Genomic DNA, 144,179 nt, shown 5'->3' with positions numbered 1-144,179 from the left:
ACAAATATCATTACCTTTATATTACACAATACTAATAAAATTAGTTTAATTATTTTTACAATATTTTAATATAATACTAAATTATGTGTAGAAAATAAATAGATACATAATTATGACACAGAAGGAGTAGTTTTTTTTTTTTGAAATTAAAACACACAAAATAATGATGGTATAATTTATTGTGGAGTACGACATTAAACAACTCAGATTTGATGTCGAAATTCTACTCTGAGATCCGACAAGAGCTGCCCGAATCTTATGACCACTTTATTGGGACATGAGAATTATACCTTCATTATTCATAACTAATTTTAATAATAATACTCCATCCGTCTCAAATACCGTGTCTGTTATACCGTAGACACGGTATTTTAGGAGAAGTATAATTCGTAGATAATTAAGAATGTATTAGTGAAAATAATTATTCTATAATATACATAATTATAAATTAAGATTAAAATAACTAATTAGTTTAATTAAAATTAAAAAAAATTAAAATATTTAAAATGAGATTAAAGTGTGTAATCATTTTCCAAAAAAAGAAAAGTGACATGGTATGTGGGACGGACAAAAATGACAACATTGATATGGTATCTGGGACTGAGGGAGTAATAATTTTTACATTTAGGAAGAATTTTAAATTTTATTTATTAATAATAAGATTGGAAACTAGGCAATGTTGATATACTCAAAATTAGATAAATATAGGAATATCTAAGGGTGTCTTTGAAAGATAATTTGAATGAATATATATATATATTTTTATGTAAGATATGAAAAATTGTGTAGAAAATATAAAAAGATGAATATATGTGATATATTACTTCAATTTGTCGCATATAAATTGCCCATATTTTTTATTTTTGTCTATTCCATATAATGTTATTTTTTTTTTTTTTGAAAATATAATTATACATTTTCATCACATTTTAAATTTCATATTTTTATAACTTTTTAATCTTAATTAAACTATTTTGTTATGCTAATCTTAATATATAATTATTTTTATTATACAATATTATTTTTACTTATGAATTTCTTAATAATTATTAAGTATAATTTACCTAAATTTTCATGTTTACAGTAATGTTGACACTTTTAGTGGGTCAGGGAGAGTAACATTTTTGGGAAACGGTATGAAAGAATAAATTGGAAAAACACACCCTAACTTTATAATTTATTGTTAGACTACAAATTACTAATAATTTATTGAACTCTATATAGTTTATACATACAAAATTGGGTTTGTTTGATTTGTATTTAGGGTTTAAATTTTTATTTGACTTGTAATTTAAATAATAGTTTAATTTAATATTTGTAAAAATAAATACTTCTTCAATTTCATTTACCGTGTCCACTTTTTCATTTTCGTTTGTCTAATTTATTATGTTATTTTCTTTTTTTAAAAAATTATACACTTTAATCTAATTTTAAACTTTTAATTTATATTTTTTTAAAAATTTTAATTGATTAATTATTTATTTTAATATGAATTTAAAAGTATTTTTATTATATGGTAATTATTTTCACTAATATATCTGCAATTATTTACTAATTATATATCTTATAAATTCTCTTGTCTACAGTAAAAATGAGATACAGTAGTCAGGACGGAAAGAGTAATACTTCCTCCGTCCCAAAAAGAAGTATCCATTTGCTTTTTGCACATAGTTTTAGAAATATTAGTATTATATTGGGATATAGTATGAATAAAGTAGAAATGACTAAAATAACATTGTTAGTATGTGTGATATAAAGGTAATGATATTTGTGTAATATATTGTAAGTTGTAAGGGTATTTGTAATGTTAAGTAGATAGTACAGTTACTTAAAAAAGAAAATGAATACTTTGTTATGGGATGGACTAAAATGGAAAAATGAAAACTTTGTTATGGGAACGAGGGAGTATATTTATTAGTAACCAGGCAAATTACATAGCAACAAAATTGATTTGAATTACAAAATTAACATATAGTGTAATTAAAGCATTAATTTAATTTAATTTAATTTAACTAAATTAAGTTGGACTATTTTGAATGGGGATTGTGATAGTGTGTAAGTTTGTCAAAAAAGAGATATATGCATGCCTAGTAAATGGGTAGCATTTACAAAATTATTATTATTATTATTATTATTATCATTATGCATGTCTTTGTCTTGTTCAATATTAATTTATTGCTGGCCATCACCAATCCAATTGGTTGATTTCTAATCAAGTTAAGCATATTCCTTTGACAAACACCCCACAAAAATTAATATTTTATTTTCTTGGATGACGTGGGAATCCGCAGCCGCTACCCGAAAGTGCGCAATGGGTAAACCATCGGCCGAACCTAGTCACACTAGACGAATCATGGTGACTTAAGGCGTCGGAGGTTTGAACCCATGACCTCATGGTCACAAGTCCAACCCTTACACGGTCATCCATTCTGGGACAAAAAATTAATATTTTATTGTACTGGTGTGTTTGTTTGATGGTTTGGATTTTGAGTTGGGATTTGAATAGTAAAAATTTTGAATTTGAATAGTTGTATGATGTGATATAAATAGGTGTTGATACGATGTTTTGAATGTAAAATTGATCTTTATATTAACGTATTTAAAATCCAATCCCCCGATCAAATACAATACCCATGCTTTCTTTCTTAATTAATTAAATAATTCACACCTTTTATCTTTTTAAATTTTTTAATTTAGAAAGTATTTTATAAGCTAATTAGTCCTACATTGCACATTATTTTAATTATGGGATGATTATGGTGTTAATTAAGAACAATTATTTACAAGTACATGATTTTAATTGAATCTTATTATGTATTGTCGATTTATATCTTATATATTTACATCGTATTGACATATACTTTACATTGATATTTATCGTAACATATACTATATGGATTGTTAGTCCGTGTTATTAGTTCATACCCTATAGTTATGTTATATAACATGTTGTAAATAAAACTTTATAAGGTTTGTTTTTTTACTATTTCAGATTAAAATTAAAATCAATATGATTCACCGTATGCAGTTTTTAATAAAAATTATATTATTATTATTATTATTTTTTTATAAAATATTATGTCAAAATATACTATTTAAATAAAAATTCAAATCAAGACTATATTTTAAATTAATTTCAAATCGAAACCAAACAAACCCTATATAAATATGTATGGACTAACATGATAGTGTAACTAATCTACTCTTATATAATCTTAGGTTGGTGACATAACCATTACTTTTCGCTATATCTATTTTAATTCTAGATATATTAAATAGTATATTTTTATTTATATACGATTCGTTCGATCTTATTGTAAATACAATTTATAAAACTATTTTAAATAAAAATAAGAATGAGATTGTTAAAGAAAACTATCATAATTATATCGACTAAAAAATTATGCTGGAATAACAAAAAATAACACATAGAAGATGTGTTTGATGCTTATAATTATTACATCAATCTCCAACGATGTGAGTTGTAAAACATTCCTTTCTATCCGTCAAATTTACATATGTTTTTTTTTTATTTGTCCAAAAAACATATATATTTTCTATTTATAGCAAATAATCTTTTGTATTCACTTTTTAATTTATAATCATCTATACTTATTTACAAATATGATATAACTATTTACACCATCAATTTATAATCTTTTTTTACCTTATTAATTCACTTGTATACTTTTCAAAATATTTTTATTTTATATTGCAATCAACCACTGTAATATTATATAGAACTTGAGACACATAAATGGGTTGGATAGCGAGTATGCCGTGGTGGCGACTATTTTAATGGAAAGTTGGATCGAGGATGACGGACGAGTCACCAAATAGTTTAATTTACGATCGTAACAAATTTTGTTTCCTTAGGACACATTTATTCTCCGAAACATTAGAATTCTCGCCGGGAGGCAAGTTCTTAATTTCACACAACAAATTTTTATAATACTAAGAGTCCAAGACATTGTATCTATGATGTAATGTTAGGAAAAGGGTAAAAGATAAATGGATTTTTTTTTTTTTTTTTAAAAAAAAACCTTATCTAATTAATTACTCGTATAACCAATCTAATAAATTAGAACATATAGATTTGAGATGGTAAATGTTTATTCCACATAGTAATTTGCTTTGGATCTAATATACACTACAAGAAAATATCATTTTTGTAACGAGATTTTTTCGTCTTTAAATTCACTTTCTCCGTTACTAATGATATTAGAGATGGAATTAATGATAGAATTACGTTAGCTACTTGATCTTTATGGACGAAATTCTGTCACAAATATACTATTCTTTTATAGTGTATATAATTAGTGAATTTGAGGTTTTTTTTTTTTAAAAAAAATACTTTTAAAAAATAATATATATATATATTTAACATATGTGTCCATTAATATTTCTTGAGCCTTGTGTATTTAAAAATCACAAGTTACAAAAATTAACCATATATCTAAATGGTGTGTTTGAATACTTAAAACTACTAATATTTATCACTTTTAAACAATATATAATTACTTTAATAAACAAAAATTACAAAAACAGGACAATCAAGAAATGAGTAACACAACCAATCCACCATTTAGAAAAAACAACAAAAATTGGAAAAGGTAAAATTAGTGTAGTAAATGGTACGTGGGAATCAATCCATATTTATATCTACATATATATATATATATATATGACAACATTTTAGGTTGTTGTATGAATTGACAATACACGATTATAGTTCGTACAATAATACATACTAAAATAAATCTTGTTACAATGTATATATTAACGTATACTCTCTTCGTCCGAGATAATTATGCTATATATATATATATATATTTCTATTAAATTTATGCACAATCTATTTATACTAAATAATTTTATTTTTCGACAATTTCATTATTCATACTTTAACAAAAAAATAGTAACTAATTTTTCATTATTTTTTCTACATCTCACTATTGTTTTCTTCTTTAATTAATTTTTTTTTTTTATATAATAACTTTATTTTTATATAAAAATGTAATTATCTTTTAAACTTCATATCGGAACAATGTGGCATAAAGAACCCAGAAGAAAAAAATATATAATATGAACCGACATCATATAATAATAGATCATAGAGTATACATTATATAATTAATTTTAGTACAAGATACATACTAACCTATAATGAATATATTGTATTAATTAACAATATATATTAACAATCTACAAACCTATATATTTAGTTAACTCCAACAACTTATTGAAAAATAGTTCTTTATGTACTAATTAAAACATTCTTGGTTAGTCCTAATAAGTATTCTTCTAACCACTCTATGTATACGTGCATATAGCACTACCAGAAATATGTAGAATTGCCTCGAAAAAATTGTTTTAAAATTTATAGAAATATAAGATAAATTAATTGAATACTCTCGGTAATTGTCTCGAAACCTTTGCCGTAGCAGTTTGATTGTAACAATCTGAAAAGTCACAGAATTACGAGACAAATTATATCGCCAAAACTTTCAAACCAAACCCAAAATAATACACCCTTAATTAATCTTATTAGAAGCTTCAATAATTGGTAACAAATTACAAAACCCTAATAAGGGGTTTCCAAGGAAGATTCTTTTCCTCACAAATGAAATATATATATATATATATTATATGTCATTGCCACATGTTATATAGTGTTATGTTATGTTATGTCATGGCACACTTCCCAAACCCTACCTATATATACATTCTATCAACTTTCACTTTTTCCTTGGTGATCCATCAATTTCACTATACATATTTTCTGTTTATTATTATTATTATTATTATTAGTATTATTATCATTTTTCAATTTCAAATTTGACTGGTCAAACGATTTGACTGATGCTGATTGGAATTATGACCATAGTCCCATGTGGGCCTATCACATTATTTCCTATTCAAGTGGGTTTTTTGAATGATTATGATTTCATTATTCACTTAGGGTGTGTTTGTTTGGGGGGTTTGGATTTTGAGTTGGGATTTGAATAGTAAAAATTTTGAATTTGAATAGTTGTATGATGTGATATAAATAAGTATTGATGTGATGTTTTGAATGTAAAATTAATTTTTAGTATAATATAAAAAATGAAAAATAAGTGTTTGATTTGATATTTTTTTGAGGGAAAAAATTTGATGAATAGTAGAATTTTAATTCTACAAACGAACACACCATTAATAGCTCCCGAATTGCATCATTCTTGGAAGGTCCCGGGAGTTTTGCTCCAGACAAGGTAGGCCTTTGTATGAAGCATAAAACTTGGAATATTAAGATTAAGTTTGGAGATTGAAATTAAATTTAAAATGTGTTTAATTAAATTTTTTTTTTTATATAGAATCATAAAAAATATTACGTAAAGAATATAATACATACCCATAACAATAAAAATTAATAAAACACACAAAAATACAAAGAATATTATTTTTATAATACTTTCATAATTTTCAATAATTCACAACTTAAATTATAAATACTAAAGAAACATACTCATAGTTTAACAATATCTGATATAATGTAAGGATTTTTTTATTATTTAAAGTTACATGAAAAGTATAATTGCTAAAAATACAAATAGATTGATTTCAAATAGACCAACATAACAAAATGATAGATTGATTTTTAAATATATTTTTAGTTTGATAAATACAACACTAGTTTGAGACCTCAAACAAAAAGTCCATTATGATTTCCTTAATTGATCATATTTTTTCCAAAATCATTTTTTTTTTTTTTAATTATATAAGCTATAAGTAAATGTATGAAGAGATCCATGCAAAAATATATACGATGAATGGGTGCTGTGGTCCAGGACTGGTCAAGAATCAACACTAGAGGGCCCCCTAAAGACATCATCATGCTGTCTTTGGAATTGTAGTGTAGAGGGAGCCAATAATAATAATAATAATAATAATAAAAATAATAATAACAGAATTTTCAATTTTTATTTTTTAAATATGGGACCCCAAAGACTACAACTAATGCAAGAGTGGTTTCAATGATTGTTTGTTTATGATCATATTCATATATATGTGCAACTGACAGATGATGACAGAGAGACAGACAGACAGATTAGAGAGAGAGAGAGAGAGAGATGTTAGAATAATTGTTGGTTTGGTCATGCATTGATTTTCCCACCATTCCAAGAATATTGATCCCCCCAAAAAAACCCTATTAAAAATCATAAAATAAATAAATAAAGAACAAACAAGATTAGGGTCTATGGTTTGGTAAATCTTTTTTTCTTTGATGGGATGATTAATTGCATATTGCTGCTAGTGGACTGCATGTGTTGCTGATTTGTCACACACACATACATATATATATAGATATATCTTAATGGATAAGAAAATTTGGCCAATCATTCACAAGTCTATAAAATATTATATATATATATATATTTAATTTTTTTTTTTTTTTTGGAAAAAAAAGGGAGACAACTTCTCTAGGAGACAAGACTACTCATGAAAAAATTTGAGAACAAGGGTTTGACAAGTAGTCACCATTTAAAACCATGGAAGCTAAGTTTCAAGAAGGGTATCAATTGATGTTTGTCCATTCTTGGCTACCTACCTACATCATTGGAAGCTATTATAATGTGGAATTAAATTATTTAACAATATATTGACAACACATGGATGATTGACAATAGTATATGAAATATATATAAATAAACATCATAAGATATACTCCCTCCGTCATGCAAATATGTGTTCATTTGATCGGGTACGAATTTTAATAAAAATGAGTAATAATAGTTACTTTTTCTTTTTATAGTAGAAAAAAAATACAAAATGTAATAATTTTTTACTTAAAAAGAAAACAAAAATATTTTTCAATGACAATCCAAAAACGAAAGTGAGCATAGATTTGAATGACGGATGGAGTATATTAATATAATATATATATGTTAATCGACAATAAATAATAATAATTCATATGATATACATTATTATTATTGGTCTCAACACAAAAGATATGTACATATAACATATGAACCGTTAATACATAATATTTCATTTAATAGCATATATGTTATATTAAGAAATGATTACCTTCTGATTTCTCAAATCAACATATATAAAATATACAAATAATACATATTTTTATTAATTGTTCATAAAAAAATAATGTTGTATAAAAATATGTCATATATTCAAATTAATTGTTGGACGTGATGTGTGAGATAATATCATAAATTGTATTTGTATTATTAATATAAATTATGTGTTATCTCTTAACATACGATGCTAATTTCAAAATTCAGCATTGTAACCCCTACTGTTATATTAATTGAAACTGTATGTTGTCTGTAAATTTTTTATGAATTAATTAGGGCTAATCAACATGATTTTGATTAGTTCTAATAAGCTCTTAACCATTAATTCCCTATATATATAAATTGATTCCTTTTATCCATTGAAAAATAAAAGTTGAGATTTTTTTTTTAAGATATATGACAAAAAGATAGCTGATAAAATATACATGCCAAAAGTAATAATTCATTATAAATTCATGACTTAATTTATAATTTTTTTTGAGAATAAGATCAATCATACACACCTTGTTATTATATCACAAAAACATGCGCAAATCTAGTGTTGATAGTGCCAATTTGACCAAATTGGCATATATAATAAAGATATACAATCTATATCATATAAAACATAGCATATATTATGTTATAACAAAGCATATATATTGTATTATAACAAAATATACAGTGTGTTATAAATATATTAGGTTGTATATAAGATATTGTATACTTTTATTACATATATTAATTATGTCAAATCAACATGTATTTTGGTAATAATAAGAAAAAATATCTAAATATCCTTCTATAATATGTTTGGGGCAAAAAAAAAATGTATGATAATATTGTAGTGAATGGCTCAAACAAAAAATATCTATAACACAATTGAAATAAAGGATTCTATAACACAATATGTTATATAGCAAATGAATACAATTCTCCATTCAAGTAATAAAAAATACTAATATATATAGTCATGTAAAGAATGATCAAGTAATAAAATACTACTCCCTCAGTTCCAAAACTATAGTTTGGGTTATGTTTGACACGAGATTTAAGGAATATTAATATTATATTGATAGTGGGTAAAAAGTATGGGTAAAAGACTTTTTTGCCTTTGTGAGTGTATTAGTATAAAAAGTAGTGACAATTGTGTAATAATAATGAAAAAATAAAAGGTAATTTTATAGTGATATGATTATTTATGGAAATGAGACTATTGTTTTGGGACGGACAAAAATGGTAAACAAGACTATTATATTGAGACAGATGGAGTAATATATACAGTCATGTAAATAATGATCAAGTGATATAAGAATGATTTTATGATTGTGATGATAAGAATTCAAATATAGAATACCTTTTGATCCTACATGTCACATAGAACTTACTTAGTATGAAATCGGATGTTTATTCAGTGCACACTTAAATAGTAGTCATGAACATGGACAATAATTCAGAACATTATTTACTCACATTTTTTTATTTTTTTATTTTTTAGTTTCTTTATTCTCCATTTTTTTATACAAAAGAAAAATATATTCATATTTTTTATTTATCCGTCATAAAATAATATGGTATTTCTTTCTTTAGTAAAAATTCATACCCCTCGGTCCAAGTATATTTTTACTATTTTCGTGTATCTCACTCAAAATTATTTATTTTCTATAATTGTGAAAGTAATAATATACTAATATCAAAATATCCTTTAACTTTTATATAAACTACAAATATAATATCACACATAATTAATTTATATATAAAATACAAAGAGTAAAAATGTCAAAATTATTTTAAATACTTCTACTAATTAATAAAATATTATTATTTCTAATCTACGATAAGACTTCAAATCCCATTTGGATTGAAGAGAGATTACCATTTTTTATTTTATTTTATTTTATTTTATTTTTTATATTTTTGAACTTTTTAATTTTTTAAACTTTTTTTACTATAAAAAGCAAAAAAATACATATTATATTAATAATCCGTGCCTAAATCAAATGAATATATATTTTACATAAATGAGGGAGTACTATTATCTCACAAATTATTTTATCTAAATACTGTTTTAGCTAAAAAAAAATAAATCAAACATTAAAACACACACACACATTGATTGTATGTCCATGTTAATTTTTATCGTATGTTGAATTTTTATCTAACTTTTATTTAATTTTATATTTTAAAAAATTATATATATTTTTATTATAAAATATTATTTTGATAAAAATTCAAACTTATAAATTCAACTCCGACGAAAAAGAAATGTCTTATTTGTCTGGGCACAGACAATCTTCCATTGGATCCGTTTTAGCAACTATTTAATCACTAATGATTACACAATTAGCCTTATTATACCTTTATCAATTTTCATTAATCTTTCATCTTCCTACTATGCCATAATTTTCACATTAATTTTACGCTAAATTCTAGCTCATAATATAATTTTATTGTAATGAAAATATTATTGTGCGCTTGTTTTGTACTCCCTTCGTCTCATTTGAAAGTGGTCTTTGGAGTTTTGTAGTAAATTAAAAAATAATATTATTTTATTGATTAGTACGTGCATAAAAGATTACATTTTTGCCCTTGACTTTATGTATGTATAAAGTAATTGTACGTGTACTGATATGTTTTTAATTTAAATTAAAATTAAGGATATGTTGGTATTAATATATAATTATTTTTACTAAAAAAAATAAATAATAATTTTTAGTGAGACAGACGAAAATGGTAAAGATGTTACTTTGAAGTACGACGGAAAGAGTACTTTTAATTTGAGGTAATTTTTGTCCTAGATATGAAGAAATGTGTTGCTAACATAAAAATATTATTTGTGTTGAATTGTTAATTTTTTATATATAAATAAAGTATATTATATATACATTGTATTTTTAAGATTTTTTTTTTTTAATGAATACATATATGTATTATATTTTTTTATAATATTAATCCCAAAAACATCAATCTTTCTTTTTTTTTTTCTTTTTTTTTTTATGGAACACAAGCTAATTATTATATATTCAAACTCATTTAATTATAGATATTTACTTTTTATTTTTATTTTTAAATGACATGGGAATTCGTTGTCGTTACTTTTCGAGTGTATTCTAGATAAATTTGGACTGAGCTGTAAATTAAGTCCGATAATTAATTATAAATTTATTACTTCTTCATTGAGTTGAGCCTATTCAAGTCATTGTTGTGATTTTTTTTTTTCTCCCATATTCGAGCTTCAATTGTTATTATAATTAACGAATAAACCTTATTAATTTTGTGTTTTGTATTTGTATTTTATATTTACATAATATTTTGATATAATACTTTTTTGAGAGAGAAGAACGTATTTATATATATATAATGTAAACAATTTGTTGAAAAGCGTAGAACATTAGTGTTTACTTTACATTTTTTTGATGAATTTTTTTTTTTAATATTAGATATAGAGAATTGTTCCGATAATATAAAAAAAATGATGTTTTATATTAAATTATTAATTTTTATGGATGCATAGAGTATATATATTATATATTATTTTAAAAATGTATATATTATATTTCTTATAATATTTATGAAAAATTAAGGACACATGTTGATTATTAAGGAATTAATTAGGTGTACTAAATAATGGTCGTTGGTTTTAATGATTAATCCACACAACTACCCACTCAATGTGTCTAAATTTCAAGTACTAATTATTTTAAGACACAATTATTAACATAACTAATCAATACACCTTATATTATTTGATATTAAGATATATAACATTGATTAAATATATATATATATATAATATAATATTATAATGCTTATACATACATAAATATATGTATTGGCGGCTATCATGGTGCTTTTTTAAAAAAAAGGTCAGCACAGTGTAAATAGTTACTAGGGATACCGTATTTAAAGTAAGAATATTTAATTAGTTAATAATAATTAGTTATAATATTATTATTTTTATAATTAATAATATTTATAGTTTTAAAATAAATTTAATATATATGATTAAAAAAATTAAAATATATGTTTACATATTTAAAAATTATATAGCAATTAAAAAATATATGCAATATGGATATCAGTTTACAGAGAATAAAATTTTCTATAATACAAGTAAATAAAAAAAATATTTTTGCTTATTTATAATTAACATAAATAAATTTTATAAAATATGTGTAGTTTTAAATATAAATATAAATATTTATTTTTTTAGGAGAGAGATAGGAATAGAAGGGTTTTCGGTGGGTCCTACGTCATTTATTATGTTGTATGTTGAATATGTTTTGATTTATATTTGTTAAATATGTTTTGATTTAATAATTTTTACCAAAAATAAAAAGGTATCAATTGTAACGGGACAGACAAAAATGAAAATAGTGTCAATTGTGGTACAACGGAGGAAGTATATTATAAAAAAGAGATTAACGATAAACGGTACAAAAATAAATAGCAAATGAAATATTAGATAAAAATATAATTTTGTTTCATGAATGTAAGTAATATGCTGAATTCAATTAGAGATTATACTAAATTTGACTATAGCATGTGTAATGTATTGTTCATTTTATGTAATATTCCCTCCATCCCTTATCAATCGGTCTTTTGAGATTTTGTAGTAGATTAAAAAATAATAGTAATTTATTAGTTAGCAGAAGTGTGTAAAATTTTTTGATATTTTTGCCCTTTCACTTTTTGTATAAAATAATTGTATGTAATTTAAGTAAAAGTTAAAGGGTATTTTGGTATAAGTGTATAATTATTTTTTTCAAAAATAATACTTTGAAATTAGACGAACAAAATGATAAAAATAATATTTTAAATTAGGACGCAAAAATCATAAAATAATATAACACTTATATTAACAACACATTATATAGTCACACTTAGATATAATATAAGGACAATTAGTACATAATATATTTGCGGAGAACACACTCGATAAAAAAATAAAATGCACACATAACACAAATTGTTAACCATTTAACATAAGATATTACTCTATCCGTTTAAATTTATGCTCATTTTTTCTTTTTGTGTTTTTATAAAAAATATTTTTTTAACAAAAAAAATATATATATTGTTTTTTATTTTTTTACTATAAATAGCAAAAAATAACAACCATTACATACTTTTATTAAAATTCATATCCCAATATTTGATCACACAATTTGATAATAGATAAAATATTTTTTTATATTATCAATACAATTTCTCGTACCCAACTAAAAAAAAAATATATATATATATAAAGTGAAAAGATCAAAACAAAGTGTTAATTAACTAATTGAGTAAAATAAATTCCTAATTGTCATCAACCTAAAGCTCATCATATTATTCATTATCACTTTTAATCATCTATCAATAATATTACCCCTCAAATAGATTATATATTTTTTATTTTTTGAAATAATAAAAAAAAAGTTTGCTTCAAATCTATTTAGATTGATGTTCTTATAATTTTCTACTAAAATCACTATAAGAAAAAAATCATTATTGTAATAAAACATTTTTGTCTCTAAATCTACTTTTTCCGTTACTAATGACATTAGAGATGAAATTAGGAATGGAATTACGTTAGCTACGTGAACTTTAGGAACGAATTTTCGTTACAAATATATTATATTATTGTAGTAAATGTTATATAATTCATTAATTTTACCAACATTAAAATATCAAATAAAATATTTATTTGTATTCTTTTAAATTGTGCTAAAAATAAATTTTAGCATACAAAAAATCATATCCACACATATTTATATCACATCAAATAATTATTTCGATTCAAAATTTTATAGCTGGCAAAGACTCATCTAGTTGTTGATTCTATTATACGATGCCCCGGGATTTCAAACTTCTTGATGGCTGATTAGAACTCGTCTATTTTTTTATTCTATTGCACGATGTCGGAATTTCAGACATAATGAGATTGCCCAATTCGACTTGTCTACCCGTCTCATGAAAGGTGTTTCGGAGAGCTTCTTTGGGTGTGTTCGGAGTAGCAATGGCGTTGCTTAGGGCATATTTTTTTGCTTTTTTGGGTATGCCCGGCCCAACGTATATTGTTTATTTGCATGATTTGTAGTCTCTCCGTCTCACTAAATTTGTTTTTTCTTTTTATTTTTGTCATTCCTACAAAATTTGTCTTTTTTCTTTAGAAATATAATTATATACTTTAATCATATTTTAAAATTCATAATTTATAATTTTTTTATTTTAATTAAACTATTTAGTCATATTAATCTAATAATTATTTTTACTAATATATTTTTTAATTACTTACTAATTACACGGTATATAAAATAAAATTATGTGTCCCAGCTAAGATGAACAAATTAACTGGAACATAGGGAGTATGAGTTTGTGAACTGATTTTTGGACGAGCTTGTTTGTTTGTACAGGTGTTCAGTGGCTGACCTATCAAGGGGCAAGGGTTGTCCATTCCTAACTCCACTTTTATTCTATTTTATTATTATTTTTTATTTTTAAAAGAATAATATATATGTATATAATCTATAGAAAATATTAAAAATAAATAAAATAATAATAAAAACATCAAAGTGTTGATTTTTTTTTTTTAAATAAGAAAGTACATTTATTTTTTTTTTCCAAAATATAATATATAAATATTTACTAATAAAAAAGATTGTATTTTTTTTTATTTGGACTATATTCGATATAATAATTAATATTCAATATTAGTATGCAAAAGCAAATATAAAATTATTAAGTAGATGATAGTAGTATTATTTTACAAATAAAAATTTTATTTTGTAAATTTAAAATTTTTGTCTCACTCTCTATTAATATTCTAGTTCCGGCCACTGCAGGTGTTCTTCTAATATCAATATATTCACTGATCTTTTTTATTATATATATATATAAATAAAAACACATATTATTTGACAACAATTATATACTTATTCCATTCAAGAAATTTAATCTCGTTTTTTTTTTTTTTTGTAATTTTTACAAGAAATGAGGCTAAATTTACCAAACCTAAAGAGTAATATTTATATCCATACAATTTACTCCCCTGACCCACATAATTTGTCCTTATTTTCTATTTTCGTCCCCCCACATAACTTGTCTTTTCTATTTTTAGAAATATAATTATACACTTTAATAGCATTTTAAATTTTAAATTTTATAATTTTCTTAATTTTAATTAAACTATTTACTTATTTTAATCTTAATCTATAATTATTTTTACTAAATAATAATTATTTTTACTAATATATTTTTTAATTACTTATTAATTATACTTTACCTAAATTCTCGTGTCTACGGTAATACACCCATATTACATGAGATGAAGGGAGTAATAAATTAGAACCAATGCCATGCATATACATTTATATATATATATATATATATATGTGTGTGTGTGTGTGTGCATGAGGAAAGAATGGAGGTATAGCTTGACATAAAAGAAATGGTAGCATGATTGAGAGAGAGGACGTGTCATGTCCACGGAATAACCTTTGCTTCTAAACAAATAATAAAATATTTTAGTCTGTCCATAATATATATATATATATATATATTTTAAATAAATTGGACTATCTATCTAATATTATATATTATATAAATATTATTATTTTTATGTCACACAATATTAATAAAATTATTTTAGTCATTTCTATTTTATTTCTATTATATCATTATATAATATTAATATTTTTAAATTTTGTGTAAAAACAATCGAATATATAGTTATGGGACGGAGTAAGAATTATTATTATATATATGTATATATATAAAACGTAACAATGATTATTGAAATTCCTAATTATGAGTGTTGGACATCACATTGTCACATATTGCACGTATTCCACTATTCCTCATCATTATTTTTGTTGTTATTATGTATATATATTTATTTATTTTGTTATATTTCTATATTGGTTTTAATTACTCAATCCATGAAAAGTTTTCTTTAAAAATTATTTTATATTAATTTTTTTCTACTTAAAATAATATAATATTATAAAATATATTATCTATTAAATGTCACATTATTATACATCTATCATTACAAAATTCAAAACATTTTTCAAAGTATATTTAAAAATATCTGTTTGCATAGGAATATAATTTTTTAAAAAATATCAAATTGATTATTTATTTATTTTTAATAAAATACTCCTTCCGTCCAAGTAAAAAGTATATATTTATTTTTCAATAAAAAATATATATTATTTTTGGCCTAAAATTTAAAAAATAATAATATTTTAATTATAGTAGGTAGGTAAAAATAGTATAATGATATTTTTGCCTTTATTTTTTTTTTTGGTATAAAAGCAATGATATGATGTAAAATAGGGGTATTTATGAAAAAAATAAAGTATTTAATGAAAAGACTACTTTGTAATTGAATGTCCCAAAATAAAAATATGTATACTTTTTAACGGGACGGATGGAGTATTATATTAAGCATTTAAATTTTTTTAGGTTCAAATTTCTTCAAAATTTTAAGGCTTAGTTGAATTAATAATAAAAAATTAAGAAGAAGATGTTAAATAGAAAAATACTCTATTACTTGTTTTGGCATATGATCAAACTTCTCTCTTGGCTGTCAATGTAGGTACCAAATACAGAAATATTGACTCATCAGATTGCTGCAACAGTATGTCTGCAATCCTGCTCTGTTTTTATCTCTTTTCAGTAGGTGGTTGCAGAGGACAAAATGAATGTGTTGAGGTATGCAATTTCTCATTAGATTTTTGCAGAAATACATCATTTCATTTATGTGCAAAGAGAAATTAATGAGTTTGTTTTTACATAAACAACATGATAATTGTTTTTTAAACCAAGGTGAGTTTTTTTTATTGTGGTAAGAATTTTGAGAGATTTATTTAGTGAGAGAAAGAGTTGTTCGATGTTCTCAAACCTTGCCATTTCTCTTTTTCAAGTTCTAAATGAGTGTTAATCACTTTAACCAGCTAAAAAGTTTGTCGGATGAAGGGGTTAACGAAGATCCAATCAGAAGAGATATCCAAATTTTAAGCTGTCCTGCTCTGTGGCAGTTGTCGGTACGAGTCTGTGACAACGTAAACTTGTGAAGGAACTTTCGAAAGTAAATCATTGTAGAGGTATGAGTTGAAAGGAGTTGCGGGTTATCATTGGTGTATTTGTTTGGGGGATTGGATTAGATTTTCACTGTTCATCCTATTTTTCCCCAAAAAATATCAAATCAAACACTTATTTTTCATTTTTTATATTATACTAAAAATCAATTTTACATTCAAAACATCACATCAACACCTATTTATATCAAATCACACAATTATTCAAATTCAAAATTTTTACCGTTCAAATCCCAACTTAAAATCCAAACTCCCAAACAAACACACCCTATATTATGTAATCAGCGCTGATTAGTTTAACTTCTCTTAAATTGGTATATCCTCGAATGTATATTGATTTATAATCGAATTATTCCAAGATGTCCAGATTTATTCTTGTTTTTTTAATATAAAAATATATTATTTTTTCTATTTTTTTATTTAAAAAAATAATTTTTTTTTTTTTATCTTTATCTATTTTTCTTAAAATTTGTATTCAATCGAATGAGAACACAGTTGAACGGCCAAAGTAGTAATAATAATGTTTAATTGAGGCTGGAAATAAGAATGGGAAAATCGAAAATGAAGCGCGACAAGAGCGGGCGAAAACGAAAAAATCGCGGGGTGTGGAGCCCACCGTAAATGTAAATGTTTGTAATGTAAAATGTGGGGCCCGCCTTTTCTTAACTAAACTAAGGTGAGGGACAGACAGACCTTCCCACGCCTGTGGGACCCACTCCAACTCTTCTTCTGACACAACCAAATCTCAATCCCAAATCCCTTTAATTTGTCGTCACTCACTCATTCTCTCTCTCTCTCTCTCTCTCTCTCTCTCTACAATACAAATACAAATTACATACAACTCTCTCTCTCTCTCTCTCTCTCATCAACTTATTACAACAATACCTCACACACTTGCTTTATTTTTATTTTATTACTCTCTCTCTCTCTCATTACACACACATCCCCAGTACAATCTTTGTAATCATTACACTCACCTCTTTCTCTATCTACACCAACAAACGCCACCTCTCTCTCTCTCTCTCTCTCTCTCTATTCTGTTCTTAATGTCTTCTAGTATATCTATATCTCTCTCTCTCTATATATATATGGGGTCCTTACTCCTTGTATTGTAGCCAGTTTGTCTTCCCTTCTACTGTTTCTTCCCCAACATTCTAAACCCTTCTCATACCTATATCCATATCTAGAGAGAGAGAGAGAGAGAGAGAGAGAGAGAGACAGCTGCAGCTTCTCAGATCCAAGCTCACAGACACATAATCTGGAGATATCATCAGTTATTCCAACAAGGGGAGGTGGGAAACAAACATTTGCAGATATCAACCAAGTGTGTGTAAGAGAGAGAGAAACAGAAAAACAGTAGTGGTGTGTTTTTAGGGTATGGATTCTTCAACAGCACAACTCATTCATCATCGCCATCAGGTTCAAATTCAGGTACTCGCCTTTTCCCCCCTCTCTCTCTCTCTCTATATATATATATATATACATCTGTACATATATATCTTTAATTGATTATAATTCAAAATCGAATTTTAGCATATTTCCAATCCCAATTTCAATATATATATAAGAAATTAAGCTCTTCTTCCCCGAAAACATACCCTAAAAACCAGATCTTTCTTGTCCAAAACCCAATTTCAATTCCAATTTCAATTTATGTAATAAATTAAAAGCTCTTCTTGTCCGAAACCCAATTCCAAAATTCTAATTTCAATTTCGATTTCGATGAGTTGCAGGGAGGATCTGAAACCCTAGAAAGCATGCTGCAAGTGCAAGTAAAACCCCAATTGCAAGAAAAGAAGCCAAGACCAGCAGATGAGCAATCCCTAAAATGCCCTCGCTGCGACTCCACCAACACCAAATTCTGCTACTACAATAACTACAGCCTCTCCCAGCCCCGCTACTTCTGCAAATCCTGCCGCCGCTACTGGACCAAGGGCGGCACTCTCCGGAACGTCCCCGTCGGCGGCGGCTGCCGCCGCAACAAGCGATCCTCGTCCTCCAATTCCACCTCCTCCGCCGCCGCCACCACCTCCTCCTCCAACTCCTCCTCCAGACAATCCATCCCCGCCGCCGGCGACTACTCCGGCGACCTCACCCTCGCCATCGCCCGCCTCCAGAAGCAGGCCCACCTAGGCTTCGACGATTCAATTTGGGGGAACCATCAGTTTCCGCCGCCGCAGGCGGCGGCGGAACATTCCGGCGGGAGTATGTTCGAAACCCTAGTTAGAAATAACGGGTTTCTCGAAACCCCGCCAGCGCCGCCCAATTGCTTCCAGAATATTTGCTACGGATTGGAGAGCGCCGCCGCCGCAGGCGGAGGGAATTTGTATGATCAGGGATTTGGAGTGAAGCAGGAGATTTGCGGCGGCGAGAGGGGGTTTTGGGGGTTTCCGTGGCAGAGTGGGGACGGCGGCGCAGCCGCGGAGTTTGATCAGTCCGGCAGAGGCGGTGGCGCGTGGATCAGTGGAATAGGGGTGTCGAATTGGCAGGGACTTCTGAATAGCCCCCCTCTTATGTCGAACATCAATTAGGGTTTGTTAATGGCAGCCATTGTTGTTTGATTTTAATTTCTTGAAGAAACAGCAACGAAAAGGGGGGGGGGGGGGGGGGGGTTTAATTAATTTAATGGCTTGGCTTTCTTTTTTTTTTTTTTTTTTTAAGTTTATTTGTTTCTGTCTTTCTTTATTTAATTTAATTTTCTTTCTTTATAATGGTTTTTGTTATATAACTTTTATTTTGTTTGATGACAAACTAATGGAACTTCACTTCTCTCACCCCATATTTGCTGTGTGTTCTTGTTAATTTCATTATTATTATTATTATTATTATTATTATTAGTTTATATATTTAATTTATAATGGAGTAAGAGCTGTAATAAAGTGAATTTGGTATGAATTGTCTCCATAAAAAATTGTTTACATTGTCAAATGAATAAATTGATCTCTTTCACATCTACAGTTTGAATATTGATAGAAAATTCATAACAATTTTTGCTACACTTTTTTTTTTTTTAACAAAAATAAAAATATAAAAAATTATTTAATTTATTTAACAAGACATCATATTGAATATTTACTATTTCTCGTAAAATTATCCAAAAATCTTATCTAAAAGAAATTTATTATTTATGAAACAAACTCAGTTTGAATTGGAGCTTAAATTAGGAAATTTAGTTAAAAAGCTATTTAATATTCATTTTTTCACTTAATTTAAAAGATATTTATTCAATACTTATTTTTTTATATAAAATATTATATTTAATATTTGAACAAACCCTATATATCCAACAAATTTATATCCTATTGCTTTGGCCACTTATTTTCCCAATTTATTTTTAAACTATTCATCTATTGTTTCTTTTTCAAGAAGCATCACACTTAATATCTATTGTTTATGTAAAATATTATACCAAAAACTTATCCTTTATTCAAAAAATCAAATCCAACGCTTATTTTATATTTACTTTTTTTACTACTTGTAGAAATTGTCTGTAAATTTTAAAATACATCCTAAATTAATATCTATAAACAAAATATCAAAAAAAAAATATATGTATATATATATATATAGATGGATAGATTAAGTTAGGAGTGAGAAAGAGAAAGTGATGAGTATGAGAGAATTCTTTGTGGTGACACTGATGTTTCATGGTTTCTTTCTTTCTTTCAGTTGTGTCTGAACAGATTCTGCTTCAGGACAATATTCTTGACAATGGCATTCTCTGTGTTTCTCTTTCTGGTTGAAACAAATTATTTAATTAATTATTTAATATTTGCTGCCTGCTATAAACAATTAGACAGCAGTGTAGTGCAGTGCATGTAGTGGTAACTGGTAGGAATATACAAATATATATATATATATTTGTGTATTAGGTCTTAGGTTATTTTCAAGAAATATTTACTCCCTCTATCTCATATAATTTGTCTCTATTTTCTATTTTCGTCCGTTCCACATAATTTGTCCATTCCTTTTTTAGAAATATAACCATACACTTTAATTTTATTTTAAATTTTAAATTTTATAATTTTTTTAATCTTAATTGAACTATTTAGTTATCTTAATTTTAATCCACAATTATTTTTATTATATAATAATTATTTTTACTAATACACTTGTTAATTACTTACTAATCACACTTTACCTAAATTTCTGTATCTACACTTTACCTAAATTTTCGTATCAACAGTAATAGACCCTTAATATATGGGACGGAGGAGTATATTCTATAACATACATTATGATCATCATTGTTTCTTGTTTTTAGGTAGATCAGATTTCAGTCTCTCTATATCTTACTGGCTGATTATTAAAATATGGTAATGGGAATGTTGAATGTTCCAGGAAGAATAATAATAATAATAATAATAATAATAATAATAATTTATCAATTATATGAAAGGGATAACTGCACTTGTTCCAATGGGAACACCAAATCCAACAACAGATTTGGGCGTGGCATCAAATCTCTTATAATAATAATAATAATAATAATAATATCACAATCACACTGCAGTAGCAACTCTGGAAACACAAATTTTGACTATTGGTAATGATAATTATAATAATAATAAATTTTTTATTATTATTATTATTAAAGTATTGGGGAATGATTTAAATTTGGATTAGGAGGATCTGTTATGTAATTAGGGGTTTAGGTTGAGCAAATTAGGTCTTTAACCAATCATTTATTCTATTTCTTGCATATATATATATATATATATAGATATATAATGTCACAATTACTGTACACAGTAAGAATTTAAAAGGGATATAATTAGTAAAAAATTTAATATATATTAGTAAAAAAATTATAATATAATAAATATAATTATATATTAAAACTAAAATAATTAATTAGTATATTAATTTTTTTTTAAATACGATTAAAGTTGTTATCGTATAATGTCAATTCATATATTGTATTTATATTATATTAATATATTTTGGATGTTTTTACTACGAGAGATTAGTATGTATAATATTATTTTATCTAACATAATCATAAATTTCCCATAAAGACCCCAAAATTAATTAATCCAAATAGATAGGTGGGATTAATTTATTTCAAATAATATTTGTACTAAAACCTATATTATCTTATATTTAATCAAACAAAGCAAACATGATACTCTTTTTATCCACCAAATCCATGCAAGTTTTTCTTTTTTCTGTTTGCCCACAAAACATATATATTTTCATTTATATCAAATAACTCTTGCACACTCGTTAATTTATATCCAAAATTTTTGTCTCGCCTCGTTGACTAATTGTTATATTTCCCAAAATACTTATTTATATCGCAATAAACTAATATATTATTATATTCAGCACCAAGTGTAAACAAATTTGTTTCCCTTTTTCCTTCATTGTATTTTAAAGATGTCACAATACAATATGATTTTATCAGCAAAGATCAAACTACAGAAACCAGTCTTGTTCTTCTTCCTTCACAATAATTCTGATTTCTCTAATCAAAACAGATTGTACTAATAATGCAAGGGAAGAAATAGATCCAAGAAGTGAAGAAAAACATTCGATAAATTCAAATGTACCGAAGAAAAGTGACTGCAACAAAGAAGTTTTTATCACCGGTTTCCATACTGAAATCCATTGCAGCTCGGGATAATGTAAAAGTTCAAATATAACAGGCACGCATAAAAAGATATATAGGCAATGGCGAATAGAACAAGTAGAACTATCCGGTCGGGCTTCAAAAAACCGCGAACATGTGGGAAAAAGCTAAGTGATTCAAGTATAAATTGTTCAACTCAGATTGATAATTTGATACAAGCCTTTTCCACATAAAAGGGGAATCTTGTATTTCTTGATTATTCACAAATCGAAAGTCGAATTGCTTTAGAAAAAAGAACATACCAATGAAGTTCTATAAAATGGTTTTCATGAAATCAGCAAATTGTCTTCATTGATTGCAGAATCATTGAGAAATAGGAATGCCAAATTCTGAAGGAATGATATTTATTATCAAAGCATATCAGAACTCCAAAAGCCTTCATCAACAACCTTCACTCCCAAACAGAGAATTTACAAACAATCTATGAAAAAACAAAAAAAAATTGAAAATAATTTCTAATCCTCATAAAATAGTGGCCTAAAATATGCAACAATAACGATGACATTCTGAACAAATACAACAAAAAATATTAGCCAGAATTCGATAACTATATCAACACAATCGAAACTTCCTTAAATAAATTCAATTCCAACACTTGGCGTGTTCATTCCTACCGATCTGCAACTTCACAAATTCAAAGAAGGCAAGAACAATTTAGAGAAAGATTCAATATCAGTCAATTAGCATGATCACTGAACAATTAACACAAACCTACTCCACAAACCATCGCGATTGATTATTGCAGCGTTCAGCAACATTTGAACTCGCAATTACCCCAAATCAGAATAACATCCCATAGGCCACATAGAGAACGCATTAAATCCATTAAAACGTAACAAGATCGAATGCATTTGCTTCAATTATGCATCCGCGAAGCAGAAGCCACAGTTAAACCCTAATTGAAAAGTTCATATTTTGGGAATTGCAGGCAAGCCCAATATTGAATTAGGCTAATACTTTGTCAGCCCAATCCAACATAGCATGGCCCACACAAATAATTGGTTTATATATATATATATCTCTATAATTATTAAGGTTATCAATTAAATAGATGAATTTATTTTATAAAATATTTAAATTTTAAACTCTTATTAGAAAAAAAAAACCATTATTTCAAAAAGATTTTATATGATTATTGTAGTAAAATTTCAGGTGGGTTTTGCATATATTTTCAAAGTTATTTTTGTAATCTTTAATTTAATAAAAAATTATATATATCACTTTCACATGTAGTTTTGGAATTGCATGAAATTTATGTGTTATGTCAAACTTAATGTAAACATAAATGTAAGATATATTTTATATAAAATTTTTAACTAATGTGGAAACTAGGATCATTAAAATGGATTTAGCTCATTGGATTGGGCCATTTTGCCCCACTTTAAAAAATGTTGAGCCATAGGTGTGTTTTTCTGAAAATATATATATATACTTTTTCAAAATAATTAATATATTATACATGGTCATTAATTTTATATTATTTATAGAATTCTTTATAACATCAAATTAAATATTTAAAATATTTGAAAAAATATTATTTATATACTATCCAGAAAGGTTTAAAAAAAAAAAAGAAAAAGAAAAAGAAAGAAATGCAAGAGAAAGAAAAATTTTTTATAGACAAATTCATCTTTTATAGAAAATTAATTTGAGCCAAAATGATATCAGTTTTTACTATCCAATTATCGTAATTTTATATGTATTTTCACAAATCATTATATTCAAATCAGGATTTAAATAAGATAGTAAACTAAAAAAAAAAAACCAATTAAATTATATAAAAAAAATACTTGCGAAACATTTCTAATTTAAAAATAAAAAGGTAGAGATCATTAATAATAATTAAAAAAAAAAAAAGACCTACTCCATTTATATATATATATATATAAAGATTGGAAAAGTTCATAAAATATAGTACTCCCTCCGTCCCATTGAGAGGTTACTATTTTTTATTTTCGTTTGTCCCAAAATAAGATTATCATTCCCTAATTTAGTAATTGTACTACCTACTTTACATAATAAATACTCTTTCAACTTACAATATATTATACAAATATCATTACTTTTATATTACATCATACTAATAGAGGTATATTTGTCTTTTTTACTATAATCCAATAAAATACTAATATTTAAAATTTATTTGAAAAAGCAAACGCTACCGTTATTACGGAACGAAGGGAGTATAACTAAATGTTTTAATTCTTCCAAATAATTAGGTCAACACCAGTAATGATAACATAGTTTAACTATATAGACCTCATTATTTTATAACCAAATAATTCAACAACAATAATGTTTACTTAAGGGTGTGTTTGTTTGGCGGATTTTAAATACATTATTCGTCCTTTTTTAAAATAAAAAAAAAATTTTAATCAAATATTTATTTTATATTTTTTATATTATACTAAAAATTAATTTTATATTCAAAAGATCACATCAACACCTATTTATATCACATCATACAATTATTCAAATTCAAAATTTTTACTATTCAAATCCCAATTTAAAATCCAAACCCCCAAACAAACAAAGTTTGCTTGACTTGAGTTTGAGCTTGATCTTTTATTTAAATAATATTTGAATGTAATATTACGTAGAATATTATGTAGAAAAATAATATATTTTTATTAAAAATTTTATACAAATTCACTGATAAGGATGCATGATAGGTATGGAACTTTTCAATTTTGATATCATATTAGATGATATTAAATGACTATTTCACTTAAAAATTTAAATTCGTAGAATTACATATTATTTATTTATTTATTTATATTTATGGGAGGCAACTAACAATTACTTCTTGAATCTTTTGGAATTCATTTCCACATTAATATATTGGTATCATATATATAAATGGTATAAATTATAGTCCCTGTCCAATTTTTATTGTCCTAAAGTATATTTGCACGATTTTTTATGTGATTATTTTTTTGTTATAAATTGACAAATTTACTCTTAATTGTATGGTAGAGATTAAAAGTAATAAATGAATGAAGGGTAAAAATATAAAATTTGTGTTTAAAAAAGATATAATGACAATAGTTGTTGGACGTCCCAAATAAAAAAGTAGGACATTAGTTTGTGGACGGAGGAAGTATTTAATGCAAGACAAGCATAGGAGAACATTTTTAAATAATCGACAAAGAATACGTTAACTACACAAGTTTTGCAAAAAAGAATAAATAGAGGAAAGAAAGAAAAAAAAATAAAAAATCCTTTGGGGATCTATATATATATATTAATGATGTAAAAATCTGCTGTCGCTATTTTTAAGGAGAGTCAAGAAAAGCAGTTTTCAAGAAAAGTTTATTTATGGATCAACAGTGGCAAGCCGAAAAAATCAAATTCGAAATTATATTTTGAATTTCCCTTTTATTTTTTGAAAAAATTAATTCAACAATTAATCATACATAATATAAAATTTGTGAAGGGTCCTAGCATGATGGCCAAACATGGAGCTACTGCAAACGAATTAAATACAAAACATGACATAAGCTGACGTTTAAAAAATAAAAAAATAAAATAAAATAACAAAACGATAATCGAAAACTAAAATAAATAAAAATTTGTCGCCATTCAAACGAGGGCACTATAGTCATTTCACAAAACCCTTCCCCGCCCATCCACGCCCCTTCCCTTCCCTTCCCTTCCCTTCTTATCCAACATCCATTATTTATTTATCATAATAAATTAGTATTATTATTCTCATAATTGCCAAATCCTTTAAGAAATTAAAAACCGCCCCCCAATTTTCCTCTCCCCCAGCTCCCCCAAACCCTCTCCCCCCCACCTCCACCGCCGCCGTCGCCGCCATGAGAACCAGCAACCACCTGATCGGATTCCTCAACTTCCTAACGTTCCTCCTCTCGATCCCCATCCTCGGCGGCGGCATCTGGCTGAGCACCCGCGCCAACAACACCGACTGCATGCGGTTCCTCCAGTGGCCGATCATCATCATCGGCGTCGCCATCATGGTCGTCTCCCTCGCCGGATTCGCCGGCGCCTGCTACCGGAATAATTTCCTTATGTACCTCTACCTCTGGGCGATGTTCTTCATCATCGTCGCCCTAATCGGATTCGTCATCTTCGCTTACGCCGTCACCGATAAGGGTTCCGGCCGGCCGGTTCTCAGCCGGTCCTACCAGGACTACTCCCTCCAGGACTACTCCGGTTGGCTCGCCGACCGGGTTTCCTCACCCGGCTACTGGACCAAGATCCGGGCCTGCGTGAGGGACTCCCACGCCTGCCGGAAAATGGGCCGGACCGTCGGCGGAGTCCCGGAAGCTCCCGAGCTTTTTTACCTCAGAAAACTTTCTCCGATTGAGGTAACAATTTTTTTATTTAATTATTATTTTTGTTCTTCTTTAGATCTATCTTTTCCCTCTTCCCTTCAATCAGTGCAATTTCTTGGTTGTTTATAATTACGAGCTCCCGGAGCTTGAATCCTGCTGCATCTACGCCGTTGGTTTGCGGTGTAGATTGGAGTGGGTGTTTTGGTCCGGGAGTGTCCGGGAAAATAGAGCGGGGTGTTGGTTCTTGAGCTTTAGGGCGTGTTTGGATCAATTTTAGGAAAAATTTTATTATTAGGTGGGGTGGGGTGGGGAAAGGGGGGGGGCCTGGGGGGTTTTGGGGTTTATATTTAATTGCAATTGAGTTGAGGTCAAATTCAAATTAAATAAAAGCAATGAGGATCAGTGTTAGTCAGTGAGTCGAAGGCTGCAAAAAGTTTTGAAGAAGTGATAGATGAATTAAGGGGCTGTTTGGCTGTTTCTGTTTATGTTTTTTTTGGTATATATATTTGTAGCTATCATTTTTCATTACAATTTAAATCTATTATAGTCTTTGTCCTGACGTGAGACATCGTAACTGCCTCTTATTGTCGTGTAGTAATTGGACTTGACCCCATTCTCCTCTCCCTTTTCCTCTAATTTGATTGAGATTAATCAGTAATGTGTTGATTAGTTCTAATAAGTTCGGTAAAAAAAAAATGTAAAGATAATACTCTTTCTAGCCCAGAAAAGATGTCTTGTTGGAGTGGACACGGAAATTAAAGAATAATAGTATTTAATTGAAAGTGAATATAAAATATAAAGTCAAAGACTAAAAAACTATTGCTTTTGAATGATTTTAAAAAGTAGGTTAGATGAATAATTAAGGGTAGTTTGAAAAATTAGGAATAATTTTGTTACAAAATGGAGATTACAGTTGCTAAGTAAGGAAAAAACACAATTGTTTTGGAACTGATTAAAATGAAAAAACAAAACAACTCTATTGGGATGGTGGGAATACTTTATCGGTTTCAATTCAAAAAGACCTCTTAGGGATTTCGTGTTAATTAAGAAATATTACTTCTTCCGTCTTATATCTATCTATTCATTTACTTTTATTTTGTCACAAAATTTTAGAAATATTAGTATTATATTGATATGTTTTAGAAATAAAGGTAAAAAGACTAAATTAACTTTATTAATATTGTATGATATAAAAGTAATAGAATCTGTGTAACAAATTGTAAATTGGAAGGGTATTTGTAATGCTAAGTAGATATTACAGTTACTATAAAAAGGAAATATTATTTTGTTATAGGATCGACTAAAATGAAAAAATAGATAGATTGTTAAAGAACGAATAGAGTAATATTTTATTAGTTGGTACAAATGTGTAAGAGTGTTGATATTTTTGCCATTGATTTTATATATAAAGGGTGTGTTTGTTTGGGGGTTTGGATTTTGAGTTGGGATTTGAATAGTAAAAATTTTGAATTTGAATAGTTGTATGATGTGATATAAATAGGGTTTGATGTGATGTTTTGAATGTAAAATTGATTTTTAGTATAATATAAAAAATAAAAAATAAGTGTTTGATTTGATGTTTTTGGGGGGAAAAAATTGGATGAATAGTGGAAATCCACCAAAATCCTTCAAACAAACACACCCAAAGTATACGTGTAATAGTATATTTTTAATTTAAATAAAAATTAAAAGGTATTTTGGTATTAAGTTAATATTTTCAAATTTTAATTAAAAACGTCAAAATATATATTTTTATTATTAATTTTATTCAAAATGATAAAAATATTTTATTTTTACCAACCCATAATTATTTGTATTATGTTAATATATATGTATGTGTTTTTATTTATACTTTAATAGCTCATGTGCTGTATGAGCCCTTTACGTGAAAAATCAAAATATCCCTTTTTCTTTCTTGTTAATAATGTGTTGTATGTTTCGTACGAAGCTACCCATAGTTATGGTCTTTGTCTTGCATATATATATATATATATATAAATATTAATTAATTAATTAATTGATTGAGTAAATTGTGGATGAATTGCACCTTCATTCATGTTCATGTGGCCTATGAGTGATTCCCGGGATTTAAACTCCCAAAATAATGTGGGGCCCATGCCATTATTCATACAATGGATTTGGGAGTTGAGATCCCGGGAGTTTCCAAATGTTTCCATCCTGGTCTCCCTAGAGGTTGAACATAGCTAGGCCTAGGTGGTCAGTGCTACTTGTACTGTCCTAAAAAGCATCCCATAATTCTATAATTAAAAAAATAAAAAAAGTTTTATTTTAAAAAAATTATTTTAATTAATTTTTTGTACTCCCTCCGCCCAGATATCGTGTATGCTACACTGTAGACACGATATTTTAGGAGGGGTATAATTAGTAGATAATTAAGAATGTATTAGTGAAAATAATTATTTTATAATATAAATAATTTAAATTAAGATTAAAATAATTAATTAGTTTAATTAAAATAAAAAAATAAAATTAAAAAATTTAAAATGAAATTAAAGTGTGTAATATTTTTTTTAAAAAAAAGTGACATGGTATGTGGAACGGACAGAAACGGCAACATGGACATTGTATCTCCGACGGAGATATATATATATATATACTTTTAAGAGATAGTAATGCCCACACCACACAGTTGCTTTGATGGGGTGGGTGGGTGGGGTGTCTTGGTGGGACCCAATACAATTTACTGGCCCACAATATATGTGACCTAAAATTTGGGTTTTGTTTTGGTGTGGACAACTTTCGTCATAAATATGCACACATTTTTTTGGCAAGAAAATTGCACTAGAATTATTGAAGTAGTATTATTAGTGTTAATAATTGAAAAAAATTAAAAAGATATTTGGTCAACTTAGTTAATGATTTTGTGCACACCTCATCGGATCAAGAAAATATCTTTGATGTAACACATGACTGTATGCAATAATGTATTTAAGTTAGTTCGATTACCGTGACGACTTTTGTGCTATCAGATTGATTTTGTTGTGTTTCTTATTTAAATTTTATAATTTATAATTTTTTTAATTTTAATTAAATTATTTAGTTATTTTAATCTTAATTTATATATAATAATTATATTTTACCTAAATTTTCGTATATACGGTAACTTGGACACTTTACCTGGGACGGAGGGAGTATTACATGTATATAGTAATTATACTCTTAATATATACTCCCTCCGTCCCAGAAGATGCGTCTTATTGGGAGTTGATACGAGAATTAAGGAATAATAGTATTTAATTGAAAGTGAGTATAAAATATAATGTAAAAGACTAAAATGTTCTTATTTTTTTTAAAGATTTTAAAAAGTAGGTTAGAGTAATAATTATGGGTAGTTTGGAAAAATAGGAATAATTTTGTTATAAAGTGGGGACCACGGTTACTAAATAAGGAAACATGACAATTGTTTTGGGACGGACGAAACAAGACAACTCTTTTGGGACGGAGGGAGTATGTATTTAATGTTATAAGCCTTAGTTTTGCACTTTTTTGGATTTTTGTTGTTTTTACCGTCCACTAAAATTATGTAGGTTTGGTTGAATATAGAGACACTAAGAAAAAATAACATTTTAATATTAAAGTACGGTAGATAAAAAGTAGAATGGAATACTATAGAAGATTTATTAAAATTTTGATAAAAAATAGTGGGATAAACAGAAAAAAGCAGTGGCAAATTGACTATTATTTGTTAAAGCACAAGTAATAAAATTGTAGGTGTGTAAAGTTATTTACCATATACTTCCTCCGTCCAATACAATAGTTTTGTTTACCATTTTTTTTCCGTCCCAAAAAAATAGTCTTATTTTCATAAATAACTATATCACCATAAAATTATTCATATTTTTTTATTACTATTACACAATTGTCACTATTTTTTACACTAATATACTTACAAGGGCAAAATAGTCATTTATCCTTTTTACCGACTACCAATATAATATCAATATTTTTTAAATTTCGTTTCTAACACAATAAGACTATACTTTTGGGACGGAGGGACCATAAGTTATGCATAAGAGCGCACAACCAAAAAAGAGATAGTTATATAATTTTGACAGACGGAGGAAATATTAGTCATTGAAAATTATGAAAATATTATAAAGAATTGTAATACTCCATTTTTGTATTTAGTAGTTTTTGTTGTTTCTAGGTAATTGTTTGATGTGCTCTTTTGCAAAAAAGAAAAAAAAAAAGTTTATTTTTACTGAAAAATATATGCAATTTTTAGCTGTGGAAATTTGGGTAAGCTTAAAAAGAGGAAAATTTCTGAAGAATATGTTCTTTGTTATAAAGCTAACTTCATTGTTTTTTGTCACAAGCTTCTAATGTGATCTTTGCTGATGAAAATAAGTTTTCGCAACAAATGATAAAAGATAGTTTGGGATTATAAGCGGCGACGCTACTTTTGTTTGTCTTGTGACGGTAGTGAATCAAGTGAAACATTATCGGATGAGTCAAAAAATGACAAAAAAAAGAATTATTATTCCGTAATGTTTACATAATCGGCGATGGTTGTGCTACGCTTATTAGTTGAGATATGGTAGTGAATCGAGTGACATATATAGGACGAGTCGAAAAAATGACGAATGTGAGTGATTGTTGTGCTACCTTTTTTAAATTGAGCGACTTTAGTGAATTAAATAAAAATATATAGGACCCGAAAATAATTTTTCGCTCGTAAATTTTGAGTTATTCTCTTTACGTTTGTTGTATTTTGTAGTTTATTTGTATATTTATAACAAAATAACGCGGACATTCACTCGCTAAGTTACACAAAATGCGTATTCTATATGTGAAGTATACGCATTGCTATTGTCTAGTAAAACGTATCTCATGGTTGAACTCAATTCGAGCTTTTATCTAGTCTAAGCTCGTTAATTTTATGAACAAGCTTGAGCTTTATATTTTACTATTTTATCGAACTTTATCGAGCTGAGCCTACTCGACTCGATAATAGTTTGAGCTTGGGCTCGACCATTGATGAAATGCTAATGCCTTTTTTAGTTGTCAGTCGAATATAACTAATCTCGATAACTTGCGATTTTAATAGTCCTAGATGTCGAAAGTCCAATGTTAGATTGTGAATCCCGATAACAAATTCAAAAATATGAATAGGGTTAGAGTTCGTCGGGATATGCAGATATAGGTCCACGGTTTCAATTTTGTATACTCCATCTGTCATCGATATTTATGTCAGTTTCATTGGGCACAAATTTTAAAAAAAATGAGTAAAAATATATTTTCTTTCTTTTATAATATAAAAATAGAAAAAATAACCCATCCGTCCCATAAAGATAGTAACGTTTATTTTTTGCACATATATTTTTAAATATTAGTATTATATTAGATTGTAGTAATATAAAAGCAGTGTCATTTGTGTAATATATTGTAAATTGTAAGGGTATTTATTATGTTAGATGATAATATAATTATTAAATTAGAAAATGGTATCCTTGTTTTGAGACACACGAAAATGAGAAATGGTACTTTTTTTATGAAAATGAAGGGATTAGTATTTTAATTAAAAAAGAAAATAAAAATATTTTTTTATTACGAAAAAAAATTACCATAAATTTAAATAATAAAAGGAGTATATTTTAGTTTTTTTGTCATAATCCCTTGATTATGGTTTAGTAAAATTTCTTGTTTGGGTATCGAACCAATAACCAAATTCTCTTGGATTTCATATTTTCATTTCTTTTTAATTCAAAAAAAAAAAAAAAAAGAAATTGACGTAAGGAAAAAAGATCGATATATGTAAATGTATTATAAACGAAACAATTTGTTAACTCGCGGTTCGAATGTTCTTACAGTCTGGATGTTGTAAGCCTCCGACGTCATGCGGCTACTCGTACGTGAACGAGACGGTTTGGACAGCCGGACAAGGGGTGATGGGAATGGACATGGACTGCCAACGTTGGAGCAACAATCAAGACCAGCTTTGCTATAACTGTGACTCGTGCAAAGCCGGCGTGCTGGCGAGTCTGAAGACGAGCTGGCGGAAAGTCTCCGTAATAAACATCGTCATACTCATCATCCTCGTCATTGTCTATGTCGTCGCCTGCGCCGCTTTTAGGCACAACAAACGGATCGATAATGACGAGCCTTACGGGGAGACGCGGATGGAGAAGGCGCAGCCGAGCAGGATACATTTTTAGTCGTTAAATCCGAGTTTCTTTGAGTTATGGTAAATTCTACTGGATATATATATATATATATAATGTAGGGACTGATTTTTTTTTTTTTTTTTTTTTTTTTTTTTTTTCTTTCTGGCATTGAGCACGGCCGTGTTGTTGTTTTGAATTTGTGTTTGAAGAGGAAAAGGATTGATCGAAGTTGGGATGTACATAAAATGTTTTCACGTATGGTTTGACGGATTTGGTCTTCGATTTCAATTTTTGGAAGGGAATTGGTAAAGATATATAAAGTACTATGTTTTGTGTTTTAATTTGTTTCTATTATGAGAAATATGTTTAAGGTTTGTTCTAATAGAATACCATCTTATCTTGTGTGTTGATTACAATGGTGAGTATTTAGTATAGATTTCTTATTTTATTTACTCTCTCCGTCCATAACAAAGTATTTATTTTTTTTCATTTTAGTTTGTTTCATAATAAGGTATCCATTTTTTTTTAATAATTGTATTATATTTCTAACGTTATAAATATCTTTACAATTTATAATATATTAAACAAATATTATTATATTTATATCACACGTTACTTTAGTCATATCTACTTTATTCTTATTATATTATAATATAATATTAATATTTTTAAAACTACGTGCAAAAAGCAAATATATATTTACTTATAAAATAGAAAAAATATTATATATATGCTACCGAAAGTGCGCAATCACACATCCAATCTCACACCATCAGATCATTCTTTAACGATCAACAAACTAATTCAAAAGTAAACTAACAATTTATTGTGTAACAAATGAAATTATATGATAGTGCCTTTAATATTATATAAATTTTATTTTCATACACAGGTTCTTTGATTTTTATTCAAAATTATTATTATTATTTTTATTTTATTTTATTTTATTTTTTTTTTGTGTAATTTTCAATAAAAATATATTATTTTTTTTTATAAAATATAATATATTTCAAACATCTGATCTTGAGATATTTGATGACAGTTTTCAAGTTTATTCACTTTTCTCTTATAAAGAGCAATAATAATAATAATAATAATTGTCCAGGTCAAGCCTAACCTAACTCTAAACTAGCCATCAAGACTTTGGACAGAAGAAAAGACAGTTACTAGTTAATTAAGACATTCATAATTTCATACATCATGATTTTCAATCTAAATCACTACATTTTAATTGATTTAATTTTAAATAAAAATATATCCTTCCTCAGTCCTATTAGAATATATATTTTAAAATTTTTTTTTTTAATAAATTAAAAAATAATACTCCCTCCATCCAAAATATACAAAGGAAATGAACTGACATCCCCTCCCCCTCTCTTGAAGTTCGAAAGCCAATTATATTACTGATTATTTATTGATATGCCTTAAATATATCATCGACGGTATGCAGTATTGAGTATTTGAGTTGCCGGGTTCGTCTCACGTATTCTCTTAATTTATTTAAAATAGATTTAGATATATAAAATCTGTAATATGTAATGCAGTCGTACTCAATAAATTTGTTCTTCGTTTCTGCTTATAAACATAACTAACACATTGTTGATAAACCACATAAATCCGTATCTTTTTTACTTTTATGTATTTTATTAGGTCACTAATCCTAATCCGTCACAATATTGTCATATCCTATGAAAGCTATTTAATCCAATTTAAATTTCAACTTATAACTAAATGCATCCTAATTTTTTACTTGTTGATTTCAAGACTATGTGGGCTATGTATGACACCTTGGCTAAACATATGTTTGAAGACTTGACGGAGAAAAATGAAAAATGGATGAACTATCAAAGAGATTTTCAAAAGAATATCATTACATAAGAAATCTACTTTAAAAAGAGAGAGAGAGAGAGACGGTTGAAATACTAATTTTGTGTTCTTATACTTCATCCGTCATAAAATTTTGTGTTTATTCTTTTCGTATTTATAAAAGAAATACATAATTGAATGACATAAATAGTACTCCCTCCGTTCAATTTCTATTGTCCTAAAGTAGATTTGCACGGTTTTTCAGGTGATTGTGTTTTCGTTATGAATTGACAAATTTGTCCTGAAATGTATGGTAAAGATTAAAAATAATAAATGAATGAAGGGTAAAAATGTAAATTTTGTGTTTAAAAAAGAAAATAGGACCATAGTTGTTGGACGTCCCAAGTAGAACGGAGAAAATATTTTATAATATACTATGTTAACTATTTAATCTTTTAATTTTTCAAGAGAAGTAGAATTTAATTATCCAATTCAAACTCAATTGAATTTATGTCATTATTTGTCGAACAGGTATATGTTATATGAGTGAGCAACATATATTTATACATATCTCAATATATTTATAATACAACATATATTATATTATAACATATTACATGTTATTTTATAACATAATATATATTGTATTATGTACTACGGTGATTTGATTATATCAGCACAGAAACTGCAACTCTTTTTAATGTTCTATACTTATTACAATAATATTCAAACTTCTTACAATTCTAATACATGATGTGACTAAAATTCACCTTTTAGCCTACTTCAAGTCTTCGACTTGGATCTCTCTTGATTTATTTATTTATTTATTTATTCTAGATTCACATCTATCCTAAATTTCCAATGCTAGTGATAGACTCGCCACCTTTCCTTCCATGTGAATTTCTTCCCTAAATACTCCCTCCGTCCCACATAATTTATTCCTATTTTCTATTTTCGTCCGTCTCATATAATTTGTCATTTTATTTTTTGAAAAATTAATTATACACTTTAATCATATTTTAAAATTTAAAATTTAAATTTTTTTTAATCTTAATTAAACTATTTAGTTATCTTAATCTTAATCTTAATCTTAAACTAAATAATAATTATTTTTACTAATATATTTCTTAATTACTTACTAATTATACTTTACCTAAATTCTCGTGTCTACAGTAATACACCCACCCATATTACATGGGACGGAGGGAGTATTTATTCAACTTATTCTTTTCTAAATAAAGAACCAAAGGCTTTGTTCACTTTGCCTTTTTTTTTTTTTTTGTATAATGCTTGTAATTTCTTATAAATATATATTTCTTTTTTATAAAATATAATATCCGAACTACTATTTAAATATATATGTATATATATTTATATATAAAAAGTGATAGAATTAAACAAACACTTCTCAATTTAAATATATATATTTATGTATATGTGGCTGCATACACCAGAATTCACTATTACATTTTGGATTGACTGGAATTAACTATTTATCACATTGTGACATAATTAAATGAATTATTTTCTTTTCATCCACACACATATGTAAATAAATAAATAAAATGGTATCTTTCAATTCGAGTAATCCACCTAACTCAGCCAACCACTTGAATTTGGTCTGACTAAAACAAGTGTAATTCGCAGAATTCCTTGGTAATAATAATAATAATAATAATTAAACTAGGCTATTTAAATTAATTGTACAAACATTCACATTAATTAATTAAACTAAGCTATTTAAATTAATAATAATAATAATAATAATAATAATACTCCCTCCGTCCCACCTATTATATTTACATTGCCGTTTTTGTCCGTCCTACGTCCCATGTCACTTTTTTTCTTTTTGAAGAATGATTATACATTTTAATCTTATTTTAAACTTTTTAATTTATTTTTTTAATTTTAATTAAATTAATTAATTATCTGATAATTATTTTCACTAATACATTCTTAATAATCTACTAATTATATTTATCATAAATTATCGTGTCTATAGTGACTCAGACATCTAATGTGGAAGTAATAAATATGTGCTATTAGAAGACATTCTCAACTACTACAAATTAGACATAGAATAATTTATATATATATATATTTATTTCACTTAAATGACTGAAATAATAATATGTCAAATATAAGATTAAATATATTTATATAATAATAGAAATTAGAAAAATAAATAAATGATGTGTGTGTGTGTGGATAGAGAATTTGAGAGGCATTCATTAGGGTTACAACTTAGGTTGAATAGGTGATGGATAGTGTCAATGATGGTCAAGAATGTTTGGCAAAGACTTTTGTTAATATATACTGTATTTCTGAATCATTCATTAATTAGTAGGCTGTGTATATAATTAATTGATTCATTTATTTATTTATGTTATGTCATTAATATTTTTGGCAGATTAATCCGTCTCGTATCTATTTATCCGTTTATTTTTTTACATATAATTTTAAAAATATTAATATTATATTATGATATATAAAAACAAAGATAAAAAATTAAACTAATCTTGTTAGTATTGTATAATATAAAAATAATAACATTTGTGTAATATATTGTTAATTAAAAAAATATTTGTATTATTAGGTAGATAATACAGTTAATAAAAATGAAATAGATACTTTATTATAAAAAAAGACCAAAATAGATTAATAGTTTGTTAAGTGATAGAGATAGTATAATTTTTTTAAATAATAATACCCCGTCCGTCCCATTGAAAGAGTGACGTTTACGTTTTGCAAGTAGATTTTATATTATTAGTATTATATTGAGTTGTAATAAAAATGATATAGATACATCTATTAGTATTGTGTAATATAAAAGTAATTATATTTGTGTAATATATTGTAAGTTTGAAGGGTATTTATTATGTTAGGTGGATAGTACAGTTACAAAATTAAAAAATAATAATTTTATTTTGAAACAAATAAAAATAAAAAATGACAACCTTTTAATAACTGGACCCCCTTATCATTTTAGTCACGTAATTGGAACTTGTCGCAAACTAGTCTCATAAGTGAAAATTTTTCGTTGTTTTAGTCCTCCGGCGCCGGAGACGCCCGCGTGGCTCGCCGGAGGTGACGTGTCCGCTAGGTCAGCGACACCTGGCGCTGACCCGGCGGACACGTGGATTTTTTTATTATTTTTTTTTAAAACTTATTTTTAATTTATTTTTAATTTTATTTATATATTTTTAATTTTTTAATTTGATTTAATTTAAAAAAATAAAAAAAATTGAAAAAAAAAAAAATCCACGTGTCTGTCAGGTGTCGCTGACTTGGCAGGACACTTAGCGGACACGTCATCTCCGGTGAGCCACGCGGGCATCTCCGGCGCCGGAGGACTAAAACAACGAAGTTTTTTCACTTATAGGATTAGTTTGCGACAGATTCCACTTACGGAACTAAAATGATAAGGGTCCAGTTATTGGACTAAAAAAACATTTTACCAATAAAACAAATAAAGTAATATTTATTTATAATAATTCATAAGAATTACATAAATTTTCAAACACCTCAGTGTAAATGGACCTAAGTTTCCATTTATAGGCGGCTGCTACATAAATGCCCAATAAGTGAAAAAAGCAAAATGGGCTTATTTAATTCTCTCTTGTATATATAGCAACTTTTTTAAAAAAAATAAAAATAAAAATAAATAACGGAATTGAATGTTGTCACTAATTAATAGTTCAACAAAGCTCAAATTAAAATATTTTAATTATATATTTATATTGAAGTAATTATTTTTTAAAATAATAAATTGAAGGGGACTTCGAGAAAATTTGACCATTGTGTATCCCGTCGTATACGGCAATCGGAAGTCCATGTTTGGATACGTGGCAACTTTCTAATTACGTACGCCACCGTAACACTGTTCTAAGGTAATTTTAAAGTTTATTAAATATTTTATATAAATTTACTGTAAATTTTATATAGGTATTAATTCGATAATGTGTAAACTCTCGGCCCCAATCAAAACAGCTTTTGTACGCACTCTCGGATAACGGCTGCGGGTTCCTATGTCATAAAAAAAAAAAAAAAAAAGTCTTTGAATAACAGCTCGGATCGTCTATCTCACTTCAAAGTATTTATTTTTTATTTTAAAAAAATAATTATATACTAACCAAAATACCCTCAACTCTTACTTAAATATTAAGATCTCTTACACAATTTCATTAATTAATAAAATGCTATTGTTTTTTTTTTTTTTTTTTTATGACGTGAAATCCCACTACAAAAAAATAATATATTTGTAACGGACTTCCGTCCCTAAAATTCACGTAGCTAACGAAATTCCGTTCCTAATTCCGTCTCTAATGTCATTAGTAACGAAAAAAGTAGATTTAGAGACAAATTTTGTTACAAAAATAATTTTTTCTGTGATATATATATTATTCTTATTAATATTTTATGTGACATTTGGACATGAATAAAAACTGAATATTTTGAAATGAGATAGATAAAAATGATACTTGAATTGAGATGTAGAATGTATAATTTTAAAATAAAAAATTATAGCTTTCAATATAAAATCTAATCATCTAACATTTTTGTACATATATATATTTGTATGTATATATTATTCTTATTAATATTTTATGTGACACTTGGACATAAATATGTTTGGTATATAAATTGCTTGAGTTCAATCTTTATAGATTTTTTTTTAGATTTTAAGAATATAATACCTCGGAGTTGAACACTGATATGAGTCGGGGAGGTTGTGAGACACAAAAGTCGGTAAGTCACACGTACGCGCAACCCGCCCGGACCCGACCGGACAAGGCTAAGTTTTGCACCGTAGTCAAATGACCAAGATTGACCATATGTGATTGCGATAAAAAAATCACGAACGTAATCACGACAACAATATCACTACCTTAATAGCGTTGTAATAACGACAAATATATGCTTTTTTATTCGAGTAAAAAGTTAATTCACAACTTATTTTTGTAAGTTCATCTATGATGGAAGCAATTTTTTATTTTTTTTTTGTTTTTTTTTTTTTATCACAATTACCGTAATAAAACATCGAAAGATAACATTTCTTTAGTTGAGACACTGTATAGGAAGAATTGAAATTTTTGCACTTGTTTCATAATCAAACGGCCGTTAAATATCCGTTAAGACATCTAGTGCGATAACAAAAGTAATAATTAGAGTTTTTCTTAAAAATTTTGAACAAAATATATAAATGGCTTCAGTGATGAATTTATATAATTATGTTCAAACTTATTTTTTTTATTATTTAATTCATCAGCATTTATCTAATATTCTTACTGTTAGGTGATGAAAATTATTGTTTCACCTAAATGATCTATAAGTTTTTCTAACTTCGCTAAATATTTAATTATGTTCAAATTTATTTATTTTTTCATTATTTAATTATTTAGTATTTATCTCACTAAAAGCTTCATAGCTTTTTAAAAAATTTCAAATAAAAAAAAAATATAAGTAAAATATTAGGGAATTGAAACTTGTAATATCGATTTTGGAAGTACATGTGGAATTCTTGTGGATTAATTGGATGTAATCCTAATTAAGTATTCTGGCATCCAATGTGTATTATTATTATTATTATTATTATTATTATTATTATTATTATGAAGAAAATAGTTAAATTAGAGGAATTAGTGTCTGGTTTGATTTTATGTTTGAATTTGAATTTAAAATTTTGAATTGAAATAAATATTTAATGTGATATAAATAAGTGTCTCTTAACAATCTATTAATTTTTTCATTTTCGTCCGTCTTTAGTAACTGTACTATCTACCTAACATTACAAATATCCTTCAAATTTATAATATATTACACACATATCATTACCTTTATATTATACAATACTAAAAATAAATTGATAAATAGATATAGGATGGATGAAGTATAATATAAGAAATATATATTTGATTTGATATTTTGAAAAAAAAAATTATAAATAGTAAAAATTCATCAAAATCTTTGGGACAAACATAACCGTGGTATGCCGTTGTAACTCGTATAAAAAATATCATAATTTTCAGAACAATGTGATATCGTATCGTAGATCCTTGGTAGAGTAACAAAATAAAGTTCTATATACCACCGCATATTGTTATCGCATCGAAGTTCAATATCATTATCGCCATATACATTATTGTCATTTTATTAATCATATTATCAACATATTTATATCTCTAAAAAGTACATATTTTTTTCTAAAAAAAAAAAGAAGAAAAATGACACGAAAATAAGACTAAATCTTTATATATTTAGAGCTCTTGTGAAATTAACATCGTTAGGTTCTGATATCATATCAGATGTAGAATGACTGTTTCACCTAAAAATTCGAATTATTAAACAAAATAATTATTAATTATTTATTCGCAAACGGGAGTTCCCAACAGACTAAATCAACAATCAAATCAACAATTATCATATATCAAATTACAATTGATGAGTGTGAAGAGTATTTCCTTTTGGTGATTCAATCTTCATATTGAAAGTTCTTATAATTGTATTTGTTTGGAGATTCTTTTATATTTTTTATTTTTCATCAAACTATATATATATATATATATATTTTTAATTAAAATATTATATCAAATATTATTTTTTATATTATATGAAAGGATGATGTTATATTTAAATTTAAAGTATCACATCAATATTTTTTTATAACAATAGGACTAAGTATTCAAATCCCAATAGAGGTACAAATGATAATTTATCTTCTAGAATAATTGGTCGATTTTTTTATTAAAACATAAAACCCATTATTATTATTATTATTATTATTATTATTATTATTATTATTAATCTCATTTTGACAGGTGACACAAAGAAGGACCATTTGTAATTTATTTATTTATTTATTATTTTTGATCTGGTCTAATTTTGAATTTTTGTTGAAGATTGGTAAGTATTAATTCTACCATAATGATGTAGACATTTTTTTTTTTTGGACATTTTCACATAATTTCTTCAAGTAATGTGACTTTTGTTGTAAATCACAATGATGCAATCTTGACATTATACTTTTTTTTTTTTTTTTGGAAAAATTGGCATGTATCCAAAAAAGTTGGAGGAATGCAAATTCTTCATATGATTTTAAATTAGAAGGGTGTGTTTGAGATTTTTGAAATATATATATATATATAAAAGATACAGAGAATTATGTAGGAAATATAAAATAATTAAAGCGTGTAGTGTATTAATTTTTTTAAAAATATATATAAGGAAAAAAATTAAAAAGAACAAACATATATATATATATATAATGATAAATCAGTAGTGAAAATTGGGATACACAAGTGAACAAATCCCTCATTACAAACGTGGACTGTTTTTATTTGAACATATAGTTATTTGTGCACTTTAAATATATATATATATATATTTGTATTTAAAATACTATAGTTCCGTCCACTGTCAATTTATTTATTTATTTTTTGCATGTTAATATTAATTATTATATCAAAACATAGTACAAATTAAGAAAAAATAACAAAAATACTTCAATTGGTGTCTTATAATACTAATGAAATAAACTTTGTACAAAAAAATTATACAAATATAAGGATATTTTTAATGTTAAAAACAATGACGCCAAATACAAATGGATAGATTGACAGTGGACGGAGGTAGTATACTTTTTGTTGTTATGTCATATTTTTCTTTAACATGATTTTCTTAAAAAAAAAAAAAAAGGTTTTGAGAATATCTAAAATATACGTAGAAAATTTTATCACCTTTTTCAAATCGCAAGTTGTTTTCCACAATATATATATATATATATATATGATATATCTACTCATTTATATTTAATAAACTATCAGCATCCTATTTTGGAGTATAGGTTTGAAATTTAGTTTTAGATTTTTGTTTGGATATTATGTTTCGCAAAAGAAAATATTATATTTCTTATAAAAAAAAATCACAAATATTGTATAGTGAAATATGAAATCTAACTAAAAAAATAAATAATAAAAGTCTATATTCATACAAAGAAAGCATCGTCTAACCAAAATTTTAATCGGTCGAATGTAATAGCTTGCAGTAAGCGATATGGAAGCGTCAGAAGTTTGAATTAATAATATGACAATCACAAGTTCATCCCCATATCTTAAGAGACGACAAATATAATTGAATTTCAAATACATTTAAGTTGGTAAGAAATTAAAATATAATAAATACACACTGTGCGTGTTTGGAAATACATTATATAATTTTTACATAGCACATGTCATATCAACGCATGATACAATTCCACATAAGATCATATATTATTGATTTCACTGTAATAAATATATTTGTATAACACAGTACAAATATAAAACTGTATAGAGATGCCTTGTCTGTTTTGATTATATTAAGGAGTCAAATTAAATTGATTTGACTCAATCAACACCCTAATCGTCATATATATATATATCAAATAAATATTTGAAATACATAATCCATTTAAACATAGAAAAATTCAACAATTTATTTGATTTTCTCTTCAGCATAAATTTAACATTATTCAGTCTACACGATTGATAATAAAAATATATTATTTTATGTTATAAGATATTATATCATCTTCACAAATAAATTCGAAAATCACTACCAATTGGTCGTTTGAGAAATCAAAATCAAAATCAAACTATATTAAAATGTGTATGGATTTTTCATAGTTGCCATCAACTCTCCAACAATCGAACATGGGTTCTATTTTGTCTCGTAATATCAAAATCTTTATTCATAAAAACAAACGAAATCGATCCATTTTGAACATATATTTTTTAAAAAAAACAAATTGAAAATTTTTAAAAATAATCTAAATTTAAATATTTGATGTATTAACTTGCGAGAGAAAATAAATATTTGATATACTACCGTCATTTTTAAGTATGAATTTTTTTATACAATTTCTTTAAGCAACTTATGAATTTGATGTTAATTTAATCTTTTGGTTAGCAGATCAACTAAATTATCCTTAAGACATTAACATAATCTAAAAAGATAACTCTTGTTGAGATTAATTACCGCATGATTTTATATCAACAATAAATATATCATGATTTATCATTGTACATTATAATACTCCCTCCGTTCCAATACAATAGTTTTATTTTCATAAATAACCATATCACTATAAAACTACCCTTACTTTTTCATTAATATTACACAAATTGCTACTATTTTTTACACTAATACACTCACAAGGGTAAAAAAGTCTTTTACCCGTATTTTTTATCCATTACCAATATAATATCAATATTCCTTAAATCGCCAACACTACAAGAAAAAATCATTTTTGTAACAAAATTTTTTTGTGTCTAAATTTATTTTTTCTATTACTAATGACATTAGAAACGGAAATATGAATAGAATTACGTTAGCTACGTGAACTTTAGGGATGAAATTCCGTTACAAACATATTATTTTTTTTTTTGTAGTGAAACAAAACTCAAACTATAGTTCTAGGACGGAGGAAGTATATACTTTTCCAAGTGCTAATGAGCTATCTCACTATATTACCGTATTAGATACTCTCTCCCTCCATTATCCAATTGTGTGTTTATTTGACCTAGGTTTTAAGAAAAATAGGTAAAAAATAGAATTTTTTACTTTTTTTGATAAAGAAAAAATAGAAAAAAATTGGTAATGTTTTACTAATAAAAAAAATAGAAATAAATTTGGATGACAATTAAAAAAAAAAACAAAAAAAACAAAAAAAAGTGAATAAATCGTTTGATGCCAAAACTCATTTTGTGTAATTGAATCATTAATCGTTTGATGCCAAAACTCTGTGTTCGATTCTACATATTTATATATATGAAAATTTATAAATTTTTCCCAACTCATTTAAAAAAAAATAAAAAATAAAAAATAAAAAAAAATTAAATATTGCCTGGATCGACCACCCACCCTGCATTCATTACAGACAGCCCCACCATACAACAAAAAAGGCCACAAAGTATGTATAGCTAATATGTGAACATCCCACGTACTCAATGTGTGTCATCTAATGCCATATCTACACCATATCCAATAATTCACACACACTATCAATTAATTTATTTTATTTTATTTTATTTTTATTTTGCAATGTGTGTCATCTAATGCCATATCTACACCATATCCAATAATTCACACACACTATCAATTAATTTATTTTATTTTATTTTATTTTTATTTTGCAAATTGGTTTTTTCTATTTTAAATATTACTAAAGCAAATTAAAAGATCTCATTATTATTATTATTATTATGGTGATAAAATGGATTATCATATTGTATCCTCTTTTTTTTTTTATCGAGCAATATATCTTTTTTATATTTACTAGAATTTGCCAATAATCTCCATGCCCAAGAGGTAAAAATTCCTATATTTGAGTATATATATATATATATATATATAACTGGTTATTTAATATAAGCATATAAAATATTATTTAATTTTATTGCACAATTCACTTAAAAAAAAAAAAAAAAAGCATACAATTTACTGTGCTTAAAGGTAAAATAATTATATTTCAATATTTTACTTTTCCAACATTTTTCTTGAGCATTTCGGATGCTATGGTTACAATCATATATAGAGTACCTGGGCATGGATCAACGGCGGATCCAGGTAAATCAGCATACATAGTGTTGATTTGACTATATCAGTATATGTTATAGGAGTGATTAGCATATATTTATACATATTTCAACATATTTATAATACATTATATATTACTCCATTCGTCTCAGAACTATAGTCTTAATTGGGTTGGGTACGGAATTTAAGGAATATTGATATTACATCGATAGTTGGTAAAAAAGTATAAGTAAAAGACTTTTTTGCTCTTGCGAGTGTATTAGTGTAAAAAGTAGCGGCAATTGTGTAATAAAAATGAAAAAGTAGGGGTAGTATTATGGTGATATGGTTATTTATGGAAATAAGACTATTGTTTTGGGACGGACAAAAATGGTAAACAAGACTGTTGTATTGGGACGGAGGGAGTATGATATCTTATAACACAACATATGAGAAGACAGGGGCGGCTCATAGCAGGAGCCGGGTGAGCAATTGCTCAGAACCCTAATTAACAGAGGACCTATATTTTAAATATTATCTATTATTATTATTATTATTATTAAATTTTAAAATTAAATTTTAACTTTTAATTTTTTTTTTCTTCGTAATTATCCTATTTGATTCTAAAATTAAATTTTAATTTCTAATTATATATATATTTTTTATTTTTTTCTAATCGTCTACACTTCTTTACCTTACACCTGCCCCCAGCAACTCGATCAAACATGTCTCACTTTTTCTTCACTCTCCTTCAGTCCTTTTTGCTTTTTGAACTTTCAGACAGACCGTTTTTCATTTCTTTTCTCAAATTGACATTGTCCAAACGGTCACGTTCAACCTCTTGTCTTATCAAAGTCAATCAACAATATTATTAAAAATACATTTTAATCATGTATTTGTAGGGCCTATAATTTATTTTCGCTCAGGGTCTAAAAAAAATCCGAGACGGCCATGTGAGAAGATATGTATAAATATAATCAAATTAGTACCATAGTGATTTGGTCGGATCAGAACAGGATCTGCCACCTAAAATACATACATATATTATTTAAAAAATAAAATGAAATAAAACAAACATACTTATGATTATAGCTTCTTCTTCTTTTTCAAAGAAAATGACTACCGGCCAACCCCCCTCCCCCTCCCCCACCCCCACCCCCCCTTGTCCCTATATATATATATTACACAAACAAAGTATCCTCAAGCAACAAACCCTTACAACCCTAAAAATCCTCACTTCTAAATATGTGCAACTTACCTATTCTTGTTCATTAAATCCACACATCTATCTATCTATTTATTCATCTATTTATTGAATTGAAAACACAAAGATATATATATATATATATATATATGAAGGGAAGTGAGCACACAAACACTAACATTATGTCTTCATCCTCTTCATCTTCTCCAATATTACATCCTCAATCTCAATCCCAATCCCAATCCCAGGTTGTAATGGTCATTAGTCCTTGCGCCGCCTGCAAAATTTTACGCCGCCGTTGCACCCCCGACAAATGCGTCTTGGCTCCTTATTTCCCGCCAAACGATCCCCTCAAGTTCACCACCGCTCATCGCGTCTTCGGTGCCAGCAATATCATCAAGTTCTTGCAGGTATATATATATATTTGTATTCAAATATATTTTATTAGATGTTTTATAAAAAATATATATATATTCTTTAAAAAAAAAAAAAACAGAATTCAAATAGTAAAATTTTTATAAAAAAATTGTTAAAAAAATGCTTACTTTGGCTTTTTTTCCACTTTTTTTTTTTTTATTTTAACTAATCGATATTTTGATTTTTTTAAAAAAAATATTGATAATTCTGAATTCATTTACTATATTACATCCAACAATTATTTTATATAAAAATATCAGAAGAAAACACATTAAAAAAAAGGAAGAAATTAGAAGTAAAATAGAATGATAAATTTATAATTAAATACAATTTAATATAATTATATATATATATATAAAAACATTAAAAAAAGGGAAAGGGTGGGTAGGTTCACCCCTTGTATATTTTACATATATTCTTAAATTGTATCAGACAAAAATTTATTGTGTGAACAAGCTTGCAAAACAATTTAAATTTGATTTTGAGTTACGATCTAAATAGTAATTAAATATTATATTTTATAGAAATAATTAAATATTTTATTTTAGACCTAGAGACTTTATTATTTCTTGGTCAAAATTTTGGGCAATTAGGTAAGCCTACAAGACCGATACAAGAAAATTATTTCTGTTAGCCGTGTAATAAATGCAACCAAAAAAATAGTTAAATATTATTAAATTATTATTTATAAACGCAATTATGGTGTTACTATATATATGGTCGTCCATGTCTTTTTCTAACATTTCATATTCAATGTAACATATATAATTATCTATATTTAAAAAGACTGTTCCTAACCTACTCCACATACGTATATATCTGTCCTGAGATATTTTCACAAAAAATATATTTTTTATAATTTTGGTCGATAAATAAATTGCTGTCACCTCTACATACTGTTCCATCAGTCTCTAATTTGAATATCTTAAGATTTTTGTAAGTTTTTATAACATATAATTTATTTATTTTTTCATTTTAAATCATCCTAAAAAAAAATTATCATAAAAATATACAAAACAAAAAGTAGGGGTAAAAAATATAAAATGTATTAAAATTATAATATTTAAAAAACCACAACTAGCTAGCAAAAGTAAAACAAATAAATATTTTTTTAGGCTTGTGCTTGTGGGTTTTAATTTATTTATTTAGTGAAATAATTAATAAAATATGATCTTTTTGGAGAAAACTTGTAAATCTGTATACAAACAAATCAAAACAAAAATATTCTAATTTTCTTCGATAATATACTAAAATATCATTTATGTTTAAAATTATTTTAAAAATAAATAAATTTTTTTAGGAACTCCCTGAGACACAAAGAGCCGATGCGGTTAGTAGCATGGTGTACGAGGCGAATGCAAGATTACGGGATCCAGTATACGGTTGCGCAGGGGCAATTTGTCAGCTCCAAAAACAAGTGAACGATCTCAAAGAGCAACTTGCCAAAGCAAAAGCAGAAATCGTGAGCAAACAATGCCAACACGATAATCTCATGGCTCTAATTTACATGCAAATGACACAATCCTCGCCAACGCCATCTCAATTTGACGATTTTGCCAATAGCCCGCAAAGTTATCAAAGCAACACTAGTTTTCTAGAAGAAAGCAACATTGGGCTTCTCTGGGAGCCTCTATGGACATCATAACTTTAATACTATTACACAGCTGAATCGATAAATTGTGAAAATATCTGAATTTGATATATCTTGCATAAGTTATCAGTGACAAACTATTGATTCGAACTTATTTTGACTTGCGGATCGAAATGTATAATGCCTAGAAATGAAAGAGTATAATATAGTTTATGGTGGTAATGACTTTTCTTCTTTTTTTTTTTTTTTTTTTTTTTTTTTTTTTTGCTTTTCTTGATTAGTTTGGTAGTTATGTTTATTACTACTAATGATTGTGTTAATTAAAAGAAGATGAAATTGAGTAGTAGTAGATAGGTTGTTGTTCATTACATTGCATGTTAGAGTATCATTTCAAAAGGAGATGTGTCATTGTCCAAGTCCCATCCCCTATTGCCTTTGCCCTTTGCCTTTGTTGAACTTGTCATTACTTTCTAGTTTACCTAAATTTCTTTCTATCATATCAATTTATGTGTGATGATGATGATGATGATATGTTCTTTATTTTTTGTACATTGTTTTATGATGTGGGAACAAGAGAAAACCCTATATGATATGCTCGACTTAGAAAATACTGGTGGAGAGTTTTGGCCTCGTGATTTTACAGTTATAAATTCACACATCATACAAATTTAATCAACACTTATAGGGCTCGTGATTGTATATGCTATTGTCGTAGGAATTTTAAGTAGACGTAAATTTAGTTACATTTGACACATTAATGTTTTTTTCAACACTATCGCTAAACAAACATAAAAGTAGTTATCAATATATATATATATATCAAAAAGTCGTATAATTTATCAGCAAAAAAGAAAGATATTTTCTATCATAAAATGTAGAGGGAAAAAAAAATTATTTATTTGGTCTTATATGTTATTGTATAGTTTATCATTCTAATATTTTAAGTAGACAATTAAACTAAAAAAAAATAGCAAATATGTCAAATTTTTGTAAATCAAGCGATGGGATATCTCTCATTTGAGGATTTGGTCCTGGATTCATACAATCTAGGCGTACATTGATAGTTCAATCCGTTAAATAATCAAATTATATATATACATAATCGTGCTCGAGCCGTTCGCAAATATTAGATATAATGAAGGGTTTTTCCTACAGTTTCGAATGTTGCGATTTCTCGTACAAATTGGTTTTAATTAGTTTTCTTACAGTACTTATAATTAGTCTAATCAAAGATTTTACATGTTCGATAATAATGGGGTTTGTTGAAATGTTGTTCATTAAATTTGTTTTGTTGGACACATTTTAATGATAATGGTTAATGATGAAAGATTTCATGAACATGTTACTAAAAAGGATGTGTGTAATGGTAGTTAACATGGGATTGTCTGTCCAGTACATATATATATATATATATATATCTCCAAAGTTTCTATTGACTTTGTTCGAATAATGTTTTTATCTTTTTTAGAAAGGCAATTATGGCGAATGTATAATAAATTCCATCGATTTGGTGACTTTGTGTGATATGTCTTCTATGAAATTGTCTCATCCCTTTATTCTGTTGTTTGCAATTTTTTGGTATGATTAGTTTTATTTTTTTAACAAATAAGAAGCTGTTTTTTTTAAAAAAACTAAAATCAATACTATTTATTTGATACAATTTTCAATAAAAATATACTAATTTTTTCATAAAATATTACATCAAAATATTATTTATACAAAAATTCAAGTCAAACACTTCATTTCAAATAAATATCAAACCATAACTAAACAAACAAGTTTATTGTTCACTCAATATGTTTTGCTAATATTATTTTCAATAAATATTATAAAAAAAAAATAATAATATGTATACACTCTCATATAATACATATATTTTATTTATAAAAAAAAAAATCAACAATATAATAAAAAATATTATTTTTTATATTATCACTATAATTGTTTATATCTAATATATATATATATATATATAAAAAAATACAAAACACAATTACACACCATATATATATATATATTCATATTGATCTTCATTTTTCTATTTTTTATATTCAATTTGTAATAAAAATATATTTTTACAAAAATATCTAATTAAAATATTCCTCCGTCTAACTATATATGACCTCATTTCTTTTCTGGTATGTCCTACAAAAGATAATTCTTTTCCATTTTTGGCAAGTTTATCAATTTTAAACATACTTAATAAATACAAATTAATCTAGTTAAACTTCTAACATCTTACACGTAACCCACTCAAAACCCCTTTTATTTATATATATCTCCTCAGTTAACAAATATTTTTATCTACCTTTATTAAAACTCCTCATTTTTTATAAAATTAATTTGTGATAATATAAATAAATAAATATATTTTTTTTATTCACTTGTATTATATAAAATTTTATTGTCTACAAAATGATATCCATATTATATATATTTTATTGAAATATAATTATAAAAATATTTAAATTACCTAAACATATAAAAAATAATAAAATATTATCTTAACTTATTATTAATAATTTAATAATCTATAATAATTAAATTACACTATTCATGTCGACCCTATTACGTGACCAATCATAATTCAGGATGTATTCACTTTGAATTTTATTCTCTAAATTTTAATTTAAATAATACTCCCTCAGTTTCGCGGAAGATAGAGCATTTTGTTAAGGACACGTGTGATTGTTTAGAGGATTGGATTAGATTTTCACTATTTATTTTATTTTTTATTTTTACTATTTATTTTATTTTATTTTTCAAAAAAAACATCAAATCAAACACTTATTTTTTATTTTTTATATTATATTAAAACTCAATTTTACATTTAAAACATCACATTAACACCTATTTATATCACGATTATACAACTATTCAAATTCAAAATTTTTATTATTAAAATTCCAACTCAAAATCCAAACCCAAACAAACACACCCGGTGAAAGGACAATTGTTGTAATTATAATTCTCTGTCGGCAAATGATTCCCATATATATGTGGGACAGTACTGCTTCTAATTTACATGCCATTGTGCTGTGTTGTGTTTTTCTTTTTATTTTTTAAATATTTATTCGTTCGTTTCATAACTATATATCCATTTATTTTTTTATACGAAATTTTAAAAATATTAATATTATATTAAAATATAGTAAGAATAAAAGTAAAAATAAATAAAATAATCTTATTAGTATTGTGTGATATAAAGGTAATGACAATTGTATAATATATTGTAAGTTGTAAGGATATTTGTAATGTTAGGTAGATTGTACAATTACTAAAAAAATGAAATAAATACTTTGTTATAGGACGAACTAAAATGAAAAAATGAATACTTTGTTATAGGACGAACTAAAATGAAAAAATGAATACTTTGTTATGAAACGAAAAGAGTATGTTTGTTTATGAGTTTGAATTTAACTAGTAAAAATTTTGGATTGTAATAATGATACGAGTTAATTATAAATAGATATTGTGAAAGAAAAAAACCAATGATGAAGAATGTGTTTGTTTATGGAATTCTTTCAAAATTCTACTATTTATACAAAAAAAAAATAATTAAAAAATCAAATCAAACACCTTTATTTTTTTTATATATATTATATGTAAATTTAATTTACATTCAAAACATAATATCAACAAATTCAAATTCTATTGTCTGAATTTTGTACTTAAAAAAATATATTTTTTACTCTAAAAAAAGTCATATTATATAGTATTATTTTAATATCAAATTCAAATCAATTTTTCTAAAATTACTTAAAAACAATCACATATTTTAATTTTTTAATAGTTTAAAAAAATAACACTCTCTTGTCCAATTTTTTTGTCCTAATCATATTTACACAGTTTTTATTAGGTAATTACTTATTTTGTTATGAATTTATAAATTTATCTTTTATGGTAAAATAGAGATAAAATATGCTCAAATAAAAATAGTAAATTTATCAAAGGTAAAAATATATATATAATTTTGTATATATATATATATAAAATAGTTATTTGATGTTCCAAATAGAAAATAGAATATTTGTGAACGGATAAAATAATATTTTATTAGTTAGTAGATGAATTTAAAATAGTTTTTTTATCATAATTATATATTTGTAATTTATATAAAATTAAAAATATTTTGGTATTATTATGTATTTATCTTTGCTATAACAGAATATTAATAATTTTAAATAGATACAAATAATAATTTTAGTTAGAACAAAGAGAGTATCTTATAATTTTCTTACACACTGTCGAAACAAAGATTATATGTCATGTGTCCTTTGTCGAGTTAACTTCAATTTTGTTTGGTTTAAGTTTCAAATCCACCATATATTATTCTTAACAAAAATATTCTCTCTTCGTCATACTTTAAAGTATTTTTATGAGTTTTTAAAGTATATTAAGAAAAAAAATAATAATATTGTATTTATTAGCATAATTATATAAGATGATTTTTATTTATTTATTTATTTATTTTTTACTTTGTGTATAAATTAACGAATGTGTAATATATGTATAATTTATGTAAAAAATAAAAGTATTTTAATATTATTGTATGATTATTTTTACTGTAATAAAAAAAATAATACTTCATTTGTCCCATATAATTTATCATTTTTTAAAAAATATAATTATACATTTTAATCATATTTTAAAATTTATAATTTATTTCTTTTAATTAAACTATTTAGTCATCTTAATTTATAATTACTTTTAATATATTTTTTTAATTATTTACTAATTACACTAAGTACGACAAATTAGATAGGACAGAAAAAAATATTTTTTTAATGAGACTGATGATAAAAATAATTTTTTTTAATTGAAATAAAGAAAAAAATATTATTTTTAATTAAATACTCATTAAAATATTTTAATAAAAAATTCAAATTCAATCACAAACACAAGCCAATAAAACTTATAGGAATAATAAACTAAAATACGCTCTCCATCAACATTAAAAATATAAAATTTAGTTGTATAATTTGATACAAATATATGTTGATATAATATTTTAAATGTATTTTAGTATAATATTAAAAATGATATATATTAGATTTGATATTTAAAAAAAATAATGATAAATAATAGATTTTTTGAAAAATTTCCCAACCAAACATACCCTTAGGTGTATCATTAGTTGTCCCTTAAGAAATAGTCCCCGGAGGTGAATCCGTAATGGGAGGATGATTTGAATTTGAATTTAAATAATTTTTTTTATGTATTATTTTGAAAAAAAAAAATTAATAATAATATATTTTTATTAAAAATAATATTAAATAAATAATACTCTCTTCATTTCATTTATAGTGTCTATTTTTTTATTTTTATCTGTCTTATTTTTTATTTTTGAAAAAATATTATATACTTAATCTTATTTTTAAAAAAATTAATTTTAATTATATTAATAAATTATCTTCATTTTAATTTAAAATTATTTTTATTAAATAATAATTATTTTTAATAATATATATTTTTAATTATTTATTAATTAAGATAGTGAAACAGAGAAAATAAAATTTTATTTAAAATAAAAAGTAAATACACTCGTAATTTTTAATATAATATCAAAATAAAAATTTAATTTAATACTTATTTTTCAAGAAAATTTTTTGAAGTAACGGTAAAAATCTTGAAAATCTCCAAAACAAACAAACCGTTTTTATTACGATCTACGTCAAAACCGGTGTACGGCCCTAATTAGTCATCCATCCGTCAAAACCCGTTCCCCTCTTCCTCCTCCGTCAGTACGCCATGGCCGAACACCTTGGAAGTGGAAACCACACCCCATCACTTACGGAATCCCTAACATCACGTGGCGTAGCCTCCGCCATCGATTGCGGTGATCTTCCTTCCATCGTATCCTCATTCGTCGATACTTTCGTTGATTTCTCCGTCAGCGGCGGCCTTTTCTTGCCTCCGGAACCGGAATCGATTGAGAACTCGAAAGGAGAACTGCGGACGGTTTTTCCTCAGCCCAGCCGTCTCATTGCCATCGGAGACATCCATGGAGACCTTCGTAAGGCTAAGGAGGCGTTGCTGCTCGCCAATTTGATTGGACCGGGCGACCGGTGGTGTGGAGGCTCCGCCACCGTTGTCCAGGTTGGGGATATTCTCGATCGCGGCGGGGATGAGATTAAACTGCTGTATTTCTTCGAGAAATTGAAGCGAGAGGCTGCTAAAGCCGGAGGTCAAGTCATAACCCTAAATGGAAACCACGAAATCATGAATGTGGATGGGGATTTTCGGTACGCTACTCCGAGTGGTTTGAAGGAGTTTGAAAATTGGTTAATGTGGCAACGCGTTGGGAATGCTATGAAGAAAATGTGCAATGGTATCGATGGAAATACGATTTCTAGGGATTTATTGGATGGAGTTCCCGATGAGATTCCTGGAGTTCGTCCGGACTTCTTGAACGCTGCCAGGGCTCGATTTGCCGCTCTGCGGCCGAATGGATTGGTTGCAACAAGATTCTTGTCGAAGAACCAGACAGTGGTCGTGGTAGGAGACTCTGTGTTTGCTCATGGCGGGCTCTTACAGAAACATGTGGTCCACGGTTTTGACCGGATCAATGAGGAGGTTAGGGATTGGATTCTTGGCGTAAATAAGCGTGTTGCGAATTATTTGGTGCGCGGGAGGAGTTCCATTGTTTGGATGAGGAGCTTCTCGAATGAGCAGGCTAAGGACTGTGATTGCTCGATGCTGGAGCACGTGCTCGAGACGATTCCTGGAGTGAAGAGGTTGATCATGGGACATACTATACAGCAAGAAGGTATTAATGCTGTATGTGCCAACCGAGCAATAAGGATTGATGTAGGGATGTCGAAGGAATGCGGTAATAAGTTCCCCGAGGTTTTGGAGATCAATGAAAACTCTGAGCTTAGGGTTTTGACATCCAACCCTACGTATTGGAAAGGGTATCATGCTTATGTGAACAGGGGTAAGAAAGATGGATTAGGTTTGTTGACCCCGGAAACCGGATCGAGGCAAATTAAGGTGAATTCTTGATTGTTGCGCGTCCTATCTGTATTGTTCGGAAGCTTCTAGGATATACGGATTCGTTTACCCAATAAAATGGATGGGTTTGGTTCAATCCATGATACCTCAAGGTTATAAGGATGTAAGGATTCTTTAACTTCTATAGATTGAAGCAAATATGCAGATTATTGATGCATTGTTTAGTTCTAGCTTGCAACTTTAGTATATAGTATAAATGCGTCAAGATTAGGTTGCAAGAACACTACGACTTTATATACATGGAATCTATTTTGCAAATGACTTGTGCCGTGTTTTTTTTTCTCATCCAAATGTGAAATCATTTCGATCTTGATTTTGTATGCACTATGGCTAAATTTGATGTTGTAGGACATGCTTACATAATTTCTATTCGGCAGTATATTGCAGCGTGTGCCTTTTTCGTGCAAAGTGAATGTTTTCTGTCTTAATACGCGAACATATTTATATAACTTGAGATCTTAATTTAGCACCACAATTTACAATGCGAAGTTACGTCATCTCAGAAGGCTGGCATCATCTGTTTGCTATGCTCGATGGGAGTTCACTTGTGTTTAAGATATGCTACAGTACGACGAATGGTTCAATTTTTTTTTAATATCCTTGCTGTGGTTGAGAAAGATTGATTTTGTTGTTAATTTCCTCTGGAATACTTCTATGGGACTCATTTAATTTTCTGGCACCATCCTGCATTGTAAATTTACGCACTTCACTTTGATATTTAACATAGTCAATGAGGATGACTACACAGTGAAATTGTATCACTAAACAGACAACATTTAGATTACTCATAGTTGAGCACTTGATTTTGGATTATAAGGGATTAGTGTTGTTGGGGACAAATGCCTTTTGCTGCTTTCGGATCGGCTAGTTTGCCCAAACAGCAGCAGCCATAGTTACAAAGAATCTACGTACTGTTCATGGTGTATATTTATAAAACTGCTTGCAGCTTTTCATTTAGTGTCCACTACTATGGGGTTTTGTTGCTCGTGAGCGCATACAGGCATGAAGAACGAGTTTTACAAAGCCAATTCTTTTGAGGATGATTCTTAAGGTGCAATTCTCACTATTGTGAACCTGTAAGGTGACGTAGAAAGTTCTTTGTTGCTTACTGCTTGTCATTAGGCTTGCTTCTAATCGGATATTCTGCAGTTCTTGATTCCCAATCTTTTTGGTCTTTGGAGTATTATTCGTTTCACGTTTTTCATCCTGATGATTTGTTCTAATGTAGCCAGGCAAGTAAACCTTACATGTCGACGAGTTCTGTCCTCAAGCTAATCCCTGGCGAGCTCCAAAAGCCCGGTGAGTGATATATGATGTCTTCTTAGCCAATTGTAATGTATATGATTTGCTTGATTGCTACAATCTATATGTTGTTCTTACATTGTACGGGCTAATCCTTCAATAATTTAGGTAATACTCCCTCCGTCCCACATACCATGTCCACGTTGCCGTCCCACATACCACGTCACTTTTCTTTTTTTTGGAAAATAATTACACATTTTAATCTCATTTTAAACCTTTTAATTTTATTTATTTTTTAAATTTATAATTATTTATATTATAAGATAATTATTTTTATTAATATATTATTAATTATTTACTAATTACATCCCAGACATGGTCGTAGGACGGAGGTAGTATTTATTATCTATGATTTGTGTTCAATTATATGGAACTAAGAATTGTGTCTTTTTTTTATTAATTGAAATATCAATTCATGTTGCAAGCCATTCCTTGTAAAAGAAATTGCCCGTGTAATTTTGGTTCATGCCATAGCAATGCATTTGGAGATCTGTAGAGAAAATTAGTGCTTTGATGACATTTTTAACTCAGATGGAGTTTCAAACTAAATTTTTTTATTTAAATAATAATCAATGATATTTTATAAAATTATTATAATCCCTCCGTCTTTATCAAACTATTCATTTTTTTTTTGGTACATCTTATATAATAAAAGTATTTATTTTATTTTTTTTAGTAACTTTAGTGTCTATTTAACATTATATATGCATTTAAAATTTATAATATATTATACAAATATTATTATTTTTATATTATATAATATTAATAATATTATTTTACTAATTTCTACTTTATTTTTAATACTAATATACATTAAAGTCGGAAGTATTTTTTATAATCCAAGTAGGTGTAGTAAAAATCTAAATAAAAAATAAATAAATAATAATAATAATAATAATAATAATAAAGAAAGAAGAAGGAGGACTATATATAAAATATGAGTCGCATTTCCTGGGAATAAATAACTAAACAAAAAGAAGCGCAAAAATAAAAACACGCTTTGCGTACGGGAACGCCGAATATGCTAAAAACAAAAGGAGAGTCGCATTTCAAGCTAAACACGCTTATAATATATATGCTCTATTGGTTGGAGCAGCGGCTTTTAGGTCGCTCTACGAATTGCCAACTGCTCTTTCACTCTGATTTCGCAGATCGATTGAATCGCCGACAGGGAAAATGAGCGGAGCCGGGAAGAAGATTGCGGATGTTACATTCAAGGCGGGGAAGAACATTGATTGGGAAGGAATGGCGAAGCTTCTGGTCTCCGATGAGGCTCGCAAGGAGTTCAACACCCTCCGCCGAGCATTCGATGATGTCAACACACAGCTTCAGACGAAATTTAGCCAGGTCTGTTGTTTGATTTCAAATTTTGCCTCATTTTACTTTGAATTTTATGGCGATTGAATTATCGCGCGATTAACTTGTGCTTTGAGCTCTCCGATATCGGCTGTAGCCTTGTAGGGGATTTCTGTAGAATTTGTTTTTCTTGATTTGTTTCATATCTTTTTTTGGTTTGTATTGTTTGGTGTTTTGGAGATTTAATTTAATTTTTACATTTCTATTCCCCTCAAGAAGTTATTGGTGCTGGGTATGTTTTCTGTTTGGATGACTTTGAAGATGCGATGATTATGGACAATATCATCCGTTGAGTGCTTAAGTTTGTATCTTGGCTTCTTTTTTTTTAAAAAAAAAAATATATATATATATAGCGATTAAATTTGGGCTACATTAGAAAGCTTCAGAGCTTTTTTAAATTTTCATTTATTTTTATATGTATTCATATATAAAGGATGGATGACCTGGGTTTAATGGCTTTGGATATGTAGTCCATTTATTTCCAGATTTTTTTCATGTCGTAATCACCTTGTAACACGGATGGAGTTGCATTGTTCGTGGTCCCTAATAGTGGACATTTCCATTTCTTATTTTACCGCATAAGAAATATATTGATGTCTTTCATTGCTGGGCATGCGGTACTGTAATTTGTTGGTCTTTTGAGCCACGTGATGGAATATGCATAATCAAATACCTGTCTGTGCCTAAATACATAATTGAACTGGACCATTTCCTTGTTGATAAGAATAGATGTTTATGCCTCTAAATTAGGACTCGTCTGTTTTGTACAAGTGTATAGTATCTTAGTTATGGTTATTCAGTTGATCATATTTATAGTAGGTCTAACCATACATAATTCCATGGATTTTATATTTTAGGGCTTCGAATTCGATCCTAATGGTGAACTTAATTCACACACTATTATGTATTTGATGTGGGATATGAGTTCCTTCGTCATATTTTGAATTCTTTCAGCATGTTCCCTCACACTCACGTAGGTTTCCTTCCTAAATTTTAGTGCTTGAACCTTTCTTTTAAACTAATATGTCATTATCAGAAGACAAATGCAAGCTACTTTGATCTGATGTCATGTATAAATTACAGTAATTGTTACTATGTAGACCATGTATAGTAGGCTTTAACCGTAGATAGGTCCTATGAATTGCCTTATAAGAAAATAATATAGATGTCAAAGGTAAAGTAAGAAGACAGAAGCATTTGGATTGACCATTAAGATTACAGTTTTCTTAGAAGTATTTGGAATTTTGGACGGGTAAAATATTGAATGTTTAAATTTTATAAATGATGATTATAAAGGACATATATAATACGTGATCATTTTTATTTTTTTAATTTTCATTTCTCTATAGCTTAATATATGAAAAATATTATTGATATTAATCTATACATATCATATATTGTATAATATATTAAAGAACGTTATTTATATTGAGAAATTTATGTTTTAATCTATTTACATTTTTATATCTAGGTAATATGAAAAATAAATGTATACAATTATATTGTTTTTTCAGTTATATCATATGTATAAAATTATTAATTAAAATTACTGAACTAAACAAATACTACTTATACTAGTATTAAAAAAAAAAAAAAAAAACAGTTATCAAGCTGAAAATTAATAGTTTGAGGGTACTAAGCATTAAAGATGTCTCATTCTACCAGCTTCTGGTTTAAAGTAATTAAGTGTGTGCGTTTATAAAAATTATGACATTTATATTATTCATAAAAAAAAAATTCAAAAAAATATCAATTCAAACACCTATTTTTCATTTTATATAATATACTAAAAATTAATTTTACATTCAAACCATAACATCAATATATATTTATATCACATCGTACAACTATTCAAATTCAAAATTTTTACTATCCGACTCTGTCACTGTTTAATTTATATGCTAATTATATTTATTGAACTTTTTACTATTCTTCTTGAATAATATGAAGGAACCAGAGCCAATAGATTGGGAATATTATCGGAAAGGACTTGGATCTCGCTTGGTTGATATGTACAAGCAGGCTTACGACGGTGTGCACTCTCTTTTCCTTGTCTCTTCCTTCATATGTTTCCGTGCTCTGTGTCAAATGTATTATGTTCCTATATTATTTAGTAGTAAGTTTCTAAATTCATATATTATCTGTTCAGGTTTTTGAAGTTAAATATTATCCTTGTCCAAATCTTAGGAACACTATGCAGCAAACTTGGCTAAAATTGGCTGTCAGTGGTATTCTTTAGTATTATTAACATTAGTATATGTTATTGGGCAAGCCATTGAACGGGATGTGCATATTCCTCATTTTTGGGATTGCGCTGCTGTTATGTTATACTAAATTTAGTAATAGCTATTGGGAACTTAAATGCATCACGTACTAAAATGCCTCAGCATACTAATCTATTCAAGAATTTGGTAAGCTTTGCTATGAATATAAAATCTGTATATGTGCTGTTTTTTCGTCACCTTATTTGATTTTTTATTCCCTGATTTATTGCAGAGATCAAAATTCCACAGTATGTTGACACTGTGACCCCTCAGTACAAACCCAAGTTTGATGCTCTGGTGAGGAAAATGAAGGATTTTTGTTGTTTTTATGCACACTTCTCCCTTGGATTGCCTTGATTAGAGGTAGAAATAATACATAATTCGTGCATCCAGCATCGTGAGGCGCACTGATATTCCAAAACAATATGTTTTGAAGTAGCTATTAAGAGTTACTTTTTGCGGAACTTTTATCAATGGGGCTTTCCCATACTTATCATCTTTTTGCACCAGAAACCAATATAGTGTGTGATCTTTGTTTTATTGGATCTATTGCTGTTGAAAATCATGAACTGATTCTGATGGTTTAATATCTCATCATTTTACCTTTTCCTAATTTATCGATTCGTGAGTTACAGTTGGTAGAGTTGAAAGAAGCTGAGCAGACATCATTGAAGGAGTCGGAAAGATTAGAGAAAGAAATTGCAGAGGTCCAAGAGTTGAAGGTAATTTTAAGTTACTCTGTCTGCCATGTTCTAAGTTTTACAGTAAATACCATACCCCCTCTCACTCGCTGCCCCTCTCTTTCTGTGCAACAGAAGAAGCTCAGTACCATGACAGCTGATGAGTACTTCGAGAAGCATCCAGAGCTAAAGAAGAAGTTTGATGATGAAATTCGTAATGATTACTGGGGCTACGGCTACTAAGATTGACTTGATGCTGCAATTCTTGGAGCCACATGTAAGGTGCCATCCTCAACTTCAATCTTGTTCTATTTTGAAATAAAAAGTTTAAGAACCAATTTGTGTTTCCAGTTTCTTGTTTCTCGGATTGCCTAAATATAATCATCCCTGTGGCGCTCGTTTATTGCTGCTTCCATATATTGCTTGTTGTCTCCTTTCCTTTTGTGCCGACAGAATTTGATTAATAATTTAGCTTTTTGAACTCTACTTTCTCTATGTGTGTACTTTTGTGTGCGCAGTTTTATGTGTCGATGCTGCCTGCTAAGTGCTAACTAATAATTAGTAGATTTACAGCAAAGATCCCAAATGTTTATTTGGTTTTATTAAGGAATTGAAACGAGAGACCTATAAGTTTTGTGTATATGTTGATTATACCGTGTATATGTTTATCATGCCGAGCATTACAAATACCGATTGATTTGTAATCCATTTAGTGCTTTAATGAAAGCATCCCTAGTAAGATCTTTGGTAGAGATGACTTCTTTTTGGATCTTATCATTATTAAAATCATTTATACATATATATATATATATATAAAATAAAATATAAAATCATACATAAATATTACTATGTATTTAAAATATCACATTCAATATTTATGTTATTTTAAAAATATTAATTTATATATATACACATACAAGTGAATAATTTAATATAATCAATTAAAAATTTATTAAATATATATATTTTGTTATGTAAGTTAACTTATAATGTGGTAATATATTAAAATATTAATATTCCGTAACATTAGCATTATTATTAATTCTAAAAAATATAAAATATTATATATATTTATTTTTAATGTTATATATATATATATATATAATTATAAGTGTTTTTGGTTCTTCCTTGGCAAGGAAATGACGAGTATAATGAACAAAACAAGAATAAAGGGTACAAAATAATGACACCAAATTGTGTTTGGCAACTCCAAAATCCTACCCCAAATCTCTAAACCTGTAAAGAATGTTACTGACTATATGCATATCTATATACTCAAACAACAATATCATTAGAGAAAGATCATTGACATTTACATTTGTTTATTGGTATACAAATCATTGACATAATATATATAAATAGAATGGTTAACATTTTACAACAACAATAATGATCTCACATTGGACATATAACCAACTTGTATATATAATAAAAACACACAGCCATGGATACTAAATGTCATCCAACTTTGTCAAGGGTTGTTGTTCTCCGGACATGAACAGTTGGAATTAGTGGCTTTGATCTCTGTCTTGCTGAGTGTATTCGATCACTGTCTTGCTCGGTGAACCAGGTGGGATGGAATTTGCTGGACATGCACTGCTGAATGTGCAATATCCGCATTTCCAGCGCTCCTCGATTGGAGCGTACTCAGCTTCCCTTTTCCCCAGCCAAAAGTCGTGAGAAGACTTGATTTTATCCTTGAGCCAGTCGAGCTCATAAGGGAACTCGTCTTCGCCTAGTAAGGATTGATCTTCTTGTAGCTCGTATCTGTGTACCAAAAGAACATTGTCGTCTATAACAAAAGGAACATATGTGGAAGAACTAGCGGCAGTATTGAACTTAGAGCTATTATCTCATTAAAAAACATGCTTCGGAAATGACAACAATTAAACATAAAATACTATCTCTGTCCAACCAGAAAATATACGATTTTTTAATATTAATTATTACTATATCATAATGTAGTATAAATTAAGAGAAAATAACAAAAATACATTTATTAATTTGTCCACTAAATTTACTCACTTTCCTTTCTACTTAGTCCACTAAATTTGCCCCATTACTAATTTTGGTCAAATCAACAAATCAAACATTTAAAACTATTATCGTTCATTCTACATTTATTTACATCTAATGCCACTACTTTTATTACATTATCTCTCTTTATTTCTTTCATTTTTAACTAAATTTCCATGATACACTTAACTATCTTTTTACTTTTATTACTTTTTTAATAAAATATTTATTTTTCTTAATCTCCGTGCCGGACCCAAATACTCTAATTTTAGCAGACGGAGGCAGTATTTACTTTTTGGCTAGACGGAAAGAGTATTATTTTTTATAACTTACATGCTTCTTCGTATCTAACATAAAAAAATACATGCAAGAAAGAACCAAATGTGTGTCCCTTCTAGTTTTCAATACTTCTAATAGAAACATAAATGTATTAGCACAGTGAAACCAATTCATAACCAAAATGCCAAAAGTTAAGAAAGAACGGTAGCCATTACCAGTTGCATTATAAGCTCACCTCAGGAGTAGCCTGTCGTGAGCTTGAGGCAGCAAACAACAACTGTTTCCGAAATATCTTACCACATCGATGAGAGTCTGAATGCCGTAAAAGAAAAGCATAAATTACAATATGAAATTCAAACCATAACGTAGAATTGAAACCGAAGCGTTGAGAAATCTGTTTACCTCTGAAGCAAAACCAGATCCTGCTGCATTCTCTCTAATTTTCTGGGATAAAATTTTATTGGGATTCAATGAAAAGAAATCGAAAAACTTTTGCGAGGGAAATTTATTAGTGACTAAACTGTCCCACATGTACTTGTAGCACATCAACTGGAGCCTGTGGAAGAAAATGAAACAAATTGATCGTAAGGTGCAAAATCAAAACCAGTTCGGTGTGTCTGGTTTCTACATCAAAAAACTATTTAAACTCAACTCAAAATTAAAAAATCAATTTCAAATCAAAACTAAACAAACTCATATACCTTCCGTTTCTCTTTTGTGGTTCACGTGGAAGTGTTGGTTTTCCCCGAGTTTTAGTGTCAACTAATACTGGAATTCTTTCTGTTTGGGACATCCGCACTTCGTCTAGCATTCCAACCATCCATACACCTTCAACCAAACCTACCCTGAAGCCACATTAAGTTAATAATATACATGTTATCAGCAAGCGTATAATAGATATTATTTGAATATCAAAATCATCCAATCGATTGCATAAAGCCCACGATAGTAACGGAACCGGGGAAAGTAATACAGAAAAGACAGCAATATTATTATGCAGTAACATCAAAGATTGAAAACAAACTGCATTTGATAAAAGTCATATATAATATCAAAGCAATATAGCAATAAGGATGTGATTACTTTCAAGGATTATATGATACCACTTTGTGGTCTTCATCCTCCCAAACTGCTGTCATAAAGATTACCCAATTATGGAATATTAAATTCTAAGTGACTTCCGATAAAAGAATTATTACATCATCTGAAGAAACATTGCCCTACAAAAATCACTAAGTGATTGTGGGTAGGTATATTCTGGAAATTAAATGACCCTCTCATCCAAAAAATCATCATATTGTAAAAATTCATATTTAACACCTTAAACTTGCATGCCGGAAGCATTCTTTCTAGCCTTAATATGTGACACTTGTTCATTAATGAGTGACGGTGCTAATCGAACATGGAATCTTCCCATTCTCATACCAATTTAAATGATCATACTGCCTAAAAGCTTTCGTTTATAGAAAAATAAATCACTGCATACTTATTCATATTTAATTCCTACAGCAATAATCACATCTATCTAGTTGTAGAAGTAAATAATAAATTCGACATACTTACAAAGGTAACTCACGTGTTAACCCATCAAACAATAGCTGGTTTGCACCAACAATAAAATTCATAAGTTTAAGTGCCCAAACATCTTCAGCCGATTCAACATTAACTTTTACCCTTTGTATCACCTGTCCACAATCATAAGAAATGTCATAATGTCCGAGCATACAACAAAATATAAAATTACTCAAGAGAGAGAGAGTAGATAGCAAGTTACTAAGCACAAAATATCACGCCCAATGTTGAATAATAAACACAAAATAGAGAATAAAAAGGTAAAAATCAACGAAGAAGATATTTATGAGGGTTAACTCCTCACTAGCATTTTTATGAATTCACGGCAGTTAGGTTTATAAGTTTTCATCATGTATATATCAAAACAACATCAAATTCGGTTCCTTCGATAAAAGTTAAAGTAACTTGCACCATACCTAACCCAATTCCTATCCTACCGAAATCTGGTGTAGCCACAATGGACAGCGGCTCTCACTTAACTCACTCTGCTCGAGCCACTGCCCCTTGGAATTGAACTACAAAAATGAACACTCTAAGTCTCTCTTTATACCAAACAAAACACGCTTGCATAGATTTTGCAATTGCACACCAAATTTAGACATGCGCATCAGAATTTTATACAGTCATAATTCATAAGGAAGCTACATTAAAAAATCAAAGCATCCACAGCTAGATGTTCCTAAAGCTAAAAGTAATCATACAATTCAATTTTCTCATTTTCAGCATATAAATTCAAATTTTTAAAGCAACAAGATAGTGATGCTTGTTAAAATAAGAGTTTCGGGGCATACCTCCTCTTCCAAAACTGCATGACGGGCGCTCCCTGCTAGCATAACTTTTGTAGCCTTGGGTTTGCCAAAGAATAAGGTGTATTCCATTTGCTTTTCACACCATTCCTAAACAAGAATATAGCTAAAATTAAGATACCTTTTTAATACAAGACTGATAATAGTGAAAGCACTTAACGGGCTTTGTTAGCCTTAAAGCAAAAAAACAAAAAACATACGATGAATTCTCCATCTAAGCTATCTAGGGTGTATTTCTTACAGAGAAAAGAATAGAATTGCAAACAAAAAAAATATATTATATAAATCAATTATATTTACATCACGTCAAACAATTAGACTTTACTATTCAAACACAAAATCAAAAAAAAAAAATAGTAGCAGAACAAATTTGTAAGCAAGAAAAACCAGAAAGACATCAATGCTGCAGCCTCACAATCACAACATAAAATCATTGATTTGTAAATCATAAATACTGAATTACCAAAATAAACTGAAAATAACTATATTTCGGTATACAGAAAAGTGTATTATACCACTAAAAAAGTGCTGAATATATCAAGATTTTGGTAACATATGTGGTACTGATTTCGGTATATCTGTATGTTTTTCAACATTTTTAAAATACCTATCCGGCAGCTCAGATTACTTGTAGGTCGAATAAGCCCTTCTGGAATAAATATTCAAGACAACAAAATAAATAACGTCACTATAAGATCATCTACAGGAGAATGTATAGTGTAAGCTAGCAAAAATTCAATTCAATTCACCACAAACAAACACATAATCATTTCCCCTCCGATCCCTAATTGAAACTTAATCATGTAAAATTCCGCCACTAAAATTTACACCATAGAAATCTATAAACCCTAGGAATTTTAAATTACCGTGGCGGTAAGGTCAGTAACGGATAGACCTCTTCCTCTCCGGAACCGATAGAGCAACGGTTCCGATTCCCTAATTTTCTTACTCTTATTAGGGCTATTCGATCCGACGACGCGGCCGCAGTCCTCGATATCAGACGACCGGTTATCCGTGCACGCCGATAATCCGCGCTTGGACATTAGAGTAATTGAACGAATCGATTTGGCATTCCGGCAAACCGGAGCAGAAGGCATAGCGGCGGCGGCGGCGGCGAGGGCAGCTTCAATGAGTGCCATTTCCTCTTCGGGGATGATCTCAATTGGGATTTCAGCGGTTCTGAAAGCTGAATTGTGGGAGGGAGAGGAGTGGGGAGGTGTGGAGGTCATGGTGTTGGGGGTTGGGGGCAGTGACGGTTGCAGCCACCGTCGCCGACGCCGATGGGCGAGGGAAGTAACGGATCGTGTAGGAAACTTCGGGTCGAAGCTTTGCCTTCAACGGTCTCAAATTTTATTTACTAATTATTAATTTTGTTTTTTTTATATCACCTTCCAATTTCCAACGGTCTCAATTTTCATTTTTGTTTAATTTATATATATATATATATTACATTCCAATTTCCAACGGTCACAAATTTTGCATCCTTCCCCTTTTCATTTTGTACTCGAATGGATGTGTTTGTTTGTTTTGGGTTTGGATTTTGGATTAGGATTTTAATAGGAAAAAAATTAAATTGGAATAGTTTATGACGGGATATAAATAAGTATTAATGCTATGTTTTGAATGTAAAATTAATTTTTAGTATAATATAAAAAATAAAAAATAAATGTTTGATTCGATGTTTTTATGAAAAAAATTTGAATGAATAGTACAAATTCCTCTATAACTTTTCAAACAAACACACCCTAAGAGCATCTTAATCGGTCACTTTATGACTTTTATGATTACCTTATTGGTTTTTATTATAACAAAATTATTACTTTTATAGAAAAAATAGTTATCACACATATACTGTTATCGTTTATATTTCTTAATAAACATATTGACAAATAGTTTTCAATTATTTTTTGTTCATCCCAACTTTTAATTTAGTCATATTTGTATGTAAAAAAAAAATGATAGCAAATTTGGAAGTAAATCTTTTGTATTTTTTTTTAATCTGTCATCATTTGGAACAAAAATATGTCTTCATAAAAATCTAATATTGATTCAAATTTTATGACATAATTACGGAGGTGTGTAATGTTCTAGATGAGACATGTAAAACAACAAACACGGCACACCAAAGACAATTGAAAACATTCACCAAAAAAAAAAAAAAAAAAACCGAACAAATTTTTGCATTAATTTACAACTGTTACTATGATAGAGACATCCACTTATTCGGTACTTCAAAACTCATTTCACATGAAAAATATTTGCTTACGGCATATGAAAAAAAAAAACTAACTCTACCACCTCACATATAAATTATTTTATTACAAATATAAATCAACAAAATTGCAAATGAAGCTATTTTATAAATAACATGATCATTTATAATTTCAAATATATAAAAATAACTCATATTTGACTTGATAGTGTGAAACAATACGAAAGAGCCAGACACCAAACTCAATGCAATGCAATGCACAAATAAAATAGATCTGAGTACATCATAAATTCAAAATTGCAAAATTAAAATATCAATTCTACATAAAACATAAATTGTAAGATATTTAACATTAAAAATATTTATATTTGTATTTAAGATATTTAATTCACAATATAATAATTAATATTGAAAATAAAAAAAATAATAAAAAAAAGAGATATGAGATAATATTTCAAATCAATTTTAAAAAAAACAACCAAGCAGAAAATTAAAATTAAAATTAGGGGTCTCTCTTCTCATTCCGTCCGGACTGCTGTCCTCTGCGACTTCCCTGCTTCTGACGATCACTGATCACCGCGTTCTGTGGCTCGAGATGCTGCGTCGGTTCAAAACTCCCTCCCTCTCCCTCCTATTGTTAATTTTACCCGCCGTTCTACTGCTGAATTTGATGAACAATTCTTCGGTAGGAGCTGAAGTCATAACCTTAACCGCCGAAACGTTTAACGACAAGGTAAATTCATTGTAGATTTCCCTGTTGCAAGTATATTGAGTGGTGGTGGTGCGCTCTCGTGGATTGAATTGAATCTACACAAGCAGAGTTTGGTTAGATCTCAAGTTATAAAATGGGCTTCTTGCGCTCGTGAATTAATGAATTTGGAGCAGCTTGGTTTGAGGGTTTTGTTGAAGATTCAATATTTCTACTTCTATTTCTTTTGATAATTTTGTTTTAGGTACTTTGAATGGAAAATATTATCTAGGGTTTGGGATTGTGTGATATATGCTATTGAGATCTTTAGTAGTATAAGGTAATTTAATGTTGCAGTTTTTCTTAAATTCTATCGTTATATGCTAGATCATACTGTAGCTTTTGCTTTGAGGAAATAGTGGGAGAAAATAATTTATGAAGTGAGATGACCTGAACTCAGATTCTTCTTTAGCTTGTATAGATATGTATGCTCGAGATTTTTTTTGAGGTTTGTGTATTTCATATTTAGGTGCAGGAGAAAGATACGGCATGGTTCGTCAAGTTTTGTGTCCCTTGGTGCAAGCATTGGTAAAGATCACTTCTGGTCCTCATCTTGTATTTTTATTTTATGATAAGTTTTGCTTGCAAGTTCAAGTTTACTTGCTTTATAATTGTGGTTAAATTTGTTTTTCAGCAAAAACTTGGGAACATTATGGGAGGATATGGGGAAGGAAATGGAAGGTGAAGATGAGATTGAGATTGGAGAGGTTGACTGTGCAACAAATAAGCCAGTGTGTTCAAAAGTAGATATACATTCTTATCCAACATTCAAGTTATTTTATAACGGAGAAGAAGTTACGAAGTATCAAGGTAACATATTTTTGTTTGCCTCATGAGAATATTTCCTTTCTTTTTTTTTCATAATGAGCTCTGCTTTACAATGTGAGATAGGATGCCACTCATAAGAAATATATGCTAAAGTTGCATTGTAGCGTTTATCTAATAATATCCATAATAAAGCAAGCATTGAAATTTCAGGAAGAATTAAAATGAAACAGAAGAGGGTTTTCAATTGAGTTATAGTGTCCTTGATGTATGTATAATTAGACAAGATTGAACAAATGCAATTGTTCTGATTTATATTTGATTTAATAAAAATGGTTTTCCTTAGATGAAATCAAATCATATTTGTAAATTGAGCATATTTAATATGATAAAACTGTATGCATTTGTTTAATTGTTAAGAGTTTATATTTCACTTTTATAGACAAATTGAATAAAACATTGTACGATTATTATAAATCTAGTTGTTCTTCACAAGAACCAAAATAATAAAGAAATAACTCACGGGCCAACCATTAACAGTAATTAACCTAATTAAAGTCTAAGTAAGCCAAGAATCAAACTAGAGAAATCAGCTTCAGCTGATCTTGCAATGTGCAGCAAATCAGCATCAAGTTAGTGTTGGGTCATAACTGGGGCAGTTTAGTGAACTTGATCTCACTCAAACAACCCTGATCTTGCTTAGGTCTGTTCCAGCGTTTCCTGCACTTGATTGAAACCGAATTAAGCCAATTAAACTGAAAAATAAGTAGCAAGTACAATTATGAATTGAGGAAATTAAGCTAGATAAGGTTTCTAATGCATCAAAGCACAACAATGGCCTTATGGCTGCAGTTAACTTTATGACTTGATGTGGCTCCATTGCATCAAAGAGTGTTGTATCTATCCATTTTAAGATAGGCATTTCAATATTCCAATTAAATTGACCCCAAGTGAACCAAAAAGCTTCAACCTTCCAGCATGGCGGATCACATTAGCCACTATAAAGCCCGCAATGCTACTTGACAAAGTAACATTGCAAAAATCCCACGCAATGGAAACAACATGATGTGATATAAATAAGTGTTGATGCGATGTTTTGAATGTAAAATTGATTTTTAGTATAATATAAAAAATGAAAAATAGGTGTTTGATTTGATGTTTTTTGGAAAAAAAAAAAATGGGATGAATAGTGTATTTAAAATCCAATTTCCCAAACAAACACACCCTAAATAGCCATAAAAAAATAAATAAATAAAAAAAAATGTGATTTCCTTATCCAAAATGATGACTTAGTTTAAAATTAATTTTGATGATTTCGAAGGACATTTGCAATATTTTTTTTTTCTTAATTATATACTTAATCCACATGTATTATTGCTCAATCCCCATCCCTCAAGGATGTGAACTGACATTTGCGATTTCTTAATTCTTAATGTTTCAATTCACTGATGGCAAAAACTACAAAATTCTGTGTTAGATATCTGGCTGTAAAACACATATATGATATTTGTGCTTAACATAAATTATAAAATATTGTGTCTAACTTTTATTGCATAAATTACCTTAATGTTATGAAAATTGTGCATAGAATTTCTAAAATGATAGGATTTTGTGCACATATAAAAGGATTTTATTCACCATTGTGGCTAATGTGAGGGTGGATAAAGCAATAAACTATGCATCTATGGTATTATGTATGATGTACTATTGCACAATTTACCCTGAAAAATTCTTTTGCACTTCACTATAAAGTTTGCTTTTGTTGCTTTCATAACTTTGTTTCAAAAATAAAATAAAATCAACAATGGAAAGACCTTATTTCATGGCTAATTTGCATCTCAATCACGACTTCCTGCTAAAAAATTGGAGCTCTAAGACCTCTTTGGGTCATAATTTTGCTCCATTAGAAAATGAAGTAAGAGATATCTAGTCTGTTTAGTTGGTTTTGTCTTTTTTTTCTTTGTTTGTTTGATAGTGGTTTGTAAATCTACATGTAATATTTTATAGAGTAAATAATGTGTTTCTATAGGAACTTTGAGGGTTGAATAGTAGAAGAAATGAAAAGAAAGTTGTAAAGTGAACACACCCCACAAAGTAATGGAAAAACAATTATAATAAATCTTACACAAAAGGGGCTCAATGTTGTAACTTATTAGTATGGTTTATGTTTCACATCATTATATAAAATTTTATCAAATCTAACTTGATTTCTTTATGCCCAATGTTAAGTATAATTCCGATTAGGATGATCAGCTTGAACAATAAAGGTGAATTGCTTATGTGTAGTGCATAGATCGATTAAAAAATGTGCTAAAATCTATTTCATGTCTCCACTATCACAAATATATTTTCATGTCTCGTGATCAATGGTAATTTCATTCTTTATCACTTGTGCATCTCTATTTATATGTGTGAGTTTTATCAAAGCCATTTTCTAAATTTATAGTGTGTCTCAAAATGCATCCGTGAACTTGCAAGTCTGAACATATTGTCTATCCGTGCTGTTGACAACAGGTCCTAGGAATGTCGAATCACTCAAAACATTTGTTTTGGAAGAAACTGAAAAGGCAGCTACAAAGGCGCAGCAGGACAAGGATGGTGAGTTGTGATTTCACCCATACAACTGAGTTCGACACGTTCGAATCTGTCTTTTGGCCTTCAAGTGGCTAAATCAAATTGCATTATGGCTTCAACCTACCTTACAAGGTTGAGGGAAGGTGTCAAATGCTTGGTGGCTGCCTGGCTGGCTGACTTGTTTGAAACAGCAGACGTATACTCTCTCTCTCTCTCTCTCTTCTCTCTCTACACTACAGCCATGAGAATTGATTATTAGCTTTGCACAATCAATTTTTTTTGTGACCATTCAAATCATATATAATAGCTGTTTTGGTTGAAGTTTTGTTTGGTTATACTACACCAAGTACTTGTGCTGATTTCTTCTTTCAGTTATGGTAATCAATTGGTTTTCCACAGTAACAGTGCTAGTAAAACATAAAACATATAGGGTGTGTTTGTTTGTGGATTTTAGGTCTTGGGTTTGGATTTTTGAACAGTAAAAAGTTGAATTTGAATAGTTTTTTGTGTAATATAAATAGAGGTTGGTGTGATATTTTGAATGTAAAATAAATTTGTAGTATAATATGAAAAAAGAAAAATAATTGTTTATGTGATATTTTTGAAAGGGAAAAAGAATCTAAATAGTAAAAATCTATGCTAAAAATTACAAACTAATACAACCATATTGTGTTTGTTGAATGTGTACTGACTCTCTGTGTGTAGATATATGTTTACAATTGAAATTGAACTACTTGCTTCATGTGATATATGTACATAGATTGATGTGATTTTTTTACCTAAAAAACAAATTTTACTGGAAAATAAGAAATGAAAAATAAATGTTAGCTAAATATGTTGGAGGTAAAAATAGAACATCAAAATATAAAGCTAACTCTTATCGAAAATCCAGGTGCGAAATACAAAAATTGCAAATTAATGTAAAATACAAAAGTGATAATTGAGTGTATATATATATATACATAGTATGATATATTGAATTGCAAAAAATTTGCTAAAAATTTATCTGGCATAAGAAGTGAACTTGTAACCATTAGATACCCAATGCCCTCAAAGCCTGCCTACCATATATCATTTGCCTAGTGTGATTTGTCTAAATTCGACCGAAAATTTATTTAATCAGCTACAGATTCTCATGTTATCAAAAATATAAAATTAAACAATTAATACAAAATATATATTTTATATTATCAATAAATTTTATCATACTTAATATTAAAAACACATATATCCAAAAATTTTAAGTGGACAAACTTATTGACTCCCCTATTTATCAAAATATACAATATAAAATAAATAATATATTACCAAACATCTAGTTAAATTTCTTTTCTAAAAGCACATACAATAACCAAATATTAAATAAAAAACTGTTCACTAAATTCATTGTATTACTAATTTTAAAAAAGTTTTAATTAATACTTATTTACAACAAATTTTACTAACTTTATTACATTCATCCATTTATTATTTATTATTATCTTTTTAACTAAAATTTTCAAAAATAAATGTATGTCACTTACTCGAGGGTGTGTTTGTCTGAAATTTAAATTTTGAATTGAGATTTGAATTTAATAGTTGTATAATATGATATAAATAAATATTAACATAATTTTTTGAATGTAAAATAATTTTTAGTATAATATAAAAAATAAATGATTAATTTGATATTTTTTAAAAAAAAATAAATGGGATGAATATTTTATTTCAAATTCGTACCTAATGTATTTGTTCTAATATGTAGGCCAATTCATGCTCACAAGGGATTGAGGCTCTAAACAGAGTATAATCAAATTCAATCTTAACACATTCAAATAAACACGAAAACACAAGATTATCACATCGCAAAATTTAAACAGAGTTCACAAAGTCACCGGTCGCCATCGCCGGTCAAGTACCCAATTCTGAAAACATGCAAGAAAACAACACAACAGCAACAAATACGAAAAATGTCCGAAAACAAGACCAAGGAATATATTAAAACAGCAATAAACTTGCTTGCCTGAAAGCGGTAGAAAACTTCATTTGGCACCCTTCTTGGCAGCAGCCTTGGTGACCTTAGCACCCGTCGGATCCTTCTTGTCGACATTCTTGATCACACCCACAGCAACCGTCTGGCGCATGTCGCGAACAGCAAATCGCCCAAGTGGCGGGTACTCGGAGAAAGTCTCGACCACCATTGGCTTGGTAGGAATCATCTTCACCATTCCAGCGTCACCGTTCTTCAGGAACTTGGGCTCCTTCTCGAGCTCCTTTCCAGAACGCCTGTCGATCTTGGTGACAAGCTCGGCAAACTTAACTGCAATGTGGGAGGTGTGGCAGTCGAGCACCGGGGCGTATCCGTTTCCGATCTGGCCGGGATGGTTCATGATGATGACCTGGGAGGTGAAGCTGGCAGCTTCCTTTGCTGGGTCGTCCTTCGAGTTCGAGGCAACAAACCCACGTTTCAGATCCTTAACAGCGACGTTTTTAACATTGAACCCAACGTTGTCTCCTGGAAGAGCCTCCTGCAAAGCTTCATGGTGCATCTCGACTGACTTGACTTCAGTGGTCAAGCCAGTTGGGCCGAAGGTCACAACCATGCCAGGCTTCAGGACACCTGTCTCAACACGACCGACAGGGACAGTTCCAATGCCGCCGATCTTGTACACATCCTGAAGTGGGAGTCGGAGAGGCTTGTCAGATGGCCTCTTCGGCTCCTGCACCTGGTCCAGTGCTTCTAGAAGAGTCGGTCCCTTGTACCAGTCGAGGTTGGTTGACCTTTCAATCATGTTGTCTCCCTCAAAACCAGAGATGGGAACAAATGGGATCTTGTCGGGGTTGTATCCCACCTTCTTTAGGTAGGAAGAAACTTCCTTAACAATTTCATCGTACCTCGCCTTGGAGTATTTTGGAGTTGTTGCATCCATCTGCAAATCATTGATATTGTTATGCAAGTATGACACAGAATTACAAATTAAAAAATGTCCAAATTTAACTTGCCTTGTTGCAGCAGCAAATCATTTGCTTGACTCCGAGAGTAAAAGCAAGCAAAGCATGCTCACGGGTCTGCCCATCCTTGGAAATACCGGCCTCAAAACCACCAGTGGTGGAATCGATAATGAGCACAGCACAGTCAGCCTGTGAAGTTCCAGTAATCATGTTCTTGATAAAGTCGCGATGTCCAGGAGCGTCAATGACGGTGCAGTAGTACTTGGTCGTCTCAAACTTCCACAAGGCAATATCGATGGTGATTCCACGCTCGCGCTCGGCCTTCAGCTTGTCCAACACCCAAGCATACTTGAACGACCTCTTGTTCATCTCAGCAGCTTCCTTTTCAAACCTCTCGATCACACGCTTGTCGATGCCTCCAAGCTTGTAGATAAGATGTCCTGTGGTGGTTGACTTTCCGGAGTCGACATGACCGATGACCACAATGTTAATGTGAACCTTTTCCTTACCCATGGCTTAAGATTCAAACCTGCAACAGAGCAAAATATAAATTAGAAACTACTGACGCAGAACATCATTCCGAGGTAAACAAAAATGTTATGATAATATCCATCACTCAATTAATTTCGTTCCTTCAACAATACAAAGGAAGACAACCAGTAAAAATCACAAATAAAGAATTCTAAGAACCATATCTTCAAAACTAATCTAAAAGAGATTGTTCCTCAACCAGATTCGAGAAACGGCGGCTGCCGCCACAGATCTGGAATTACAATAATAACTGAAATCGTCGATTCGCAAACAAGCCATAATCATGATCATCCAACACACATACAAGTACCGTAAGAATCGATGGAAGAACACACAACATAAATGGATAATCAGACATAATAAATCGAAAGTGGATATCAAAACAATTCAAACACAAGCTTCTCAAACGGCGATTCGCATCAAACAGAGAACATAATCAAAACTCAATAGTTCACCGAGCAAAAAAAAAAAAAACACAAACAAAATCAAATCTATTCAACCCATAGGTAAGAATAGAAAAGATCTGACCTTCTTCAACACAAATTCACGACAAAAGGAGAGGAATTCTCCAGAAATCCAAGCAGCAGCCGCGGCGAGAAAAAGGCAAGAAGGGAACGGGGCAGAGTTGAGAGGCTTTAAAAGCGGAAGGATTCTTATTGCAGATTGCTAGGGCTTATGTCGGAGATTTTTCGGAGGTGCAATTACCTATTTGCCCTTATCTATGGCGCAATCAGGAGCAATTGGAATCGGGGCATTTTCGGTATCTCAAAATTAACACATTGTGCAATGGGCGGCCGGCTCTACCGCAGTAGCGGATGGAAAAGTAGGTCACGGTTCAAATGATTCAGAGGGACTGGACCGGCCCATGCCCGGTCTAGTCCATACAGTAAATAACAAAAAAAAAAATGATCATTCAAATTGGCCCATGACCCACTACTACAGTGAATTGGGCTTCTGAGCCCATCAAAGAAAAACACAATTAGAAATGAAAAAAATATTGAAATACCATACATACAAAAATATAAAAATCAAAATTAAAAATTATCAAAATATCAAAAGTTTTACGCATCCACCGGATTTCGAATTAGAATCATAACCCCAAGCGAGTAATAGAATTGAAGAGAAATAAAATTTGTAATAGAATTGAAGAGAAATGAAATTAGTGGACAATGAGAATTCTTTTTTTTTATAAATAGATAATGAATAAAAATTAATCAAAAATATTTTTGATAATTTTTTTTATAAGTTATATATGATATTTTTTAAAATTATATTTTAATAAAAACTTCTTACAAAATTATAAAAATTAAATACTTTAATAATAAATTAAATTTATTTTTTGTAAAATTAAAATAATATAATTTTAAAAAAAAGTATAAAAATTATATAATAAAAAAAGATAATATATATATACTACAACATCATTTCTCTCCATGTGAAAAAGAAATAAAAATAGAGAAATAAAAATGAGACTATTTCCATTTATCTGATCTTGTACTAAAAACATCCTAAGAGAAAGATACGGGAATCAAATGTTCACAAAGTGACATTTTAATAGTTTTTTTTTTATTTTTTCTTTTGTAACACGAGAGTTTGCAATAGTAACATGAGAGTTTTGCAATAGTACGTATTGAGTAAATTCTCGACCAAATTTAATAGTATGTAAACTAGGCTCGAAAAAATAAATCACTCTAAGCGAATCATGTATAATAGAAAAAATTCGAAGGCGTTGGAAGTTCAAAGCCATGACGATTACGAACCGACCAAAGTCAATTTATCATTAGTCGGAGAAAAAAGTAATTTTTTACATCATTAAGAGCAAAGAAGATGGTTGACATTCCATTTCAAATATAGTTATTTATTATTATTATTATTATTTCCATCCTTGTGCTTGCCCTAATTAAACAGTAAATTGGGCGAAAAAAAAAAAAAGAAGTAACAATTCAGCTTGTTATGAGAAAACGAGAAAGAAACAAATAAAGAACACATAAGTTTTACGTGATTCGGTGACGGTGTGTCAACCTACGTCTACGGGCAGGAACCGGAGAGATTTTATTATACTGATTCAGAGATTTACAATATGTCATCCGACTAAGAACCATAGTTGTCTATTTATAAGCATCCCAAAAACACCATAAACCCTAAGTCCATTTGTTATTAATTAAGATAAGCCCAAAAGGAACCTGCCAATTGAAACAGCCCTTTCACTTTGGTTTAGGATCGGGTAGACCGCTAAATCCAAGTCACGTTTCAACACAGTTATTATTGCATTTTTTTTGTCTGATCACAGACAGATTTATTATTATTATTATTTTTTGTCTTATAAAAGATGAAATTTTTATGTTTTTAATAAATTTATTCAAAATTTCTCTATTTTTATTTATATTTAATTTTTTTTAAGTAGTGAAATTGATTATAAATAATAATATTTTTTATTTATTTGTACTATATAAAATTTTATTATTTAAAAAATAATGATATTCATATTATATATATTTCTGTTAAAAATATTTAGAATATTAATACCACTATTTATATAAAAAAATTAATAAAATAATATCATAATTTATTATTAATAACTTATTAATCTATACCAATATTTTATATTATTACCAAATGGATCATTTGATCAATGGACATATGAAGTATAGATGAAAGACCATCAACTATTGTATTATCAATATGGCCTTATTTGGATTAGAGGCGCAATTATTGAACAACTTAGGTCCGTTTCATTGTAAATTGGAATTGGAATTGAATTGAATTTTTTTATTGAATTTAAATTTTTTTGAACTGACATCTTTGAATTAGTGTTGTATTGTAAATATAATTTTAAAATAGTGATGTATTGATTAAAAAAAATTATATATTTAGCTAAATAATTTTTTTAAAGAAAAATAGTACTTTTATAGTAAAAAAAAAATCTAAAAAAAATGTTATTAATAAAAATATTGTATTTGGTGAAAAAAGTGCTTGTTTAGTGTTTTATGCGATGTTAAAAAATTATGTCAATAATATAAAACAATAGTAATATTTATATTGAATTATTAAATTTTTGTAAAAAAAAATTATATTATTATATTATATGAATGTGTCTATTATTATTATTATTATTATTATTATTATTATTATTATTATTATTATTATTGTAATTCATTAGAAAATGTTAACGAATTCATTTAAATAAAATTTATTATATTACTATTATTTAAATTCAACATATCAAATCAATCATTATATATTATTTTAACTAACTAATCATCAATTAATACAATATATTTAAAAAATTAACTTACAACCGAATATAACTCAAACTTCTTAATTCAAAACAAACCAAAAAAATCCAAATCAATTGAATTTTTCAACTTATAAATCAAATAGTTTAATTAAAATTTAAAAAATTATTCCGAAGATATAAAAATAAATAAAAATTGACATAAATGGGCTGAGGGAGTAGTATATATTATTGGAGCATCCGACCCGGTTAGAATCGAATCGGACCCAAACCTTTTACAATAACGAGCCACAGACAGCCCAGAATCGGGTCCTTCTGATTTTTGGGCCCAACCCACGTCAAGATAAATTCAAGAGCCCAACAGCTATATTTGTATACCGAAAATACCCTGGTCGCAACTGTTTACTTGTTTCTGAATGCGCCGACATACGAGGCTAAATTGGTAATTTCATTCCGAAAAATCTCCATCCGACATAAGCCCTAGCGCCTCCGATATACTCGCCTCTTGCCTCCATTCTTCTCTATTCTCTTCTCTTTCTCTTCTGGTCGCCGCCGCTGCTGCTTGGCTTTCTCTGAAAATCCATTTCGTTTCATCGCAAATCCGTGCTGAAGGTCTGGTCTTTTCCCCGTAGGCTGTTTAGATTTCTTTATTGCAGATTCAATTATTAGGTTTTGATTATGTTATCTGTTTGCTGCGCATCGTCGTTTGAGAAGCTTGTTTTGGAAGTGTTTGGATATGTACTTTCGATTTAATGTGTCTGATTTCGATGTACTTCGTGTGTTCTTGCTCTGATTCTTTTGGTGCTTGTATGTGTGTTGTATGATTATGATTGTAAGTGTTTGCGAATCGATGATTTCAGTTATTATCGTGATTCCAGATCTGTGGCGGCAGCCGCCGTTTCTCGTATCTGGTTGAGGAACAATCACTATTAGATTAACTTTGAAGATGTGGTTTTTAGAATCTTTATTTGTGATTTTTACTCGTTGTCTGGTTCTGTGTGGTTGAAGGAACGAAATTATTTGATTGATAGATATTTTGATAATATTACTGTGAATTCGGAATGATGTTAAGCATCAGTTGTTTCTAATTCATATTTTGCTTTGTTGCAGTTTTGAATCTTTAGCCATGGGTAAGGAAAAGGTTCACATTAACATTGTGGTCATCGGCCATGTTGACTCCGGAAAGTCAACCACCACAGGACATCTTATCTACAAGCTTGGAGGCATCGACAAGCGTGTGATCGAGAGGTTTGAGAAGGAAGCTGCTGAGATGAACAAGAGGTCGTTCAAGTATGCTTGGGTGTTGGACAAGCTGAAGGCCGAGCGCGAGCGTGGAATCACCATCGATATTGCCTTGTGGAAGTTTGAGACGACCAAGTACTACTGCACCGTCATTGACGCTCCTGGACATCGCGACTTTATCAAGAACATGATTACTGGAACTTCACAGGCTGACTGTGCTGTGCTCATTATCGATTCCACCACTGGTGGTTTTGAAGCCGGTATTTCCAAGGATGGGCAGACCCGTGAGCACGCCTTGCTTGCTTTTACCCTCGGAGTCAAGCAAATGATTTGCTGCTGCAACAAGGCAAGTTAAATTTGGACTTTTTTTAATTTGTAATTCTGTGTCATACTTACCTAACAATATCAATGATTTGCAGATGGATGCGACAACTCCGAAATACTCCAAGGCGAGGTACGATGAAATTGTTAAGGAAGTGTCTTCCTACCTAAAGAAGGTGGGATACAACCCCGACAAGATCCCGTTCGTTCCCATTTCTGGTTTCGAGGGAGACAACATGATTGAAAGGTCAACCAACCTCGACTGGTACAAGGGACCGACTCTTCTAGAAGCACTGGACCAGGTGCAGGAGCCGAAGAGGCCATCTGACAAGCCTCTCCGACTCCCACTTCAGGATGTGTACAAGATTGGCGGTATTGGAACTGTCCCTGTCGGCCGTGTTGAGACAGGTGTCCTGAAGCCCGGCATGGTTGTGACCTTCGGCCCGACTGGCTTGACCACTGAAGTCAAGTCTGTCGAGATGCACCACGAAGCCTTGCAGGAGGCTCTTCCAGGAGACAACGTTGGGTTCAACGTGAAAAATGTTGCTGTTAAGGATCTGAAACGTGGTTTTGTTGCCTCGAATTCGAAGGACGATCCAGCAAAGGAAGCTGCCAGCTTCACCTCCCAGGTCATCATCATGAACCATCCCGGCCAGATCGGAAACGGATACGCCCCGGTGCTTGACTGCCACACCTCCCACATTGCAGTTAAGTTTGCCGAGCTTGTCACCAAGATCGACAGGCGTTCTGGAAAGGAGCTCGAGAAGGAGCCCAAGTTCCTGAAAAACGGTGACGCTGGAATGGTGAAGATGATTCCTACCAAGCCCATGGTTGTAGAGACTTTCTCAGAGTACCCGCCTCTCGGGCGATTTGCTGTTCGCGACATGCGCCAGACGGTCGCTGTGGGTGTGATCAAGAATGTCGATAAGAAGGATCCGACTGGCGCCAAAGTCACCAAGGCTGCTGCCAAGAAGGGTGCCAAATGAAGTTTGCTGTCGCTCCCCGGTAAACAACGTTATTATTATTCCTGCTGCTGCTTTAATATATTACGTATGAACTATGTTTTCGTGTGCCATGCGTTCTTAGGACATTTTTCGTATTTCTTGCTGTGTTGTTGTTTCCTTGCGTGCCGTCATCGTCAGTATTGGGTACTTGATAGGCGATGGCAATTCACAACTTTGTGAACTCTGTTTTATGTTTTGCCAAACATATGATATGATTATGAAATTGCTTTGTCCTAATTTGTTTTGAATCTAGCGAATCTGCCTGAACCCAATTTTAAGGCAACAGATCCTATGCTGATTTAGCCAATTCAGTATAATGCTGACATGACCGGGCAGCAAATGCCATATAGGTGACTACCATATATTCGTACATGTCGTAGTATGCTTAAATATGTATAAATATATGTTGATTATTTTTACTTTGGATTAAAGATTGAGTTCAAATTCTCATTTTTTTCCTATGCAACAAATTGTAATCATAGTTCCCTTGATCTGTCATACATGATTCGCCTAGTGTGACTTGGTTTCAGCCTAATACTATTAATCTATGTTATATCTATTTTACATTTAAAATATTATATCCATCTTTGTTTATATTACATCAAACAACTTTTCAAATTTAAACTTTTTACTATTTCAAAAATTTAAATCCAAAAATCTATTTGTAGAAGGAATACCCTGAAGCCCATAGGGTTTGTTAATTTCCCAGAAACCATCTTGGTTCTTTTTCATTCCTAATCTAAGACCAGCATGATTATCAGAACCCAATTTCTGCTTACCAGGTTGAAGGTCTGTTTTCGGTTTTGATTCTGCTTACACCTGAGGACAGATGGTTCCATCAGGTAGATGCCACAGCCCAAGCTCCCCAAGACTCTTGCGATCGCCCCTTGCCTTGGCGCCCCGGGAGCCATCAGGCTTTACATCAATCTCTGTCACATCTTCCTCACAATGTTGCAACTGTAACTTAAGTATCATAACCAATGATGAATGTCTATCGAAAAAGAAACAACTTGACCACAAAATATGGTCCAGACTATACCTTAGATGTGATTCTATTAAAATAAGGATCTAGGATGATTTTCTCCAATGAATAGTTCGTCAAACAAATCGGCATTGCCACTGCATCCGCAAATTTAAATGAAAACCATAAATAGAGAAGTTAGGTGAGATAAAAGGATGCTAAAAGTTTATTTCAACAAGCAAAGCAAACCATAGATTGTTTCTAGCATAAATGATTAACAAACTATATCCGGGGCTAAAATACTAAAAGAAAACCAAAACTGAAAAGAAAATGATAAGAGAGCATATTGTTTAAAGGATTTGTCCAAAATTCTACTATTTATCAAATTTTTCCCCCTAAAAAATATCAAATCAAATACTTATTTTTTATTTTTTATATTATACTAAAAACTAATTTTACATTCAAAACTTCACATCAACACTTATTTATATCACATCATACAACTATTACAATTCAAAAATTTTACTATCCAAATCCCAACTCAAAATCCAATTCCTCAAACAAACACGCCCTAAGTTAAACTACATCATCTTAATATGTAAATGAAAGAATTAGATCTCATCACAAGACTTGCAAAAAATAGAAAAGGCATAAAAACTTAAAATAAAACATTAAAATGGTTTGGTTACTCAAACACAAACCAATCACTCAATCAAACCTATGTAATTGTTACCCAAATGCAAATTGAGCAGCCATTAAAATGGTTCAGTTACCTCAAATTAGAACTAACTTCTCATATAAAAGCTCTGAGAATCATTTTCCAGCTCCTGTAATAGCCTTCCATACATATGATCATCGACAACCCTTTTTTCTCGAAATTCCTGCAGCAAACTCAAAGCATCTCCTATTCTTTTCTGCCGGGATGTCTCATCAAGAACGGTCCGGTATGTAATAAAGTCAGCTACTCTTTTGTTCTCGCCCATCTCCCACAAGAATTTAACTGCCTCATCAACATCACCCTCGAGAGCCAACGAGCAGATAAGAGAGTTATAAGACTTGCCGCTAGGCACAAATCCATTCCCCTTCATTCTACTACAAATCTCTTTTGCATTCCTCGTTCGACCTTGGGCGCACAAACCGTGGATCAAATAATCATACGTATACGAATCAGGCTGACAACTATACACAACACCCATCTGATGAAAAATCCTAAGGGCATCGTTCATATGAAGTGACATCACATATCCTTTTATCATAGCATTCAGACAAAAAATATCGGGCTCGACTCCATCATCAACCATTTGCTTGAACAGGCACCTTATTGTCTCCATATACATTCGGTTAATATAGGTGTTCGTCCTGCGGCTCAGAAATGCTGCAAACAATATGTTATAGGTACGAATCGACGGCCGGCAATCTAAATTCCGGGAAGCACGCATATGCTTGTATATATTCACAGCCCTAACAAGCTTCCTATCCTCAGTGAAGTAATATATCATGGTATTGAAAAGAGGCTCAGAGCCCAGGTTAGGGATAGCTAGAACCTGATTGACGATATCGTCCATTTCCTTGTACATTTTGGCCGCACCGAGCTTTTGGATCGTGACGTGATAGGTGAACACGGTGTGCCTGAATCTGTGCTGCTGAGACGCCCAATTGAAGAGCTCCAAGCACACCAATGGATCGTCCTGTTCGATTATCACATTGTGGAGATCCTCCGGGGTGAACCTAGGCAGCAGCTGAGATACACATTTTTGGAAAACTGTTTTGTCTAGAACAGGTTTTGCTGCCAATCTAGCTCTTCTGTTGATTCGCTTGCGCAGTGATCTCGAAATCGGACCTCTGTATATCCTTGTGGAAGTGGAATATAAGGAAACGCACGATCCTGTACTGGAGATCGGAGTTCTAGGGTTTTCAACGATGCGCGAACGGAGAATTGCTGGGGAAATGCAGATAGGAGATGAAATAGAGCGATTTGGAGATGTAATTGAAAGGGGAATGTGAAAGTAATCGAAGAAATTGAAAATTGGTTCTTACTCTGTTGCAACCGATACCTGACTTGAGCGAACATGGTGGAACTTCGAATGTGAGCTTTCACGAACTGTATTTGACCCAAAATTTTCGACTAACGACTTACAAAACCTACAAGCAAAACTGGTGTTAAAGAATAAACTTGGCAATGTTTGTTTGTTTGTGCGATTTTCTGTGCACCCTAGCTACCGGAAAAACTTGGGCAAAGAGGTCTGAAACGGAAGCGCCGGCGACCGGAGACCACCGGTAGAAGAAGCAAAAAAAATGAAAAAATAGATGAGGAAAATGTTAAAACATACTCGATTTCCTAGTAAACGGAAGCACAATCAGAGGAACAATCAGAGGGAAATGAAGGAAGAGAGGGAAATTAAAAAAAGCCGCACCGGATACTCCAGCGGGCGGCGGCGGCGGCGCAACTTAGAAGAAAAGGAAAGAAAAAAGAGAAGAGGGGGAGAAAGTAACGAAGAAAGAAAGAAAAAGGAAGAAGAAAGACGGGTAAAGAAAGTGGGGGAGGGCAAGGTGGGTGACGGCGGCGCGTGAATTGGATTGTTGGAGTGGTTATGGTTCTGATTTGGTAACAATTTATCTATTTTTTTTTTAATAATTATAATATCTATTTAATATTATAAATATTTTTTTTTAATTTATACAGATATAAAATATATATAAATATAAAAATAAAGTATTATATTATAAGCATATAATAAAATATTATATACACATGATCATCTATATAACGTATGTCCAGCCATTCAAATCAACAGCAGCCACTTCTCCTATACTTATAAGATTTAAATGGTACAAAATTTACTTGTATTTTTACAGAATTGTATTAAATCCCGTACTTATAAAACTACGTAAAGTGCTTTTGTAATTTCATAAACTATACGTGTTGACGTATATTTACTATTTTTTTATATTAAATATAGTAAGTATATTTATAATTTTAAAGTGTTATAAAAATTTTAAAACTTATTCATATTTTTTTGTGTGCAAATTAAACACAGTTAAATAAGGAGGACTGATAAATTAAACGCACAGTTTATAAAACCACAATAAAATTTGATATAATTTAAAAAGTATGAATAATTTTGTACAATTTTATAAAATTAGATATAAATTTGTGTAAGTTAGCCTACTTATAATACCGAAAGAGTCGTATCTTCTAAATTAAGCAGAGCAGTTAATCATACTGAGACTATTATGCTATGTTAATGTGATATGGAGGCATTATTAATAACAAATAATAATAATAATAATAATAATAATAATAAAACGCATATTATATAGCAAAGGAAAGCATAGCATAAAAGCAGCAGCTGCTTTCCCAAATAAACAAAGATTCTTCCAATAATTATAGACATACATACACAAATTAGGTCAACTCCCGAGTCTTTACACTATACTCACAATAATATTATTGCGAAATTACTTACTGCTTTAATCCATTTTTTGATCTTCCATGGAGCCATGGCAGGACGACGGAGAGCTCCTAATCTCCCTCGGCGTCGCCGATGCCGATCATCCCTACCTCCACACTATGGACGAACTCGACAAGGACGCGCAAGACGACAAAAGCTACACAGTTTTGGGGGAAATTGACATCCGCCGACGCCGGAAGGACGCCATCGATGACGTTCGGAGTGTGCTTTCCGTCTCCAAGGCTACGGCCTGCTTGCTTCTCCGCCGCTATAACTGGAGTCCAATCGGTGTGTACGACGCCTGGTTTCCGGACGAAGAGAGGATTCGGAGAGCCGTCGGGCTACCTTCGGAGACCGCAACCACGTCGGAGGATTCGGAGGCGCCTTGCGGAATCTGCTTCGAACGGTGTTCGCCGGAGAGGATTCACTCCGCCGCCTGCGGTCATCCGTTCTGCGAAGTTTGCTGGAGATCGTACATTTGTACGGCTGTGAGCGACGGTCCTGGATGCCTCGACCTACGCTGTCCGGAGCCGTCGTGCGGAGGCGCCGCCGTGGGTTTGGACATGATCGAATCGCTCGCATCTGAAGACGATAAGAAGAAGTACGATCAGTTCCTTTTGAGGTCTTACATCGAGGAGAACAAAAAGTGCAAATGGTGCCCTGCCCCTGGCTGCACCTACGCAATCGAATACGCCTTCGAGAGCGACACCACCGACTACAGCGTCACCTGCGATTGTTCGCACAGCTTCTGCTGGAAGTGCACGGAGGAGAGCCACCGTCCCGTCGATTGCAAAACCGTCTCGAATTGGATGGAGAAAAACGACATCGAATCGGTAAACACGCGATGGATTCTAGCGTTCACGAAACCCTGCCCTAAGTGCAAGCGTCCAATAGAGAAGAACAGCGGTTGCAACAGGATGACTTGCCGGTCGCCGTGCTGCTTCGTCTTCTGCTGGCTGTGCCTGAACGATTGGGACGTCCATGGCTACAAAGCCTGCAATGGATACAAGGCAACGGAGGAATCAAGGAGCTCCCAGCAAAGTGCTCGGAAGCATCTTAGAAAGTATACTCATTACTATGAGCGATGGGCTTCAAACAACATGTCCAAACGGAAGGCCATTTCCGATTTACAGACTATGAAGGAAGAGCTCACAGAAGAGGTGATTGAGTCAAGGTGTGGCGATCGGCTGATGCTTAGGGTAGTTGTGGCTGCGTGGGAACGGATAATTGAGTGCAGAAGGATTTTGAAATGGAGCTACGTGTATGGGTATTATCTAGCCGAGACCGAGGTTGCGAAAAAGCAGCTTTTCGAGTTCTTACAGGGGCAGGCGGAGTCGGCCTTGGAGAGGCTGCACCATTGCGCCGAGCGGGGGCTTCGGAAGTACCTTCAGAGAGGGGACTCCTCAAAGAATTTCGGCAGTTACCGGTTGAAGCTCAGGGGACTTACTAACACCACTAAGAATTACTTTGAGAATTTGGCTAAGGCTTTTGAGAATGGACTCCATGAGGTTGATTCTGGTGCTGTTCAAAGTTCAGGGGCCTCTGCTGCTAGATCTTTGAAACGTGGAAGGAATCCGGTGCCTCATGAGTTGATGTAAGTGAATCCATAATCTGTTTACTGTTGTTCCTGTTTTGTACCATATGGATGATATTTATGCTAATGTGATGCTTAAATGAATGATGGGGATATCTTATAATCTGTGCTATGCTCGGCTGGTCTACGTTTATCTTCTTTTAGAGATTGTTGTGATGCAAATTGCAATAAGCCTTTCAAGGCAGGATTACTGAATCCCCGGCATTTCCCATTGAATGTGTCTGTATTTATCTATTAGGCTAGTGAATGGCATAGTTTCTAATACAAGTGTCGTTGATTTGGATGTTGTTCATTGTGTGCCTGCCCATAAGGATTCGATGTTTGGACAAACAAATGATCTTTGTTTTATGGATTCATACAATGATGGTTTTTCAACTCTTGTTCGTGAAATTAGCATTGCATTTATATTTTAAACATTGCACGAACAAATTCACTGCTTTCCATATGGATGGAGTTATCTTTTTTGATCAGCAAGGATTAATAGTCTCTTAATTCACCACAATGACTCGAATCCCACCAAGTAAATATACCGTATCAGATTTACTGCCCGTAAAATTCTGACTGCTGATTTCTGTGGCTACTGCAGAGACTTGGATGAGTGAAACCATGTAGAGAAAGGCAAGAAAACCACGGACAGTGACGAATCCTATTTATCCGGCTGAGCTTAAATGGTTAGGCACACCTCGACCTCAATCCATATTTGTTCGTAATTACTATGCTCTGATATGCATGTTTTGGCAGTGATTTACTATAGATTTGTGAAATTAATTTGTGTGTTATTTGCTGTAAGAGGTGGCCTGTAATTTAAGTTCATTAGGCACTGTACATATCTCTCTGCTCTTAATCTGCAACCTTTAAGTCAAAAATGGCTCATAAATCTATCCACAATGTTTATACTATCGAAATCCTTTCTTTTGCTTTGTCGATACAATTACAAATTAGAATGATGCGAGGGAATCTGTATTAAATTATTTCATTTCAAAACAGAATCTTGAAATTATAGATTGTTTAGAATGTTAATTTCTTTAGGATCTTTTACATTGAGTTTAGCATATTTTGTTGAAGAATGTTGCATTTCTGTGCATTTTCTATGAGGGTTTTGTTAGGTGTTCTTCAATATGATAAATTTTACATTCTATTACTTGTACTATTTGTAATAAATAGTTGATCATTCTGTAGTGTTCTAACTTGTGGGATACATGAGAAAACAAATAATGGTCCCTTTAAAAGCATGACTAACTAACTAACCAGCAGTGTGGAGGATGACAAATAACACGGCCGTGTTGCGAAAGAGATCTAACATAATATGTGAATATAGCCTAGATCCCTTTTTTTCTCTTTCTGTTCCACACAGTGTGCTTGGATGCCGTCAATGTTGCAATGGTATGGCTTCAGGTCAGCACCATCCAATGAGGTAATGCCATGTGTGTCTTTTTAAAAAAAATTTAAATGTTTTTTTTGATCGGATTTTAATTTTAATTTTTTTTTTATCGGATTAATTTGAATTTTAATTTTTATTAGTATGGAACCTGGAGATGTAGCAATGACTGAAGCAGATGCATCTAAACAGAGTGAAACACAAAGGACCATCGAAAGCTTCAATTCAAGTAAGATCTTTGATTGGTAAATTGCATAATAAACCCCCAATTTTATAAAAATTGCATAAAATATAACGTGTTTTATTTATTGGATAGTATTCTCGCGTCTGTACTTTTTTTTTTGTCCAAAAATAGCTATGATTAAGAATCAAGCACTTAGTTATGTAGAGGGCCTCATATTGAATATGAATAACATTATAAATTTTTTTATTAGAACTTTAGTAATGAAAAACGAAATGAGATAAATAAGATTGAGAGCTTTTTTCTCCAATTTTATTTAAAAATAGTAGATGAAATTTGTAAATTTCTAAAAATTATGCCTCCATTGTACATATGATATAAAAATAAAGAATGTGAAAATTTTGTCCCGTAAGGGATAGTTTTGTGGTGTAGGAGTTGGACTTGTGACAAAATTTTATTCTCTACAAAATATGTATATTGTATATATTTTTTCCCCCTATAATTATAATAAATATTAAATTATATTTTAATATTAAAAAAAGAAAAAAACCATGTCCCCAAACCGTGGACAGTAAAAACTCCAAATTTGGGGCCCAAAAAACACACCCTAAAATAGTTGGTGTTGCCATTATTTTCCCAATCTTGTGATTCTTGCTTAAAAGATTAAAATATATATTCATCTTCAAAAGTTATTTATAGTAAACCTGTGATTCTTAATTGCTATTTTTTATAACAGAAATAATATTTTATGCTAATACAAGAGAATTTAATGTAGTATAAATTAAATACAAAATATTCTAACGCATTTTCATAATGTACAATATAATTTACCCTATTTGGTTTGTGGTTTATGGTTTAAACTAAATTTCTACTCTTTTATTCCCAAACATCCTGCAACATTTTTGTTTTTTGTACGTTCCAAACACCATGCAATATTTCTAAAATAGAAAATAATTAATTATACCTAATCTCTATCCCATACTTTATCCTCTCACATCATCCAAATAAAATAATAAAATATATATTTCTCTCTCATCACATCATCTCATTTCTAAATTATCCTATTTAATATTATTTACCTAAAAATTCGTGCCAAAAAAAATATTGCATCTTGTTTGAGACGGAGAGAGTATTATTTAGATTAATTTGTTATTATTTGAATATATCCTTATCCAGCTGTACCACACCTATGTTAAGCTTGAGTTTTCTTATTAATAATAACAACTTGCAAAATATAATAGGAGTATCATATTAGAGTATAACTTGCAGGTGGTTTGCTGATGGGTGTGTTTGTTTGGGAGTTTGGATTTTGAGTTGAGATTTGAATAGTAAAAATTTTGAATTTGAATAATTATATGATGTGATATAAATAGGTGATGATGTGATGTTTTGAATGTAAAATTGATTTTTAGTATAATATAAAAAATGAAAAATAGGTGATTGATTTGATGTTTTTGGGGGGAAAATTTTGGATGAATAGTAGGATTTTGTTAAAAACCTACAAACGAACACATCCTAAATTTATTTTTCAATTTCAATAAAAAAATCTTTGTTTAGCCTTGGATCATTTGTCCCACTTATTGAGAATTCTGCTTTCGAATCCAAATATATTGAGGCTTTTATTTGCAATTTTAACGGTTTTGAGAATTATATTGTTTTCTATAACTCCGTTTAGATATCTATTTATGGCATTATAACGTTGAAATGTTTTATATATTTAGTTTACAATTTAGATTAAGTTTTTATTATTTAGAGTTAGTTGGTATTATTACATACTATCTCGTCTTATAAGAAAATGAAAATATAAATAAAATTATTTTCAATTTTTTTGTTTCTTTAAGTCAGCAAAATAAATTTGAAAAATGAACTAATTTCATTAGAGAATTCAAATAAAAAGTAAAATAAAAATTTACTAACTAAATACGGGAATTTTCTTTTTTCTTTCCGTGGATTCTCAATTTCACTAAAATTTTCTTTTATTTGATTTATCGTTTCTTTTTATAGATTCATTATTTCCTTTTTCACTTGCAATAAACTATCTCATTTAGATCGTTATATATTTTTTTTACTTTTCTCAACAAAATATGTACAATTTCTTACATTATCAATTGAATTTTCGATTTTATGAGAATCAATATTTTTTTCTACAATTCTCTCAAATCGTATACTCCAACAATAAGCAATTTATTTATTTTATTTTTTTATTTGTATTTGAATTTGTATTTAACTAAATACTAAGTATGATTTGTCTTTATAAGCTTTATCACTTATTTAAGATATCAATTTATCAAGTAAAAATAACAAGAATAGGCATCGATTCATATTATATAATATGATAGTAGAAGGTAAAAATAGAAAATAAAAAATACTTGCATGTATTATTAGGATGTATAATAATATGATAGATGGGTAAAGAACAATAACTCAAAATATTTATGCTCCCTCCGTCTTAATACAATAATTCTATTTACTATTTTTGTCCATCTCAAAACAATAGCCTTATTTTCATAAATAATCATATCATAAGATTATTTTTACTTTTTCATTATTATTACACAATTGCCGCTACTTTTTACGCTAATACACTCGCAAGGATAAAAAAATCTTTTACTCATATTTTTTTACCTACTTTTAATATAATATCAATATATTTTAAATTTTATATCCAAAACAACCAAAATTATACTTCTAGAACGGAGGGAGTATAATGATATTAGACATGCCACTATCAATCAATGAAATAAAATGTGACAACCTAAGAAAATACACCAACAAGTCAGAAGCACATTTAATTGAATACACACATGAAAAGTTTGGTTAAGTGGTTAATTAATTTATTTATAAAAAAGTAATGTTAGTATTATATATTTTCCTATTGAATTTTAAATTAAAATCGAAGTATATATTTTGTATTTTTTGTTCTTCAAATACAAAGTCCTCATTTCATTTTTATTAGTATGTATAGACTCCACTATACATTACAAAATTATTACGTTTATATTTATTTACATTAATATCTAATATTAACTTTACACATTATAGGGATAAAATAGTTTTTATATACTAAAACTATCACAAGAAGTCGTTAAAATAAAATATTTATTAAACTTAGTGCAAACATTAATAAAATAAAAAATTTAAATTTAGATAAAAATATTTATTTATTGAGAAAAATAATAAAAATAAAGAGTTTTAAGTGAGTTCTATATATTGTATAATATTATATGTTACAAAAGTTAATTTATATATATTATATACATTTTAAATTAATATAATTTATTAAAAATAATCATATGTCAATTAAAATAAAACAAACTCAAAAAAAAGAAAAAAAATGTGTCCATTGATTTATGGCGAAAATTATTTCATAAGTATACACATATATTTAAATTTTAAGATAAATTTATAAAATTATATAATTTTAATTAATTGGGTTGGCCCGACAGGGCATACCTTAATAAGCCTGAGTACGTCATGATCAAGAATTTATTAAATTTATTTTTTTAGATTTAAGCATTTTTTTTTCTTTTATATTAAATTTGAATAAATTTTTTAAATCGTATCTATTTTTACCGGCTCTCGTATGTTTGGCTTCGCCGAGATCTATACACTCGATTTAGGCAAGTTTTTGCTTTTTCTTTATTATTACACCATCTTTGTTCTCTTCCTCTCAACCTATATTATTATTACTATTATTATTATTATGTATTATTCTAAAAAAAAGATTAATTAAAATAAACCTACTAACCGTCTTATCTTCCCGATCCAAGATCTTCTACTCAACACCACCAGCAACAACTCCGGCAGCAGCGGCGGAGGACGACCACGACGGCAGTCTTCATTTGTTCTTTCTGCTTGCTTTCGTCTTACCGTTTGAGCCTCGAATGCGGCAGCGGCGGCGGACAATCATGACAGCGACGGCCTCAGGTCACTTGCCACATATGGTTCGCCTAGTGTGACTTGCCAGACGAGCTTAGTTTGCAAGGTATTAGGTTCAATTAGAGGTTTACCCAATGCTCATTTTCTGGTAGCGATTGCGGATTCCCAAGTAAAAAAAAAAATAGAAAAAGAATGGAAGAAGCATAGCGGAAGCGGTGTTGGACAGAGCAACTCAGTGAAACTTTTTTATTATTATTATTATTAAATATATCATTTATTTAATTATTTTTTAATTTTTTTTTATATATTTTTGTATTATATAAAATTTTATTCTATACAAAATGATATATATAATTTTATTTTTAAATTTAATAATATTATTAATTATTTTGATATAAATTAATATATATATATATATATTTTTGCAATGAAGTCGAAAAAAGAGATTGTAAAATAGCAAAAAAAAAAATAGTATGAGGTGAAAATTGAGAAAAACTTTTAAAGAGTTTCTTTGATGCGGATCACCCGTTGCACTAAAACTCTACAAAACTCATAATAGGTTATCTTTGTTTTTAATTTCTTTAATTCCCAACAATATTTTTTTGCATATAATTTATAATAAAAATATTATATTATTATTCAAAATATAATACTCCTTTCATCCGCAACATGTATATTCATTTGAATTTGATACACATTTTATAAAATATAATGTTCCCCGTCTTTGCTAAGGTGTCTTTTTTACTCTAGATACAATAATTTATAAGGAGTATAATTAATAAATAATTAATAATATATTAGTGAAAATAATTATTCTATAATAAAAAATTAAAATAACTAATTAGTCTAATTAAAATTTAAAAAATTATAAATTAATATATGTTTTTAAATGAGAGTGTATAATTCATTTTTTTTTTAAAAAAAAATGAATGATAAGCAGGACGGACGGATTTAGGTATAGACACAATGAGACGGAAAAAATATAACTTTTTGTATTTTTTTTTTTTATCATAAAAAGTAAAAAATAACCAAAAAAAATAAACCTTCATATAAAAAATTGTGTCAAAAAAATATATAAGTGAGTTAATAAAGTAAAATAATTTTTTATAGACTATACTATGTGCTAGTAATTTTGATTTTTTTTTAAAAATAAGTATAATATTAAAGTATATAAATTAAAAAAATATATAAATTTTTTTTTACTATAAAATATATATATATATATTTGTAAACAAATAAAGAAGAAAATTAGTACTCGATTTTGTGGATGAATAAATTATATCACTATGCTCTTATTATATACAAATTAAAACACCTTTTTCAAACAAACCCTTAATTAAAATATGTGTTTTTTTTTTTTTTTTTTTTTTTTTAAGAATTAACCATGCATCATAGACTTGGTCAAAATACTTGTTCGAACTTATTTGAATTTCTTGCTACATTTGAATTTTGACTAAGTAAAAGGACAGTTGCAGTATTTTGTCTTGTTAGAATTTTTATACTCTCTTTATTCCAACTATGGTATTTTATTTAATATAAATACGAAAATTTAAAAAGAATATAATTAATAAATAATTAAAAAGTTAGATTAATAATAAAATAGCTAATTAGTTTAATTAAAATTAAAAAAATTATAAATTTAAAATTTTAAAATGAGATTAAATTATATAAAATGTATAAAGATAATTTTTATTTTTATTATTTTAACAAATGAATAGTTATTTAAGGGACGAAGAGAGTAATATTTTTGAATAAAATTCATAAATTTTAATATATATTGTGTCCGAATCCGGATTCAAATTCAATTTTAAGTTAAACTTTAAGAATTGTAAAATTTTTTCGTAAGTTTGTCGGATCCATCGGGTATTGTTCGAGTCGGGTCAGGTATTGTCGTGTCAGGGTATAGTCGAGTCCAATTCGAGTCTCTAATCCAACAATATGTATTCAAGTTAGAGCTTGGGTCCAGCTAGACCCGACCAATTTCCATCCCTGAAGAAAGTGTAATTATGTCTTTGCGTGAAGTTTTTGTTTCGCTTGAGTTTATCTAATTCTAAAAACAAATAAAATTACTTCATTCATCTCAATTCAAAGTATCATTTTTCTCATTTTCGTCCGTCACACTTCAAAGTATTTATTTTTTATTTTTAGTAAAATTAATTATACATCAATACCAAAATACCCTTATTTATTTATTTATTTATTTTTTAAAATTATAAACATACAATTACACATAATTACTTTTTACATGAAGTCAAAAAAGACAAAAAAATATCAAAACATTTTATACATTTCCACTGACTAATAAAATACTAGTATTATTTTTTAATCTATTACTAAACCCCAAAGGGCCCATTGGGACCGCGATGGAGGGAATATAATTTATACTTATTGGCGAAATTAGTAGACGTGTTTGTTTTGAGAGTTTAGATTTTAAGTTGAGATTTGAATAATAATTAAAAAAAAATGAATTGAAATAGGAGTATGATGTGATATAAATAAGTATTGATATGATGTTTTGAATGTAAAGTTGGATTTTTGGAATAAAATAAAAAATAAAAAATATGTATCTGATTTGATCTATTTGGAGGGAGTAAAATTTTGTGTGAATAGTAGAAATATTTAACATTCTTCAAACAAACACACCTTAAAAGTATTTTATTAATAAGTAGAAGTGTGTAAAATAAATTTAATATGTTTTCTATATTTATATATAATAATATTTTTGTAATTTATGTAAAAGATTAATAATATTTAGCATTAGTGTGATAATAAAAAATAGATACTAATGGAATGATAAAAAAATATAATTTCACTTAGGATGAAAAATATATTATTTTTTAAAAATATCATATTATTACGATTTACTTATTCAAATTAAAATTTGTAATTATCTTGGACTGATTTCGTCTGATAGATATCGCTTTGTTTCTGTACTACACTACACTATATAACACATATAATGACAATACATTTCTTTTAATAAAGTGTTTGGTTCAATGACTGTTTTTTTTTTTTTTTTTGTAAAAATGCGATTTTACCTTAAGATTTTTTTTATGTGATAGAATTTATTGCATTTAAGAGTCGGATATTTGGAGTTATATATATCGTTGGTTGGTTGGTAAAATTATTCAAGATTTATATTTTCCAAATTCAATTTATTTTGCGGATTGAGTGAAGGATTTAATTTTTGTTATATTTTTAAATAACATAATTGTCTCATCACGAATTTTATTTATTGTGATAAATTAAATTTGTACATTTATTTATTTATTTTTTTAAAAAATTTATTTATATATATTTTTTTATCAAATTAGGTGTATTCTAATAGAAAATTATTACAACGGTTTTTAATTAATTCTAAAATATATAATATATACAGATTCATATAAAATATATAATATAATTTATATACTAACAATTCAATATAAAATATTAGTTTTATACTCCAGACATACAGTACTTAATAGAAAAAATATTTTAAATTAAAAATATAAAACTAACACACCAATCAAATAATTAAAATTATTAACTTATTTAAAACATCGTTAGTAATATAATTCAATATAAATAAAATTGATAATTATAAATAAATATACAAATTTTTATTAGTATGTTCAAATAAAATATTATATTTTTATAAAATAAATAAAATATAAAGATATATAATATTAATAAAAGAACTAGAGTTTTTTTTTTTTTTTTGTTGGATGGGAGAGCATAAAGATAAATGTTGGAATGCAAATTATTATAAAATCCTCTAATTGCAAAATTTTAAAATTTTTGAGTATTTTGAATTTTATTATTTATTTTGTAATCAAATATAAATTTATTGGAATTTTAAAATTGATCCCATAAAATCTTATCAAATTCGGGAATGATCGTAACATTATTAAATATAATATTTTTTTTTGATTAGTTTTATATTTTTAAAAATTTTAAAATTTCAAAATTTAGGAAACCTCTATTTGTAGGGAGTATAACAAATCAAACGAAAGTCTGTTTACATATTTTGGGTTTATTTATTTTATATTTTAATTTGAAATATATATTTTTTATATAAAATATAAAAAATAAAATTTTATATTAAATATTAATTTTATATTATTTATATAATTTTTATAAAATAATAAAATATACATTATATATTAAGAATGAAAAAAAGTTAGGCTAAATTGTATAAAATTCACTTATAGTTTCATAAAATTGAATAAAATCGTATGTACTTTTAAAATTATGTCAAACTCTCTCGTGTGGTTTCATAAACTTTGCGTCTAATCCATCGGCCGTCCTTTTTTGTGATGCGTGACCTACATATGCGAATGAATATTATAATACTAATTTCTAAACTCTTAAAATTATAAATATATTCAAATCTTATATTTAGCATAAAAAATATTAAAAAAGTAAATTTTAAAATCAGAAGAAAAAATAACTATTTCTGACTATATTTACTATTTCTCTAGGTTAAATAATAAAAATAATAAGTGTTTTTTTGTAATTTCAAAGATTTAAAAATGAAGATTTTAAAATTTAATCACAGTTTGAACGGATGTACATCAAACAATATTAAATAAAAACTGAGCTTATAAAACCACAAAAAAAATTTGATGAGATTTTGAAAGTACAAGAATTTTCGTGCAATTTTATAAAATATTTGGTACAATTTAACCAAAAATTTATTAGAAAAACAAACTCTTTAACTTCTGCAAAAAAACCACATATTTACTGTTGCAAAAATCATGTGCCGAAAAGCCGTTTCACACATAGCAATAATAATAATAATAATAATAATAAAATATTTAAAGCATAATCCCGAGGGGCACAGGGTAACGGGCGTGGACTCGAGAGCAGGTGATTCGAACCCGGATGTATCTGCGTTCAATTAACGGGAATGAACAAACCGACGATACGTCCGGAAAATTAGGTGGCATTTGCTTCCGGCTGGCGTTGGGGGGTCAAATGAAAGCACGTATTCTCTCTCTCTATCAACCCTTGCGAGACGGCGAGGCGGTGCCGTGGGCGACCTGACTTCTTCCTTTGGTGTCCTGCGCCGCTGCAAAACCCTCTATTGGTTTGACGCTTCAAAGGGTAGGCGGATTTTTTATTTGTTTTTGGTTGTTTATGGAATTAGCTTGTGTGCTCTTGTTTTTATCATGCAAATTCTTGTGATGGTTTGCATTGGAGTGCGGTTTTGTGAATTTTTGATTGTTTTTTGAATTGGAATTGAAGTTCTTCATTGATGGTGATTTTGATTGTCGGCCTTTTGTTTGTTTGATTGGATCAGTGGTTGATTTTGGGTGGTTGCATGAGTGGTGTTGACTGAATTCTGATTGATTGTTGGCTGATTCTGCTGCGGCAAAGAGCGGTCATTTTGAGGGGTTGAGGATGGAGAGGATGGACAGGGTGGCTAATTGCAAGGTGAGACTGGATACGTTTATGGAGAACGAATTTGTGCATTGCGGATTATGTTTGTTTGAGGTTTTTTAATATCTGTTTGTACTGAATTGAAATCTCTAGTTTACTGAGTCGCATACAGTTAACTTTGCTGGTAATTAATGTAGTGAATTACCTTATGTTGAATAGGATGATAATTGCCCTAAATCTGTAAATCCTAAACTGCAGGTTTAGTGAATGCATTAATTTTGTGATCTCATCCAAGTGAAATTTACCCTACTCTGGTAATTTGAGTTGTTTCTGCATGTTGTGCCATGCAGACGAAGAAATTCGTGTTCTTTGATTGGTTCTTTTGATATGTTGCTGTCGGTGTTTTTGTTGCGACAGCTGGCAACGGATAATTAGTGGATGCAAATAGATGATGTTGTCTTATTTATCTTATTTCAACGTATATAGTTAATCTAAAATTGGTGTAACCAAGTGAATGAGCTTTGCCGATAATGTTGAGTGACGAGCTATACCTGCTAGCTTTGAATTATTGTCTCTAAAAGTGACTTCTTTCAACTATTTGTGTCCTTTACAATTTTGGAGAGAAAGCTGCTGCGACACAGCTGTAAATGGCGCGCCATGGCTGCAGCCTCTATGCCATTTGTTATAGTTAGGTGCGCTATGTCCAGATGTGTGCCCGAGGCGCCATTTTCATGTCACGTGGCGCGTGGCACTATTTGAATATATATGTTTTTAATATTTATTTATTAGGGTTACCTATAATTGATTAGGGCTTGTATATGGAAAGTATATTTATATTCTTCCCATGTTTCTCCTGCTCATAGCCGCTGGCCGCCGCCCTCTGCCCTATTGTTTTTCAAATCTCCGTTTTTCCTTCAATACTTCCCTTCCCTCTCCCAGTGCTTCTGATCCTCTGCCAGGCAAGGCAGTCTGTTGCTGATGTTTCAGTTTTTAAGCTGTTTCTTCGCCAATAATTTTCTTTTACTCTATTAGGGCTTGTTTGCCTTTTTTTAATGTTTATGTTTTTTTTTTGTTTTATTGTTTTTGCGGTGAAACTGTGGTTGATATGATATTTTAAATGGAAAATGGGCGTTGGATTTGATGTTTTTGGAGGAAAATTGAGAGTTTGAATAGTTGAAAGTAAGTTAAAAAACACAAGTAAGCAAACCCTTTGTATATTAAATAGTGTATGTTTTACAAAGTTTTAAATGACTATATCTTGTTGAAAATGTGTTATATTGATTGCGCATTATGTATTTAAAATTGTAATTTGTTGTAGTGTATCCCGTGCGCCACGCTGTGCGCCATTTACAACTCCACAGTGGTGTTCGGCTAGATAGGCTAATTAGTAGTTAATTAGGGGTTTGTTTAGTTGTTTTTGGAAGTATATTGATGTTTTGGTAATATTAAAAAAAGTTGATATAGAAAATAGGTGTTTGATATGATGTTTTAAATATGAATAGGTGCTAGATGTAATGTTTTGACTGGAGTACAGGTTTTTTGATGTAATATTTTAAATAAAAAATAAGTATTAGATGAAATGTTTTGTTTTTTTGTTTTTTTATTATTTTTATGAATAATGCAAAATTGAAGTTGGAAAATACAAATTAATTGTTCCTAGTTTTTGTCAAATGGACTACTGTTAATGACAATTGTTGCGGCGCACAGGAAACTGACACACAGTTTTACTAACAACCGATTTATTAGAAACGAAAACAATATTTTATCTTTCTTATATTGAAAACAATTGATTCTTTATGAGACTTATCTTTGTCACAATTCCACTTTTATTTTTTCTTCTATTATTTTTGTCCATATGTCTCTCTCTGTTTCGTTGTTCACACTTTACTCTTTTTTTTTTTTTTTTTTTTTTTCTGTATCTATTTCCATGTTTCCTTTTTTATTTCAACATCTTTTCCATGAGACTGAAATTTCTGGGTTTCGGTGTTGCTTATTTAATTGTTGAAATCTTATATATAACATTATGAATTATGTAATGATATCGGAAACATAAAATATTCTGATATTCTTGTTGTGTGTAATGGGTTGAGGTAATTTTGGAATCATTAACATATTTTGACGTTAAAAAGAATCTAATTTATTATTGTAATTTTGTTGCGTGAATGATGAAAATGCTTTACACCATTCTCCATTGAGTGTTTTTTGTTTAAATTATGCGATTTTTTTGTAAGGTCTGAAGTTTATATTTATGCCTATTCCACCCAAGGTATATTATTTCAAGAGATTAATAATTTGCTTAAAACATGACAGAACATTGCAAATATATGCCACATAATGATATTGAAGTCACAGAAATGTGTGAAGAGTTGAGTTTATTGCATCAATTTAGTAATTAGCTTTTTCCATTTGATAGGTGAATGCAAGCATTGACTAAACAATTGGAACAAATGCATTGCTATTGTTAGGGTCTTTTATTCTTTTCAACCATGAATGCTCTTCTTCTTCTTCCTTTTTTTCAAATTCCAAAAAACAACTGTTTGACACTGTAATTCAATTTTAAGTCTTGTGATGAGATCTAATACTTCCATTTACATGTTAAGATAATGTAGTCTAATTCAGGAATCCAAATAAAACAAGTAGAACAACTAAATGGAAACCCTATGCCCTCTTCTCATCTTTCATTTTTGGTCTTCTTTCTTTTTTCTGAAGGCAAAACAATTTTCTACTTCTGCTCTCGAAGTGCTCCTTATTTCTTGTTGTCTTGTTTGTTTACCAAGCTAGTATTTTAGCCCCAGATATCGATTGTTCCTGTGCTACCTTCCTATGAAGTTCAACGATCCAATCAATTTTCTCATTCATTTATGCTAGAAACAATCTGTGGTTTGCACCTTCTGAAAACTGTAGGAGCTATCAGCTATGATAATGGTTGAACTTATGGTCATAAAGTAATTTGAGCATAAATTTGTTTCATAAAGCCGTTCCTTTGTTTGATGTGAGAAAGTGTTGATTATATTTGAAACTGAAAACAGGAGTTAGAAGCCAGGGTGATTTCACTTGACATATATCTTCAGAAATGTTATTTCAGTAAAGAAAATGAAGTAACCTCTGTGTTTATTCTTTTTAGAATTTATTTTTATTTGAAATGGTGTTTTGTGGCTTTAGAGGATCTAGGTTCACTTAATAGAAGATTTTAAATTCATGTTTGTGGAGTGCTGTAATTGACAATTGGTCAAAAAAGAAACAAAAAAAAAAAAAAAAAAAGAAAAAGAAAAAGAAAGAAAGAATGTACCTTATAGAGGCTCTCTTCCTCCCAGAAAGATGCAATTCTGCTAATTATTTTTTGCTTTTATTTCTGCTGGAAATCTCAGATAGATCTACTTGATTTGGATGCCGCATGAAAGTATATTTCACTCTTCCTGGGACCCCCAAAATGGGGCTGTGATGACTAATTGATTTTATTCTGGCATTATGGCCATGTTACATATATCTTCTAAATCAATTGAATGAACTTTTGTCTTGATGCCCGTCCTTTGATAATAAATTGTTCAGATTTGCAGTCTAATAATGAAAATGATTGTATCTATGGAGCATTTGTAGTTCTGAACTATGAAATGTAGCATTAATGGAAGTGTCTGCACATTGCTTTGACAGTGAAGAAACGGTGGAGACAGATTCTGTGTGTTCACACATACATGCTTTTACTTTTGCCTCATTGCGGATGATGCTCAATGGTATATAGTTATGTGCCTATTGGATCCTTATAAACATAGAAGTCAAAAAATTATGATTTCAGATATTTTTCACTGTTCATCCCTCTTGTCCTTTGTTTGAAACATAAATAAATCATATACTGTGGTTGTTATTATATGACACTGCAGGAATACAAACACACACGCACATTCTATATGTGCTTTATAGACGTGCTTTTCACTTATTTGGATACAAACTAATTATTATACTTGAATGAGATGTCAAGTTGGCTTTTTGTTTTTTTTGTGGGAATCTCTGAACTGTACTTGATTCCTTGCAGGACAAATTAGCATATTTTCGGATAAAGGAACTCAAGCATGTCCTTACCCAACTAGGTCTTTCAAAGCAAGGAAAGAAGCAGGTTAGATGCCAAGAATACTGTTGCCATTGGTGAATCTTTGTACCCCTTCATCTTTGTTTCTTTTGCTGGTTTAAGAAGTTTAGAATAAGAGCTTATAATGTTCAATTGCCTTTTGGTCTGAAGTGGACTGTTATTTATTTAATATTTAAATTACACCTTGGTGATCCAAGACACATTATTATTATAATGGTTATGCTTGCAGTACTTAGTACCTGTTCTTCAATACATGTATTATGCAGTTCATATATGGCATTACACTGGTCCATGATGTAGCATGCTAGTGGCTTGATTGATTTGCAATTTATATTTCATGTGGACTGGATGTCCTTCTTCAATTACCCGAATCAAGTGAACTGTCGAATCATTTTAATTACATGACCTTAGTATTGTTGCATATTAAAACAAGATGCTTGATTTGTTTGGTTTTCTTTGCACAGGACCTTGTTGATCGGATAGTGTCTGTTCTCTCTGATGAGCAAGGTATGGCCAATGTACCTTAGGATGTGTTTGATTGTTTTGCACCACTCAACCAACACATTTACCAACAACCACAGTGACCATAACCAGTTTATGAATGTTTTCAACTTTGTTTTCGTACCATTCATAAAAATTTAACTAAAAAACATCACATCCCACACTTATTTTTCATTTAATATATTATATCAAAAATATGTTCTCTTCAACATCACATCCCACACTTAATTTTCATTTAATATATTATATCAAAAATTTGTTTTCTATTCAAAACATCACACATCCAACACAAAATTTTCATTTAAAGTTTTACTATTTCTAACAATCCAATACACGGAGCACTTCCAAAGCATAACTAAACAAACCCTATGAAAGAACACTTTGTTCACCTTCGCATGGGTGAAAAAAGACATCCTTTTAAGTTTGATATTCATGTATAGCAGAAAGGCAATAGAGAGAACAAAAAGATTATTTTGGAAGTTTCTATTCTCTGAATGATTCCATCTAAAAGCATGTGGTCCCCATTATGGTTGATATGTTTTAATGCATCTATGTGCAGAACTATCTAACATCACGCTCAATTGTCTCAGGAACATGGGCCAAGAAAAATGCTGTTGGAAAGGATGAAGTGATTAAGCTGGTTAATGAAACTTACAGGTGTTCTTTTTGGCTCGGTACATGAACTTTGCCAAGACACAATTTTTCTTAATTTATCCTTCTGACATGAATAACCAACATAAAGAATTACTAACTTGTTGATTCTAAAATGAAAGCAAGAAACTGTTAATCATTAGAGAGAAAAGAAACTATGTGAGTTGAAAAGCAAAAGTTCTGACAAGTGGAGTAATGGATTGTGAAACCTGAGAGGGTTATGACTGCATCTTTGTGGCATTTTACAAGTGGAATTGGCAGAATATATTTGATTTCTAGTATATAATCTTACATACATTCTCCATTTTCCAGCAAAATGCAGGCTTATGGGCCTCTTAATTTAGACACTGCATCACTGCCCGTTTCCGAGAGTAGAGATGTCAAACGTAAAGATGATAAGGAAGATTCATATCAGATGGAAAAAATACGTTGCCTTTGTGGAAGCTCTCTGGCAACTGACTCTATGATTAAGGTATTATACATTTTGCATATTGGCATTAGTACAAGCACTGTAAACATGTAATTCTTGGGTTGGTGTCTCATTTTTCATACACAGAAACACACACACACACACACACTCATATATATATATATATCTCTGTACTATGCTGCAGTTAGAATCTTATAGTGGCATAATTTTGATTTCAGTGTTTATAACAGTTGCATCTTTGTGCAGTGTGAGGATCCTAGATGCAATGTCTGGCAGCATATGGCATGTGTATTAATTCCTGAGAAGCCCATGGAGAGCGTTCTACCTAATCCTCCAGACATTTTCTTCTGTGAAATTTGTAGACTAAATCGAGCTGATCCGTAAGCAGATTTGCTCACTGTATCTTGATATGCACTATTATCATGATTTTACATCACATCTTCAGCTTTGTCGTTTCCCCAAATTCTTTTCTATGAATTGCTTAACTATTTTCCTTGTAGAAGCTTGTCAATTAATTAGGCGTTTGTTTATCTGTACCATGAGAAATTAATCAATTCTGTTTTGACGTCTGATGTTAACCTTTTAAAACCATCTTTGTACGACTCATTGTGCTTTTGAGGCTTAGTATGGAGCTGCTGTAATCTTATTGATTTATACTAGGGGAATTCTTGATTAGTTTTTAGTTAAGGTGTGCTCAGGACAAGAACTGAAAAATTTTACAATTCACTATCATGCAAGGAATTTAGTGAATCTTGGTGTTACTAGACAACTACATGGAATGTGATCTAATTGATATCATTTAACTATTTATTTGAAAAATTTCATGTAACTTACAGTAACTCAAGCAGAATAATGTATCGTGTTTAACTTCCATATATGACTGGTCATTGTTTTGGTTAAGACAAATTTAAGATGGTTGAGTTTGTAGGATTAAGGTTGCCAAAATAATACATAATTGTTTGTTAATATTGGAGCTCCCATGTTACATTATTGATTTGTTATTTGGATAGAGTTTCATATAAGAAAAGGGTGTGTTCCTTTAATGTTTGGATTTGGGTTTTAGGTTTGAAAATAGTAAATATTTGAATTAAAAGACTATTTGATGTGATATAAATAGATGTTTGTTGTGATGTTAAATAAGAAATAGGTATTTGATTTGATGGTTTGGGGATGAAATTTTAATAAATAGTGTGAGACCAGATCCAACTTTAAAGAAACAGCGCATTTTTAATTCTCTGTTTATGAATATATAATTGCAGAACCTTTTAGGGGTCTTTTCCTTTTACGGATGAATTGCTTAGATAATTCTTATGCATCGTATGTGATACATAGGTAAAGGCAAATATGGTGTTTCTGCATTCTTACCCCAACTACAGTTGGTTTCATCTAAACTTTTCGGAGATTTAACTATGATTTCATACTGTTTATTTATTTATTTATTTTTAAATGCAGCTTCTGGGTCACCGTTGCACACCCTCTACAACCTGTAAAGCTGAACATCACAAGTGTACCTACAGACAGGTAAGCCTATATGGTAGTAGTAGTGTAGCACCGATGTAACTCACAGAGTCAAGATGTAATAAATTATTTTTATCATAGTTGTCAATAGCGCGTTGATAGTGGTGTAGTGTAGCGAAGCGACAGTCTGCCGCTATCACTGCTCTGCCATTCTGCTTTTACTCAATAATGGCGTAGAGGCTTGTAGCTGTGTGGAGCATTGTATAGTGTTAATATATTATACTTTTTGTTATAAATAGATTTAGATAATTTAATATTACAATATAATATTATATTTCTTATTTGGTAAATATATTTATACTATTATATTACATTATATTATATCTACTTCTAGCTATAGAAAGGAAAAGGACATTATATAATTTGACGAAAATACAATGAAAAAATGAATGAAAATAACGAAAAAGGAGAAGAATATTAAGAATATTAATAGATTTAGAATCTGATTAACTTAGATTATCTATTTATCAAATTAGTTGTGATCTTATTGTTTTTGTCTTATCTATGAGCTATAAGATATCTTTTGCAATTTTATTGGTTTGAATTATAACTATAAGATTAGTCTATAAATTTTTCTTATTTATTTTTATTGTAAATTTGTATATACAATAACTTTCATACGTATATTCTTAAACTTGTAAATAGTGGTCATCCTGCTATTTGCTATTCCGGTATAGCATTTTAGAAGTTGACCGATATGTAACGCTATTCGAGATTGACAACTAGGATTTTTATGAGCTATTTACATGATAAATTTGAACATTAGCCATATTTACTGTAAAAAGACACTGTCAGTTCCTTTTTTAGCAAAAAGACAATCTGCCCTCGTTGTTGTGTTCAAGCCAGTTTGTTGTGGGGCCTGAATATTTGGGGAGAGGGGGTCATTTATATCAATCTGTCGAGAGTTCCTTGCAACTGTTATGATTATGAAAGCAACAGTTGATTTTTACTTTTTTGCCATTGATTATTTAGGATATTTCTTATCCTTTTTTCCTTTTGCCATTGATTTTTTTTTGGCAGTTTTAGTGACTTTTTCGCTAATTGCTGTTTACAATTGTAACCACTGATCCAAAAGTTTTTCAAATTATTCCAATATATTCGCATACCATGTAAATTATCTGATCTTTATTTTATTTAAAAAAATTTCAATCTCAATTTTATTTATTTTTTTCAATTTACAATATTCTGTTCATGGCAAATACGGTCCAAACTTGTGGATAGCCATAACTATAATAGAATGTGAAAATGATGCAATGTTGTGAGTGTTATGGATCATTTTCAAATTAGTATTACATCTTTTATTTTTTTCACTTTCATAGAATTGTTCCTTTTTCCCAGAAATATCTTCTAGTCAGAAACCTTTTCTTCCCTCAAAGTGGTGTTCCTTTTAACACTCCAGCATACTTCCTGCTTGTCCTATATATATGCATCTGATTCTCATTTTATTTTGTCCTTCTTAGTTCAAATCCTAATCAAAGCATTGAGAAAACATTTCAACTCACAAGGGCGGATAGGGACTTGTTGTCAAAGCAAGAATATGATGTTCAGGTTGGTCAGGATGCCGTGTATAGCAACATACATCTCTATGTTTAGAATATGCAGATTGCTTGTGATACTTACGATGGCGATGGAATTTATTATCAGGCATGGTGCATGCTTCTTAATGACAAGGTTACGTTTAGGATGCAGTGGCCGCAATATACAGAGCTACAGATAAATGGTACTCCCTCCGTCCACTTTGAAAGTTTACAGTTACCTTTTGCGTCATTGCACTTAACATTAAAAATATCATTGTATTTGTATAAGTTTGTATACAAATATCATTATATTTGTATTATAAGACATTAATAGAAGTATTTTTGTCTTGTTTACTGAATTTATACTATGTTTTGATATAATAATTAATATTTAAAGAGCAACACGCAAAAAGTAAATGTAAACCTTTAAGGTGGACGGAGGAAGTATTACTTTTCCTGGTTTAATAACTTGTGGATACCTTTCACTCTTGACTATTAGTTTTTTCCTGTTGTTATTTTCCATCTTGGTTGTCACAAGGAGATGAATGTTTGTAAAGTTACTGCAATAAAGTACTATTGTGCAAGTGTTAAGGGTGTGTTTTGATATGATGTTTTGGAAGGTTTTGGAGTTTTGAGTTATTTTGGGAATAGTAAAAAGTTTAATAGACAACAGGGTTTTGATGCGATGTAAATAGGTGTTGGATGTAATGTTTTGCATAGAGAAAGAGTTTTTAATGTAATAATTTAGATGAAACTTAGGATTTGAATATAATATTTTTAGAGAGAAATTTTGATTAATAGTATGTAAACAAAGTTGACAACATAAATAAATAGAGCCTAAATTTTCCTTGGTGAGGTCGAAACATAGCTTGTTTAGGAATTTTTGGAAGATATTTGTTAAATGTTAGTCAAAAGGATTTGGTTGATATGCCTTACGATTTTAATGTGAAATGTATCTTTTGTTATACTTGATGTCTGTGAAGTCTTTTATACTTCCAGATAACTAATAATACTAATCCAACAGGTGTATCAGTGAGGGCTATAAACAGACCTGGTTCTCAGATGCTGGGGACACATGGTCGAGATGATGGACCTATTGTGAGTTGTCACTTCTTGAATAAACACCTTTTTAGTTTTTTGCCAACTAAGAGAGCCTGGTCATGTCAGTGTGATATTGATCTCTAATTAGAGATGGTAGTTATAAAATATTTTGTTGATTTTGTTTTTGGTGCATACAAACCTCTTGTTTCATGGGTAAGCTATATATTCCTAATATCCAGTATATTCTCAATCAACATCGAAATAAAAGGATAAATGCTCTGTTATTCTTTGGCGTTCACTATTCACTGAGCATAGACATGTAAGATACACGATCAACAATCTGATATCGATTAATTTATTTTATCCTTGTCCCATCTGAAAATCAAAACACCAGATTAAAATTATTCTTATCTTCAATATTTATTTCGTATTATTTATTTATTTTGCATCCCTTAATGCCTCTCTTGTATACTTTGATGTACTGTTTGGGAAAGGGAAGAAGGGGGTCATCAGTAGAAGTACTATTTGAGTGGTGTTGTGACCACTTAATTATTGATATTTTTTCTTCTTATTGGACTTGTTTCTTTGTCAGATTACACCATGCACCAGAGATGGAATAAATAAGATATATTTGGCAGGAGTAGATGCTCGCATATTCTGTGTGGGAGTTAGACTTGTCAAGAAGCGCAGTCTGCACCAGGTCTATTGTTCTCCAGGAATTTCATATTTGTTTCTTCATATTTTGGTGTATTATATTCTTCTTATTGTTCATGCATTTTCATGTAATGTGCAAGTAATCCATGCCTGTTTTACTTGAGATCCTATGGGTTTGTTTACTTAGTGTTTTTGGGTGGATCAAAAAAATACAATATATGTACATATTAATACAATATATATAATAAATATATATTATCTAGTCAAAAAGAAACAATTCAACACAATATTATTTTTTATTTTACCAATACAATTCCCAATACCTAACATATAAATGACATCTATTCAAAAACACAAAGTGAACAAACCATATGCTGCAGTCAATTTATATATTTTTCCTGTTTGACTGCCAGTAAACTCATCATACTTTCGGCAACTAGTTTTACAAGCCACCGTTTCTATTTCCCTTTTCTTGTCAATATATCATTTTTAGGGAGGGGAATTATCTCCATATGTGTATGTTTGAGCTTTAGACCATAATTATCTTGGGCTGTCTTTCCCCTTTCCAATTTTTCTATTATAGATTATGGACAGCTTGCATAGCTGCAGTTGGCTTGTGTCATTTTTGCCCTTGGCTTTTACATCTTAATGGATCGGATGATTGAACTTTACTGCCCTAACTGTGTGATCTGTATTTCTTGAAAGTTTCAGACTTTTTGCTTTTGCTCATGTTTGACAGAGATTGTTTTACTTGGGGATATTTTCTATTAGGTTCTAAACATGATTCCGAAAGAGGGTGAAGGAGAACGTTTCGAGGAAGCACTGGCTCGTGTTCGCAGATGTGTTGGTGGTGGAAATACAACAGAAAATGCTGACAGTGATAGTGATATTGAAGTTGTTGCAGACTGCATTTCGGTGTCTCTACGTTGCCCTGTAAGGAGTTTTGACATTTGCATATTTTTATAATTGTGTAGTTACACAAAATGCAATAGATTTTTGTTCTGATATGATGTACTTTATGGGAAACATTTTTGTATGCTTGTAATAGACAATTGTTTATGAAGTTTCAATCCTTTTTACTAGAGTAAACAGTGACTTGAACTTGTTTTTTCGAAGTATAATGCCTGTAATCTTGTATAAGACCATTTTCTGGCTCTTTTTAAGGGCCTGCTGTATCTGTATTTAACCCAAGTCTGTTATAATGTCACAATTTTGGTTAAGGTATGCGCGCTATCTTTAGTATCTCTTCCTTCTGACGTTTACCGAAACTGCTTTATACTTGCTTTAATGACCGATTGCCTATTATTATCACAGAAATTTTTGGCTGTAAATGTACTTTACTATATTGTGGACAATGGTTAAGGTTGATGAGCTATTCTGTTGGGACAAATGGCTATTTGTTCATCTATATGAAAGTTTTTGGGTTTCATTCTTTGGTATATCTTGATAATTGAAATGGATTAAGAGAAAATGTTTCTTTAACATGAGAATATTCTATAATTAGCTTTCTTACAAGTGCTTATTGTTGTACATCCCTTGAAACTGATACATGTATCTCTTTCTTGTGTGCTTCAGATGAGTGGTTTAAGGATGAAGGTGGCCGGAAGATTTAGCCCTTGTGCACACATGGGTTGTTTTGATCTTGAGGTTTTTGTTGAAATGAACCAACGATCTAGAAAGGCAAGTGTTTATGAGATCATCTGTTTGTCATATTTTGCTTTAATTTTTTAGTGTTCATACTTCTGACCTGCATAAATGTGTGCTTGCTTATATCTTGCTTTACTTCTTCTCTCTATTTGCTTAAATTTAAATTTAAAATTTATTTTTATTTTATTTTGGGCAGAATTGCTTTTCTTGTTGAAATAAACTTTTATTATCCTTTTATCTCACCTAACTTCTCTATTTATGGTTTTCATTTAAATTTGCGGATGCAGTGGCAATGCCCGATTTGTTTGACGAACTATTCATTGGAGAAAATCATCATAGATCCTTATTTTAATCGAATCATATCTAAGGTATAGTCGGAACCATATTTTGTGGTCAAGTTGTTTCTTTTTCCTAGATATTCATCATTCGTTATGATACCTCAATTACAGTTTCAACATTGTGAGGAAGATGTGACAGAGATTGATGTGAAGCCTGATGGCTCCTGGCGTGCCAAGGCAGAGGGCGATCGCAAGAGTCTCGGGGAGCTTGGGCTGTGGCATCTACCTGATGGAACCATCTGTCCTCAGGTGGAAGCAGAATCAAAACCGAAAATAGACCTTCAACCTGTTAAGCAGGAATTGGGTTCTGATAATCATGCTGGTCTTAGATTAGGAATGAAAAAGAACCAAGATGGTTTCTGGGAAATTAACAAACCTTATGGGCTTCAGGGTATTCCTTCTGCAAATAGATTTGATCAGAATAATGGCCATATAATTCCTATGAGCAGCAGTGCCACCGGGAGTGGCAGAGATTGGGAGGATGGCAGTGTTAACCAGGATGGGGGAGGGAATCTCGATTATTCTGCAGTTAATGGTGTTGAGTACGAGTCGTTATCCATGAATATTGATACTACTCATGGATTTAGTGACAGGACAGCACAAGCTCCGACTGGGAATGCTGAATTGATTGTCCTCAGCGATTCAGAAGATGAAATCGAACCACCCCTATTGCCCTCTGGAGCTGTTTACAAGAACAGTGGAATCGATGCTGCAGTCCCACATCCAGATTCACGGCATGGCCTTCCTGATTCTTTCTATGAAAATCCTGGTCTTGGTAATGCTGGAAATTCATGCCTTGATCTTTACAATCCCAACGATGATGACCTCGGGATTAACATGTGGTCATTGCCATCTGGTAGCCAGGGAGGTCCGAGTTTTCAGCTATTCGGTTCAGATGTGGATGTTGCCGATGCCCTTGTTGACATGCAGCATGGCCCTCTAAACTCATCATCCATCAATGGCTACACAATGACTGCAGAGATGGCTATGGGGTCAGCAGCACTTGTTCCTGAGCCTCCTGCTCAACAATCTCATTCCGATATGAATGATGGCTTGGTAGACAACCCACTGGCCTTTAATGGGCAAGATCCTGCACTTAAAATATTTCTTCCCACCAGACCATTCGACGCCTCAGCCGCCCAATCTAATACGAGAGACCATCCGGAAGTAGTCTCGAATGGCATTGGTGGTAGAGACGATTGGATTTCTCTCAGGCTTGGCGACGGTGTTGGATCCGGTCAAGGTGAAACTATGGCACCGAACGGGTTGGACTCAAGACAGCACTTGCAATCGAGGGATGGTGGTGCGTTGGGCTCATTCGATGATGATCTTACAGGTTGCTAATTCAATCTATTTATGTGCAAGATTCTTCCATTTTTATTTTGGCCTCTTTGACACGATCAGATAGATAGATAGATATATATATATATATATTTGCCGTGTTTCTTGTATATGTAATTAAAAGGAAAAGAGTTTGGTTTCCATTTTGCAGCATCGTTGTCTCGGCAGGGAACGAAGGAGAATAGGTCTGGTAAGATACGTAAGGAAAGATCATCATCAGATAGTCCATTTTCATTTGCTCGCAAAGGGCGGCCAGTAAAACAAAAATTATACTTGTCTATTGATTCAGACACTGAGTGAAGCTGTTTGGGCATGCAGTATACAAATAATGGAAGCAAGCTATAGAGAGATAGAAGCATCCAATCGATCTCCGGGTAAATTATGATTGATTATAGTATATACTCTCAATTTCGATGTATCATTATTGTTTTTTGGAGAGCTGGTCAGGGTATGTGTCATGAGGTGTTTTTTGCCTTTCCAAACTGGTGGGGCATTCTTTTTTATTTTTATTTTTTTGAAAGTTCAGATATAGAAAAAAAGTATTATTGGTAGCGAATTCTTAATTCAAAACTGATAAACGCAGAAAAAAGATATATACTTTCTTTGTTTTAAAGTTTGTGAAGGAAGAAGGGGCTATATAGAATGGTTGGTTGGTTGGTTGGTGTTGAAACATCTTTCTTGAGAGTAATTATATATATATATATATATATATATATGTGCTATTTTCTTCGTCATTCAGATATATGTTTATTTTTTTTTTGGATTGTCATAAAAAGAATGTTTTTTTTTTTTCGGTTTTAATTAAAAAGTATATTATTTTTTTTATTCTTTTATTCTTAAGAGATAGAAAAGTAATAATTATTATTTATTTTTATTAAAATTTTGTGTTCAAATCTTTGAGCACATAATTGTAAGCAGGAGGAAGTTTATGATACATGAAAGGCTCTTTTGAATTTGATAAATTTGAAAATTAGAATTTGCTAATTTAGACAATATTTTAGATTCAATATTTTCAAAATTAATAATTACCGACGTTGAATCCAAATAATTATTATATTTAATATTATATACATATACTTTATTTTTTAGTTTTTTTATTTTTTTTTTTTTATCAAACGTCAAAAAAAAAATAAAAAAATTATAGTATCTGTTTATCATAATTAAAGACTCTCAAGTAGTATTATTTTTATTTGACATACTAATAATTCTGCATTGGAGTAGTTTTATTTTGAAAAGATACATTGTAATGTTATATAAATATATTATTTATATTTAATTACATTACTATAACATTTTAAATAAATTAATAAATGTAAAGCATCATAATTCAAATTAATTTCGATACACACTCCTATTGAACCGAATAAAATTTTAAGTATTTGTGTTCGCTTGTTAACGTTCATGAATAAGACTCGCATTCGTCAATTAAGTATTGGAGTTCGTCCGTATTGTTCGAGTGCAGTTCGTTTAGTAATTTTATTGGTCGAGAGTTGGTGTTTGTGTTCGTAAACTCGTTTGGACTCGCTCGAGTTTGCTTGAATAGATATAATATTTTATTTTTTTAATTCATACATACATTATATTTATTTATTTATTAATGATTTCATATATTTATTTTATAAAGAGTGTTCGTGAATAAAGTTCGAGCTTTTTTCGTTAACAAAATGAATCTACTTATGTTGTTTGGCTCGGCAAGTTTGTATTGGCAAACGAGCTTAAATCGAATCGAGTCAAATTCACGAACATTTTAATTCATTTAACATCTCTAATTGTATTTAATTTTCATATGCTAAAGATATGTATGATATGTAAAATTGAGGATGTGGGTAGAGATAAAAAAAAAAAAAAAAAAAAAAAGGTAAAGAGACAAGCAAGATGGGATTTGGACTTTCAAGAGGTCTTTTAAAGATTTAAATACTATTGATGTTAAATGAAATATGTTCACAAGAATGAAAATAAGATATATAGGCAAACTGTACGAAAGTTATCTATGCATCGTCAGTAAGATCATGGGTTCGAATTTATATAATATATATATATTATACAAACTATATTTTTTTTTTGGACGACGTTGGAACCCACAGTCGCTACCTGAAAGTGCGCATTAGGTAAATTCTCGGCCGAATCTGAAAAAGTTACACTAGGCGAACCATACGTGGCAGGTGAGCTGAGGTATCGGGGGTTTGATAATGGAGGTTCTATAGTACCTTTACATTCTTCAACTAAGCTGAATTTCATTGTGGCTATTCCTTCTATTAGTATCTACTCTTTGACATTGATAGATAGTTTCGAATTCTTCTACGATCTCAGATCCGTGTAGAGAAACAAAACTTGTCGCCGTATCTTGTCTTCGCTCATAACATGACTCATCAAGCGAAGAAGTTTCATCGTTGTTGTTTGTTACTGAAGAATGGTTTTGAATGCTAGATTCCGGAATGGATGACTCGATCTTCCCTTTTTCCTTCCTCCTCTGTGTCCCTTGAATTGTATGCGCGACGAGTATTTCGCTTTTGTACTGAGAGCCCATCTGTAAATGTAATTTATTGTTTAGAAATTATATATTTTTCTCGTCTTTTTATTTTAAAGTTGACGGTTACTGTACTGACTGCGATTAGTCAATATAGTAGTGACTACGCACAAAATATATACAACACATAAGGTATAAACCAATAGTACAAGATGCTTTATCAGTCCCAATTTAAAGTAAAATATCATTTTTATCATTTGTATATGTTCCATTTCTTCTTTATTTAAAAAAAAAAAATTATATACTAATATAATTTTTACTTAAATTACACATATAATTTTTTTTTTATTTATATAAAGTCCAATGAGAAATATGTCAAAAACTCTCACTTCTACTCACTAATAAAATATTAATATTATTTCTTAATTTACTATAAAAATCTCAAATGACCCATCAATTTGAGACAGATGAGGTATATATTAATATAATGCAATAGAACACATGAACTAACATATATTATAATTTGTCTTAGCATACAATATGCATATTTAACACATAATACATACAAATTAGAACAATCAAATCAATACATACTAACAATCTATATACTCTCTCCGTCCCAAAACTATAGTTTGAGTTGTTTTTGACACGAGATTTAAGGAATATTGATATTATATTGGTAGGGGTGAAAAGTACGGGTAAAAGAATTTTTTGCCCTTGTGAGAGCATTAGTGTAAAAAGTAGTGGCAATTGTGTAATAATAATAAGAAAGTAATGGTAATTTTACAGTGATATGATTATTTATAAAAATAAGACTATTGTTTTGAGACGAACAAAAATAGTAAATACGACTGTTATGTTGAGACGGAGAAAGTAATATATACAGTATGTTCTATTTTCATGGTTGTTATTTCATTTTTCAAGTAATGGGAGACCTACAATATAGGTGTTTTATATTTTAATGAAAGACGTATAATATATGTATGTTAAAAATATAAAATACTTTATGTAAGTTTTATTATATTATATTCACTATCATGATAAGAAAAATATGTATAAAAATTTTCAACTTGTGATTTCGTATCCCTAAGGCAAGAATCATGTTGTAATTGTTAATTATATCTTTTATACATATAATCTATTTATAATTAAGTTTTTAGCATATAAAATACTTCTTTCGTCATCCAATTGTGTGCTCATTTGACCGAACATGAATCTTAAAAAAAATATGTAAGAATAGAAATTTTTACTGGTAAGAAAAAATAGTATTTTTCTACTAAAAAAAGAAACGTGAATAAATTTGAATGAAAAAAAAAAAGAAAAAAAAGAAGAGGAAAGTGAGAATAGATTTAAATGACGGACGGAGTAAAATATAAGAGAGAGGGAGGGAGATGAATAACCTGAGTAACCAATGCATATAACGGAAGAGTTACGTAGCTGCAAATTATTTGAACTAAGACCCTGCAATTTATCGACCATTTTACTTCTATTAATAATAATAATAATAATAATAATAATAATAATAAATAACTAAATAAATAAATAAATAAATAACAGAGGTACAGACTTACGCTAGAACTACTCTCACAACAATGACCTCAACATATTCATGGTAGCATGACTCAAGTCCAAATTGCCACTGCAATAACATATGACATTTCGAAAAAAAAAAAAAAAAAAAATTCATTCCAATTGTTAAAAATTTGCATATTGTATGAAGAAGGATTTTTTTTTTTTTTAAAAAAATTACGTACCGTGACCCATACGAAGAAGGCAAATTCAAATGAGTTCTGTTGTCCAAACATCGGAACACAAATTTCAGTCAATGGGTACATGAAATCGTGTGTATTTACGGATAAATTAAAATCAACGCACCATGAATAGAGCGAAATGCAACATAATTAAGACCAATCGCGGATTCTCGAACCAAAATAGGTTGTTATTTGGTTGCACCAAAGGAGTTCCTCTTATTACAGTGTTTTGATTTGTCAGATGGATCGCCATTTTTGTCACTATTACTCCGAGTTTAGTTCCAATGAACAAAACTACCTATATATATATATATAGATGTATATATATTCAATATAAAAAGTTAGAATGGAAAATTTTATAAAATAAAGACTATTTTCACATTGTTTAATACATTGATGAATATTGCACAAAATATCATATATTATATTCATTGCATAAAATCTCCCGAATTAGCATGTAATGTTTCATAATATACAGAAAAAAATATATAACTGACAACTGAGAATTAAATGACTGTTATATGACCTTATATTGTATAAAAGTAATTATTAGAAAATTCTTAATGTAATCTTCTATTAATAAAAATATATAGATGATGTCGACCGCTTATTTCTACAATCAAGTTCATTTTCTAATATTCGAGTAATTTTAGTTGTCATTACTTTTAGGTACAATATTTATATACAAATTTCATGTTAATATAATGAGATTTTATGCGGAAAATAAAACCTAGGATGTGTTTTTTTTTTTAACACAAATCTCCTAAATTTCATCCGATATTATTTTAGTATCAAATCTAAATCAAATTTTTCCAAATTTTTTATCAAATATAAAACAGGAGAATAATGTATTATATATACTTTAATGTGTTAATAATGATGTAATTTAGTTACTATTGATACTTACAATAAGTGGCAAAAATGAAATCCATAAGTAGGCATTCCACCCTGTTTGTCATCAAGCAATAATTTTAGATTTGATATATATATATATATATATATAATTAATAGTTGTTTTGACAAACTAAATTAAGACAATGAGAGTGACTTACCATGCACATCAAGGACTAAGAAAATAACAACTACCAACCACATGATAGGGCTGTCCATAAAACAACACATGATTGTTAGAACACATCAAAACATAATTAAGAATGGTTATTATAGACAATGGTTAATGGTAGTAGGCGCGTATCGATTAGGCCTAGCTAACATATAACAATAGTACACACAACATATGCTACAATTGATCTTATCAAATTATTAAATTTTAGCATAACATAAATACTAACATCACATGGTAATAATCCACACATAATGATCTCAACAGATATCACATATTAATACAGTGTAAATATATGGTAATAATCTATATAACATATGTTGATTTAATTCTAATAATGTACTTGGTATACTATTATCATATGCTGATCAAAGCTAATCTACACCCTAACCATCCCATGTAGGGCAGTGGGGCTCTGCGCAAAAATAAATTATAGGCTCTAATTCAAAATAATATCACTGATTGACGTCGATTGGACAAGATGTTGAATGTGAAGGTTTGAGCAGTGTTGATTTGAGAAAAAACGATGAAAAACGGACTGTCAAGAAGTTCGAAAAGTGAGAATGACTGAGAGAGGATGAAAGAGAGAGAAGAGAGAATGTGAGGCTGGTTTGGTCTGAGTGGATGAAAGCACTGCGACAGGACGTGAGGTAAAGAAGTGTAGACAAGTATTAAATTTAGAAAGATAGGGTGATGTATAGTCCAGAAGAAGATAAATATATGATTAGAGTTTAAAATTTAATTTTAAAATTAAACTGAATAATTAAGGGAAAGAAAAAATATAAATAAAAAAGTTGAAAATTTAATTGTAAATTTTAATAAGAATACTGGATAACATTTTAAAATATGAGTTTTCTATTAACGAGGGACCTGAACAGCTGCTCACCCTTCTCCTGCTATAGCTCGCCCCTGATCCCATGATAATAATGTATAGTAGGTAAAATTTGAGTTCAATTAAATTAAAAGAACAAAAATTTTATTGAGAAATTACACTTCACTTTTACTAGAAAGTGTTTTAATCACATATATCTTCTCTATTAATCTAAGTACTACTTTTGTAAAGATCGTAAGAAATTAAGCATACCTTATGCCAATAACTTCTTTGAAGTCATGCTCCAAGGATCGTTGTATATATTTTTGAAAGTTGAAGATATTATTTGAAGAAAAATGAGCCTGAAAACGAACAAGGTAAGCCACAAATTGAATATTCGAATTTAAAGCGTTCTCTTTTAAATAAAATCTATAAAATTATTTTATATAAAAAGTAAGTATAAAGTAGTAAAAAATTATCAAAGTTATACCACCTAAAACAATTGCGCCAAAACTAAAACTAGCAAAAGTAACGAGACAAAGTGAGTATTATATATTTTTCTTACACATTCACAAAACAAGAAAATTTACGACGAGGATTATTTATTCTAAACACTAAGGATTATCTCTAGTAAGGGAAAACATACGAACCGAAACGAAGCCATGTCGCAAAGTGAGGTAGTCGATTTTGGCCACTGAGTTAAAAAACTGACGAAGAAAGCATTTCTGCAACACATATTATCGCGATGAAAATAAGATATGAAACATATGTAATAAAATGATTTTTGACAAGGGAAAGATAGCATACTATCCACATTAGCGTTGGATTTGTATTTTCTGAGGTTGCGTGTCTTCGTCCAAATGTTGTTTCTCGTGTGATTCGAAATCTTTCAGGATCTGTACAAACATATTTTTTGATCAAAATACCATATTGCATTTACATTAGTATAGTACATTAAAAGAAAAAGAAAGAAAGAAACAACATATATATCCTTATTGTTTACGAAATAATTAATACTTTCTTACAACACTACATGTGTAAATGTATATCATACCATTAGCTATTGCATATTCAAGTGAATGAGTCTCCTTCTCCCACGTTTTCCATCTCTTCATCTGTGTATAAAGATCGATAAATGTTTGATTATTTGCAGTGCAAAAACAATAGAAATATTTTAAAAAATATAATTAAACTACTACTTGAAAACGCAAAATGTAGCAACTATTTCAAAATGTAGCAAATATATGTATCTATCTACTTATTTTCGAGAGCGGGATACAAGTAAATTTCATTTTGAGAAATATATGGGTGCGCTCTTTTATCAAATTTCTCCAAAATTTTACTATTAAGAAAAAAAAAAATTTCTCCGAAAATATCAAATCAAATACTTATTTTTCGTTTACTATATTATACTAAAAATTAATTTTACATTCAAAACATTATATCAACTCCTATTTATATTACAAGGTCATACAACTATTCTAATTCAAAATCTTTACTATTTAAATTCCAACAAAAATTTCAAACCCCAAAACAAACACACCGGAAATACTCCTATAAATTAGCGTGGCATAGTAAGGAATTTTTTTGAAACAATACAAAAACAAACCCTATATTTGCGATCTACCTATATAATTTACATACCTTAGCCCTTCCTAAGGCCATGGTTGCGACACTTGAGACAATTTGCATGATTGCGAGCACAAATATGAAAATATTGAGCTGGTTTATGCCGTTTGGCGACATCATTGGAGTCTTTCCCTATCCGACATTCCAATGGAAGATATAAATTTAATTAAAAGTATGTATTAATTAACTTGTGCTTTAATAAAGGATTTCTCGAAGAAGGAAAAAAAGGAGAAAAAGATCGAGAAGATGTAAGAAAAATTTGCAAAGCAAATTACAAAATACCTCGGAGCAATTATGCTCGTAGTTAGAAGTTGCTTCGGAGAAATGCCTTGAAATCTCGATGTCCTCCTTTGTAGGGATTAATGAAGTTTGAGAATTCAATGTCCTAATATGCTCTAAACCTTGTATAGTTTTAGTTGGAGAAGTTTGTCGGCATGGAAGCATGGAGTCGGCAACATTATCCGGTATGCATATTTTCAATATGGAGCTTTGTGTAATCGATAATATTAGTGACATGAAACCTAAGAGCATCAACACTACAGCGCCGTGCCGAGCCCGGAAAAAAAGTGGAAAAAAATTAAATTAAATAGCATGCTCATTTGGTATTTTTTCGTGAGGTGAAATAATTATTGAATATGATATTTACATGAAAATTTAGCTATAGACTGTAATTTTTCTAAGAGACAGAGAAATTGCATAGCTAAAAGAAAATGGAAGGAAAAAATCAAATTGCAAACTTTTGTTTAATAAAGTTCTCAAGAAACCTTCACATTCTACACTCCTTTTTTAGATAGAAAATATGTTATATATATTGCCGTCTTATATTTATCTATCAATTTATTTTTTGCATGGAGTTTTAGGAATATTAGTATCTTATTGGGACGTAGTAGAAATAAAAATAAAAAGATTAAACTAACCTTATTAGTATTATTTGATACAAAGGTAATGACATTTGTGTAATATATTGTAAAGTGGAAAAGTATTTGTAATGTTAGGTAGATAGTACAATTACTAAAAAAAATAGATACTTTGTTATGAGACGGACCAAAATAAAAAAATAGATAGATGGTTAAGGGAATTTTAGTAATATTCATCAAGATTGTATCAACAAAAAAGTGTTGGATGAACAAATATATTTCTCGAAAAAATCAACTTAAAAATCTAAAACTCCAAACTCAATCAGACTAAAAAGAAACACTATAAACTAATTAATTTCAAGAAAATGATCATAGTAAATCAATCAATAAATAAACAATGAACCTGATTTGAGCTTCTCTATTGCATCGTAGAGAGCTGCCTTCTTATGTTTCTTGAGCCACTGATCAATTAATAGAAAAATCAATCATTCAATCTTATAATATATATGATGATGAATTTGGGGAAGAAAGAATTGATAAAATAAAAGAATGATTAATGATAGAGAAGACATAGATATACATACATGTCCGACGAGATGAATCAAATGGTCGATGAAAATTCCGAGGAAGATGAAGACGAAGCAGACAGTAGCAACAGCCCAAGTCGGAGTGTGCAGCAGAGACGACAGATGTTCTACTACTTCTTCTTCTTCTTCAAATCCACCCATTCTGATTAATTATTAATTCTTCAGCTGAATTAATTAAGTAGTTTTGATTTTGAGCATATATATATATATAGAGAGAGAGAGATATGGATCATGTGTATATATATAAATGGAGGAAAGGAAGAGGTCTAAGATGGTGGAACAAAGGGAAGACAGTTTCTTTCTTTGAGGAATGGGGTTGGGTGGGTGGGTGTGCGTGGGTATGTACACTTAAATGCATGCTCTGATCTGATCTGATCAGATCAGTTCATTATTATTTGCAATTCAATATATGAAAGTAGGGAGGAAGGTTCATGTTAATTGGTTCAAATCAGTGCTATATACTATTGTAATAACACGTAATAATACTATCTCCGTCCGGCTCTAAGGGTCTCGTTTACTTTTTATGTGTTGATATTTGATTATTAATTATTATATCAAAACTCAGTACAAATTAAGAAAAAATTGCAAAAATACTTTGTGTCTTATAATAGTAATAGAATAACATTTGTAAAAAAAAAAAATTATACAAAATATTTTTAATGTTAACTATAATGACGCAAGATGTAAATATGATCATTTGAGACAGACGGAGGGAGTATAATACATAACACGCTATATATATATGCATGCACAGTAAATACAATATTTAAATTATGACGGTGGTTACAGTGCTGAATTTTGAATTCAACACTGTGCTGAACAACATATAGTATTCCTACGTACAACACACTATATATATATTAATGTAATACAAATACATCACATGAACAAAGAACATATTATAATCTTAACAGCATATCGTGTGCTGTCCGACAACACACAATATTATTACAGACATTAAATTGTATATGCTAATATAATATAACTACAACACATGTTATTATAAAAAAATAGCACATAGTTTTATTATACACAACATGTGACGTATGTAATAAAAATATATGATGTTTGTACATATAACGTGTGCTGAGTTGAAAATAGTATTATATAGTATATATGCTTCTATATCTTTACAAGGCTATATACAAAATGGAGTGTTCGAAAGAAAGAGTATGCAAATTGGTCAAATGATATACTATTTCCCACCTAAATAATTAATTAAATTCACCAATTACTTACACTTACTTGTCTTATGGGTTTAAGAAGATTAAGAGTTTAGGGTTGCATTTCTCTTAAGTTAGATTGAATTTGGAGATTTGAAATTTTCATTCAAATGATATTTAGTACTCTTCAATCTCGAATATTCTGTAATATTTTTTATTTTACTTTGTTTTACATATTTTGTAATACTTTTCAAATAGAAAATAATTAACTATATTTTTATCTTATTATGTTAATCATATAAAAAGAGTTTCAATGGTAACAAATTAAATAGTTTGATTTGAGTAAATAAAATTTTTATTTAAGTTTCGATTTAGATAGTATAGGAATGTAACATTTTTAGGAGTTTGAATCAATGATCTTGTTATTACAAATTCTTCTCGTACCACATGTCATCCCTTCCCATCCCATTTCATGTTATTATAATTTATTGTTTCTTGGAGAAAAGAGGACAAATAAAAATGTATATTTGTAGGACTAAAATAAATTGAACTTAAGGAAATGAAGATGGAGGAGAGGGGACAATACAAGTAGTGGGACACATTTCTTGACTCCTTCAAATTTCTTACTCACATCATCCATCCATCATTAATGAATGCTTCTTTTGGGCGAATTTGAAAAAAATTGATCTGAATTTGACATTAAAATAATATTGGATAAAATATTTTGTAAAAAAAATATTTATTTTTTTAAAAAATCCAAAATGTAAATAATAAAATTTAAAAAAATTTAAAAGAAATAACATAGCCGTATATATATATATATGTTAATTCTTAATTCTTGATCCATAATTATGAAGGATTAGACAAAATTTACATGTATTGATTGATAACTTGCAGTGACTTTACCGGTCACGAGTTCACTCCCCACACCAGTGGCGGACCTATTAAGGGGCAAGGGTGGGCTGCAGTCCACCCTTCCCATCTCAATCCCACTTTTACCTTATTTTATTAATTTTTTATTTTTTTAAAAACAATATATATATAATCTGTAAAAAATATTTAAAATAAAAAAATAATAATAAAAACATCAAAGTGTTCGATTATTTTTTTAATAAGAAACTGCATTAGTTTTTTTTTTTTTCAAAATATAATATATCAATATTTACTAATAAAAAAGATTATTTTTTTTATTTGGACTATATTTGATGTAATAATTAATATTTAATATTAGTATGCAAAAAGTAAATATAAACTTATTAAGTGGAGTGGACGATAGTAGTATTATTTTATAAATAAAAAAAAAAAATTTGTATAAAATTAATTATACTAGTGGAGATATTGATTTAATTTTTATGAATATTATCTCACATTAAAATTGATTTTGGGACTCTCCTATTTATAAGATAAATGGTCACTTCCTTATCTCTCTTTTTATTTATTTTTTATTTTATAATAAAAAAAATCATTCATACAACATTTATTTATCTTTATTTTAACATCATCACATATATATATTTTTTTAATCATAACTTTTTATTAACTTTAGCGATAATTCTAAAAAAGAACAAGTAAATTGCTAGGACAATTGAACTATTTAAAATAAAAATAAAAATAAAAATATTCACCGAACCAAACTTTTATCTTCCTAAACTAAATTTATTTTAAGTTGTTGATGAATTTCTCTATCTTGAAGCCGCGTTATATTCTTAGAATTCAATCTCTCCAATATGTTAATCTATAGACTATAATTGGGTCGATGTATTAATATTATCTATCTTTACTCGTTCAAATTGAGAAATATTGTAATAATATATGTTTCTATTTTATTTTCAATGATAATTTTATAATCATGATATGCATTCACGATTTTACGGTTCATAACAATATCCTAAGTGAGAGATAAGCATAAAATAATAGCAAGTCGATCTTGTAAAGCATCAAAAACACATTCACATTCTTTCAAGCTACATCTTGATGTTATACGAACAATCAATTTTAAAATTTTAATATAGACGAATAGATTGGATAAACATTTCATATGGCTGGCCAGCACCAACAATATATGTTCCCTCTAAGTAATTGCACTTTCTTATTTACTTATATTTTTTTAAACTTAAGTTTGTATTATTTTTATTAAAAATTTACTTTAAAATACTAATTAAAACTTTATATTTAACTAAAATATTATATTTAGTATTTATTTATTCATATTATATTAAGATTGCAATTATTATGCTAAGTATGAATTAATATATCCACACCACTTCAAAATATTATCGTACATTACATAATAGTTAGACAATCGATAATTTATTTATATTAATATAAAACAAATATACTATAAATCGACAAAAGTCCACAGTGCATAAACAATGCTATATCGTAATGATATATATGCATAGCATATGTTGTTTTAACATCAATTGTTTCCTTTATATATATATAATAGACACAAAAATTTAAAAAATATATTATCAGTAAAAAATTTAAAATATATATATTAATGAAAGTAATTACCGTATGATAAAAATAATTATAAATTAAAACTAAAATAATTAATTAGTCTAATTAAATTTAAGAAAGTATAAATTAAAATAAAATTACAATATATACATATATTTTCTTTTTAAAAATAAAATAATACTCCCTCCGTCCAATTTAAAATACTATGTTTATTATTTTCGTCCGTTTTTCAAAGTATCCATATTCTATTTTAGAAAAAATAATCATATACTAATACCAAAATATCCTTTAATTTTTACCTAAATTACAAACATACTATTACACATACAATTACTTTGTACAAAAGTCAAAGGACAAAAATATCAAAAATTTTTACATACTTCCACTAACCAATAAAATACTGCTATTATTTCTGAATCTACAACAAAATCCATTGAGACGAAGGGAGTATAAAATATGAATGTAAAGAAATGACAAATATAAATATAATTCGTATTTATTTATTTATTTATTTTCATTAATTTAAAATCAATTCAAAGCTCGAAAGCATTCAACCTCGTGCTGGGGAGACTAAGGGTGTGTTTCTTTACACTAAACCCACATGTTTCTATTAGTTAGACTCTGTGTTTAAAAAAAATATATACTTTTTTCTTTCACAAAATATTATACTCCTTCCGTCTCGAAATTAAATATTCATTTGCTTTTTGCACGTAGTTTTAGTAATATTATTATTATATTGTGATATAGTAGGAATAAAGTAGAAATGACTAAAATAACCTTATTAGTATGTGTGATATAAAGGTAATGATATTTGTGTAATATATCGTAAGTTGTAAGAGTATCTGTAATATTAGGTAGATAGTACAGTTACTAAAAAAGGAAATGGATACGAACTAAAATGGAAAAATGGATACTTTGTTATGGGACGGAGGAAGTATTATACATTATTTTAATACCAATTTCAAATCAAAATTTTCCCAAACTTATCAAAAGAAAGAAAAGTAGCTAAGACAGTTGGGAATGTAAATGCAATATTAATGCTGGCGGGGCTCCTCCTTCAAGTGGACACACCACACAGTAACAACTAAATTCATTCAAAAAACTTACAAAAAAAAAAACATTTTATACATATGTTTAATTATTATTTTTATATTTTAATTGATACTTACAACAAAATATATTTTATAAAGTGTCACAATTTTGTTATTTCAGTATATTGATTGCGCATGAATTTCACAGCTAAAATCATGCTGCCATCAAGTAATATGTGCAATATATATTTTGCTATAGTGATAATTAAAAAATAAGAATAATAATTAAGTATATATGAATAATATTTTTTTTTTGCAATTTTTCCTTTAATTACTTTAACACTTAATTAGTGAAAACAATTGATATACATATATATATTGTAAAAACTTCGATGAACTTATCTCAGGCCTAAAAATAAAATTTCAATACTTTAATTAAGTTAAGGTTTATAGTCTATTTAATTTAATAGATAGATGAGTTTTTTTTTTTTTTTTTAATTTTTTTTAATGTTAGATATGAAAAATAACGCTAATAATATAAAAATAATATATATATATTTTTAACTCAATATGCATGTTATACCTCCTTCGTTTCGATTCAAAATAATTTTGTTATCATATTCATATGTCCTCTTTCAAATTTATTTTAGAAAAAATAATTATACATTTTTACCAAAATATAATTAATTATTACTTAAATTTCAAACACACAATTACACACACAATTACTTATAAATAAAATTAAAAGGCAAAAATGCCAAAAATATTTACATATTTTTACTAACTAATAAAATAGTATTATTTTTTAATTTACTACGAAATTTCAAATGATCCATTTGATTTGCAACGTATATATTGTGTTAATATGTATTTATTATATTTTTAATAATATTTATCTGGAATTATACCACTCAAAAATAAATTGAGTGAATAAACCATTGATGTATAATATTTTGAATATAAAACTAATTTAAATATAATACTATAAAAAAAATTAGAGTTAACATTTTTTAGGAAAAAAAAAAATTAAATAATAAATTTTGGATTAAAAAGAATCCACGAACAAATAATCAATTGGATTATTTTCATTTCAAATAAATTTAAATTTAAAATAGTTCTGCCATGAGCCCACCAACCATCTATTAGTTTTCTTGAGCCCAAATTCAATTAGGAGTGGGTTGACAATACATCTATTAGCATATAATTAGAAATAAACTCTACTTAATTTATATTAATACAATAAAAATATAATAAATGAATCAACAATATATAAAAATATTTTACGAATTGAAATTAAATGAAAAGATTAAATAATAAGTTTCTTCATATCCATTAATAACAATGTTAATTTGTTACATGGAACGAGAATGTAGTTTAATGACGAAGCTCTCAGCCCCTTGACCTTTAAGTCATAGCTTCGGCTAACGTGCTAAATTTAATCACCACTTTTAATTAACTAAATTATTTATTTAATTAAAATAATTAGATTAAAATGGAAGGTCAAGATTAAATATTTCAATGTGTAGTTAATATAAATATTTAATTAATATTGCTGTATTACCTAATTAGAAAAATTAATAACAACATTGAAAAAAAAAACTTGTAGTTATATATAGAATTTACTATTGTGTGGTAAGGACATTTGCATCAAAGAAACTATACAAAAATTTTTCTTACATATCCATGTCATCATCTTTTTCCTCCAATTTAACAAAAAAAGGTATTTGTATATTTATATTTATATCAAAATTATATATTTTTAAAAATAAATTTAAACAAAAAAATATCAATATTTATATAATTGTATAGAAAATAAAATTTTATCTAATCGAAAAATATAAAAAATTAAAAAAAACTAAAATTATTATAAATATATTGGAAAAAAAACAAAAAAAATAGGATTTTCTACTCCGTGCAATACCTCCAAAAATTTTACACATGTTTTTTTTTATTTTTTTTTGAAAAAAGCATAATAGTTTCACATATGATGCATGGCGGAAAGAGAGAGTTTCTCTTAGAGCAGATACAACGGCTCTCCCTTTGACGTCATTTCTTCTCTTCCAACTTTGACGCCCTTTGTTTTTTTCTTAGAAATTTTTTAACACAATAACCCTCCAATCGATGGCACAAAATTGAAGCGGCATCCGCTTAGATTGGTGCAGGAGAAGCGACATTGACAGTTCTTTTCTCTTTCCATCTCTTACTCTATTCTCTCTTTCTTTTTCTATTGTTCCGTCTTCTCTTCTACACGTGGGCAAATGGGTCGGCAGTTGGGGATCGATCACAGGCAGCAAGAAGAAAGTTGGTGGCGGCGACTGTTGGATCGAGGAGAAGGGTGGTGATGGAGGCGAGGCTGGATGAAATCCGGCGAAATTAATTGAAATCCGGAAAGATTGATGGAAATTCATGAAGGCTGATTGAAAATCCGGCAAGGGTTCGAAATAAGAATTTCTGATTTTAGTTTTTCGTTTGAGTGAGCCATTGCGGATGTTTTTGAACTTCGAATTTGAACTTGGACACATGACATCTAAAACTGTTTGTTCAACTAGAGCTATTGTTTGTGCTCTTAAAAGTAAGGAATGACCTAGTGGTGTAAAGATTAGATTTGTAATCGTGAGGTCATAAGTTCAAACCCCGACATCTCGAGTGTGACTTTTCCGTCAGGCCTGGTTTTACCTAATCAAAAACTCTTTTATGATTCAGCCACACATAAGTGCACATTTATCATCCAATACAAATTACAAACACACCAAATAAAAAATACATAAATTAATATATAACCAAATAAAATCACCAAAGGCACAATAATACTAACCTCGTTATGTCAGGCTCTGTTCATCTTCTTCCCCACTCGCACTGATGTTGAATTCTTCTCTCAAAACTCCATAGCTACTTGATAAAATTTTCCATTGTTCCTCCTCATGTAAATGCTCATGCCGAGTTATATATTTCTTAAGCTCACCTTTGATGCTACCGAAGAAAGCAGCAGAAACTGAATGCTTACTAACGAATTCCGCCGATTTGATCTGAGCAAGCCAATAGGCTGCCGTCTCAAGCTTGTCGAATCTGCATTTGCTGCACTTGTCGGCGGTGTAATACGGCGTCGCCGAACGCCTAGGTTTGGCCGCAGCTTCAGGCGTTGATTTCACCGGCGTTTGAAGCTCTTCATTAGGTAAATCTTTTCCGACTTTTACCACATCGAACGACACGCTTTTCTTCTTCGGCTTCGTTGCGGCGTTCTTCTCCGACGAGCTCTTCGCCTCTGCAACTGTACGAGGCGGCGACGAAGTTGCTCCGGACGGTTTCTCTGCTTTTCTGGCCTTGACTTTGGCTGGATTCGTCGGATCTGTCTTCGAAGGGACGCAGCGAACGTTAGGGTTTCGAGCAGTACCAAATACTCGTTTATCCTTATTGACAAAGCTAAAGTGTGATTGATTTCGCGTAGACGCAGCACACACGCCAGATTGATTGTTTGCCGCTTGTTCTTGCCTGAGGAGAGACGATCTGGCCTTGGAATTGAAATTTGTGGCCTCAGAGGCTTTCGCAGTTGGTTTTGAATTCATATATTTCGATCTAACTGCAAGGAATTCATGCCGATTTAGCAATGATTTTTGGAACAGCAGTAGTTTGATTATGGAAGAAACGACTGAAAAATAAAATAAATTGAGAAGACGAAATTGAACCTGGAAGTGAAGAGCCATTGATTTCCATGGCGAAGGCGATTCTGAAAGACGAAGACGAACAGCAGCAAAGCAAAAAGTAGAAGGGAGCGTACGTTATGTTTAAATGGGAAGATGAGCGGGAACAGGTTTCGCTAAAATGAAGGCAGGGTCCAGGACCTCAGGACCAACTCATCTGTAATGCGAAACAAATATCGGATAATGTTGATGGTATGGTCCTGGAGCACGGCAGTTCTCATGGGCTTGGGTTAGAGCAGATACAATGATACAAGAGAGAAGAAAAAACTTCAATAAATTTATATTGTCTAAGTTGATGTGTTTGACACGAGATTTAAGTAATATTGATATTATATTGGTAGTGGATAAAAAATATGGGTAAAATATTTTTTTGTCCTTGTGAGTGTATTAGTGTATAAAGTAGTGACAATTGTGTATAATAATGAAAAAGTAAAATTAGTTTTACAGTGATATGGTTATTTATGGAAATGAAATTATTGTTTTTGAACGAAAAAATATAGTAAACAAGACTATTGTATTGGGACGGAGGAAGTATTTTTCAACTTGTCACAACTAATCAAATATATAGCTGAAAAAAATAGGTACGATCCGAAAATTTGATCCGAATCCGACATAAAAAGTGAGTCTAAAAAGATTGACCTAAAAAATTTCAGGATTAAATATAATTTTGAAAAATTAATTTATAAATATATTACCAAATAATTTTATGTTAAAAATAAAAGTAATTTAATGGTTTAGTTTGTATAAATATAAATATAAAGTCATGAATTCAATTCTAAAACATAACATTTTATAATTAAGAAAAATAAAACTAGAAAAATTAAAAAATCCTCAGGTCGGGTCAGGCCGGGCCAATTTGCCACCCAACAAAAAATTATTGATGGATCATTGAGAAATGCTTTATTTGGCTATAATTAGGCAATATATTTGCTATTATAGAAGGGCATAGCAGCAACGATTTATGAGAACTTCCAATTATTTTCGAGTGCACTTTAGATAAGTTATATTAAACGAATTATGTATAACAAACAAAATTTAGAGGTATTGAAAATTTCAATCTATGACCTCACGGTCACGAATTTACCCCACACCACACCACGATACCATTTCTTACACACAAATTCATTTATTTATAGTGTACTTCATCAATTAAATTCATTTTAATCTTCGTTATTACACGCATTATGTCCTTTCATTACATCTCTTTTTGTTATCGTTTTTTTTTTTTCAGTGACAAAATCAACTTTGTGATTTCGAGGAAAAAATTGTCTTGTTAATTCCATTTTTTTTAATTGTTCGATTTCAATTTCAGCAATTTCGAATTATGAAACAAATCAGTTTCTTATTTGAACCAATAATTCTTTCTTTTTTTTTTGTGTTTGAAATTCTTTTTGTAAGAACTCATTCCTTAGTTCATTTTTATTGATTCAATGTCATAGTAATTTCTTCCATACCTATTGACACTATTGTGGAGTGACGATGAATAAAAAGAATTATAAGAAAAAAAAAAAGTTGACAAAAATATACAGAATCAAAATTTTTTATAACAAATTATACTCTTTTTTTATAATAAATTTATGATTAAAAATATTATGTATTATTATAAATTTAAAGTAATGTGATGAATAGTAAAATAGATAAAATAGACTTTGGGGGAAGGTGGCAAATCCATATTATAAGATTTAATTTAATTTAATTATTTTTATTTTATTTTTTACATTAAAATTTTTAATTTTTTTTGGGCTTAGGTTCAAATTGTCACCCCCAGCCCATTATCATTTCTTTTTTCAAGTAGATTACTTGCTCCAATGGTCATATTTCTCCAAATTCCAATAAGCAGTCTTCGACCAATATGGGGCTAAATTCAATACTTGCAACATATTCCAAATATTTTTAAATTTATATTTATGTACAATAATTAATTATATCAAATTAAAATATATAAATAAAATAATTTCTCCGCTAAAAAAAATTATATAATTTGTCATTAAAATATAATATTTATTAAACTCACTTAAAAAAGAAATAAACAATTAACTTAGAGCATCAGTATCAATGAAAATAAATATGGATTTCTTTCCTCTTTTTTATCTATTCCATATCATATTCTCTCTCCGTCACATCATCTAAAAAACTCATTTTATTTTATACCCACATCAAAGAAACTTATTTATCCAAATTGTAATTGTTTTTACTTAATATTATTAAATTATCTATTTTTACAATAATTTAAATAATAATTAATTTATTTAATAATTTAATTTATAAATTTTAAAAAATATTTATTATTATTATTAATTAATTTTTTTTTTTTAAAAAATATATCAATATCAGTATTATTTTGTAAAAATAAAATTATTAATATATATAATTAAAATAAAATATATAAAAATAATAAACATAGACAATTTTTTCCTCTTACCATGTGTCCCTAAACCCCAAAAACGAAAAACTAACAGGCCGCTGCTGTGCTGAGCGCCAATTCTTGCTTATTTCACCATTTTTTTTTTTATTTTCTTTTTTATGCTGACGTGGGAAAGAAACCCGATGCAGATGGCCTTAAGGAAGGAGAAAGATAGTATTCCCTCTCCCATGTAATTCGTTTTTTTTTTTTAAAATATGGCGTATTCATATCTTGCTAAGATATAAATATCCATGATAGAGTGCCTATATATAGAGGAGGGGTCCTCACTTGTACCATTCTACTTTTCCGGGTGTATCTTATAGTATTCTTATTTTAGTGTGCGTTAGAGATGTGTGCATGGCTGTACTAGCGAGTTCTCGAGAGAGTCGAAGAATCGCTAGGCCGACGGGAAGGTGTTCGAGGAGGAACCATCCGACCCGTTACTACATTTTAATCATATTTTAAAATTTATAATTTATATATATTTTTAATTAAACTATTTAGTTATGTTAATATTAATTGATAATTATTTTTATTAAATAATAATTATTTTTACTAATATATTTATTAATTATTTACTAATGATATAATATCGAAACCTCCGTGTTTAAACTAAATAAGACAATTTAGTTGAGACAGATGGAGATGGAGTAATATATATAAATTACACATAGATAATATAAATTGACTTTATAAATATATTGTATTTATTTCCTTGTAAAATAGCTATTTGATGTTACGAGTTAAATCTCACCTTGAAAATTTATAAAATATTGGAAAAAAAAAAACTTAAAGTGTAATTAGTAATTAAAATTAATTTGAAATATATATATATATTATTCATATAGAATTGTATATCTAAATTATACAATGTTATATTTTGAAATATTTTCAATTAAATATTTTAAATCAATTTATTATAATATTTTTTTTTTAAAAAAAATTATATAACAAATGTATGATTATAAGTTAATATAAAATATTTAAATAAATACATTTAAATTAATTAAATTTTAAATAATTAAAATTAGTATTAATAATTAACTTAACTAGTATACTTTATATATATATATATTGTTATTATTTTAAAATAATTGTGTTTATCTATATTTTAGTTTAAACAAATATCTATATGAAACAACTATATTACATTTTTGGACTATACTATGTTCTATTAATAAATTATTTAAATTTTATTATATAATTTAATTTTTTTTATTTAATATATTATAATGACATAATTATAAATTTATTATTAATATTTTTTATTTTCTTTCATTTTTTCCTCTAACCAAACACAAAATACCACTTTACCTTCTTTCTTCTTTTTTTTTTTTTTTTTTTTTTTTTTTTTCTATTTCATATGAACCAGATATAATATTATAAATTTAATATTCTCTTTCCTATTTTCATCTATCAAATTTTTTCTATTAAAATTCTTTTCATTTTTTCTTTTGAACCAAACACGCCCTTAGTAACCAGTCAACCCACCGTACTCATTCAAAAATTACACCTATTGATTATACAATTCATTCATAATATAAATATACATATTAGTTCGTTTTTATTAATATATATTCGGTATCTTCACTCAATATTTTTTAATGGAACAATTTTTCATAAATATTATTAAATAATACAAATATACAAACATTAATACTCTCTCATTCCAGCTAGAAAACGTACATATTTTTATTTTGGGACGTTCAATTACAAAATAAATATATCATTAAATACCTCATTTTTTTACACAAATACCCTTACTGTACATCACATTATTACTTTTATACAAAAAAAAATAAAGGCAAAAATGTCATTTTACTACTTTTAACTACCCAATATAATAAGTAAATATTTAGTTTGTGTGTAGACGGATGGAGTATAATATATGTAATTCACTTATAAAAAATCAACTATTCAACATGAAATATTATTTTTATACTTTATATGTTCCAATACAATAGTCTTATTTACCATTTTTGTGTGTTTCAAAACAATAGCCTTATTTTCATAAATAACCATATCACTATAAAACTACCCCTATTTTTTCATTTTTATTACACAATTGTCATCACTTTTTAACTAATACACTCACAAGGGCAAAAAAATCTTTTGTCCATACTTTTTACCCAATACTAATATAATATCAATATTCCTTAAATCTCGTACCCAACCTAATTAAGACTATATTTATAAGACTGGAGGGAGTATTAGAATACCCGTACTACACAGAAAAAGTTAATTTATTTAAACCGTTGAGTGAACGGATTGATTATTTAGAATTAATATATACATATTTATATATTGTTAATTAATACGTAGGCATATTATTTTTATTGATTTGTTTGAGATTGAATAATTGTGGTGTGCGTGGATTATTGGTTTACTTATAATTTATTAAGCATACGCTACTACTCACTATATACATTAAATAAAAAATAAATAAATATATATATATATATGTATATATAGTTGTCATTCAGTTGGAAAGAATCAAAGAATCAGTCCAAATTATATTAAATAATTCCACTTATATTATATAGTTCGATTCCATCTTTAAATAAATCAATAAATTATTGCGTGACCAGAAATTTGGTGATAATTAACTAATTAATGTAATCTTAAAATTATATTAGATTAGAACGAGTCATGATTTTGAGTTGGAATAAAAACCACATGTCATAATCCAAACATAACTAGAAAAAATATGAAAATTGTATACGTATATAAGTTGTTATTACTCCATCAGTCCCACATACCATGTCCACGTTGCCATTTTTGTCCGTCTCATATTGCATGTCATTTTTTTTTTGAAAAATGATTACACACTTTAATCTCATTTTAAAATTTTTAATTTTTTTTTAAATTTTAATTAAACTAATTAGTTATTTTAATCTTAATTTATAATTATTTATATTATCGAATAATTATTTATATTATCGAATAATTATTTTCACTAATACATTAGCAGACACGGTATGTGGGACGGAGGTAGTATTATTTTAATACATTACGTATTTCTTTAATTGAAAAAACACTTTATCTAGTAGGATGTGTTTGATTACCCTTTCGAATTCAAATTACTATTGCTCCCTCCCTCCCTCCCATTTTTTGCACGTAATTTTAAAAATATTAATATTATATTGAGATGCAGTAAGAATATAGTAGAAATGACTAAAATAATCTTATTAGTATAGTGTAATATAAATATAATGTCATTTGTGTAATATATTGTAAGTTGTAAGGATATTTGTAATGTTAGGTAGATAGTACCGTTACTAAAAAATGAAATAAATACTTTGTTATAAGACGGACTAAAATAAAAAAATTGATACTTGTTATTGGACGGAGAGAGTATTTAACTTGCATGCTTCCGATAAAAATATACTATTTATTTTATAATCATCATATTAAAATATTATTTAGATAAAACTTTAAATTAAAAGTTCAATTTCAAATCAAAATCATTAAAACCCTTAAAGTGTGTTTGTTTTGTGTGTGTTTTTTTTTTTTAATAAAATTAAAAAAATTGTGTAAATAATATAAAAATAATAAATATATATAGTATATTAATTTTTTTGAAAAATATAACAATTTTTTTTTTAAAAAAAAAAACAAATCCTTATATATTTTACAATAAAAATATACTCCCTCGTCCGGGCTTATATACCACTATGCCCGGGCGGGGACTAAAATGTAATAATACTTTAATATAAAAATATAATAGGTAAAAATGAAAGTAAAATTGAAGTATTATGAAAATTTTGTTAGAAATTTAATAAGAAACTAGAAAAAATAATGAATTCATTATTTATTATCTGTTAAAATAATATTTTAACAATAATATTATTATAAGTAGATAAAATTATTTACATAAGTTAGAAATCAACGAAGAAGAAAGATAACATAAAATTATTTGTTATAAATAATTTATTTTGTTTATAGATAAAATTGTTGATTGTTACTTTTTTTTATAATAAAAAAAGGGTAAATTGATTTTTTTGTCCCATAAATGAATCCCTTTATCATTTTAGTCTTGTAACTGGAGTCTGTCGTAAACTAATTTCGTAAGTGAAAAAATTTAGTACTTTTAGGCCTTTAGCGCCGGAGATGACTACGTGACACCCGCATGGCTCGCGGAGGACACATATCCGCCAAGTCAGTGACATTTGACGGACATGTGGATTTAAAGGGGTCCAATTACGAAAAAGTGAGCATAAATTCAAATAATGACAAAAATATATTACATGAAAATTTAATTTTATATTTAAAATATTACATCAATATATATTTATATTATATCAAATAAATATTTCAATCTAAACAGTTTATTATTTAAAGTCATAATTTCATGAGTAAACAAACCCAAAGTAAACTTGTTAGTTTGCAATTACAAAATCCGCTAAGTTGCACAAAATTCACCCGTAGTTTCATGAAATTGCACTCAATTCTCCATACTTTTAAAATTGTGTCAAACTCCCTTACGGTTTCGTAAACTCTGCGCTAATTCCCCATATTTAGTCCTGATTTAACGGTATTTGACCTAAATACGCTCAAACTGCCAATAAATTTTAGAATTACAATTTCTAAACCTTTAAAATTACTAATATATTTATTTTCTTATATTTAGCCTAAAAAATAATAAAAATAAATTCTTAAAATCTGAGAAAAATAATTATTTTTGAGTATATGTACTATTTTTTTAGACTAAATATAAAGAAAACGAATATATTTATAATTTTAGTGATTTAGAAATTGAAATTTTAAAATTTATTAGCAGTTTGAGCGTATTTAGGTCAAATACCGTTAAATAAGGACCGGCGAGGGGATTAGACGTAACGTTTATGAAACCACGAGGGAGTTTGACACAATTTTTAAAAATATATAAAATTTGACGCAATTTCATAAAATCATGGGTAGATTTTGTACAATTTAGCCTATAAAATCATTGAATACTAATAAGATATTTTCATAATTATGATACAGGTATGTGAATGCAATTCTGAAATTAATGATTTTGGATAAGAATATTACTTGTTATGTATGTTTAATACTCCATTCGTCCTAATACAATAGTCTTGTTTACCATTTTTATTCGTTCCAAAACAATAGTCTCATTTTTATAAATAACCATATCACCATAAAATTATTCCTACTTTTTCATTATTATTACACTAATATACTCACAAGGGTAAAAAAAAGTCATTTATCCTTACTTTTTACCAACTACCAATATAATATCAATATTTCTTAAATCTCGTGTCCAACATAATGAGACTATACTTTTGGGACGGAGGGAGTATTATTTTATAATATTGGAAATTGTATATGAAATTGTCGAAAAAAATCATTTATTTATTTACAATAATAAAATTGTTGCATAACAACAATTGCAGTTGCTAACTAATTATTCTAATATTCTACTAATGTTTATACTATTACGCTGAAGTTGACTTTTAACTTTATATTAATGGTAAACTGTTTTTTCAATCCCGTAATTGGACCCCTTATCATTTTAGTTTTGTAAGTGGAGCCTATCGCAAACTAGTTCCATAAATAAATAATTTTCGCTGTTTTAGTCCTCCGGCGCCGGAGACGCCCGCGTGGCTCACCGGAGGTGTCGCTGACCTGGCGGGACACCTGGCGGTCACGTCACCTCCGGCGAGCCACGCGGGCGTCTCCGGCGCCGGAGGACTAAAATAGCGAAAATTTTTCACTTATGGGACTAGTTTGCGACAAGCTCCACTTACGGGACTAAAATGATAAAGGGTTCCAGTTACGGAACTAAAAAAAACAGTTTACCCATTTAACTATTATTTTTTTAAAAAAAAATAAAAAATTAAATCAAACTATTTTAATAGTTTTAGATTTCAAATTACTCTATTTTAATTTAAGTTCAATTCTAATTGTAACTATTTCAGTTCAAATTTAGGATTATGGTTTGAAATTATTGGTAATTCATTTTTTACAATTAAATAATTTTCAGTCTAAAATTATGGCTCTTTTTAAATAGAAGCTTTAAAATTTTTTAAGAATAATAAAATATTGGGATTTATTGTGTTTGTATTTTTTTAACACTAAGTATAAACTTTTTTTTTTTTTTAATAATAAAATTGAATGCTACAATGTATTTCAAGTTTATATGGATTTAGGTTTGTATTTGGTTTTAGGTTTTAGTTTGAAGTAAAATTATTTAAATTTGATACTTTGTGAAAAGAAAAATATATTTTATTAAAATAATGACAAATTTTATTGTAAAAAAGATTAAAGCCAATCTATAAAGCCAAAATACGAATTCTCAATTAGAAATAAAAATATATATACAAATAAACTAATGCTAAAAAATCAAATTCAATCTTCTCTTACTTGAAATTTGGTTTCAATGTTTTACTAATATAACATTTTGGATTCTTATAAAAATATTCAATTTAATATTATAGAATATCATATTCAAGTATTATTTAAATAAAATACAAATATACAAAATTAAACCACAAGTAAACTAGCCAAATTATTTGTATTCATGTTATAAATTATAATTTACTGCTTTGTTACAACTTCATTTTACTAATTTTACAACATTTAAACTACATAATATCATAATTTGTTATTTGTTAATACAATTTTTTTTTTTTTTAAAAAAAAAAACAAACATCCTAAATTTAAATTATAGTAGTTTTAATTTCAATTACAAGATACAACTTACATATAAAGAAACATAAGTATTCTTTATGTAAAAAAAAAAAAAAAAAAAAAACACACCCACACACAATTCCTCAAAAAAAATTTAATATATTACACATATTTATTATTTTTATATTATTTATACAATTATCTATATCTTACATAACAAAATATTCTTTCAAATTATTTCACAAATATTTCACAAAACAAATACCCACGGCTATTATTCATAAAAATATATTATTTTTTCTTACCTAGTATCACATTAAAATACATAAATTCCACATATTTATTATTTTGATTGGGATTTCATTTCTAAAAATATGATATATATATATATATATATTGATATTGCAGTTACAAGTATACTAACTTTGTGAAGAGGAAATTTCAATAAAAAGGAAAAAAAGAAAAGTGATTTTGAGTAGTTTTACAAAAACTTTTATAGCTTGAATTAGGGTATGATATATTATTTTATCTTTTTTTTTTTATTTTTTTTCTACTATTATTTCTAATTTCAGATATTCAAAATTTTGTTATATTATTATTATTATTAAGTTTTTTTTTTCTTTTTATTTTTAACTTTTAAATTAATCTATAAAATTATTTCAAACAAAAAATACAGATAAAATGATAAAATAATCAAAACTATGCTGTTAAATAGAAAAATATCTTATTACTTGTTTTGGCATATGATCAAAACTCTTCTCATTGTTTCTGTTGTTGGCGGGAACTAAATACAACATTGTTGACCTATCAGATTGAAGCAACAATCAATTTGAAGCATCATTCTTATCTTGTCTCTTCTTGGTTTGGTGTGCACACAAGACAAAATTGATGGTTCAAAGTAATCAATTTGGTATCAGTATTATCAGAATTATGCAGGGACACACCATACAATTTATGTGCAAAGAGAAATTAATATGTTTGTTTTACATGCGCAACACAGATTTTGGTTTTGTATACCGTGAAGGGTTTTTGGTTGTGAGCCGAGTTTTGAAAATTTTGTTTTGAGAGAAAGAGTGATTCGATGCTCTCAACCTTACTCCTTCTCTTTTCCATATTCTAAGGGAGTGTTTATTACTTTTATCCGCTGGAGAGTTCGTCGGAGGAAATAGTTACTGGAGCTCCGATCAAGAGAAATGACCTGATTCTGAGCAATTCTATTCCGTGGTCGTTGTTAGTACGATTTTGTGACAATTTAAACCTTTTGAGGGAATCTCCAAGGTAAGCCACAGTAAGAGGTTGAGTCGAAGGAGTTGTGGTTTATCTGTATTCTGTAATCAAAATTGATTAGTAGAACTTCTCCTAAATTGGTATCCCCAAATATATATTGATTTATAACCAAACCAGGTTAATAAACCCTTGTCTCGATTACTACTTTGTATTTCTGCATGCATATCGTTGGCAGTAAAATATTATAACTGTTATATAAATATGCTTCAGAAGTTTTGCCATATTTTAGGTATTCAAAGAAATTTTTTAGATTATATAACTACACATGGTACAATTGTTTTCCACTTATAAGACATATTGATAAAACACACATTAATATTTGACAACTTCCATTTGGAAAAATATTTTTATAATTTAAATTTTTAATTTTTTTTTAAAATATAAAAAATTGAATATTTGATTTGATATTTTATATAAAAAGAATATTTGATATAATATATATTTTAAAAAATTAATAAATAGTAGATGTTGTGTTTTTATAGCAAAAATCTCATAAATATTGAAATAAACATACAGTCTGTTCACTCCGTATTTCTCAATGAACAATTTTTCATAAATATTATTAAAAAAATACAAATATACACACATTAATATAATATATATATCATTCATTCATAAAAAGTTAACTATTCAACAAAAATATTATTTTTATATTATCAACACAAATCTCCGTACCACAAAAAAAATCAATTCATCTAAAATTGTCGAGTGAACATACTGATAAACATAATTTAGCACTTTTCTTTGTCATTTTACTAAACTTACAACTATTTTCAAAACATAGTTAGCACGTTAGGCTCTCTTATTTTGAAGTTTAAGTTTTGATTTATATATTTTTATTATATGAAAATTATAATTCTTTAATAATATATATATATCATTATTTTTCTACAAATAACATTACATCTAAACCTTATCAACAAAAAATAATAATAAATAAATAAATAAATAATGAAACCCTTCAAAAATACCAATACAAAGAAAAATTATGCAATAGTATGATTTATATAAAATATTTTTTATGCATAACAAAATACAACTACAATGTATTAATTTTATAAATTTAAATAAATGAGTCTCAAATCACATCATAATTCATAACACATAATAATATTTATTTTTTGTAACCTATGCGATAAGCCTTAAGACCCCTTTAAAAGGGGTAAGGAATTCCTGAATTTGATGTCTATTTTCCCATTTCCAAATTCTACTTGGAAATATATATAGACTTCATTTATAACATGGAGCCAAACGACATAAGGGTGTGTTTGTTTGAAGGATTTGGTGGACTTCTACTATTCATAAAAAATTTTTCCCCCCAAAAATATTAAATCAGACACCTATTTTTTTTTATATTATACTAAAAATTAATTTTATATTCAAAATATCACATCAATCCATGTATATATCACATCATACAGTTATTTCAATTCAAATTTTTTACTATTCAAATCTCAATCTAAAATCCAAATCCCAGACAAACACACCATGTGGAATTTTGCTTTTGCACAAAAAATGGTTGTATATATTGACTTTTTATTCTATACTATTGATGTGAAATTTATAGCATTAATACCATAATTATTTGATTAAAAAATAATTTAAAAATTTATAAAGACATGATTTATATATTTAGTTTGAGATAAATTATTACATCTAAGGATAAAACTTGTGAGATTTTATTTAAGAGATAATGAAATAAAAGAGTTTTTGAGTGCGTCATATGGTGTTATATGTTATTTAGTTAATTAAGTTAATTTATACTATTTATTAAATATGTTCTGAACTAGTAAATTATACTTAAAATAAAAGAAGATGTATTTTGTTATCAGACATACAAATGGAAAAAAGTATTTTATAAATAAAATAATTGTTGATATTTTCAAAATAAAAATATGTGTTGATTTATATTTTTGAAATAAAATTATAAAATTGTACAGTAAAAAATTTAAAATACCGTGCACGAAAATACTGATCCAAATATTTGGCAACGTAACATGTAAAATTCAATATACTCCCTCAGTTCCGGAACAACCATCCTATTTGGGTTCGACACAAAATTTTAAAAATAATAGTATTGTATTAAAAACGAGTATAAAGTAGATAATAAAATATTACAATGTTCTTGAGAGTATTTGATTTTTTATAAAATATTTTGTATTATTTATATTTTGTATATATTTTAATAGTTCTATAAGTTTGAAATAAACTTACAAAGTTATTCAAACTCTACAGGTATAGGCAATTATCAAAGCTATTAATTATCCAATCATATAAAAATTTAATAAAATTTTGTCAAAATAAAATAATCATAGGAGCCGAAATAAAAAGTAAGTCGAAGACACAATATTATGACTCTGTTTCTATGGATTTTTTTTCTTAATTATTATTAATAGGATATTGTGTTTTTTAAACAATATTTTTTTCTTTTTTCACAAAATTACATCAAAAAATTATTTAAATACAAAATTTAAACTAAATTTTTTTAAATTCAAATATAAAAAACACTTATATTATTATTAATATTCTTTCAATCAATCCACTATAATTATGCTATATATTTTTTTTTAAATATCTATAATTTTATTACTCATTATTAACGAATAATAATAATTTTTTTATCATTATTATTATTTTTTCTAGTTATTGTATCATATTTTTAGCAATTTATTAATAAATTTTCTATAATATCTTATATTATTTTTTATTTATTTTACTTTTATATTAAAATATTATTTCCGCTGTCCAGCTTTAAGGTCATATTTATTTTTTGCGTATTGATTTTTTATATTAATTATTATATCGAAATACAAGTTAATGGAAAACAACAAAATATTTGTCTTATAATACTAATAATGACATTTGTACAAAAATTAGACGAATATAAAGATATTTTTAATGTTAAATACAATAAAACAACAAATCATTGTAACCCTTAGAGCTCTATCTTACTTACTTACTTACTGTGTCTACCTTTTCATTTTCGTCTGTCTGTTCCACTTATTCTATCACTTTTTTTTTTTTGAAAAAAAATTATACACTTTAATCTTATTTTAAAATTTTAATTATACAAATTAGTTATCTTAATATTAATTTAAAATTATTTTTATTATACGATAATTACCTTTCACTAATATATTATCAATTATTTACTAATTATATCCCTTATAAATTCTCGTGTCTATCGTAAAAGAAACACGGTAGTCGGGATGGAAAGAATATTATTTTTTAATTTCGATGTCAAAATAAAATAATATAGATGTCCCGGACGGATAGAATATTATAGTAATAAGGTCAACGGTCCATGTAATAGTGGAAGATAAATCAACGGCTGTGGAATCATGATGAACAACCCACCTACGGCAATGGTTGACCCGATCGGTAATAATCTACGGCAGACCATAAATCCATATGCTACCTCCAATATGAAAATTGAAATTGAAATTGCACACAAATCTTGTCAAAGAAATCTGTCCATTTTTAAATAATAATAATAATAATAATAATAATAATAATAATAATAATAATAATAATAATAATTTGATCGAGTCAAAGAAATTCCCAGTGCTCACGCGTATATATGTATAATTGTATGTATGTGTAAAACAAGTCCAAAGTCTTCCCTTTGTTTCTGTAATCGAGTGTTTGTTTTGTCCATGCAGTCTTTCGTGAATTCCCTTTCTCTCTCCTAATTTGTCTTAATTGTGTTTCCCACTCTCTCTCTCTCTATATTACGTGTATATATATATATATATAAGTTGTAAATCACTACTACTACTACTGCTGCAACTTCACTCACCAATTCTTAATTTCCACATACATATATCTTCTTCTTCTCCAGCTACTTCAATTTGAATTTGAATTTGGATTTGGATTTGAATTTCATTTCCATTTATATATTAGTTAATTAATTTTATACAAAAAATAAAGGTCATGGCCGGCGCCGGAAGGTCTCTGGAGCAGACTCCGACGTGGGCCGTCGCCGTCGTCTGTTTCGTCCTCGTCGCAGTTTCGATTGTCATAGAACACATCATTCACTTAGTAGGAGAGGTACGTACGTATTCACACACACACACACACACATATATATATATATATATACATATTTATATTCATGGGATTTGCTAATATTTTTCATCTTTTCTATCAGAAACGATTCAATAAACTCATGTCCAACATTTTTCA

General features: G+C 28.7%; 15 protein-coding genes and 1 long non-coding RNA gene across 26 annotated transcripts in view; 10 read left to right on the top strand and 6 right to left on the bottom strand.

Moving 5' to 3' along the window:
- The first annotated feature begins 18,171 nt into the window (after positions 1-18,171).
- On the top strand, positions 18,172-19,758 carry LOC127239504 (dof zinc finger protein DOF3.2-like). Its single transcript, XM_051257695.1, has 2 exons — positions 18,172-18,571; positions 18,874-19,758. Exons 1-2 carry the CDS (start codon positions 18,518-18,520, stop codon positions 19,669-19,671), a joined length of 852 nt encoding a protein of 283 aa, XP_051113652.1. The 5' UTR covers positions 18,172-18,517; the 3' UTR covers positions 19,672-19,758.
- A 3,377-nt stretch (positions 19,759-23,135) lies between these two features.
- Positions 23,136-23,672, bottom strand: LOC127239360 (uncharacterized). Its single transcript, XR_007836112.1, has 2 exons — positions 23,484-23,672; positions 23,136-23,396 (listed from the first exon to the last, which is right to left on the bottom strand). It is a non-coding gene; the product is annotated as an uncharacterized LOC127239360 (long non-coding RNA).
- Positions 23,673-26,512: 2,840 nt separating this feature from the next.
- LOC127239298 (tetraspanin-3-like) lies at positions 26,513-33,534 on the top strand. Its single transcript, XM_051257385.1, has 2 exons — positions 26,513-27,103; positions 32,902-33,534. Exons 1-2 carry the CDS (start codon positions 26,591-26,593, stop codon positions 33,244-33,246), a joined length of 858 nt encoding a protein of 285 aa, XP_051113342.1. The 5' UTR covers positions 26,513-26,590; the 3' UTR covers positions 33,247-33,534.
- Positions 33,535-46,773: 13,239 nt separating this feature from the next.
- LOC127239297 (LOB domain-containing protein 1-like) lies at positions 46,774-48,981 on the top strand. Its single transcript, XM_051257384.1, has 2 exons — positions 46,774-47,169; positions 48,477-48,981. Exons 1-2 carry the CDS (start codon positions 46,909-46,911, stop codon positions 48,819-48,821), a joined length of 606 nt encoding a protein of 201 aa, XP_051113341.1. The 5' UTR covers positions 46,774-46,908; the 3' UTR covers positions 48,822-48,981.
- A 5,480-nt stretch (positions 48,982-54,461) lies between these two features.
- Positions 54,462-57,553, top strand: LOC127239486 (shewanella-like protein phosphatase 2). The gene is made up of 2 exons (XM_051257668.1): positions 54,462-56,832; positions 57,010-57,553. The coding sequence occupies exon 1, from the start codon at positions 54,519-54,521 to the stop codon at positions 55,770-55,772; it is 1,254 nt and encodes a 417-aa protein (XP_051113625.1). The 5' UTR covers positions 54,462-54,518; the 3' UTR covers positions 55,773-56,832; positions 57,010-57,553.
- Positions 57,554-58,178: 625 nt separating this feature from the next.
- Positions 58,179-61,874, top strand: LOC127239485 (ATP synthase subunit d, mitochondrial-like). Its single transcript, XM_051257667.1, has 5 exons — positions 58,179-58,430; positions 60,390-60,471; positions 60,936-61,000; positions 61,339-61,425; positions 61,519-61,874. Exons 1-5 carry the CDS (start codon positions 58,260-58,262, stop codon positions 61,624-61,626), a joined length of 513 nt encoding a protein of 170 aa, XP_051113624.1. The 5' UTR covers positions 58,179-58,259; the 3' UTR covers positions 61,627-61,874.
- Positions 61,875-62,651: 777 nt separating this feature from the next.
- LOC127239484 (exonuclease V, chloroplastic-like) lies at positions 62,652-67,389 on the bottom strand. The gene is made up of 7 exons (XM_051257666.1): positions 66,923-67,389; positions 66,042-66,146; positions 65,242-65,363; positions 64,380-64,523; positions 64,081-64,234; positions 63,914-63,990; positions 62,652-63,150 (listed from the first exon to the last, which is right to left on the bottom strand). Exons 1-7 carry the CDS (start codon positions 67,283-67,285, stop codon positions 62,892-62,894), a joined length of 1,224 nt encoding a protein of 407 aa, XP_051113623.1. The 5' UTR covers positions 67,286-67,389; the 3' UTR covers positions 62,652-62,891.
- Positions 67,390-68,757: 1,368 nt separating this feature from the next.
- Positions 68,758-72,676, top strand: LOC127239483 (protein disulfide-isomerase 5-1). Its single transcript, XM_051257665.1, has 4 exons — positions 68,758-69,001; positions 69,486-69,544; positions 69,651-69,826; positions 72,296-72,676. The coding sequence occupies exons 1-4, from the start codon at positions 68,864-68,866 to the stop codon at positions 72,388-72,390; spliced, it is 468 nt and encodes a 155-aa protein (XP_051113622.1). The 5' UTR covers positions 68,758-68,863; the 3' UTR covers positions 72,391-72,676.
- A 1,494-nt stretch (positions 72,677-74,170) lies between these two features.
- Positions 74,171-76,507, bottom strand: LOC127239482 (elongation factor 1-alpha). Its single transcript, XM_051257663.1, has 3 exons — positions 76,346-76,507; positions 75,338-75,815; positions 74,171-75,264 (listed from the first exon to the last, which is right to left on the bottom strand). Exons 2-3 carry the CDS (start codon positions 75,797-75,799, stop codon positions 74,377-74,379), a joined length of 1,350 nt encoding a protein of 449 aa, XP_051113620.1. The 5' UTR covers positions 75,800-75,815; positions 76,346-76,507; the 3' UTR covers positions 74,171-74,376.
- Positions 76,508-79,526: 3,019 nt separating this feature from the next.
- Positions 79,527-81,856, top strand: LOC127239480 (elongation factor 1-alpha). The gene is made up of 3 exons (XM_051257656.1): positions 79,527-79,664; positions 80,163-80,640; positions 80,714-81,856. The coding sequence occupies exons 2-3, from the start codon at positions 80,179-80,181 to the stop codon at positions 81,599-81,601; spliced, it is 1,350 nt and encodes a 449-aa protein (XP_051113613.1). The 5' UTR covers positions 79,527-79,664; positions 80,163-80,178; the 3' UTR covers positions 81,602-81,856.
- A 217-nt stretch (positions 81,857-82,073) lies between these two features.
- LOC127239481 (pentatricopeptide repeat-containing protein At2g27800, mitochondrial-like) lies at positions 82,074-85,170 on the bottom strand. 6 transcript variants are annotated; one of them, XM_051257659.1, is made up of 5 exons: positions 84,801-85,170; positions 84,618-84,722; positions 83,354-84,519; positions 82,659-82,738; positions 82,075-82,582 (listed from the first exon to the last, which is right to left on the bottom strand). In XM_051257659.1, exons 2-3 carry the CDS (start codon positions 84,649-84,651, stop codon positions 83,366-83,368), a joined length of 1,188 nt encoding a protein of 395 aa, XP_051113616.1. In that variant the 5' UTR covers positions 84,652-84,722; positions 84,801-85,170; the 3' UTR covers positions 82,075-82,582; positions 82,659-82,738; positions 83,354-83,365. The 6 variants fall into 6 exon arrangements, with proteins under 6 accessions (XP_051113618.1, XP_051113616.1, XP_051113617.1 ...); XM_051257660.1 differs by having other exon boundaries at positions 84,911-85,170; XM_051257662.1 differs by having other exon boundaries at positions 84,995-85,170.
- A 789-nt stretch (positions 85,171-85,959) lies between these two features.
- LOC127239479 (probable E3 ubiquitin-protein ligase ARI7) lies at positions 85,960-93,349 on the top strand. The gene is made up of 4 exons (XM_051257654.1): positions 85,960-87,626; positions 88,213-89,040; positions 89,148-89,233; positions 92,956-93,349. The coding sequence occupies exons 1-2, from the start codon at positions 86,074-86,076 to the stop codon at positions 88,226-88,228; spliced, it is 1,569 nt and encodes a 522-aa protein (XP_051113611.1). The 5' UTR covers positions 85,960-86,073; the 3' UTR covers positions 88,229-89,040; positions 89,148-89,233; positions 92,956-93,349.
- A 4,638-nt stretch (positions 93,350-97,987) lies between these two features.
- LOC127239219 (E3 SUMO-protein ligase SIZ1-like) lies at positions 97,988-112,766 on the top strand. 5 transcript variants are annotated; one of them, XM_051257266.1, is made up of 18 exons: positions 97,988-98,152; positions 98,349-98,482; positions 102,459-102,539; positions 102,977-103,019; positions 103,604-103,670; positions 103,977-104,136; positions 104,341-104,474; positions 105,547-105,615; positions 107,073-107,160; positions 107,257-107,332; positions 108,154-108,227; positions 108,763-108,870; positions 109,596-109,757; positions 110,400-110,504; positions 110,759-110,839; positions 110,921-112,145; positions 112,302-112,340; positions 112,469-112,766. In XM_051257266.1, the coding sequence occupies exons 2-18, from the start codon at positions 98,450-98,452 to the stop codon at positions 112,477-112,479; spliced, it is 2,556 nt and encodes an 851-aa protein (XP_051113223.1). In that variant the 5' UTR covers positions 97,988-98,152; positions 98,349-98,449; the 3' UTR covers positions 112,480-112,766. The 5 variants fall into 5 exon arrangements, with proteins under 5 accessions (XP_051113223.1, XP_051113222.1, XP_051113220.1 ...); XM_051257265.1 differs by having other exon boundaries at positions 97,989-98,152; positions 112,440-112,766; XM_051257263.1 differs by having other exon boundaries at positions 97,989-98,152; positions 112,302-112,766.
- A 1,524-nt stretch (positions 112,767-114,290) lies between these two features.
- LOC127266684 (MLO-like protein 3) lies at positions 114,291-121,630 on the bottom strand. The gene is made up of 15 exons (XM_051297029.1): positions 121,313-121,630; positions 121,132-121,189; positions 120,154-120,407; positions 119,887-120,003; positions 119,297-119,357; positions 119,050-119,138; positions 118,893-118,967; positions 118,516-118,604; positions 117,421-117,470; positions 117,276-117,316; positions 116,493-116,666; positions 116,372-116,407; positions 116,189-116,256; positions 116,018-116,078; positions 114,291-114,677 (listed from the first exon to the last, which is right to left on the bottom strand). The coding sequence occupies exons 1-15, from the start codon at positions 121,454-121,456 to the stop codon at positions 114,369-114,371; spliced, it is 1,626 nt and encodes a 541-aa protein (XP_051152986.1). The 5' UTR covers positions 121,457-121,630; the 3' UTR covers positions 114,291-114,368.
- A 6,869-nt stretch (positions 121,631-128,499) lies between these two features.
- LOC127239367 (uncharacterized) lies at positions 128,500-129,737 on the bottom strand. Of its 2 annotated transcripts, XM_051257476.1 has the most exons (3): positions 129,656-129,737; positions 128,788-129,549; positions 128,500-128,648 (listed from the first exon to the last, which is right to left on the bottom strand). In XM_051257476.1, the coding sequence occupies exons 1-2, from the start codon at positions 129,681-129,683 to the stop codon at positions 128,792-128,794; spliced, it is 786 nt and encodes a 261-aa protein (XP_051113433.1). In that variant the 5' UTR covers positions 129,684-129,737; the 3' UTR covers positions 128,500-128,648; positions 128,788-128,791. The 2 variants fall into 2 exon arrangements, with proteins under 2 accessions (XP_051113433.1, XP_051113432.1); XM_051257475.1 differs by lacking the exon at positions 128,500-128,648 and having other exon boundaries at positions 128,660-129,549.
- A 13,879-nt stretch (positions 129,738-143,616) lies between these two features.
- The window catches only part of LOC127239474 (MLO-like protein 6), a 6,037-nt gene continuing 5,474 nt past the window's right edge, over positions 143,617-144,179 (top strand). Inside the window, exon 1 of the mRNA XM_051257645.1 lies at positions 143,617-144,044. Within this exon, the coding sequence (XP_051113602.1) occupies positions 143,928-144,044 (117 nt within the window). The 5' untranslated portion in view covers positions 143,617-143,927. The remainder of the gene's footprint in view (positions 144,045-144,179) is intronic.

Source organism: Andrographis paniculata, unplaced genomic scaffold (assembly GCF_009805555.1).
Source record: "Andrographis paniculata isolate CXL003 unplaced genomic scaffold, ASM980555v1 Contig77END, whole genome shotgun sequence".
Classification (NCBI taxonomy): Eukaryota; Viridiplantae; Streptophyta; class Magnoliopsida; order Lamiales; family Acanthaceae; genus Andrographis; species Andrographis paniculata.
The sequence above is the reverse complement of the archived record's forward strand: the minus strand, read 5'-3'. Positions and strand labels throughout refer to the sequence as shown.

Bases quoted from the DNA above. Each gene is read 5' to 3' on its own strand.
- LOC127239298 (XM_051257385.1), top strand. From the start codon at position 26,591: ATGAGAACCAGCAACCACCTGATCGGATTCCTCAACTTCCTAACGTTC. The intron at 27,104-32,901 runs GTAACAATTTTT...ATGTTCTTACAG, and splicing joins GAAAACTTTCTCCGATTGAG to TCTGGATGTTGTAAGCCTCC.
- LOC127239486 (XM_051257668.1), top strand. From the start codon at position 54,519: ATGGCCGAACACCTTGGAAGTGGAAACCACACCCCATCACTTACGGAA.
- LOC127239219 (XM_051257263.1), top strand. From the start codon at position 98,450: ATGGAGAGGATGGACAGGGTGGCTAATTGCAAG. The intron at 109,758-110,399 runs GTAAGGAGTTTT...TGTGTGCTTCAG, and splicing joins CGGTGTCTCTACGTTGCCCT to ATGAGTGGTTTAAGGATGAA. The intron at 112,146-112,301 runs GTTGCTAATTCA...TCCATTTTGCAG, and splicing joins ATTCGATGATGATCTTACAG to CATCGTTGTCTCGGCAGGGA.
- LOC127239479 (XM_051257654.1), top strand. From the start codon at position 86,074: ATGGAGCCATGGCAGGACGACGGAGAGCTCCTAATCTCCCTCGGCGTC.
- LOC127239297 (XM_051257384.1), top strand. From the start codon at position 46,909: ATGAAGGGAAGTGAGCACACAAACACTAACATTATGTCTTCATCCTCT. The intron at 47,170-48,476 runs GTATATATATAT...AAATTTTTTTAG, and splicing joins ATATCATCAAGTTCTTGCAG to GAACTCCCTGAGACACAAAG.
- LOC127239482 (XM_051257663.1), bottom strand. From the start codon at position 75,799: ATGGGTAAGGAAAAGGTTCACATTAACATTGTGGTCATCGGTCATGTC. The intron at 75,265-75,337 runs GCAAGTTAAATT...AATGATTTGCAG, and splicing joins TGATTTGCTGCTGCAACAAG to ATGGATGCAACAACTCCAAA.
- LOC127239367 (XM_051257476.1), bottom strand. From the start codon at position 129,683: ATGGAAATCAATGGCTCTTCACTTCCAG. The intron at 129,550-129,655 runs GTTCAATTTCGT...AATTCCTTGCAG, and splicing joins CAATGGCTCTTCACTTCCAG to TTAGATCGAAATATATGAAT.
- LOC127239481 (XM_051257661.1), bottom strand. From the start codon at position 84,651: ATGTTCGCTCAAGTCAGGTATCGGTTGCAACAGA. The intron at 84,520-84,617 runs GTAAGAACCAAT...GCATTTCCCCAG, and splicing joins CAGGTATCGGTTGCAACAGA to CAATTCTCCGTTCGCGCATC.
- LOC127239504 (XM_051257695.1), top strand. From the start codon at position 18,518: ATGGATTCTTCAACAGCACAACTCATTCATCATCGCCATCAGGTTCAA. The intron at 18,572-18,873 runs GTACTCGCCTTT...GATGAGTTGCAG, and splicing joins GCCATCAGGTTCAAATTCAG to GGAGGATCTGAAACCCTAGA.
- LOC127239480 (XM_051257656.1), top strand. From the start codon at position 80,179: ATGGGTAAGGAAAAGGTTCACATTAACATTGTGGTCATCGGCCATGTT. The intron at 80,641-80,713 runs GCAAGTTAAATT...AATGATTTGCAG, and splicing joins TGATTTGCTGCTGCAACAAG to ATGGATGCGACAACTCCGAA.
- LOC127239484 (XM_051257666.1), bottom strand. From the start codon at position 67,285: ATGACCTCCACACCTCCCCACTCCTCTCCCTCCCACAATTCAGCTTTC. The intron at 66,147-66,922 runs GTAATTTAAAAT...ATTCTTGTTTAG, and splicing joins TTACTGACCTTACCGCCACG to GAATGGTGTGAAAAGCAAAT. The intron at 64,524-65,241 runs GTAAGTATGTCG...ATGTGGCTTCAG, and splicing joins TTAACACGTGAGTTACCTTT to GGTAGGTTTGGTTGAAGGTG.
- LOC127266684 (XM_051297029.1), bottom strand. From the start codon at position 121,456: ATGGGTGGATTTGAAGAAGAAGAAGAAGTAGTAGAACATCTGTCGTCT. The intron at 116,257-116,371 runs GTACGTAATTTT...ATGTTATTGCAG, and splicing joins CCTTCTTCGTATGGGTCACG to TGGCAATTTGGACTTGAGTC. The intron at 116,079-116,188 runs GTAAGTCTGTAC...GATAAATTGCAG, and splicing joins GTTGTGAGAGTAGTTCTAGC to GGTCTTAGTTCAAATAATTT.
- LOC127239485 (XM_051257667.1), top strand. From the start codon at position 58,260: ATGAGCGGAGCCGGGAAGAAGATTGCGGATGTTACATTCAAGGCGGGG. The intron at 60,472-60,935 runs GTGTGCACTCTC...GATTTATTGCAG, and splicing joins GTACAAGCAGGCTTACGACG to AGATCAAAATTCCACAGTAT. The intron at 61,426-61,518 runs GTAATTTTAAGT...TCTGTGCAACAG, and splicing joins CAGAGGTCCAAGAGTTGAAG to AAGAAGCTCAGTACCATGAC.
- LOC127239483 (XM_051257665.1), top strand. From the start codon at position 68,864: ATGCTGCGTCGGTTCAAAACTCCCTCCCTCTCCCTCCTATTGTTAATT. The intron at 69,545-69,650 runs GTAAAGATCACT...TTTGTTTTTCAG, and splicing joins GTCCCTTGGTGCAAGCATTG to CAAAAACTTGGGAACATTAT. The intron at 69,827-72,295 runs GTAACATATTTT...TGTTGACAACAG, and splicing joins AGAAGTTACGAAGTATCAAG to GTCCTAGGAATGTCGAATCA.